The 144,179-nt window shown below is 39.3% G+C and overlaps 1 protein-coding gene and 1 pseudogene across 10 annotated transcripts; one reads left to right on the forward strand and one right to left on the reverse strand.

Moving 5' to 3' along the window:
* Positions 1 to 19,620: 19,620 nt before the first annotated feature.
* Positions 19,621 to 101,799, reverse strand: EMSY (EMSY transcriptional repressor, BRCA2 interacting). 10 transcript variants are annotated; one of them, XM_060176773.1, is made up of 21 exons: positions 101,455 to 101,799; positions 99,641 to 99,749; positions 93,546 to 93,645; positions 91,454 to 91,528; positions 90,109 to 90,150; positions 86,403 to 86,578; positions 84,505 to 84,654; positions 82,098 to 82,357; positions 72,134 to 72,404; positions 67,417 to 67,671; positions 59,470 to 59,619; positions 55,232 to 55,402; positions 43,754 to 43,890; positions 40,900 to 41,073; positions 39,408 to 39,606; positions 35,552 to 35,716; positions 33,563 to 33,718; positions 29,618 to 29,769; positions 26,572 to 27,135; positions 25,144 to 25,644; positions 19,621 to 21,373 (listed from the first exon to the last, which is right to left on the reverse strand). In XM_060176773.1, exons 2-21 carry the CDS (start codon positions 99,708 to 99,710, stop codon positions 21,179 to 21,181), a joined length of 3,963 nt encoding a protein of 1,320 aa, XP_060032756.1. In that variant the 5' UTR covers positions 99,711 to 99,749; positions 101,455 to 101,799; the 3' UTR covers positions 19,621 to 21,178. The 10 variants fall into 10 exon arrangements, with proteins under 10 accessions (XP_060032756.1, XP_007520284.1, XP_060032758.1 ...); XM_007520222.3 differs by having other exon boundaries at positions 84,505 to 84,657; positions 101,455 to 101,798; XM_060176775.1 differs by lacking the exon at positions 90,109 to 90,150.
* Positions 101,800 to 136,328: 34,529 nt separating this feature from the next.
* LOC132534104 (U2 spliceosomal RNA) lies at positions 136,329 to 136,495 on the forward strand (annotated as a pseudogene).
* The last annotated feature ends 7,684 nt before the right edge of the window (positions 136,496 to 144,179 follow it).

Here is a 144,179-nt window from a genome sequence, read left to right on the forward strand (position 1 = left end):
ATGCTCTGCTTCTCTCTGTTAATAAATAAATCTTTAGAGAGAAAGAGAGAGAGAGAGAGAGAGAGAGATGAAGATTGTTTATTAAGAATACAGGAGGGGGGCCAGGTAGTGGCACACCAGGTTAAGCGCATATAGTACGAAGCACAAGGACTCACACAAGGATCCCAGTTCGAGCCCTCAACTCCCGCCTGCAGGGGGCGGGGGTGTCACCTCAAAAGTGGTGAAGCAGGTCTACAGGTGTCTATCTTTTTCTTCCCCTCTTTGTCTTCCTCTCCTCTCCTAAATTCTCTGTCCTATCCAACAACAGCAGCAGCAACAGCAATAGGAAAAAAAAACATTTAAAAAGATGGTCGTCAGAAGCAGTGGATTCTTAGTGCAGGCACTGAGCAATAACCATCAATAACCCAGGAGGCCAAAATACAGGTTTCACTAATGCTGATGATGTAGAAAGCTGAAGGAAATATTGCTCCCACCCTCAAAAAAAAAAAAAAAAAGCTTTACAGAATAATAGATAACTCACAACATTTAAAAATCTTTCAGAGGATAATCATGGATCCCAGAGTTGCCAGGAGACACAGGCACTGGATAGACATAACCACTGGGGAGGAAGAACACTGGCCACCAGACAGCAGCCAAGAAAGCACATGGAAGGAGCTAGTTGTGGTCAAGTGATAGCTGGCACAAAGACTTAAGGACTGTTTTCCAGGAACCTCCACCAGATACTTATGAGAAAGACTGAAGGCAGGCATCAGACAACTGAGAACACAGATGTAGAGGGTTCAGTAACCCCTGGAGGACAGGCATATATGCCAGTGCCCTTTTGTCATAGGGAAGCAAGCCCTTGAGGACTTGGGCAGAAGCAGCACGCCTCCCTGCCCCCAAAGCTAGAGGCAAAGCCTATTGCTGGTGAGACAGGCTAGGACATAGTATCAAGAACACATCCATGCATCTCACACCCACTACAGCCCATGGAGACAGAACATGGAGAAGGAGCTCTTCTGTGGTGTAGGAATTCAGGCATGGCCACAGTCTGACAAGAGATCACTGAGACATCTCCCAGCATCCTAGTTCCTACCCTAAGCATGAGGTGATTCTAGAAGAATCTGAGAATCTGCCATACACTAGTTTAACCACAGTAACAAGAAAACTCTACACCCAACTATCTCCCAATGAAACTGATTTAATTCCATATACTAACAAGACTATAGGGAGACATGCCTACTCCCAGTAGTATAAATAATATTGATCTCATTCTTTCACTGCTCTATGGGCAACATATAATGTTCAATTTAAAATAAAATAAAATAGGGTGCTGGGCAGTAGCACAGCGGGTTAAACACACATGGTGTGAAATGCAAGGACCGGTATAACAATCCTGGTTTGAGCCCCTGGCTCCCCACCTGCAGGGGGGTCGATTCACAAGCAGTGAAGCAGGTCTGCAGGTGTCCATCTTTCTCTCCCCCTCTCTGTCTTCCCCTCCTCTCTCCACTTCTCTATGTCCTATCCAACAACAGCAATGGCAACAATTATAGTAACAAGAAGGGCAACAACAAGGGCAACAAAATGGGAAAAATGGACTCAGTGGATTCATGGTGCAGGTATCAAGCCCCAGCAATAACCCTGTAGGTAAATAAATAAATAAAATAAAAAACATGTCCCAACGTAATAAATAAGTGATCTGTTGTCCAGAGATAAACCAATCAATATAAACCAGACTCAGAGATGACCCACAAAGGGGTCCACCAGCACAAAGACAGAACGAAGAATCAAAATTGTAAGCTAGAAAAGAGGGTAGAGAAAGCCCAGCAGAGGAAAAAAAAAAACAACTAAGACTAAAACATATGAAAGAAATACAGAAGAGATATAGGACAGCATTAAGAGGAATATCTGCATCATAGGTGCGTCAGGAGAAAAGAGAGAATAGGACATAGAATTACTATGCCCCCTCCTTTGACACTGAGACTGTATGCCTATACAGTGATTCAATTTCAGATAGAAAGGGAAGGGAAAGGAAGAGGAAAAGAAAGAGAACACCACCACAACACAGCTCTACCATTCATGAAGCTTCTCTAGGCATTATGTGTGGTGCTCCCATGAGGTGCCAGGAGCTCCAAGTACCCTGTGCCCTGTAAAGTGTGTGCTTTCCTTGCCCCAGGAAGAGGGCTCTTATCTGATGATATATTAGCCAAGAATTCTCTCCAAACTGAAAAAGAAGGCAAGACTCTCTGATCCAGGAAGTTCTAAGGGTTCCAAACAAAATAAATTTAAATCTAAGCTCACCGAGGTGCATGATGATTGAAGTAGCAGAGACCAAAAATAAAGAAATCTTGAATGGCAACAACAAAAAAAAATAGTCACTGAACAAAGGAGTCCCCATAAAACAACGCACTGATTTCTCAACATAAATTCTAAAGGTTAGAAAGCGCTGTCAGACTATTGTCAAAAGTTTTTACCGGGAAAAAATATTCAAAAGAATATTCTACCCATCTAAGTTTATCACTTGGGTGTGAAGGAGTGATGGAGAGCTTTCTAGACTAACAGCAGAGGAATTCAATGCCATGAATCTGATCCTTCAAGAACTACTAAAAAGGGCTTATAAAATGAAAATGTAGACTAATACCACCCATGGAAGGAAAAGAAACAAAGCAAGAAGAATAAATGAAATCAGAATGAGGATAAACCCTTGGACTCAAATTGCAGAACTCAAGTTACTAGAGGGGGTTGGGTAGCAGGGTCCAGTGAAACTTGGCAGAGGGATGCTAGTTCTATGAGAGTTGGTGAGTAGCATATTTGGTGGTATCATATTTTGAAGAGGTGTGAAGTCGTACTACTAAAACCAGGATTACCTCAACAACAAATACATTTTTTTCAAAAAAGGAAAAAAAAAATGTATGACAAAGCATTTCTGCACTTTACTATCTAGAATTAACAGCAGCAGCAATAATGTCCCGTTGCTTCATTTATTCGGACTGTAGTAATCCGGAAAAGTTGTCAGTACAAGATGACTCATTCCCTGAGAGTTCTAAATAAGATCCTAAAATCACTACTCATAGTTTTCCTGAGCTTTGAAGTGACAGGACAAATGACAGCAGGGAGAGATATGGCCCCCTGAGTCCAGAGTAGCAGGTCCATAAATACATTACAGCAATAACATCCTCCCTCAAAATAACCTGTGATAAGGATGTTTTTCTGGAATTTATTCATGCATTTTAGCTAGTAAGCACATGTGCACCTGTGAGCAGAACTTAGATGCTTTGGTGGGGGGGGGGGTAGGAGGACTTATACAATCAAGAAACTTGTTGATACCTTGTATATACCAAGTTGTGGTATGAAGATGAATCCAAATCTCAGTACAAAAATCTCAAAGGTTGTGCTGGTGGGGTGGTTTGGGCGGTGATGCAGCGGGTTAAGTGCACATGGTGCAAAGTGCAAGGACTGGAATAAGGATCCTGGTTCGAGCCCCGGGCTCCTCACCCGTGGGGGGGGGGGGTCACTTCACAGGTGGTGAAGCATGTCTGCAGATGTCTATCTTTCTCTACCCCCTCTGTCGTCCCCTCCTCTCTTGATTTCTGTCTTACCCAACAATAACAACAGTGGCAACAACAACAAGGGTAACAACAAGGGCAACAAAATGGGAAAAAATGGCCTCCAGGAGCAGTGGATTCATAGTGAAGGCACTGAGCCCCAGCAATAACCTTGTAGGCATAAATAAATAAATAAATAAATAAAATAAAAATCTCAAGGGGTCTTTCCAACAAATGCTCCTCTTTACAGTAACTCACCAGTCATCTGCGTTCTCAGTCTCTAGTTCCTTCCTCTAGTTTTTGCCCCCAGTCCCACCAAAGCTCTGAGAATCCTCTACCTCTGTGAGTCCTTACTCACCTTCTCTTCCATCCTCCTGACTACTCTTCTCAGCTTCTGCAGACTCTGCCTCACTTTCTTGGCCTCTGTGTGCTGGCCTGTCCAGGCATCAGTTGTTGTTGTTGTTTCTTTCTTTCTCTCTCTCTTTCTTTCTTTCTTTCTTTCTTTCTCTCTTTCTTTCTCTCTTTCTTTTTCCTACTTATCTAAGTGACTTCCCCACTTAATATCTACAGGACATCTTGAATTTATCATCAGACTTAGACCATGATATTCCCTACCCTAAATTAGATCTTCCATAGTCTTTTCCACTCACTTAAGCCATGCTCCTCTTCCAAGTTGCTCAAGACAAAGTCTTGATACTGACATTGAGATCAGCAAGAGACCCTCTTACACCAGTATTGAAAAATAAGCAGAAACTGCCAGAAACAACTTTCTCAGGACCCTGGAAAACAGAGGTTTACAGCAACAACCAGATGTTGAATCAAGAAAAAGGCAACTTAGAAAATGGTAGATGTGGGGGGGGGGGCAGTGGCACACCCAGTAGAGCACATGCTACAATGCGCTAGGACCTTGGTTTAAGCCCCCAGCCCAAGTGCAGGGGAAGCTTCACAAAGTGAAGTAGTGCCCCAGGTGTCTCTTTCTCTTCCTATCTCCCCCTTCCCACTCAATTTCTGTCTCTATGCAAAATAAATTTAAAAATAGGGGGCCAGGTGATAGCGTAGCAGGTTAAGTGCACATGGTGCGAAGTGCAAGGACCAGCATAACAACCCTGGTTCCTGCCCCAGGCTCCCCACCTGAAGGGAGGTCACTTGACAAGCGGTGAAGCAGGTCTGCAGGTGTCTTTCTTTCCCCCTCTGCCTTCCCCTCCTCTCTCGATTTTTCTCTGTCCTGTCCAACAAAAGCAACAGCAACAATAGCAGTAAGAACAGTAACAACAACAACAAGGGCAACAAAATGGGAAAAAAGGCCTCCAGGAGCAGTGGATTCATAGTGAAGGCACAGTGATAACACACCGTTATCACAGTGATAACCCTGGAGGCAAGTATATATTTTATTAAAAAGGAAAATGTTGGTTAATTGAGGTTGGGGGAGGTGGGACTGGAATTACTGTATAGTGGGTACAGGGCTTGGTTCAGGATGATGAAAATGCTCTGGAAATGCAGTGGGGTGATAGCACACAACAATGCAAGTTGTTACATATATATGTAAATAATGCCTCTGAATAGATCATACTTTAAGGTGATAGATAACTCTTGTTGACTTGATTTTGCCAGTGAAAAATGGAATGGAATAACAGCTGTGAGGGCAGGGGCTCAGGTCATGGCACAGTGGATAAAGTATTAGACTCTCAAGCATAAGATCATAAGCTTAATTTCTGGCATCCTAATGCCAGAGTGATGCTCTGGTTCCCTCATTGATAAATAACTACATTTTTAAAAACAAACAAAAACTGTAGACTAGCTGGGGAGGCTGTTTGTCTGGCAGAGTGCAGAAATTACATACCTGTGGGGGTCAGGCTGTAGCACAGCAGGTTAAGTGCACATAGCACAAAACTCAAGGACTGGCGTAAGGATCCCGGTTCAAGCCCCTGGCTCCCCACCTGCAGGGGGGTCGCTTCACAAGCAGTGAAGCAGGTCTGCAGGTGTCTTTCTCTCCCCCTCTCTGTCTTTCCCTCCTTTCTCCATTTCTCTCTGTCCTATCTGGCAACATCAATAACAACAATAATAATAACCACAACAATGATAAAAATCACAAGGACAACAAAAAAGGAAAATAAATAAATAAATAAAATATTAAAAAGAAAGAAAGAAATTACATACCTGAGACTCCTGGTGCCATTTCAGGCACTGTATTGTAGGCACTAAGCTGGTGCTGTGGTTTCTCTTTCCTTCCATCATAGGACATAAAATAGATGGAAAACAAACATTCTGTAGGAGGTGAAAGACTACCAGATTTCACTGCAATATGGAATATAGGTAACTAAATCAAATAAATTTGTAAAAGCAATAATTAACAAAAAGCTTCTTAAACTCTATGAAACTGTCTTGGTTATCAGAGGGAAGGGGACAATGTAGGAACAGATGGAGGAGCACACAGGAACTTAGGTGGTGGGTACAGAGAGTTGTGCATACAGCTGTATCGATGTGAAACTATACTCCAGAAATCTTGTGATTGTTTGATAGGACACAAAGACATTGAGAGGGGAGGGTGAGGCAGAGAGACATCCACAGCAACCACTTCACCACTCGTGAAGCTTCCCTTTTGCAGGAGGGGCTGGCCCGAGGGCTTCAACCATGGTCCTTGTACATGGTAATATGTGCACCATATTAACCAGGTGTGCTACAAACCGCCCCCCCCCCGAAATCTTGTAAATTTTTTAAACCAATTAAAAAAAAAGTAGTAGGAAAGCACTGTGGCATTTCTGCTAGGCCTCACCAGATCCTCTCTCTAGCTCAGCAATAATCTTGGAGCTGTCAGTGCACATTAGCAGCATTGGGCTCTGATGCCTAGTTCTGGAAGAAACTCAGCTGACCTTTTTGCAAGCTAGTGTGTAAATCTATTCTCACCTGTGTGGGGACTACGTACAGGACTGATGCAGGAAACTCCGTTTCACCTAAATCAGAAGTTCTCCAAGCTGGAAAATGGTAATAGTGCTGGAGAACATGGCTGGGGGGAGTGAGTGTTCTGGGTAGCTGCACTGTGTGCTGTGGAGGGAAAGTCACCAGTTTTCACTGAGGCTGAGGGGAAGTCTGGGTGAGTGCTGAAAAAGAGCTACAACCCTAAGTCCATCTGCAAAGATAAGACAAGGTATGCTTGTTGGGATACTTAGCCCCTGAGACTCAAGGAGATCACTACAAAAGACACCACATACACACAAGCTAAGGAAAAACAACAACATTCCTATGAAAAGGAATGTGAGATTTTAAAAAACAAAAAGATTAGGAAAAATCACTACATAAATGAACCACTCCAACATTCAGCCAAGCAATAAACTAGCAAACCTTGGGGGAAAGAAAAAAATCTGACTTCCAGAATCACATCAAAATACCTAATTGTCCAGTTTTTAACAACAACAAAATCACTATGTAGGCTAAGAATACAGTGCAGTGGTAGAGCATATGATACCGATCAATGAGGCCCTGTATTTAATCTTTGCACACACCCACCCGAGCACCACTCCCACAGAAAGATCACAAATAATAGGAATAAGAAGGGAAATATAACTCATTCAAAGGATCTCCTCTCCTCTCCCAGGTCAACTAGGAATACCAGAGACCACCTGGAACGGCAACAAGGCAGGACTAGAACAACTTCAGGAACCCACCAAACCACCGGTGAGTGTTAACACGTGTGGCTCATGGACAGGGAGGAGTCTAAGGAGGTACTGAGCAGCTGGTAACAGTCTGGCAGTTTACCAGTTGAGATACCAACTCCAGTCTGCTTTACCAACAAAAAGACTGCTGAAGGGAGGAGAGGACTCCCCTAAGACTCACTAAATGCAACTGTGAGTCTGCATTGCTACTGCCCTCACAGGCTGGAGCAGCAGGGGGGAGGCCCTGTGCTGACATCTGGGAACAGAGAACTGACCAAGAAAACTCAGGAGCTACACCCTGGTGGCCCAGCAGTTGAGCTATGTAGTAGGAGCCTTTCCATATTGTTCTTCTGAAGACAACATGGTGAATAACTGCCTCAGAAACTACAGACTATAAATGGGACTTGTTTAGAAACTCACAGGGCCTGGCTTGGCAGAGAAGCTGAATGGAGCCTGGGGCTTTGGATCCTTGGGTGAGAGAGTCTCTTTGCATAACTACTGTATTATCTCTCCTCCACCCTGCTTTATCTCTTGGTCAGGAGTGAGTGAGTAAGCTAAGAAGCCTACTTATAGTTTAAACGTCCTCAGGCTCCCTCATACCCTACAGGGGGAAAAAATAGGCTTTTAACAACCTCTGTGCTCCAACTCAGGGATTGAAATAATATTGAAACAACTATTAATTTTCACAACTGCGAACACTTTAAGTAACTTACTTAGATACAAGTCTAACCAGGCAAGAGTGATCAGTAATTTGAAAAGTATTGAGAGAGGGACCTTATAACATACTATGTAAAATGGTTAAACCAACAAGAAGAAATATCAGAGAAATAAACCAGGACAAGAGTCCAGCTAAAAGCCCCCCAGAGGCTGAACCACAAAATAATGAGATCAACATCCAAACACTAGTTAAGGAAATAGACACAGGAGTGAGTAAAGAGTTTGAAAGAATTGTCATCAGAAATGCAAAAACAACAAATGGGACTCTGGAAGAAAACACTAATTATCTAAGGTTATTAGAGCGCTGAAAGCTGAAATAGATGAGCTAAGAACACAACTAGCTGAACAAGCTAAAATAGTATCAGAACAGGGTAACAAAATAGGTGAACTCCAGAAAACAGTAGAGGGCAGAGAGAATAGAATCAATGAAGCTGAAGATAGAATTAGCAATATTGAGGATGAATTAGAGACAACTAAAAAAGAAGTAAGAGATCTCAAAAAGAGATTAAGAGATACCAAAAATAACAACAGAGACCTATGGGATAACTTCAAAATGAATAATATATGCATTATTGGCTTACCAGAGGAAGAAAGAGAGGGCAGGGAAGAAAGCATTTTTCAGGACATGATAGCTGAGAACTTCTATAGTCTAGACAACATCAAAGACATAAAGGTTCAAAAAGCCCAGAGGGTCCCTAACAGAATTAACCCAGACTAAAAACACCAAGACACATCATATTTAGAATGGAAAGGAATAAAGATTAAGAAAGGATCCTGGGGCCAGGTGGTGGTGCACCTGGTTAAGCACACATATAACAGTGCGTAAGGATCTGGGTTCAAGCCTCTGGTCCCCACTTGCAGGGGGGAAGCTTCATGAATGGTGAGGCAGGGCTGCAGGTGTCTCTCTGTCTCTCTCCCACACTATTTCCCCTTCCCCTCACAATTTCTCTCTGTCTCTATTCAAAATAAATAAATAAAGATTTTAAAAAATTTAAAAAAAAAAAAAAAAGAAAGGATCCTGAAGGCTGCAAGAGAAAAAGAGTCATCTACAGAGGAAGACTCATAAGGTTAGCAACAGACTTCTCCACACAAACACTGCAGGTCAGAAGACAATGACAAGATATCTATCCAGTGCTCAATGAGAAAGGCTTTCAGCCAAGACTACTGTAACCTGCTAGACTGTCATTCAGACTAGATGGAGGCATAAAAACCTTCTCAGACAAGCAACAGTTGAAAGAGTAACTATCACCAAGCCTGCCCTGAAAGAAGTTCTGAAAGGTCTTCTATAAACAGTCAGACCACCATAAAAGATGCCATATAACAGAACACTCTAAAACTCTACAATAATGGCATTAAAATATCTTCAATCTATAATATCAACAAATGTCAATGGCCTGAATTCACCTTTTAAAAGGCACAGAGTAAGAAGATGGATCAGAAAACACAACCCAACAATATGCTGTCTACAGGAATCCCACCTAACTCAACAAGACAAACACAGACTCAAAGTGAAAGGATGGAAAACTATCATACAAGCAATAGCTCACAATAAAGGGCAGAGACAGCTATTCTCATATCTGACATGATAGACTTCAAAATAAATAAAGTTAAAAAAGATAGGGATGGACACTACTTAATGCTCAGAGGATCAGTCAATCAAGAGGACTTAACAATTATTAACATCTATGCATCCAATCAGAAGCCATCTAAATACATCAAACATCTACTGAAAGAGCTACAGCAACATATTAACAGCAACACAGTCATAGTAGGGGACTTCAACACCCCACTCTCTCAACTTGACAGATCATCCAGGCAGAAAATAAATAAAGAAATGAGGAAGCTAAATAAACTAGAACTATTGGACACTTTCAGAGTCATTCACCCCAAGAAACTGGAATACACATTCTACTCAAGTCCACATGGGTCATTCTCAAGGATAGACCATATGTTAGGCCACAAAGACAGCATCAGCAAATTCAAGAGCATTGAAATCTTCTCAGACCACAGTGGAACTAAACTAACACTTAATGATCAACAAAAGATTAGTAATAGTTCCAAAATGTGGAAGCTCAACAGTACACTTCTTAACAACTTCTGGGTCAAAGAGGAAACAAAGGCAGAAATCAAAATGTTTTGAGAGTTCAATGCAAATGAAGACACAAGCTATCAAAATATTTGGGACACAGCTAAGGCAGTCCTAAGAGGGAAGTTCATAGTCATACAAGCACACATTAGGAAACAAGGAAAAGCACAAATAAACAGCCTGATTGCACTCCTTAAAGACCTAGAAGAAAAAGAACAAAGGAACCCTAAAGCAACCAGGCCAGAAATCACTAAAGTTAGGGCAGAAGTCAGTAACACTGAAAATAAGAAAACCATACAAAAGATCAACGAAAGTAAATGTTGGTTCTTCGAAAGAATGAAAAAAAATCGACAAACCTTTAGCCAGACTCACAAAACAAAAAAGGGAGAAGACTCAAATAAATCAGATTGTAAATGAAAGAGGAGATATCACAATAGACACCGCAGAAATTCTAAATATCACGTGAGGCTTCTATGAACAACTAACTATATGCCACCAAGCTAGAGAAATGGACAATTTCCTAGATACCTACGAACTTCCAAAATTAAATAAAGAGGAACTAGATAATATGAACAGGGCCATCACAGCCAACAAAATTGAAACAGTTATCAAAAACCTTCCCAAGAATAAAAGTCCTGGACCAAATAGTTTTACAAATGAATTCTACAAAACCTTCAAGGAAGAGTTAATACCTCTACTTGTAAAAGTCTTCCAAAAGATTGAAGATATCACTTTGATACCAAAAGCAGACAGGGACACAACCAAAAAAGAAAGCTACAGACTAGTATCTCTGATGAACATAGAAGCTAAAATATTGAACAAAATTCTAGCCAACTGGATACAGCAGTATATTAAAAAGACTATTCATCATGACCAAGTGGGGTTTATCACAGAGATGCAAGGTTGGTTTAATATACATAAATCAATCTATGTGATCCACCACATCAACAAAAGCAAGACCAAAAACCACATGGTCATATCAAGAGATGCAGAGAAAGCCTGTGACAAAACACAACATCCCTTCATGATCAAAACGCTACAAAAAAATGGGAACAGATGGAAAATTCCTCAAGATAGTGGAGTCTATATATAGAAAACCTACAGCCAACATCATACTCAATGGTGAAAAACTAGAAACATTTCTCCTCAGATCAGGTACTAGACAGGGCTGCCCACTATCACCATTACTATTCAACACAGTGTTGGAAGTTCTTGCCATAGCAATCAAGTAGAAGCAAGAAATTAAAGGGATACAGATTGGAAGGGAAAAAGTCAAACTCTCCATATTTGCAGATAACTTGATAGTATACATAGAAAATCCTAAAGAATCCAGCAAGAAGCTTTTGGAAATCATCAGGAAATACAGTAAGGTGTCAGGCTACAAAATTAACATTCAAAATTCAGTGGCATTCCTCTATGCAAACACTAAGAAGTTGAAATCCAGAAATCAATTCCTTTTACTATAGCAACAAAAACAATAAAATATCTCGGAATAAGCCTAACCAAAGAAGTGAAAGACTTGTATACTGAAAATTAAAATTATGAGTCACTACTCAAGGAAATTGAAAAAAGACACAAAGAAGTGGAAAGATATTCCATGTTCATGGGTTGGAAGAATTAACATCATCAAAATGAATATACTACCCAGAACCATCAACAAATTTAATGCTATCCCTGTCAATATCCCAACCACATTTTTTTAGGAGAATAGAACAAATGCTACAAATGTTTATCTGGAACCAGAAAAGACCTAGAATTGCCGAAACAATCCTGAGAAGAAAGAACAGAACTGGAGGCATCACACTCCCAGATCTCAAATTGTATTATAGGGCCATTGTCATCAAAACTGCTTGGTACTGGAACATGAATAGACACACTGACCAGTGGAATAGAATTGAGAGCCCAGAAGTAAGCCCCCCTACACCTACGGACATCTGATCTTTGACAAAGGTGCCCAGACTATTAAATGGAGAAAGCAGAGTCTCTTCAACAAATGATATTGGAAAAAATGGGTTGAAACATGCATAAGAATGAAACTGAACCACTAAATTTCACCAAATACAAAAGTAAATTCCAAGTGGATCAAGGACTTGGATGTCAGACCAGAAACTATCAGAAACTTAGAAGAAAATATTGGCAGAACTCTTTTCCGCATAAATTATAAAGACATCTTCAATGAAACGAATCCAATTACAAAGAAGACTAAGGCAAACATAAACCTATGAGACTACATCAAATTAAAAAGCTTCTGCACAACCAAAGAAACCACTAGGGAGTTGGGCAGTAGAGCAGTGGGTTCAGCGCATGTGGTGCAAAGTGCAAGGGCCAGTGTAAAGATCCTGGTTCGATCCCTAGGCTCCCCACCTGCAGGGGGGTCGCTTCACAGGCGGTGAAGCAGGTCTGCAGGTGTCTATCTTTCTCTCCCCCTCTCTGTCTTCCTCTCCTCTCTCCATTTCTCTCTGTCCTATCCAACAATGAGGATATCAATAACAACAACAATAAATACAATAACAATATAAAAGAATAAGGGCAACAAAAGGGAATAAAAAAAAGAAAAGAAAAAGGAAACCACTACGCAAACCAAGAGACCCCTCACAGAATGGGAGAAGATCTTTACATGCCATACATCAGACAAGAGGCTAATAACCAACATATATAAAGAGCTTGCCAAACTTAACAACAAGAAAACAAATAACCCCATCCAAAAAAGGGGAAAGGACATGGACAGAATAGTCACCACAGAAGAGATCCAAAAGGTTGAGAAACACATGAAAAAATGCTCCAAGTCTTGGATTGTCAGAGAAATGCAAATAAAGACAACAATGAGATACCACTTCACTCTTGTAAGAATATCATACATCAGTAGCAGTAGCAAATGCTGGAGAGGTTGTGGGGACAAAGGAACCCTCCTGCACTGGTGGTGGGAATGTCAATTGGTCCAACTCCTGTGGAGAGCAGACTGGAGAACTCTCAGATGGCTTGAAATAGACCTACCCTATGATCCTGCAATTCCTTTCCTTGGGATATATCCTAAGGAACCCAACACACCCATCCAAAAAGGTTTGTGTATACCTATGTTCTTAGCAGCACAATTTGTAATAGCCAAAACCTGGAAGCAATCCAGGTGTCCAACAACAGATGAGTGACTGAGCAAGTTGTTACATATACACAATGCAATCCTTCTCAGCTATTAAAAACAGTGACTTCACTGTTTTCAGCCCATCTTAGATGGAGCTTGAAGAAATCACATTAAGTGAAATAAGTCAGAAACAGAAGGATGAATATGGGATGATTCCACTCTCAGGCAGAAGTTGAAAAACAAAATCAGAAGAGAAAACACAAGTAGAACCTCAACTGGAGTTCGTGTATTGCACCAAAGTAAAAGACTCTGGGGTGCGTGGGGGGGAGAGTATAGGTCCAAAAGGATGACAGAGGACCTACTGGGGGCGGTATTGTTATGTGGAAAACTAAAAAATGTTATACATGTACAAACTGTTGTATTTACTGGCAAACGTAAAACATTAATCCAATAAAGAATTTTTTAAAAAGTAGTCAAAATAACCCATTCAAGTTTATTACACAGACTTAAATATACCTTAAATATGTGCAAAGAGTGAAAGGATAACAAAGAACTAAATGAAATCAGAAAATTGGTGCATGAACAAAATGAGATTATCAAGAAAGAAACAGAAACTCTAGAAAGGAGTCAAACAAATTCTGAAGTTGAAATATACAATTACTGAAAGCAGTAAAGGTTCCTCAAAAAGTTAAAAATAGAACTATCACATGATCTAGGAATCTTTTTTCTGAGTATAAAGGAAATGAAATCAGTATATATATATTAAAAGAGCACTGCTCAGCTCTGGTTTATGATAGTCCTGGGTATTGAGTCTGGGACCTCAGAGCCTCAGGCATGAAAGTCTTTGCATAACCACTATGCTGTTTTTCCAGCCCTGAGATCAGTATTTTGATGAGACTTCTGCTGTCCATGTTCACTATATTATTCACAAAGGACAAGACAAGAAAATAACTCAAGTGTCTATCAGCGGATGAATGAATCAAGAAAACGTCTATCTATGTAACAAGATAGTTTTAGGTTTAAAAAAGAAGCTTATCATTTGCCAAAAACAGGACAAACTTGGTCATTACACTAAGTGAAATAAGCCAGATACAAAAACATAAATAACTCGTAATCTCACATATGTGTGGAATCTAGAAAAGTCAAACCCAGAGAATCAGAGGGCAGAACTGTGGTTGCCAGCAGTGGGGAGAGGTTGGCAAGTGAAAAAAAAAAAAAGTTAACAGAGGTCTAGCAGCTGGGGCCAGTGGTGCTCAACCAAATGGTGGTGCACCTGGTTGAGGACATGTTACAATGCACAAAGTGCAAGGTTCAAGCCCCCAGTCCCCACCTGCAGGTGTCTCTCTCTCCCTCTACCTCCCCCTTCCCTCTCGATTTCTGGCTGTCTCTATGCAACATATAATACAGAGAAAGAGAGAGAGAGAGAAAGATAGAGAGAGAGAGAGAAGTCTAGCAACTAATAAGTGCACACAAAAGATAGTGAAATTGAACAAAGGATAACTGCAAGTATCTTCTCCAAAGAGAAGAAAGAAGAATTTAGAAAAGTGAACAGAGCCTATGTGACCTTTGGATATCAGCAAAAGGTTCAATCTGTGTAGTATAAGAGTCACAGGAGAAGGGTAAGAGACTGGACATAAAGAATAATTGAAGAAATAGTAACTTAAAAACTTCCCAAATTTTATGAAATAAAAAATCACAAGTTCATGAAGTGAACGTCAGACCCAAAAATTCAGAGAATAATGAAAACTAGAGCAGAAATAAATGAAATAGAAACCAAAAAGACTACACACACACACACACACACACACACACACACACACACACACACACACACACACACTCTCTCTCTCTCTCTCAGTGAAACCAAAAGCTGCTTCTTTAAAAGGATATATAAAATAGATAAACCCTTCACTAGACTAAGGGAAAAAAAAAAGTAATCCATGATAAAATAATCTGAAACGAAAGAGGTCATACTGAAACAGTGTCAGAAATGACAATAGAGAAATACAAAGGAACATAGAATATTATGAACTCTAGCGATGCCATCACATTGGGCAACCTAACAGAGATGGACACATTCTTAGAATTAATACATCCACCTAAGACTGAATAAGTAGAACAGCCCAATCACAAGTTCAGTCATCAAAACTCATTCCAATAACTACTACCTAGCTTCACATGGCTCCAGTAATCAATTCAACAAGGCTCCAGTAATCAATTCAACAAGAATTCTTCCCTGTAACTGCTAACTTTATCCCCAATGTCTACACATGTCAAAAACCCAACAACTATTGGTGGAAGGAAGAGAAAGAAAAGTCAAAATGCTGGGGGGGAAAAACTGTGAACTAAATTAAGCAAAAGAGGGAGACTTCTGTATCTTGCTTTCCCCTGGAGGGGAAATGTTTTCTGTGTCTTGACAAGGCCACCTCTGCGGCTGCAAGTCAGCAAGACAATGGCTTTGTTTGCTAAAAGTGCCCTGTGGTGAAGCAAAGTACACAGTAGGAATCCACCCTTTATGTTTAGAAATTGTTACAGGAGCTTACAGGCTGACTGTTGTCTTGCAGCTATAGAACTTTTTTTCTTCTTCTTTTTTTTTTTAGGATAAGAGGTTCTAACAACCTTTGGTCCTTATAGCTTCCCAAGCAGACATCTCTGATTGAAATGACTGAAACTAGTTAGGGATTGCTTTGAAGTTATGAACAATGCTTCTCCTTTACCAATTAACTAAGGGTGCTAGAAACCAATTCTCCATTAGTTAATTGAAACTGTCAGTGATGTCTTTTTGTTGTTGTTAAAATACAATTAGGTATTCTTTCTGTGCAATTACCTATATAAACTGAGGTAAAACAGAAGGATGGGGGGGGGGGGCGGTAGCACAGAGGGTTAAGCACACGTGGCGAAAAGTGCAAGGACCAGCATAAAGATCGCGGCTCCCCACCAGCAGGGGAGCTGCTTCACAGGCGGTGAAGCAGGTGTGCAGGTGTCTTTCTCTCCCTCTGTCTTCCCCTCCTCTCTCCATTTCTCTCTGTCCTATCCAACAACAATGACAACAGTAATAAACTACAACAATAAAAACAAGGGCAACAAAGGGAATAAATATTTTTTAAAAGTTAAAAAAAAAAAACACAGAAGGATGGAACCAGACATACATAGGTTCAATTTGGCTCTCAATAATCAGTAATTTTCTTTCATTAAATTGTTAATTTGCTTCACTGGAGTGATTATTTCATTTGACAGAATCAGTGTTTTTTTCTGGAATTATTATTTTTAAGTGGGAATTTATAGTATAATTCATACCATCATCTGCTGTTTTCTTTTAAGATTTCCTCAAACTCACATGCTTGTCAGAATTCAGTCCCAAGCTTGTTTAGAGAAAAAAAAAGGGGAGGGGGAGGTTCAGTTACACTGTGTTCATACTTCAGCAAGGAAGAGTGAAGAGCAAGCGTCCCCCTAGTACAAATCTGATCCTACAATTTCTCTGCTTTCCCCGCTCCTTTAACACTATCAAGTTATTAAGCCTTAAAAGGCTTGTAAACCTATAAGCAGAGGCAAAAGTTCTGTTTTTTTTTTTTCTTTTCTTTTCTTTCTACTGTCCTTTCTGGGAAAGAACTTGCTCAGATGGTGTTTTTCTTTTTGTTCTACTTCCTCTTATCTGGGATTTGTGAGACATAATTGAACTAAAAAACCAAACCCGAATGAGCACCTCCTGTGTTCAGTGATACAAACATCCCCCTCTATAGAAAGTAGCAGCCTGTAGCTCAGCATGATGTCTATTAAGTTCTTTTTTTAATTTTTTTTTCACCAAGGTTACCCCCCCCCACACACACACACACACACATTCCCCCAGGCTCAGTGCCTGTGCTACTAGTCCATGGCTTCCAGTGGCTTTTTTTTTTTCTTGATAAGATAAAAAGAAACTGAGAGAGAAGACAGCCACAAGGCTTCACTGCTAGTGAAGCTTTCCCGCTGCAGGTGGGAACAAGTGTACTTAACCCACTGCCACTGCCAAACCCCTGATGCCTACTGACACCTAATCTGTAGGTAAATGATTTGCCTATGAAGTCCTCTGTTCTATTTGTAAAATGTAAGTGGCATAAATACTAGACTCAAAAACTAAAGTGTCTAGCTCTGTACCTGACATGCTTATATACACTTTCTTGTAGATTCTTGTGTCAGAAATACTTTCTTGTATTACTTGTATTATTAGGAAGGTGACTTGCTCAAATTTAAATGATCACTACACCAGGCTATGATTTTCTTTGTAGTATATTCCCTATACTAGCATTCTATTGCAAGAATCTCACCAAAAATGTATTTTAAAATGCTTTAAACTATAAAGCTTTATACAGTTTTTTTTTTAAAAAGTGTTAAGCAATCTGTAACACTAGTGAGGAAGTAGCAAAAAAAAAAAATCTAAGATTTTAAGTGTGATAAAATAGATTTTGCCTTACCTCTCTAAGAGTTGTAATATTTCCTGTATTTCAAAAGTTCTCACTTTAAAAAATAAAACAAAATCAATTGATTGATGGGCAAAGGACCTGAATGTTTCTAACAGCCAACAACAATATGCTCATCGTTATCCATCAATGAAATTTAAATCAGAACCACAATGAGGTATCATGGCATACATTAGATAGCTGTAAATAAAAGGACAACAGCAACTGTTGGCCATTGAATTTTCCTCCACTGTTGGTAAGACTATGTTGATGAAGCCACTGTGGAAAAGTCTGGCTGTTTCTTAAACAGAGATGCTATATGACCCAGCAATTCCATTCTTAGCTAGATTCCCAAGAAAACTGAAAACATATGTAAAACCTGTACATAAATATCCATTGCAGCATTATTCATAGTAACCAAAAGTGGAAACAACCCCAAAATTTATCAACTGATAAATAAAATGTGGCATATTCATAACATAGGAGTATTGCTGAGTCTTAAAAAGAATGGGACATTAACATATGAAACAACATAGATGTGCCTTGAAGATTGTATCATAAATATTCATAAATAAAAGAAGTCAGGAAACAGCATATGGGCATGCAAAAGACTTTTATGCCTGAAGCTTTGGGGTCCCAGGTTCAATCCCCAGCACCACCATAAGCCAGAGCTGAGCAGTGTTCTGGTCTATTTTTCTCTCTCTTATCTTTCTCACTAAATATATATATATATATATATATATATATATATATATAAAAGAAAAAAAGTCAATCACCAAACACAACACATTGTATAACTACACTTATATGAAATGTTTAAAAAAAAAAAGTCCTGGTGCAAAACCTAAGGATCCTGGTTCAAGCCCCTGGCTCCCCACCTGCAGGGGAGTTGCTTGACAGGCGGTGAAAAAGGTCTGCAGGTGTCTTTCTCTCCCCCTCTCTGTCTTCCCCTCTTCTCTCCATTTCTCTCTGTCTTATCCAACAACAATAATAACAACAACTACGATAAACAACAAGGGCAACAAAAAGGGAATAAATAAATATTAAAAAAAAAAAGTCCACAGAGAAAGTAGTTTAGTGGTTACCTAGGGCTAGGCTGATCATGGTAGTTTCAGAGGTGATGGTTATGGGCTACAGGGTTTCTTTTAGGGGTTATGCAAATGCTGTGAAATTGGTTGTAGTGCTTGCCTGACTCTGTAAATACACTAAAAACCACTGAACTGTGAACTTTAAATTGATGAGCTGAATTAATGTTTGTTTTGTTCTCTAAGTTTACTATTAATTGCATCTACAAAGCTGTTTGTTCTCAACAGAGTTTACTTTGATAATAATGTTTGACTCTTCCTATCACTAACATTACAGTTACTGGGATGCTAATAATTTTACAGCTATGGTTATTATAATCCCTGAAATGTCTTTTCCTAGGATGACTTAAAGTTACACTTAGTTTGTGGATCTGACACATGAAATACTCAGATCTAATGTCAAGACTTTCACTTAAAGGTGCCTGGTGATTCACAGGAGACATCTCAACCTGCCTCCTAAAGAAGCCAGTGCTATTCTCTTTCCCCATCCCTCATTTCATCATCTCAACAGTAGGAAGCCCTGTTTGCAAACTCTTCAGGGACATTCTATTCAATCACTATGGTTTCCCTGGTACTTGCAATGTTGTCTGGTATACTAGAGATGTTTAACTAGCAGTTATTAAATAAAGGGACTCTTGTTCTACTTAAAGTGAACACATTTAAAAGAAAAAAATTAAGTTTCACTTGATAATTTGTTTATATACTTATTTGAAAAAAATGGAGAAAATGGAAGTTTCATTAGCTATTCCAACTGTAAGAACATATTAAGGCTTAATTCTCAAGGGGACACAGTTATACTATGTTGCCAGAATATGCAGAAGTAAAACACAGGAAGTTTATTCAAGGTTGCTCTTGTTAATCTGATCCATTTATGTTTAAAAGATATTTTACTCTTATAAAAACTTACATTTGTAATAGGGTGATCTTAACAGAGGATTTAACCTGGGAAAGCTAAGAGGTGCACTAACCACCCAAATTGTATGTGAAGTCTTACATGTGTCTTGGCAAGTTTACCTTTTTTGGTTAGAGAGTTCACAGTGTAATCAGACTGTTAAAGAGGTTTATGAACCTGACAGGTTAAAAAAACTAACTAAAAGACAGTCACCAAGTCTCTTTTTATACAATAAAATAGCATCCAACAGCTCCATCTACGGGTCAGTCGTGATCACCTAGAAATAATAACAACTACCAGATATCACAGCATCTTATAAATGCTTGTTTAACTCTTCAGTGTCACTCTGGGGATTTATTAACTATAATATCACAGTTCCCCCCCCCCAGATACAGATGCAAAAATCAGGAGACTGTTGATTAATTCTACTTACAGTACTTCAGCACCAAAAAATTGGGCAGTTATGCTGATAGATGTATGTACAGTTCAACATTTGTCAGTCTTAAAATGCTTATTTATAGTGAAATCTCTATAAAACTGTTAAAAAACATTTCTATTTACATTTTTAAATGAAAAGAATAATTTCCTTTGCCACAACTTGTCAAGACCAACACTTAGCCCTCCCACCCTCTTACCCATCATTCTACTTGTGACAGTGACCACAAGACCAAACATATTGCTTAAACAAACTGTGTCCTAAAAAGGTAGAATGCTTAAAAACATAACACTTAGAACTGTAAATAAACTGTTCATACATTTTGAAAGGGTTAAACAAAAGTATGCAAAAAATGTTTTTTTTTTTTCAGTTTCAGTCCAACATGAATGTGCAATTTCAAGGTTAATATAGCATCATATGAATAGTTTGCTTTCCTGAATATAAGTGAACATTTCCTTTGAGCCAGAAAATGCTTCTTTTCCTCTGCTTTACAATGAAACACTTTCTTGCAAGTTTTCTTAAAAGAGGGAAGGAAAGCAGGAGGTAAGAAGGATAGGGAATCCTCGTTTATAGAAAATTTGTCAGAAGAAATATGGGTCAGCTTTGAAATGTTTACATTTAAATAAATAGAAGGTAAGTATGCCTAGAACACAAAGGAACAATACAATAAATTAGCATACAATTGGTGAGAATGTACAAGCCACCCCAAAGCACTTCCCACTGGTTAGGAATCTGATTTCCACCATCTAACAAGGGTTCTTTAATGCCAGTTTTTTTTTTCCCTAGTTGTTTATAAACTATAAATTGAGCAAATGTAAAATGTTAATGACTTCAATACTTTCAGGGATTTGCAAAAACATACAAGAAGTTAAAAAAAACTGTTCCTGACGCACAGTTTCAAAATACAAACTTTTCACATTCTCCTTTTTTGGTGGTGTTTTGCTTAGTAGAAACCAGCTAAGGAACTTTTGACTGCAAGACAAACTTTTCCATTGGCCATGATCCAACAGAGAAAGAATATCAGGTCTTATGCTACTATAGATGTGCATCTTATATTTTTTCCTTTTTTTTTTAATATATAAAAAAAAGTACATTCCCCTGTGAGTTGCTTTAAAATGCTGCTCCTGCAGCAATTCTTGTTGAAACACTGCTGTTTCAGGGTCCACAGCATAAGCATGGGCAAAGTGCTCTCTTCAGACATCAAAATACATGGGCTTCCCTGGACACTTGGTAACCAAGTAGGTTTTTAAAGTGCACTCTTGTGTCCAAAACACTAGGACCGTTCAGCAGAACTCTGAGAGGGACTGGGCTCAGTTCCATCCTCTGTGCTACTGTCTATGTCCTGCTCCATTGTCGTCTCATCATCATCCAACTGTTGACTAGTGAAGTTGTTTAGCTCAAGGAGCCCACTGGGCTCTACTACCACATTGGAGCTGGAATGACAAGGAATAGCATACTGGGGTATGGCCTGGAAGAGAAGAGAGGAGAGACACTTTACAGTCAGAAAGGCAGCAGAGGAATTTTCCCCAACAACACTCAAGAAGGAAAAAAGGAAATTAACATTTATTGGAAAGCTAGCATATGCCAGGCACTGTGCTAGGTGCTTCCACATAATCCTCTACACCTTTTAACACCATGAGGAAAGCATAATTTCCATTAACAAATGAAGAAATTAAGAAAGTGAGCAACTTAATCAAGGTCACATAGTTGGTCAGGGTTACTGCTAGGATTCCCTAAGTCCTAAACAACTTAAAAGTGATCTTTTCACTCTTTCAACTTTTTGATGGTTCTTCTTGTTATCTATTTTTGGGTTTTGATAGCACCTCTTTTAACATTGGATGAGGTCTGTGCCTAACTCAAGATACAGGCTTTGAAGGACATATCCATTGAATCATTGAACAAATTGAAATGAAAATGTAAGTCAAGTTTCACTCATTCTTACTCGTTATTACTCATTAACTGCAAGATAAACTGTTACTTTGCTGACACCACAATATACTTTAAGGTCTTTAGTAACCCCCTGGTGGCTCAAAAGGGAAGATAATTACTTAGGTCCCACAGTAACAGTCTAGGTTCAATATGAGAGTAGAGATGACTGGTTGTTTTCTAAACAATGAAAATACCAATAGGTGGGCACATATTATAGCCACATATGGTATGTAAGATCCTATCATACTACTGTTTAACTCTACTACTATTTCCCACTCGTTTGCTATAAAATCAAACTCCTTACACCATGGTTCCATCAATGCACCAAATGTGTACTAAAAGGACTTTGAATTATTTTTCCTCTCTTCCTAAATAGACCTTTTTGCATAGCTGGTTCCACTCTATCTTCTACTTCCTAGAGCAAAAGCTTTAAGAAGTTTTATTTCTATGACCATGAAACCAGACTACTGGTTTTGTTCTACCCCTCCACCTCTATTACATCTGGTTATTTTTTTCTTCATTGCATTTACCATCTGTTTGTTTCTCCCCACCTTAGAATGTAAAACACAAACCTTGATAATTTTTTTCACTGTACAAACAAGGGCTGGTATATATTTATTGGGTGCTCAACAAACATTTAGCAGGTGAATAATATATCTTTAATGTTAAAAAAAAGGAACAAAATTCCATATTAACACTTTTACACAAAATTCTATATTAGCACCTTACTTGACCAAAGCAACCTCCTATTGGGGAAAATGAAAATTTAATATTAACACTACAAGATGCTTAAGCATTGATGTTAGGGTTGTAGTTTTTGTCTGTCCACTCCCCACAGAGCTGATCACTGAAAAAATCTTACATGGTATCAGGAGACCTGGTTTTCATTCAACTCTGACTCTAACTTGCTGTGGATCTTTGAGTAAGTCACTTCCCTTCCTTGAATCTTAGAATTTGTATAAAATAATTTAGTTTGAGAGGATATGCTGGAAAAGTTTCTTGTAGTTCTACAAAGTCTGTGAATTCCTTTAACACAGAAAATATATTCATCTTGTTTACCCCTCTACCTTCACCCCTAGCAGAGTGCCTGGAACACAGAAGTTGAACAATACAAGTGAAATGATAAATGAATGAACAAATAAATGCAATGACAATTATCTGACTACAAAGAACAATGTTTTTTGTTCAAAGCATTTATTTTCAGGCATGCTGTATTTTTATAGATCATTTTTCAGGAAATCAAAGTACTTCTGTAGACTTCCTTCATCCTCAAAAGTGTTTTACTGAATCAGTAAGATTGGTACTTGAGGTCAAAGAATAACTAATAGCATCTAAAAATGTTCTAATAATACGTTAATGATGGTTATAGTAGCATGACTATCTGTATTAAAGTACTATTCTACATGAGACACTTGGTCAGCTGTTTTGTATACATTTTCTCATTTACTCTTCAAAGTAACCTTGTGACATGCTTTGGCTTCCATCCACAGCTAATGAAACTGAGGTACAGAGTCGAACTCTGTTGCTCAAGACTACAATTCTAGTAAGAGTACAGGTGCTATTCAAATCCAGCTACATCTGATCAAAACTTGATCCTTAAGCATTATCTCTGACACAACAGCAAGCTAGTGTACAAAACATGCAAGAACCTACTTATTGGATATCATTGTTGATCCATGAAGCAAGTTATATTTCTACCCATATTTATACAATACAGAAAATAATTCCAAGTTAAGCTAAGCAAAATTATTTTGAACTTAGCATTCCAACTTAAACCCCCTAGAAGGCACAGCACATTTTAGTAAAAATAATATTAGTTACCAATTACTTGGCAACCACTAAGGAGCAGGTACTGTGCTAAGTGCTTTATCTCAATTTTATGTAATCCTACATTAATGTAGGTGATTTGTATCTCTGTTTCACTAGAGAAGAAACTAAGGCACAAAGAGGTTAAGTCGCCTTGAGAATGGCAAAGTCAAAAAACCATTCCTTTCTCCCCCTCAGCTGTATCATACCTCTTCAGCAGAAAAACAACAATAACAAAAATGCTTTGTCAACAATTATTTAATTCAATAAGAAATACCTGTTTTTACAGAGACAAATTATTTGAATTAACTCAACAATATTTCTACTTCTCTTTAAGTATTTCCCCCATATTTAAATTATATCTTATTTGGATTAATGTGATCAGTTTGCATTCTCTCTTAGCTTGGTTTCATGGAAAAGGGAAAGCTTACCACCTGAAATTTCAAGTCAGCTAAATCAAACTATGGTAACTAGGTTATTTACATTTAAACAAACTCATACTCTCAGATAGCTAAAATGTAATGCCGTGATACCATCCAAGCTACATATCATTTTAACAAAGAAAAATTAACAATGTCAAGAAACATCCTGAGGGCAGCAGAGATCACTCAACCTGCTACAACACTTAACTTGCATGCCCAAGGTCCCAGAAATCACAGGTTCAATCCCTGGCAATACTTTATGTTAGAGTTGAGCAGTGTTCTGTTCCTCTTGCTGAATCTCATAATAAATAAGTGTTTTTTTAAAAAGAAAAGAAATCCTGACATCCGTTAAGAAAAGGGGGAAACAAAAATCAGTTTCTAAGGGCTAGTCTGAATTCAGTTTTCCTTCAGCCTTGATTTATTATGTGTGATGACAGATGAGTTTTAGAATGGAAGGCATGAGTGACATAGGAAGACCTACTGTCAATGAATAATCCATTATATTCACCAGCCTGTACTTACCAAGGCAGGGCAGTAGCTTTAAGATTTTTCAGTAATAATGTTTGAAATAAAAAGCAAAGCTTTATGGTTAATCCCAGCTTAGAAAATAAGATTATTTAGAAACATTCTCTCACAACATGTTTCACCTGACACTAAGTTTTCATTGCCCTGAAAACTATAAATTTGGATCAAGGTTAAGAAATGTTCTTTTCCAAGGTTCCCTGAAGTGAGGTTGGTATATAAATGTGATCCGATTATATCCCAGGAGTTTTTAAACAAAGACTGGGTGGCCCCAAGTTTGAAACTGGCCAAGTGTGGCTTGTATCTGTAAATCAAGCTGACATATGAACTCAGCACACTTGATTGCCTCTAAAGAGTGGCAATACTCAGTATTCTAAAACTCTTTTCTAGACAATAGACAGGAATTTACACTAAGCTAAATTTGTCAAATGGCATCTTCAGATATCATCTCTACATCTTTCTGCCATGATGGCTGGACTCTTCCTATGACTTGCCAGAACACACCACGCCCACAACCCCCAAGAAGCCCCAAAGTCCTCATGTTCCTTCCAGTTCTTACCTGGATGATAATTTCTGCTGGGCTCTCTTCAGCTTTCTTTTGGCCTACATTCTGAATACGCATGAACTGGCCTGCCGTAGGCACTCCTGGAGCATCGATTTTCCTTGTTGTTAGGGAAGGACCAACAGCAGATGGACTTGAACAGGACTCTCTACACTTTTGTTGCTGGGGTGTGGAATTCGCCATCCCTGCTACCACCACATGAGTGGTGGATAATGATCCTGCTTCACCAGTGAGCATACTAGTGGCAAGAGCCTTCTTTGGGGGGTCCACTACTATGTGCTCTACATTGGTATCAATCTGAGCTTCCATCAAAGACATTTTCAAAATATCTGACACTGCTGTCTTCTCAGAGGCCTGAATGGGAGATATGCTTGTAACTGGTGATGTCAACTTAGGCATAGAACTGCCACCAGTTATCTTTGTAACTGTAGGAGGCTGGCGCCCCTCAAAAGTTATCTTTGTAACAGAGGATCCTTGGGTTATAATTGGCTGCTCCACCTGAAAACAAATTGGGGGTGTGTGTGTTACAGCTACATCTCTTTGAGAAAGCCTATCAAACACCCCAGACAATATGGCAAAAGAAACATTTGTGCCTATACAAGGAAGACAGTTTGAAACTCAGTGTCTTAATAAGAGGGCCAGATGGGAAAGTGTCTGGCTACTTTTTAAAAATCTAAGGAAAGAAGCGGGGCTAAAAGAACCTGTGTTCAACCACAGCAATAAAGAAAAAGTCATAGGACCTTGTTTCCTTTTGGGATTAATATCCCTACACTTTCAACCTGTCTCACATTATTTTATATAATCTTCAACTTTTTTAAATAAAAAGAAGTAGATTTTCTTTAATGTTTTGTTTCAGAGTGCATTTACCAAATATGTCCTATGCATTTCTAATATACACATATATCCAAACCATTATTTTCTTAATATATATTATTTTTCATTTAAAAATCCAGAGACCATCCTTTTGTAGCCTAAAACACAAATCTAGAAGATAAATTTACTTACTTACTAGATGGTGATGATGTCAACTATAAAGGAAGGTATTCAATGAAACTCACTAAAAGACTACAGTTTACTTAGTATTGCTGCCATAGGAGAGCTTATAGGCATGAAAATATTTGTTTTTCCTAAAAGATTAAGAAATAGCTTAGAGATATCACTTCTATGCACTGTTGTTTAATACTGAAATGGTTTCATTAAAACCTGCCTGGAAAAACAAGTTTTGGGGGGTTATTCTTTTTTCCTTCCTAATGCACATATATCTTCCCTCATGCCAACCTTTGATGGGGTAAAGTACAACAGTGTAGGAGGCTTTTGAGTTTCCTCTTGCCAGGAGAAAGCACTGCTAATCACAGTATGGTCATGATGTTCTCATTTTCCGTGAACAGAGAAGTTTAACTTTGCATGCTATCAATATTCCGTTACCTGGCTTGCCGGCTGTTTCTCTGACGAGGCTGGGAGCGGCATTTGGCTCTGGGGGGTTTGGGGTTGCACGTAGATTTTTGGTTGGTTCGGAGCCTGCTGCAGTTTAGGGAGCTGCTGCGTGGTTTTCACTGCAAGCACCTGTACTACAGTTTGCGGGGGCTGTGCCATTAAGGTAGGAAGCTGCCTGTCTTTGGCCACCGTGGGATGCTGTGTGTGCTGTACATCTGTCTTGGGCTGTGCTTGTTCTTGCTGGAGAGGGGTGAGCTTTTGATGTCTGATGGAAAGCTGGGGCATTTGCGGGAGTTTGTGCTGGAGCTGGTCTGCCTGCAGGTGGATGGTCTGCTTCTGTTTAGTCTGGAAGCACTGCAGAGTTTTCACTTGCAGCTGAGTCTGTTCCAGCTGGGGCTGGCTAAGTTTCTGTTGTTTAGCTGACTGTGACTGAGTCAGGGCAGATCGGTAAAACAGACCGGTCTGAGGATCTAAAGTGTCCATCTCTTCAACCTCGCCCTCCTCTGTTCCAAGTTCCTCGCTGTGTTTGGTAAAAGCAGTGTGACTGCTTAATGCCTAAGTAAAAAGGCACAGAATAAGAATGAAATAAGAAAAATACCTATATTGTTAATATATTCCTCAAACTGAAAAAGACTAGGTTATGAGATTCATCCAAAAAATTGCAGAAGAACCTAAAAGTCCAAGAAATCTCAAGGTTTCCAAATAAAAAGGGACTTTAGATTAAGGGGCTTAGAATAATAATTTCAACTTCAACTAAGTACTCTCAAAACCTGACTATATGCTTTCATATAAAAGCTCTAGGGGCAAGCGCTGGGTGGTGGCGCAGCGGGTTAAGCACACATGGCATGAAGTGCAGGGACCAGCCCCTGGCTCCCCACGTGCAGGGATGGGGATGGGGGGGGTCCCTTCACAGGTGGTGAAGCAGGTCTGCAGGTGTCTATCTTTCTCTTCCCCTGTCTTCCCCTCCTCTTTCCATTTCTCTTTGTCCTATCCAACAACAATAATAACAATACTACTAACAACAATAATGATAATAGCAATGATAAACAACAAGGGCAACAAAAGGGGGAAAAATAGCTTCCAGGAGCAGTGGATTCATGGTGCAGGCACTGTGCTCCAGAGGTAACTCTGGAGGCAAAAAAAAAAAAAAAGCTCTGTATCTCCCCCCTTCCCTCTCAATTTCTGGCTGTCTCTATCCAATAAATAAATAAAGATTAAAAAAAATGAGAGAGAGAGAGAGAGACAGGGGTGGGGGGGCAAAGCTCCCCTGCTCAGTAAATAGCTCTCCAGTCTGGTCACTAGAGATGTTAACCCAGCAGAGGAAAGAGGAGTGAGGGCTCCAGAGGAAAGTCATAGTTTAAGGAAGCTGACTTTCACCATGTAATCTTCTAAGCTGTCTAGGAGGTAAGAGCTGCTTTATGAAGGGCATGTCTGTCTCATTCTCCACTGAGGGCCTCTCTCTGCTAGGAGTAGAGATGTGTCATCTGGTTTCACTAAAGTCTGTGCAGACAACTATCTATTCTAGCCCTCTTCATCACCTTTGCTCACATTTCAGGTCCCCCCAGAGACCTGGCTCACAGGAGAGCAGAAGACTTGGGCAGGGCCATGAGCATTCATGCCTGCTGACAGTCAAAGAAATGTTGGGAGGAGGCATCAATCTGATCAGGACCAGCCTGTCTGACCTCTCTAGGTGTCTTGAGAATGGTCAATGTCAGGACCAGTTAGATAGGTCCAGACTGACACTGAGATCTGACATCCAGCAAAAACTCTGATTACCTGGCTTCTCTGTATGACACAAGACCTACTCTAACCAATCCCTGTCACTGACTTATCTAAATTTTAAAACTCTGAGATTCGGGAGTCCAGTGGTAGCACAGCAGGTTAAGCACATGTTGTGCGAAGTCCAAGGACCGGCTTAAGGATCCTGGTTTGAGCCCCCGGCTCCCCACCTGCAGGGGAGTCACTTCACAAGTGGTGAAGCAGGTCTGCAGGTATCTATCTTTCTCTCCCCCTCTCTGTCTTCCCCTCTTCTCTCCATTGCTCTCTGTCCTATCAATAACAACAACAATAATTACAACAACAGTAAAAAAAAAACAAAAAAAAAAAAAAACAAGGGCAACAAAAGGGAAAATAAATATAAAAAAACTCTGAGATTCAACTGAAATTGTCTTCTGTCTCCTAATGACCTTATACATACAGATTTTAATTCAGTGATTTCTTTATAGTGTCTGTCACAGTTTCCTTACAATTGTAGTCAACTGCTACAAGATTAAAGTGACTACTAATGATAAGTCATGCCTGAATCTCATATCAGTGATACCACTTTACTACACATGCAGAATGCTCTGAGTTTAAATCCTTGGTCTACCACCCAGAGTAAGTTACTTAACTTCTGTGAGCATTAAGTTTCCTTATTTGTAAGAACGATCATATACCCACTACTCAGCAGGATCATAGTGAGAATTGAATGAGTTAATATAGTTAAAGCTCAAAGCACAGTATCTGACACAAAATAACTTATATTTTTTCCTTTTCCCTATTACCCGTGGCACCAACTTAATGTTTTATATTAGTTCATCTTCCTTCCTGTTGCGTTTCTCCCTCCTTAGTTATATACAGTAACAGAAGTCAATTATTTATTTATACTTATTTATAATGTTCCCATCAGGATTCATTATTAAAGCAACAAGTCAAACAAAAACTCAACAAATAGCTAAACAAACCAACTTCTACTTCATTAGAAACTTTATCTTGCTGATAAATTCTTCTATAACAAAATGTATAGAAACAGTGACCAGTTCTGAGTCATTAGTCCACTCATATAACCTCAGCCTTTAAGTCCCCAGATACCATTTCTTGACTATTTTCCAGTGTCAAGATTCTAAACTCCTCTCCTCTACCTACTTCTTATGGATGAAAGAACTATCTTCAGTGCAGTGATTTTCCCCACTTATAACAGGAGATCCAACTGCACCAAATACTAGGAAAAGTATAGTTACAGTTTACAGGAGGTAAGACGAGAAAGAAGAAATACAACCTGCTGCATTATGTGGGTGATTGCTCCAGGGGACGATGCTGGGATGGACTTCACCACCACTGAAGTCTGGGTTGCGGTCTGTGACTGGGCCACATGCTGCAGCAAGGTCCGCTGGGGCTGGGAGGGCTGCTGGGGCTGGGAGCGATGGCTGACTGAAAATAGAGGAGGTGATGATACTTCTCTAGAAATCACCACAGCATTTGTAATCAGTAGTCATTTTAAACAATGTCTCTAAGATTGTATGTCAGATAAAAAGTATGTATAAGAGGCAGAAGATCAGAGGCTGCCCATCTGTGTGACTGAAAAAAACCACTATCTTCTCTGAGACTTCTGTGTCCTCATCTGTAAAATGGGAATTATAGGGCTACTGTGAGATTTTTAAAAAAAAGTATATGGAGGCACTGTGAAAACTATTATCACAAAGGAGCAACAAATCCCTTAATGTTACATTTTCTTGTGAATTGTACATTCTCTTTGTTCCCATTATGGTAACATAACAATAATCAATTTCTATACTCAAAACCCAGACTAGTATCTTTAAGGATAGTAAGGCAAGTCCAGAAGACAAATATTACAACCAAATAACTCACCAATTTTCATCAGAAAACAGCTGGGATTTCTAGTACTGAAAGAAACATCACTGAAGGTTGGTGATAGTGCACAGACCGTGGGAGCAGGAGGGACAGGAGAGAAAGACTCAGGAAGAAACACAGCACTACACTGCTGGAGGGTGCCATATTTCAGCTGTTTTAAATCCACGTGGCAGACTAAAAGAGCCAGCTGGGAACCACTCAGTCACTTAGAGGCTCAAGAAATGGAGCTGGGAACTGCTGTCTAGAACTGCAGAAGCCATGTGATGTTCAGTGAAACCTGGGGCATGGGGGTGGGGAGGCATCTGCGGGAACTAGAGAATGGGATATTGTGTTTATTATTATATTTTAATTTTTTACCAGAGCATTGCTCAGCTCTGGCTTATGGTGGTATGGGAGACTGAACCCTGAGACCTTGGAACCTCAGGCATGATAGTCCTTTTGTATAATAACCATTATGCTATCTTTTCCACCTGACACTGTACTTTCGTGACAGCCCTAAGTCAATCAAACTCGGTGTCCCAGCTATCACAGAGACCCTGTGAATGGGATCAGACTGCTCTGAAAGAGAGAAGAGTTATTTAGAGTTCACAGCAGAGTTCCCACTTTAAGAAATCAGTTTGGGAAGAGAAGGAGGTCTGGGATACCCCCCTCCAACCCAACTCCCACCCTACCAGGTCTCTGTTTAAAAGACATCAGGCACCATTATACTTATGAAGTGACCTCTTCAAAACTCCTCCCCTTCCCCAGCAACTCACATAAAAGTAGAATTAGCGCCACCTGCTGACCAATTTTTTAAAAGATGGGTAAACTAGGAAAACCCCAACAATGGGAAATCAAGATGGCCAGGCACTTAATGTAGTTCCAGAGAGAAAGACTTTAGGAATTACATTGTCAGAAAATTTGAAGAAATACAAAGCTCTATCACGTTAATATGGAGAAATGGATTAAGAAAAAAAAAATTACGACTTCAAAGAACCACTGGGAAAGTGGAGAACTTGAAAGCAGAGTTATGAATATGAAGAAGAGTTAGACTGTGGATACTTTGAATGCATTCCAGTCTCAAATAGCAAGCCAAGGAAGTAGACTTCTATACAGAAGAACATCAGAAGTAAAAGGTAAACAGGCCACAGACTTTAACTTCAAAGTAGGTGGAGAAAAAGGGTCTAGGGAAAAAAAAATGTGGCAACTCTTTAATAGATTTCTATTAGAAAAGCACTATAATAGTTTCAGAAGGATGAAGAAAGCAGAAACCACACTCAAAGAATAGCAGAGAAACGTTCTTCAAATATAAGTTTTATGGCTTCATTTAAACACTAAAGAAAACTTATGGCAGGTGTTTTTTACATATTGCTTAATAAGTCATCCCTAGCCCCTAATTATTCAAATTATTATCTGAACTAGTTCGTAACTTGAAGTAAAGGTCCAAAACAGCAAGAAGTATTGCACATGTGGTCTCAATAGAATATAATAAAAAGAAATATTATCTTTGCTACTCCGCCCCTTTTTTTTAATAGAGACAGAAGCAGAAAGGAAGAGACTGAAATAGATTATAGCACTGAAGCTTCCTTCAATGCGGTGGGGGCCAAGCTTGATCCTAAGTTACATACACTGCAGATCAGCAATCTATCCAAGTGAGCCAATTCATATATATATATATATTCCCTTTTGTTGCCCTTATTTTATTTTTGTAGTAGTTGTTGTTGTTGGATAAGACAGAGAGAAATGGAGAAAGGAGGAGAAGACAGAGAAGGGGAGAGAAAGACAGACACCTGCAGACTTGCTTCACCACCGTTTGTGAAGCTACTCCCCTGCAGGTAGGGAGCTCGAACCGGGATCCTTACTCCTGTCCTTGCACTTTGCCCCATCTGCACTTTACTCGCTGCGCTACCACCCGCCCGACTCCCGAGCTTTCTTTCATCTTAATCTTTATTGCTTTTTAAATTTGATTGGACAGAGAGAAACTGAGAGCAGAAGGGGAGATAAAGAGGGAGATAAAAATATCTGCAGCACTGCTTTACCACTCATGAAGCTCCCTCCTGCAGGTGGGAAGCAAAGGATTTAAACCAGGGTCCTTGCACATTGTAACATGTACATTCAACTGGGTGCACCATCACCTGGCCTCCCAAGTGAGAAATTTCTATATATGCCACTAAAAAAGCCCTCATTACTGTTTCACTGTGAGACCACATTTTAAATAATTACATGATTGCTTCCCAACAGAACTCCTAAATATTTGCATGGATTTAAAGTTTTTCATTTTTCTTTAAAAAAAGTTGAATGTTATACCTTATTCTCCTTTGATCCATTCTCTTCACCAAAACCAAAAAAATTCTGATGTGTAAAAATATTTTATTCTGGGAGTTGGGTGGTGGCACACCGGGTTAAGTGCACATAGTATGAAACACAAGGATCCTGGTTTGATTCCCCGGCTCCCCACCTGTAGGGGAGGAGGGGGTCGCTTCACACATAGTGAATCTCTTTCTCTTTCCCTCTATAGTCCCCTCCCCTCTCAGTTCTCTGTCCTATTCAATAAAATGGGAAAAAAAAGACCACCAGGAGCCGTGGATTTGTAGTGTGGCACCGAATCCCAAAAATAACCCTGGAGGTAAAAAAAAAAAAATCATTCCTAGGTGAAAGGTATTTATTTCATCATCTTTCTACAATTGTTGCCCTATATTCACAGATGTTACTTGTAGCCAACTAACAGTTTCATATTACTTGCAAACTTTTCAACACATTGATTTCCCCCCAGCCAAAGTCATTAAAGAGAGAGTAAATTTACAGGATAGGATAGTATGAGTTTGCTCTCAAAATAAACCAAGAAATATTTTTTTTAAAAAATCCTTAAAAAATTATTCCCTGTTGTGACACAGCATGAATTTTGGGACATAATTAGCATATGGCTGGGGCTGATTAACTTAATTAGCATATGGCTGATGGCAGGCACATAAACCAAGTTATTTGACTGTGGAGCGTACTGGAAGTTGGGCTCTCTATTCCTGTGCTCCGCTCTTCCCACTCTCTGCTTTCCTGCAAGCTTGTGGTACCTGCCATGGCCACTCCTCCCAAACACGAAGACATGTAGCCAAGCTAGGTAAACTTAGCTTATAAGACTCTCCTCTATGATCATAGAGTAACCTATGTTATCTCTGACGATAATTGCCTATCTTGCTGTACCTAAATATACCACCCCATACTGCTATACCACCATGTAATAAACCTGATTGCTTTATACCCACATCAAGTAACCACACTTGTGAAGTCTTTATTTTTTTTTTTAATTACAATAATTCCCCCATCCAGAGAAGTAGTTCTCCTACCTAAATAACTACTTTTTGAAGAGGATACTTACCAGTAGTGATGTATTCAGCAACTAGTTCTGACTCTACCACAGCAATTGATGGACTCTCAGGAGAATGTCTCTTTTCCTGGGTCATCTGAATAGGCACTGCCATTTGACTCAAGTCAATAGTAGGTTGTCTTGGCTTAGATTCCATTTTTTCTTTTACTGTATTAAAAAGTCAGGATGAAAATTAGCTTTTATTACAAGCAAGTACCCAAACCAGAGTTGTCTAAGGGAATAAAAAAAGCAGGCTCTGGGTCTCCACAATAGCAGTGACTAAAAAGACAGTGAACTGAAAAGAAAAAAGGATATATATATATATATATATATATATATATATATATATGCCATACTCAGAAACCCAATGCAAAGAATTCTTATGCAATCAGACTAGAATGAGTTCCGATTATCATAAGGCCAAATAGATAGATCTCTTTCCCTCATGCACACTCCCTAAAATCAATGGGTGGATAAGCAGTACAAACAGTATGATTTGATTTAGGGCACATCTACCCTGAGCACTGGTTTAATTTGATATATTAAAAATTCAAGATAAAAAAAATTAGGAAAATCTCCCTAGAAATATTCTAAAATCCTCAATGACTCTTAAAGAGTCTGAACCTCAATGTTCTAATGGAGGTTCACAACCAAATGAGGAGATTTTTATAGCATGAAAGTAAACTATAAAGTAGTAGTATATGAATATTACAACAAACAGTAAATCAGTAATTAAGTCCACTGAATAATCATTCAGATTATTCCCATCATATGGCCCAAGAAGTGACACAAATGGATGAAGCAAGGAGTCTTGAGTTTGATCCCCAGAAATGTACATGACAGAAAGATACTCTGGGTTTTCTCTCTTAGTAATAAATAAGTAAACCAAACAACAGATAAACAACAGATTACTCCTGCTAGGAGTGACAAAAACCAAAATAAAGTCAACCCAAAAAAGGGTAATGAACTATGAATAAAAAAACCTTTGAGTCTTGGTCATTAATCAGCTGGTTGTCCTTGCTGGATCTCAGTTTATTTACCCACAAATTGAAAGAGTCGGATGAAATCACTACTAAAGTCCCTTAAAAAATAACAATTTTTGAACTATTATAGGAGAAGTCATTGTAACTAAAATAGATTTTGCCAAAAGTTTATGGAAAATGGTTTGTAACCAGAAATATTGATCAGATCATGTTAAGTGAGGATATCTTTTCATGGAAGCTCACATAGATAAATTATAAAAATAAATATAATGATAAAATTCAAATAAATTATGTATTAGCAAAGGCTACTAATGGTGTCTCATAATCATCAAACTGCCCCACCACTATCAAGAAGATCCTTTCAGTCAGCCTCTCAGCATTCCAGAATAGAATGGAGAGCAGTATTGCATTCGTAATTGTGCTCAGAAAAACAGACTTACTCCTCCTCGTTGGTGACAAAAGAACATGGACTTGTTCATTTTAAAAGGAGACAGGAGAGAGAACTCTGTCATTTTCCTTTCTTTTCTACTAATTCTAGCCTATCTGTAGTTCACTAGTCCTATGTTCTTTTTTTTTTTTTTTTGCACTTCCCCCCCTCTTGTTGCCCCCCCCCCCCCTTTAAATTGCTGTTGTTGTTATCCATGTTGTCGCTGTTGGGTAGAACAGAGAGAAATGGAGAGAGAAGAGGAAGACATAGAGGGGGGAGAGAAAGACAGACACCTGCAGACCTGCTTCACCGCCTGTGAAGTGACTCCCCTGCAGGTGGGGAGCCAAGGGCTGGAACCAGGATCCTTATTCCGGTCCTTGCGCTTCGCACCACATGCACTTAACCCGCTGCACTACCACCCAACTCCCCCTATGCACATTTTAATGAACTGACAAACAGCAATAAACACAGACAAGCCCAGAGGAAAGAAATGCATTTAATTGGCAACTAGGAAAACACACAGTAGCAGTATTTTAATATAATCTCTCTCTAGAGAAAGCATGCTACATTCAACTGAGCATGTGAACATACCTGTTGTCTGCTGGAGTTCTAATAATGCTTTGATTGTTGAAGTAGCTGATTGTGACTCACTGGATACATCCTGATAAATTATAGTGGGGCTAGTCTCCATTGCAATCTCATGTTCTGACCAGTCCTGACGCCGAGAAGCAATTACATGAACTACAGGCTGAGAATCTGTTTTAAATTAGTTTTAAGAAACAAACAAACAAAAAAAAGAAGTAAAAAAAATAAAAAAGAAAACAACTATAAAGTTTCTCTTAAAAAATATCTTTAAATAAAAACTGCATTTATTGTAAACTTCAAGTTAGAGGGTTTACTATCTTTCACATCTGTAGTCATTCATTCGAGAAACTGGGCACCTACGTGCCAGGGTATATATATAAAGGAATTCACAGTATAACCAGAGGATGCCCAAAAAGCACATAATCACAGTTAGGGAGAAAGACATGTAAAAAGACAAACTGCAATTCAGTGTGATAACTGCTACTACAAGCGAAGTATCAGATATCTGCACTGTGCTACATTACAGTCTACTCTCTATTCTAGTGTTAAAGCCAAAGGTAGACTCGTGTATCTATGGAACAATATTTCCTAACGTTATGATAAAAGACCTATATCACACTTCCACAAAATTGTAAGACTGTTCAACCAAAATAATCTAAAATTTTGCTAATGCTATCATCAATCTAATGCTAAAATCTTCACAATATTCCTTCCAGAACAGAAACTCTAACACCAAAAACCTCACCTACTTTTCAAGACAGTTTTCTTCCATTTCAGCATAATCACAGCAATTAGAAAAAAATTTATATAAACTAAAAACAGATAATCTTGTGACTTCTAATAGTTTTAGTCTGCATCCCTGTATCCACACAGACTAACTCTTTTCTTTGTTCCACATCATAGTCCTCAAGAAAACTGATGATAGCTTTCATGTTCCCCAACTTAATCCAATCTTCAGATCTTCTCCATGAGGTAGCTCTACCAACCATTTCTCATATAAAATACTTTTCAGATGTTTTACGTATCAAAAGCATCTCTTCTGAACTAAATCCAAGGTATTTATATTATTTCAATAATATGCTATTATATGTACCTTCCCTCTGAAGTATTGCTATAAAACCCAGGGCCTCTACAGTATTTAACTGTCTAGTCAGCAACATACAAAATGTCTCACACACACACACAAAAAAAAAGTCCCACAAAAGATTAGTTCCTTAAAATGTTCTGCAAATGAACGATTGCAGGGCCCAAGAAGTTATGATATATTAATAAGCATATGATGGCTCTGAAAAACTCTATAAAAATTATGTTTTGCTTAACTTGAATTTATCCCCACCTTTACCATGACCTAATGAGATCACGAAGCTTCTGGAAAGTTTGTCCTAGTAACCAAATTAAGGTATACTTAAAGCAATGTCTTTATAGTCTGTGTTTTTGTATTTGCCTCATGTTTCTATCTTAAACCATACCCTTGGTTTTATATCCTTATTCTCTTCCATTTTATGTCACATACTCTTGAATTATTCACATAATTCACCTTAAAATCTTTGGAGAATAAACAAAATAAATATTTTATTCCCCACTACAGAATTCAATAAAGCTAGCCTACTGTGGCCCAGGAGGTGGCAGTACATAGACAAGAGTGATGCTCTGGTTTTCTTTCTCTGCTCCCATCTCTCTTGTTAATAAATACAGAAGACCTTAAAAAAAAAAAAAAAAAAAGCTAGCCTACTGCTAGATGAGAAAGAGAAAAGTAGCAGATCCAATTAAGAAGAGAAGCCAGGGCTGTGGAAAGTATATGATTCAATCTTCATAAGTGGCTTATATTAAGTAGGTCACTTTAGGATTAGTGACCTAGCTATCCAACAATATCTAAAAATACATGGTGTTCATATCACATAAAAGGGTCACCAGAGCAGATGACCTCACCTCTACACAGCCCTATGCCACTAAGGAAAGACAGAAACAGGCTTGGGGGGGGGGGGGTATGGATTGACCTGCTAATGCTCATGTCCAGGGAAGAAGCAATTACAGAAGCCAGACCCCTCCTACCTTCTGCACCTCATAAAGAATTTTGGTCCAACAGATCTGGGGGGGAGGGGTTTTGAATTGTTATTTGAAAAACTGAGAAATGTTACATATGTATAAACTACTGTATTTTACTGTTGACTGTAAACCACTGATCCCCCAATAAAGAAGAAAAGAAATAAAAGTCAACTGAAATCTATGACCTTGGGAGAACTACTGCAGTTTCCAATGGAGGGAATGGGGACACAGAACTCTGGTGGTGGGAGAGGTGTGGAATTGTACCCCTGTTGTCTTATAATTTTTAAATCAATATTAAATTACTGATTAAAAAATATAGAGGGGAAAGGGTTACCAGAAAGGTTCAGGAGAAACTCAGAAAGAAGTAACTGGGCAACAACGAGTTTTATAAGGCTAGATTAGCACTATGACACAGTAATAACTGTATGATAATTATAATAATGGTTGCCATTTTGCTGACTATTTATTCAATGAAACTTTTACTGATGCCTTCAAAAGCTAGCTAATCTCTTTTTCATTGGTGGATATTTAAAGATGAAAATGATTCCCTGCCCCTGAGAAGTGAAGAGACTAGAGGAAAAGAAAATAATATAGTACAAAGCAATTTGTAAGCAGAGTACAAAAGGGATGATAAAGTCTGCCAAAATGATCAAATAAAGTGTCACAAAAAGGTAAAAACAAATGGCTCTATTCTAACCTGTGAGAAGACCATTCAGTAATAAGACATAAAGTCTAAAACTGCCCCCACTTGCAGGAGGGAAAAGCTTCATGAGTTGTGAAGCAGTGCTATAGGGTTCTGTCTCCTCCCTGCTGTCTATATGCATGCGCGCACACACACATGCACATGCACACACGTGCACACGCGCACACACACAGGGTCAGGGAGGTGGTTCAGCAATTCACACATGCATAAGGATGTGGGTTCACTACCTGGAGAAGGAAGAAATGAAAAAGGAGAATTAATTCCTGAAGCCAGGTGTTAAGTGCAGTGATAAAATCTTAGGCTCTCTAGCATGAGGCCATGAATTTAACCCCTGGCATCACAAGAGTCAGAGTGATGTTCTGATTCTTTCTCTTCATCAAATAATAAATCTCAGTAAGAGGAAAAAAAGGGAAGAAATTTTAAAAGCATTCTTACTATGAAACTTCTTGATTTGATAATGGTATTTTAGTTATGAAAAGAGTAACAACTGTGCAATATAGACCTATAAATTAAGTATTTAGGGAATAAGGGATGATATCTACAACTTAACCTCAAATAGTTAAGAAACTTGAAAATTTATACATACAGAGATGCACCAGAAGGTACAAGCATAGGCAAAAATACATCACCTAGTACATGAAATGAGTATTAGATTTGTAGATAGTCTCAAAACTTAATAATCGTGAGGTTACTTCAAGAGAGTTCTTCCCAGGGGCTGGGAGATAGGTCACCTGCTAGAGTGCACACTTTATCATATGTGAAATCTCGAGCTCAAGCCCCTGCAATCACAGAAGCACTATACACAGCACCAGGGGAAGCTCCATGAGCAGCACAGCAGCGTTATACTCCCTCTCTCCCTCCCTCCTTCCCTCTTCCTGTCTCTATCTGAATTTTTTTAAAAAGGGGGGAAGTTACATAACAACACAATGGAGTCCAGCAGGAAAGGGGAGGGGAGAGGAGAGACTTCAATTATATTAAGCTTCAATGTAACAAACAGAAGAACTGATCAAAGCATACATTTTTGAAACTCTTAAAGGCAACTACGCAACTTCTACTTCTTCTATGGCACAATGTCATCATTAAGTATATAAATGAGAAGTGAAGTGATATTACCTTGGGAACTTTGGGAGGATTCTGCAGAAGAGGAACTACTATCTGTGTAACTCTGTGGTTCTTCTTTTCCTTCCTGAACAGATGAATTACCAGCCTCTGCTACCCTGGATGCTTGCTGTAAAGTTTCTGTAACCAGCTGCCTTGTTTGCTCACTAACAACTGTTGCTTGAAATGTCACTGGTTTAGGTTTAATAAGAACCTAAGAGAAAAGTAGAAAGAGGTCCCATTTAAATTTTAGAGTACTAATTAAAAAGCTAAAACTCTATGTCACAAATAACTTCCTGACATAGATGATAGCGTTAGGCTTTGGGAAGTCACTTCAGTTGTAGGCATGAAATAAAAATGTTAACTCTGTTGGTGGGAACAGTGCGGAATTATACCACTGTTATCTCATAATTTTATAAATCAGTATTAAATCATATTAAATCACTAATACAATTTTTAAAAATGTTAATGAGACAGTTTTTATTTCTCCAACACATAAGATTCTAAATGTTTTCAGACTCTGCTAAATCACCCTTTCCCAAGAATTTAAGAGGGAAAACATGAATTGTACCAGAACTGAGATGAAGAAACAATTAGGATTGCTACTGTTGAGACTCAGGCAATTTGGATGTTATTTCTAGTCACAAAATTTACTTGTTTATATAGGTAAAAACTACTTGGCTAAGATGTTGAGGAAATCAATTCTAAAGGCAATTACTCATTTGTAGGTAAATGAATACCTTTAACAAAAATGTAAAATAGCATTTCTTAACCAAACCTAATATCGTTTCTTTTGATATATATGTGGGATTGAGAGATAGCAAAATACCTCAGCAGGTACAGCATGTCTTATCATGTGTGAGGGCCCTAGACTTAGTTTCTGGCACTATTGTGGGAGCAACGAAAACACCAAAGGGACCTCCATGAATGGTAAAGTAGTGCTGTGGTGTCACTCCCTTCTCTCTTTAGCTATATATTAAATAGACACCATAGACACAAGTTTCATGCAGTCCATCAGGCCAGCCAGGGTCACCAAGGTGCTGGGCTGGACAGGCTCACAAGAACAGAGCACACAGGTGTTTGTGGAATTCACGGATGGCATAAATCACTCCACTATCTGCAACATGAAGGCCCTGCCAAGGGAGACGGTGTCCTCACCTCACTGCAGTAAGAGCTTGAGGGCCAGAGGCTGTGTTGACCTTGGTGCTAGATCCCAGCTATCTGGTCAACTACTTACTACTCACTGTTAATAAATCACTTATATCATGTTTTAAAAAAAATTGGATCTAGGAGGCAGCTCTGAGGTACTGTGCATGTGGAGACCAAGAAACACAAAGGAAAAAAAAACTAGGTTTGATAACAGATTAATATTTATATGCACTCAGATGTAACTTTTAATATTCTAAATTTTTAAAGTTTTCTGAATTTTCTGATAAAATGTCTAGTTGGGAATTTTAGGAATTTCAAATATTCCCTAGTCAAGGAAAAATCCTACTTCATGGCATACCTGTGTTTTCCCTTGCTGCCCATAAACAATTTTTGTTGGAATGATCTTGGCTGCTGGTTGAACTGTGGACCCTATACCTTTTGGCTGTGTTACAATCATTTTGGTGATGGGTCTTGTAGCAGTGATGATAGCTGGTTTTGCTCCTGTTGGCACAGTCTGAATAGTCTTTTCTCCCTAAATTGAAGTCAGTGAATATATGTAAGATTCATATGCATTTAAAATGATAGAACCTGGATATTTACTGAAAACCCATGAAAAGTTTCTACAAGGATGATGGAAAAAGACTGTAAATTCTGCAATAAGGTCTGCTTCCAGGTGATCAAAAATCCTACATTAATTGAAATGACTTAGACATCATCTGACCAACTTTCTGTCCAAAGGCCTTTCTGATGAATTAAAAAATTACCCAATGTAAGACTAATTAGTATATTATTCAATTCACAGAATGCATATATTACAATTATCAGAAAATTCTAGAACGATGTTGAGTCGTTAGAAAAGTCATGTCATATTTTTCTATGCTTTTCTATGGAAAAATGTGTTGTGACTTTTCCAACCCCATATTTCAAAATGCTAACATTCAAAATGCTATCTCTAAGAGTTGGGATCATAGGTCCTATGTACCCACATTTCTCTTTACTTTCTACTTTCTATGAAACAAGCATTTATGTAATTAAAAAAGTATTGTTTCACCAATAACTAAATGAATATATACAAAGTAAACTCTGCAATGCAAAGCTCTCCAAATATGAAATTCTAAGAATTTATAGCAGGATGTATACATGAAAAAGTTTGGGTGGACTAGGGAAACAGCACAATGGTTATGCAAAATGACTGAACTCCCAGGTTCAATCCCCAGTACCATTGCATACCAGAGCCAATCAGTGCTCTGGTCTCTCTTCTTTCTGTATCCATCTCTCTTTCATTAAAAATAAACATATAAAATAAAATAAACTTAAAATATATATATTTATATATAATCTAATATATATTAGATAATCTCTGGGATTACATAGGAAAATATAAAAGAAAATTCAGTGTTTTCTCATACTGTTTAATTAGTGTGTTACTATTATCACTTTAACCTATTAAGAATATTGCTTATGTCTTTTCAGTATTTTCTGCATTTCTAACTACATTCTTAAACATCACTTTTCTGGTCACTGAGAGTCAGTATTTGAACTAAAAGTAAATTAAAATTCAATTTTATTCCATTGTTGACATTTTAAAAGTTAGAGTCTATAAAATTAAAAAGGAACTAGGCATTTTCACTTTATCAGTTTTTCTTAATTTTAATTATCTCTATCTCAATGTACAGCCTTCTAACCTTTGAAATACAAAGTACTAAGGCAAACAGGCTACTGCTGTAATTATCCCAGGGAAACATGAATCTACCAATCATGTGGCTGCCTAGTTTAACATACACCTTCACAGCAAACATCTTTGAAAAGAGTCACTTGTTAGTGGGCATGCCTATCAAATAGTTTGATAATCTCTGAGTAAGGGACCACTCAAAAATAATCAAAACCAACTACTAAGCTATTGTCTGAAAAATTCTTCCTGTCATGTGAATGTAGGTATTCAGAAGTGTCTAAGAGGTTAGTACAGGTTCACGTTTAGAAAGCAGAGTGGTCTTATGCTCTGATTTAGTTTATTCTCATTTCCTGTGATAAACTGTTGCTATCAAATACACTTAACAGATTCATACATGACTCTTAGATCAGTTTGCCTATAAGACCTAGGGCACAAACCATCACATATTATCTATTAGGTTCTATGAAATTATAAACCAGATCATAAAAGCATCAGAAAATCTGAACTCTAAACCTGGTTTACCTTTTCACTTATTAAGTGAACTCTGACTCATAACAATCTGTAGATTATGATATCAAGCAAGTTTTTGTGAGATTTCAAAGAAGTATAGCATTATATTTTCTAGCTTAGTTGAGACATTACCACAATGACAATTAGAAAAAAAAGTATTACTGACAACTTCCTATATACCATGCACATTCTCAAAACAGCTATCTGTGGGCTGGAAAGATAGCTCAGCAGGTAGGGTGTGCATCTTACCAGGCACTCAATTCAGGTTTGAGCCCCAACACGACATGGTAGTAACACATGGTGCTGTGGTGTGTCTACCTCTCTCTTTGCCTCTCTACCTGAATGAAAAAGTCCGCCTTGGAGAAGCAGCAATCACAAATATGTGAAGTTCAAGCTACAGAGTGGAGAGGAGATGGAGAGAGGTGAGACACAACAGAAGAGCAACCTATCAGTGAGCACTCACTGGTAGCAGTCATCACCTCAACATATAATGAGGAAATTAAGCATTAGGAAAGTTGATAAATTAGGCAAAGTCAAACAACTAGGGTACTTAATATTAAAGCCCAGGTATGTCCAACTCCATTATCTTTTGCCTATCTTTAGAACTATAAATAAATCTGTTATTTGAGTTTTTTTTAACTACTTCAAAACACAAATTAAAGTAACAAATTCTTACCCATTAATTTAGTCCTAATCCCAAATATTTCTCTTTGCCCAGGCTAGGTCAATAGCTATTGATCATAAATAGGAATAAAACTGTCCTCCAACAGAAATTTCCCTGTAGTTAGGCCACTGGACCAAGCTTAGTGTCTAGATCATGGTGACAAGCAACCTGGTTATTAGCAACATACTTTAGAAATTGCTGTGAAAAATGGCATTAGTAGATGGTGTTATTAAGAGTTATTGTATCACAGTAGTGGTAAATTAAGCCATTCTAGTCATTGTAGGGTAAGTCCTTATGTAAATATATATAGCTGGTCTTTAAAATTCTCAGTTGATTGCTAAATCTGCAGTTTAAGCTCTTACTTACTCCAGCATTTAGCAATGTTGTGACAACGTTTTTGCCTGGGAGGCCTTGAATGGTGGTTCCTTTTCCTGTAGTCTTTTGCACAACAATCACATTGGGTTTGGAAGTCATTGGGATTGTAGTGATTTTGGTAGTCGTTCCTTTGAAAAGGGGGAAGAAAAGGAGGCCTGAGTTAAGGACTACTGATGTTTAATTCTGTTTTGCTGTACACAGTTAATACCTCTAGATGACATGTCATGACAAGATAATGAAGATGAAAAGGAAGGCTTAGAATAGTAAGTTCCAATTATCCTAGAATGAAAGAATTTTAAGGATTAATTTTATCATCCCCAGAATCAGAGAACCTACCCATCAAATTCAATTTAAAAAAATCAGTTTCACTAATTCTAAGGGACATATGCATCCCTATGTCCATAGCTGCATTTGTGGAAGCAGCCTAAATGCCCATCAACAGGCGACTGGCTAAACAAGCTATGGGATGTCTATAGCCATAGCACCTTGAACACGCTCAGTCTCAGCTGATGCCAAAAGCTAAGAAGTTATAGGATATATATTCTGTGAAATAAGGGGGCCAGGCAGTAGCGCAGCAAGTTAAGCATATATTCTCTATAACTACAAAAAAAAAAAAAAAAGACAATATTGTATCCTTTGGGACACAGTGGATGGAACTGGAGGTGATTATGCTTAAAGAAATAAGAGATGAAAGACAACTACCAGATGGTATCACTCATCTGTGTAATCTAGAGATTTGATACACATGAACTTAAAAAAAAAAAATAGAAGGAAGCAAATTGTTTCTAAAACTTGTGAGAACTCTAGTGGTTATCTTGGGAGGTAAGAAGGTTGGGATACAGAACTTTGGTGGTGGCGATGGTATGGAACTATACAATGTAATCTTACAATTTTATAAACTACTATTAATCACAAATAAAAAAATTAATTAAAAATCAGTTTCACCATCAATATTCCTCTTCTGACAAATGAAACAAATCAGAATATCTAGTTTATGACAAATATTTTTTCCTCAAGAAAAAAATACATATCAGAATTCAAGTAAGAAAATCTATGAAAAAATATAATACATGTATTTCTGTAATCAACAAAAACAAAATAAAAACTGACAAATTAAGTCACAGAGTAAACATATATGCTCCTGTGATGTACACATGTTACATGATAAGAAGTCTGATATGAAAATATTAAGTTTACAGATAAATACATATTTATATTTTCAACTATTAAGTGCTACTCAGTAAATATATATCTACTGATCCAAACATAATTACCTGTATCCCCACTAAAGAGAAAGTCCCTTGAGCTCTATCTTTTCAGGTTCCTGATTCCTCACTGCTTAACACATACTACATGTCAAGGATTCAGTAACAGTTTTACAACTATGTGAATGAACTCAACTTATCACCAACTTATGTCTTCTTTTAAAATGTTACTGCCAGCTCAAAAGACATGTTCTTATCTCTTCTGGTTTTCCTGTGTTATATCCCTTTTTCAATTTTCTCTGTCATGAAAATAGCTATGATACCATAACAAGCAACCTTAGGGGAAAAAAGCTTATTTCATTATGTCAAGATTGAGAACATATGAAATTGGTCAAAAGTTGACTCAACCACTATTATACTTTGTACCAATTTCCTCTCTTGGGTTTTAACATCTTATATGACCTGGCCCTCAAGCTTCCAGTTTGATCTTAGTTCCCTCTCCACAGAATATCTCATAAACTCTAACAAGTAACTTCTCTGTGGCCTCCTACCACCTACCCACAAAGCCCATACTCCTCTGCCTAGCTTTCCAGATTCTAACAAACTTTAATATTCAGGATTATCCAACGTAAACCACTCTTTCAGTTGTTGGTTTCCACACTGATACTTCAGCATCAGTCCCAATGCTACTGTTGCTCCTACACTTTCCTCAACCTGTTGTAGAGCCAGATGGTGTAGTGCGCGGGCTGCAGAGAAGAGAGAGAGAGGGTCCGGAGCGAAGAGGAAACACAAATCTTTATTCGCGCTGGCATCTCAGAGTTGGGTGTTAGAGAAGCAGGTTGGGCCACGTGGAGGTAGAGAAAATGGCCGCCTCACGTAGTAACCTTTCCTGCGTCTGAACACCAGAGTGGAGCTCCGGCAAGAGAGAGAGGTGCGGAAGAAGAAAGGATTTTATAGGAGTAGCTTTCACGAGAATGGGAGGGGGGAGGAGTAACCACAGCACTCCAGATATCGCGGAGATATAGACAATGTCCTGAGGGCACAACATGGCTGAACAGGCACTCCGAGAATGTCCCAACTCTCGCAGGAACTAGCAGTAGCCTGAGGGGACAACATGGCAGATGTGACTGCATTGGCACAATTTCCCAGCATCTCCCCCTTTCCTTTTATCTAATGCCCAGGGCAACAGTGTGTAAACTCTATGAACTACTCAGGGTGAGTCTATGAAAAACCAGCAACATGAAGGGAAAAAAGCTGCTGTAAAATTGTCTAAAGTGTTCAAAGGGTATACCAGCAAGTCCGATAGAAGTCTCAGTCCAAAGTAGGCAACTAGGGGGAGAAATGGCAGGGGATGAGTTTTAGAGTACCTTTAGTTTAGCTTAGCTCAGCTTAGATTGTGCTGCGTCCTGCATGAATAAAGAGATACTGCCTACAGCTCAACCATGAGTCCCTGGTCATCTGTCTCCCGTCAATGAAGCTCAACCCGACATAAACAACATATGGCACCACAACGTGGGACCAGACCTGCACAACTCCCAGATAAGTGAAGACTTTGCCTACCTATGCACTATGGTCTTCTCTTTTACTTACGAAGAGGTTTGCCAAAGCCTCTACTGTTTCATTATGAGACAGTTTCTCTGTCTCTGGAACATTTTACTCTGGGCCACATTTCGGTTCCCTGACCGGGAACTTTGGTTTCTTATGACCGGGATCATAGAGCTTGAGAGATGCACGGAGATTTCTCCTTGGACTTTCTGGATTCCCTCTCCCATGTTTCCTGAGGAAAAGGACTACATTTTGCTCCGGGCCACAGTTTGGTTCTTTATGACTGTGATCGTAGACCTTGGGATATGCTCGGAGATTTCCACAGGGACTTTCTGGACTTCTTCTCGAATGTTTCCCGTGGAGAAGGACTACTCTAATTTGAAGAACATTCTCGAGTACCCTGGCAGTTCCCAAGTATGGAGACACGTGGTTAGTTCTACTCTCCTGATTGGATTCTTTCTTCAATGGGAAGACACTTTTAAAAATGGGCGCCTGAAGCAATCCAGCAGGAACAGTCAGAAACACCCTAAATGGAATTTCGAGGAGCTTTTTGGACTAGGACGCCCTCCGGGGACTCTTAATCCTACATGGTGAGATCTTGATAATCTAGTTCAAGTTGCGTTTCATAAGAGAATGATTTGAATGACTGAATTTTTGTTTGACATTGACTTAAAAAAAAAATGCTGGACGCAGCCATGATTTCTAGAGACATCCAGAAAAAATCCAAAAAGTTGTTTTTTCCCTCCTTTGATTTCTCTTTTACGTCTTGACATGAATCTGAAACGTTTAATCCTGAAAACTGTATGAGTTATGGGTGGGGCAGATAGTGCAATGATTATGTCAATTATTCTCATGCCTGAGGCTTTTAACCGTGGTTCTTCTGTTTACCTTTCCACATTTTATTGAGTTTAAACTGTTTAAACAACCTTAAAATCATACTAGAAAGGACTTCCAATTTTAATGGAGTTATCAATTATAGTAAACTTCTAATCTGCTACAAGTTTTGTTTGACAAGGAAGTGAATTTCAGCTGTCAAGTCTTCACATGAAAAAACATCTACTCAAATGGAATTCCCAGAAATCCATTTGGACCCCTGTTCTCTGACATCACCCACAAGATGGAATGACTACAACACACCCCCGGAAACCAATGATGAGACCTGGCACGACCTGAAGAAACAGATTCACAGACTCCAAAGATCACTCTCTACAGAAAAGCAGAATTCTGGTGGCCGACATTCCCCATCGAGACAGACATGCAGCGTTTCATCCTATGGCATTTTCTTCTGTGGTCAGCTACTTTGGACTGACACCTCCATCGGACTTACTGGTACACGCTGCTGTGTTTCTCAAAGACTAACTTCAGCCAGTTGCCTTGAGACTTTATAGACCATGTCCCCTCACCTGCAGGCTCTGTCCCAGAGGCAGAAAACTCCCCCTCCTTATTAGATTATGCCCACAGAGGCATGAAGCGCCCCAAGAGGCAAGATATGCCCCCAGAGGCATGAAGCATTCCCAGAGGCAAGAAATGCCCTTTCGCCTGTTAGGCCTTGCCCTTTGAGGCAAGAAAAGCTCCACTTGGCATCACACTGGTTATTGCTGCTCGCCTATTTTATTTTCCATGTCATATGCTAGTTCTTTTGAAAACGCCTGTACGATATACGTTTCTGTTCACCCCGCAATGGCCATTAGTTAAAAAGAAAGGGGGAATTGTTGGTATGCATGAGACCCCTTCTGTTTCATTTGGTTTAAATCCCCCCTGCTTAACACTATTCTATTTACATAACCACTGTTAACAAGTTCCACCCTCCCTCCAGGGCATTTGTGGTTCAGTGATAGGATTCTCGCCTAATCTGCCCCCTCTTTGTCACACTCTGATTTTCACCAGTCACTTTTCTCTCCACCCTCTCTATGTCACATCCTGTTTCCACCTTACTTGGCAAGTATATATAAAGACAGCATTGTGAGTTTTACTGTACTGTACTTTGAGTTTAACTTAGCTCGTCTTAGATTGTGCTGCGTCCTGCATGAATAAAGAGATACTGCCTACAGCTCAACCATGAGTCCCTGGTCGTCTGTTACCCGCACATGAAGCCAGCCCATTGAAAACAACATAACCTGTCAAAAACAACATCAGCCTATGCAAACAGGCAAGTCTTATTTTTCTTTTATAGACTTGCATATCATTTGCCAAGTGATTATGGAAGTACTCCATAAAAACAGTAACTAATATAGTGAAAAATTAAACAGAATTTAATTATTTTATCCTCTAAAATCTTAGCATCCTAACTAGCTACATAAATAAAACTGAAAAACAAGAAAATTCTAATTACATACTAATTTCTGGAACTATTTATTATATCTTTCTAATATACTTGCCATATTAGTATTCCACCAATACAAGGTGACATACTATATTGTCTTATTTTCCTTATTTGTAATTTGAAGAGCTCTTTGGAGTCACAAAAACTAAGCTTAAAGGGAGAGTTGGGCGGTAGCGCAGCGGGTTAAGCACATGTGGTGCGAAGCAACGACCAGCATAAGGAGTCTGTATTGAGCCCCTGGCTCTCCACCTGCAGGGGAGTCGCTTCACAGGCGGTGAAGCAGGTCTGCAGGTGTCTATCTTTCTCTCCCCTCTCTGTCTTCCCCTCCTCCATTTCTCTCTGTCCTATCCAGCAACAATAACTACAACAATAAAAAACAAGGGTGACAAAAAGGAATAAATAAAAAAAAACTAAGCTTAAAAAAAAACTAAGAAAAAGAAAAAAACTAAGCTTTATCAATTATGTAAACTAATTTTTAACTCTAACTCCTCATATGTGATTATGCATATGACCTTTCGCACTGCAGTCTGACCAAATATTTTGTCAAATAAAAGTATTCTTAAGAAAATAAACTTTACACTCAGACTCATGGAACAGACTAGAGTCCAGGAATAAACACACATATATGTAGACATGACAATGGAGCTAAATACATTCAATGAGGAAAAGTGGTAGGAAAACTGGATAGCCGTATGTAGACACTAGACCATCTCCTAACACCAGACGCCAAAGTTTACTCAAAATGGATTGAAGACTTGTCAGATGTCAGACCTCAAACCACAAATAGATTAAAAAAAATTATAAATAAAATACTTTAGGATCTTAATATCAGAGGCATACTACTTGGAAATTCAACTCTATTAGCAAGTAAAAAAAAAGAGTGAAAAATAGAACTTTCATATGTTGAATATAGATACTTAAAGCAAATAAACTTTCAAAAAAAGTGACGAAAGTATCTCTGAAACACTTCAAGAACTATGATGACTATCAGAGGGGAGGGAGACACAGGAACTCTAATGGTGGGTGCAGTGAATTGCGCGTGTGCACGTGCATGTGTTTACAAAACTATATTCCTAAAGCTTTGTAACTCTGTAAGTCAATATTAATTTAATTCATTAATAATAAAAAAGTCTCAAAATATAACTGTGTGGAATTGTGTCCCTGTTATCTTACAATCTTGTTAATCATTATTAAATCATTAATAAAAAATAAGTAATATCTAAATATAAATAGAAAACAAATCCTAAAAAACTATCTTAAGAAAATAAAATATGGGGGTCAGGCAGAAGCGCAGAGGGTTAAGCATGTAAGGATCCTGGTTCGAGCCCCCAGCTCCCCACCTGCAGAGGAGTCGCTTCACAGGCAGTGAAGCAGGTCTGCAGGTGTCAATCTTTCTTTCCCCCTCTCTGTCTTCCCCTCCTCTCTCCATTTCTCTGTCCTATCCAAAAGCAACAATAATAATAGCCACAACAAGGCTACAGCAAGGGCAACAAATGGAAAAAAAAAAAAAAAAAATGGCCTCCAGGAGCAGTGGATTCATGGTGTAAGCACCAAGCCCCAGCAATAACCCTGAAGGCAAAAGAAAGGAAAGAAAATGTAAGGCATACTTTAAGTCTACAGCAAAGTACAAAGACAACTTTTTTGACAAAGCTTATTTAACAAGTGAATTATACCTATGTGTATAAAAATGCTTAGCCTTTTCATTATAGGTGTGTCAGTTTATAAGATAATTACAAAGTCTGTCAGCTTAACAAAATGGTGTATACAAGTATGTTACAAAACAAAAGAAAGTAGTCTGGGAGGTGGTGCAGTGGACAAAGCATTGGATTCTCAACCATTAGGTCCCGAGTTCGATCCCCGGTAGCACATGTACAAGAGTGATGTCTGGTTCTTTCTCTCCTATCTTTCTCATGAATAAGTAAATAAATTCTTTAAAAAAAGAAAAGAAAAGAAAAAGACACAGCTATATAAACTTAGCATTATATTAAATTAGAATACAGTAGAAAACTAGAATTATGGAATTATCCAAGTTTAAAGTTCCAGCGAGCTATTTCTCTATATCAGATGATTTTCGTATTATATTGAAAAAAAGCACAACTCACTTCTTAAAGATCTTCTTTATGCTTTATAGTACTCGGTCTACACTTCTCATGTTTAAGCACTTTTCATGGAGACAGGCAAGCAAGATGGCTCACCTGAATAGTGTGCCTGCTTTGCATGCCTGCAACAATTTTGACCCTGGCATTTACCACTACAGAGGAAGTTTCAGTGCTACAGTACTTCCCTTCACCCTCTCTGTCTGTCTTTTTATCTGAAGGGCGCGCACACACACACACACACACACACACACACGCACGCACGCACGCACGCGCGCACGCACGCGCGCACGCGCGCCATCCAAATTCACTTAAAGGCATTGTTTGGGGCAGAGAATGCACTTCATATACATGTTTATGCATCATTAACACCTAGTCCATAACACCTAGCTGGCAAACGCTAGAAGAAGAAGAAGACCTAGCTCACAGCATATCAGAGAGTCTATCTCTACATAGTCTTATAAAGATCCAGACACTAGACACAACTATGAATCACATCTGAATCATGAGTTGTTACACTGATGCATTACAATCGTTCTTTTAAAAGATGTCTTTAAGGGGACAGGTAGTATAGTATACATACTACCATGTGCAATGATCCGGGTTCGAGTCCCTAGTCCCCATCTACATGGGAAACATTTCACAAACAGTTAAACAGTACTGCAATTAAACAGTACTGAAAATCAGTCTCTCTCTCTCTCTCTCTCTCTCTCTCCCCATCCCCACTTTCAATTTCTCTCTGTCTAGAAAGGGAGGCAGGAGGGAAGAACAACTGAGTGTTCTGACTGAGTGAACAACTGAGTGTCACCATGAGTGATAGATTTGTTGTGTAGGCACCGATCTCCAACAATAACTCTGGTGGCAATGAAAAAAATTAAAAATATGGGGCCAGGAGGTAGCGCACCTGTTAAGCACACATGGTGGGAACTGGTGTAAGGATCCTGGTTCAAGCCCCCACCCCCACCCTACCCCTAGCTCCCTACCTGCAGAGGGGTTGCTTCACAAGTGGTGAAGCAGGTCTGCAGGTGTCTATCTTTCTCTCCCTCCTCTCTGTCTTCCGTCCTCTCTTGATTTCTCTCTGTCTTAGCCAACAACAATGACAGCAACAACAATGAACAACAAGGGCAACAAAAGGAAAAAAATAGCCTCCAGGAGCAGTGGATTCATAGTGCAGACACTGAGCCCCAGCAATAACCCTGGAGGCAAAAAAGGTATATAGTATTTTTTCTTTGTACCTTTATATTTTCCAAATTTCCCACAATGAAGGGGAATCTTTTTTAAAAAAAAGGAAGAAGGAGGAGGAGGAGGAGGAGGAGGAGGAGAAGAAGAAGAAGAAGAACCTTTCTAATCTTAATCTAAGCTTCACATTGGAGCCTTTTTTTTTTCCTGGCAGGGTTTCACTAGGGTTTTATGCCTATACAGTTCCACCACCCCTTATTCTTATTTTCTAGGTGATAGTGGGCGAAAGAAAGAAAGAAAGAAAGAAAGAGAGAGAGAGAGAGAGAGAGAAAGAAAGGGAAAAGAAGGGAAGGAGAGAAGGAGGGAGGGAGAGAAGGAGGGAGAGAGGGAAGGAGGGAGGGAGGGAAGGAGGAGGGAAAGAAGGAAGGAGGGAGGGAGGGAAAAAGGATGGAAGGAAGGAAGGAAGGAAAGAAAAAGGATGGATGGAAGGAAGGATAGAAGGATAGAAGGAAGGAAGGGAGGGAGGGAGGGAGGGAGGAACTCTTCCTTTTGCGTTCTTCCATGTGGTAGCTGGAGGTTTGAACCTTTGTTTTCACACATGATAAAATGTGCATTCTAACAGAAGAGGTATCGCCTGGCCCTCATTAGAGTCTATTTTAAGAAAAGCATGGTTTAGGGGGAGGTGGAGGTTTACAGGAGTTGGGGTAGAGGATTCTATAATCCAGCATCTGTTCATGGAGAAAGACAAAATAGTTTAAACTCATCTTACCAGGCTTGCCAGTCAATTGTGAAAAATCAATGAAGGTTTAAAAATGACTAGTAATCCTAGTATCATGGAACAAAAATAAAGCAAGAGAACTATATTTATAAAGAACGTTGAATGTGTAACATTCATTTAAATGAAAGTTCTTTAAAATAAATCTACCAGATAAACACAAAATGAACTCCTTGTAATGAAAAAAAAAAATTTCAACTTCATACCAGTTTATTCTACAGTGCTAAAAAAGTTGAAGAACCTTTCTCATGTATGCCCATACACTAGAAACAGCAACTAACCACCAGCTCTTCTGCGTTCAAATACAAAGGCAGTTAAGATACATATATATATATATATATATATGTATATATATATATATATATATATATATATATGATTATAAATTTCACCACTACCTCTTTGCTTTAGGAAAATGTGTTTGCTGTTAGAAATGGACCTACCCTATGATCTGGCATTTCTTCTTCTGGGGATTTAGCCAAACACAACAAAAACACCTACATCAAGATATTTATGTATCCCTGTGGTCACAGCAGCCCTAGGTGTTAACACCTTAAACTAAGAAATAACCCAAATGCCCAACAGATATGTGGCTAAGAAAGTTGCGACATATGAAATATTACTATGAAATATAACTATGAAATATTACTCAGCTATAAGAAGTGACCCTTTGCCACAAGCTTGGATGGAACTTGAAGGAACTATGTTAAATGAAGTAAGTCAGAAGGACAAATATCAAATGATCCCACTTACAGGCAGAACATAAGAAACAAGAAAGAAAGGGAAAACACAGGACTTCATATGGTCTGTTGTAACAAAGTCAAGGACTGTAGTGGGAGTTGTATGAAGGGGGTTGAGAGAGCACTGGGATGCAGTGAACAGTGGTGAAGGAGGACTTAAGCTGGTTAGAGGAGTAATGTAAAGACACATCAGAGGGAGATAAAAAACTACTCATGCAACAACTGCTTTATAAATTATTATTTCCCTACTAAAACAATTTAAAAAAAACAAAAGAAAGAAAACGTTCTTGCTTATATTGCTCTAACCTGGTACAAAGCAGCTAAATGGTGAATATGATCTGAAAATGAGGTCCTCATAGCATACAGGCCTTACTTTATACTATTTGGTACTGTGAATTAATATGTAAGTAAATAAAAATGCTTTTAGTCATAAAATATTACATATCTATAAAATCATGATCACTTTAAAAAACGTTTAAGTGCTCTACACTATTTATAGACATTGTCAAGTAATAAGTTATAATGTGAGTTTTAACTGTTATTTGAAAAAAAAAAAACCTCTGAAACAGTTAGTATAATGATTCTTTCCTAATGGTTTCACCTTCAGTTTGGCAAATGTCGAATTTTCTCACTTACATTTAAAAGTAGAGCCAAAATTAACAGCTTTAAATAAAGAGTTCTATGCCAACACCATGCCCTGCTTTGCTTTTTTTTTTTTTTTTCCCATGCGAACTTATCAGCAATCTCACATTACTGGCAGGAATTTTAGTCCCTTGACTTTAAAATATTAGAACTCACCTTGGACAAAGAAAATATGACTAGTCTACAAAAATGGTAGCTAGCTAAAGTCCACAGGACTCCTTTCCCTCTCAATTTCTGGCTGTCTGTATCCAATAAATGAATGAAGGTAATAAAATAAATAAATAAATAAAGTGACATTAGTAACTGAAACTATGAGGCGTCAACATAATTAGGTGAACAAACAATACTTTTTAAAAATCTATCTATCTTGTGTTTTATACAGGACAATTCCATCTCTCTAACTTCAAATCTATCTGAAACTATAAATTGAGAATGAAACTATAGCAGAATTATAAAGCCTGAAAGGACTGACAAAGGAAGAACTACTTTGAAATTGAAAAAATGTGTGCTAATGTAAATCATAATCTTTCAAAGTTGATTTAAAACAGCTGAAAGTAATTTCTACTTTAGAACTACCAAAAATATCACACTAGCAATGAAAACTACACTTCGTCATCGAACATTCAGTCTAAAAGCGAAGCTCTAGATTGTTTATTGCGGTGCTAGAGTAACACATAGGCTATTTCACTCCTCTAATTTTTTTTCATCCTTTTTATTTTAGATGGAGAAAGAGACACCACAGCATCAGAGCTGCCCCTGGTGACATGGCACTAGCATGTTGTGCCAGTGCTAAAACCTAGTCCACATTTGAGAAGTCATGCACCCTACCAGATGAACTATCCCTCCACCTCTGAATGCTCTTGATTTCAAAGCAGAAAACAGGCCACAGAACCATTCAACAGTAACATGTTTTTTCTCTTGTTGTGAGTCGCATATACCTGTAACATATTTCAGATATACCTACCAGAAACTATATTACTGCTAATTATCTTGCCCCCCAAGGTAGCTAATGACTTGGGTACCACTGTAATGATGCTGCCACTGGTAGTTTTCACATAGGTTGCAGCTCCAGGGGTTGCAGCCATCCGACCGATTGATGGACTTACTGTTGGCCGAGTATAGGTTGCCTGTGTGCCTATAAAAACGGAAAGCCAAGAGAAAACGTGTCATTACTTATAGAAAGTTGATAGCTAATACAGTTCAACTGTAACTCAAAGTAATAAACATAGCCGTAACATGAAAATGGAATTTCAAGGTGTCAAGATATTAAGTAACAATTTATAGCCAATTTTCGATGCACAGAGGAAGAACTATTTGAATTTATTTTACATGTAAAATGCTGTAATGTGTTGCATCAAATACTACACTTCTACTAGTTTTCTGCCAAAAAAAACTTAATCATCTTTTCTGCCACAGTGTTTTAGATATTTCTGTTACAGATGTGAAGGTCTCTGTATTTTTATACTATATCAGAGCCAAATCCAATGTCAGTACTCAGCAAATGAGGCAGTATTAAACAACATTTTATATTTTTATAAATTTTTACTGTTTTGTATGCTGCTACCTGTTATATATGTCTATATTTTAAATAACTGTTCTTCATTACTAGAGATGAAAGCTGAAACTAGTAAGATTTTCCAGGAATATTTTTTTATATTTATTTATTCCCTTTTGTTGCCTTGTTGTTTTATTGTTGTAGTTATTATTGTTGTCATTGTTGTTGGATAGGACAGAGAGAAATGGAGAGAGGAGGGGAAGACAGAGAAGGGGAGAGAAAGATAGACACCTGCAGACCTGCTTCACCGCCTGTGAAGCGACTCCCCTGCAGGTGGGGAGCCGGGGATCCTTAGCCGGTCCTTGGGCTTTGCGCCACGTGCACTTAACCCGCTGCGCTACCGCCCGACTCCCCTCCAGGAATATTTCTTTTACTTTAAAATATTCTGTAACTTTAACTGACCTGTCAGAGTATATATCTTTACATCTCACAAAGAAGTATTTACAGTCTTCTTCATATTTTTATGACTTTTTCTTTTCTCAAGCAGAGTTAAAGGTTTTACTATATGAGCTTGTAGCAGTTTCTTATAAATTTGGATAACTCACAAATACTATGCCAAAGAATTATTTGTCTTAAGGAAAATGAAGAAGATAACTTCTGATGAAAAAGAATTTCTTTTATTTTAGTCATCACTAGGTCTTCACCATTACAAGTCAATTTTTTCAGAGAGACAGAAAGAGAAATAGAGATAGACAGAGAAAAAGACACCACAGCACCAAGGCCTCCCTCAGTGAGGTGGGGGCGGGCCAGGCTTGAACCTGGATCATGCCCATGACAATGCGAATGTACTATCCAAGTAAGCTACCTCTCCAGCCCCCCCCAAAAAATGGTTTTCATAGTTAGAATATCACTGTTATAACCACTTTCAAAAAACCCCTCCTCCCAATGCTGTTAGCAAGTTATACCTTTTTAGAATATAATCACTACAGAAACAGTGGAAGGAAGAACATAGAATTAGTATAAACTGCTCACATATATTTGATCAGAAAGAAAAAAAAACTAATACCAAGTATTGGGTTATCAGAAAAGTTATTACACATTTTTGTGTAGAAAAATATGAAGGAGGGGCCAGGCTGTGGCTCACCCAACTAAGCTCACATATTGCCAAGTTCAAAGACAAGAATCGGTCCCCCAACTCCCCACCTGCAGGAGGTCTGCTTCACAAGCAGAGAAACAGGTCTACAGGTGTCTTTCCCTCTCTCTATCTGCCTATCTTCTCTCAATTTCTCTGTTTTACCTAATAAAGAAATTAAAAAAAAAAAAAGGAAATAATGGCTGCTGGGTGTGGTGGGTTCATAGTGCCAGCACCGAGTTCCAGCAATAGCCCTGATGAGAAAAATAAAAACAAGAACAAAGAAAAAAATATCAAGTACTGGGAGATGGTGCACCTAGTAGAGTGTACATGTGACAGTATACAACAACCTGGGTTCAAGCCCCCAGCCCCACCGGCAGGGGGAAAGCTTCACAAACAGTGAAGCAGTATTGTAGGTATCTCTTTCCCTCCTCTCTACCTCCCCCTTAATTTCTGTCTCTATCTAAAGTAAATAAATAAAAACTTAAAAAAAAAAAAACATAGAAAAGGGAGTCCAGTGGTAGTGCAGTGGGTTAAGCACACATGGCGCAAAGCTCAAGGACCGACCTAAGGATCCCGGTTCAAGGCCCTGGCTCCCCACCTGCAGGGGAGTTGCTTCACAAGCGGTGAAACAGGTCTGCAGGTGTCTATCTTTCTCTCCCCCTCTCTGTATTCCCCTCTTCTCTCCATTTCTCTCTGCCCTATCCAACAATGATGATGACAACAGCAATAACTACAACAATAATAAAAAAATAAAACAAAGGCAACAAAAAGGGAAAATAAATAAATATAAAAATAAATAAATAAATAAACATAGAAAAGTATGTCATGACTTTTCCAACAACCTAAAAGATATGCTAGAAAGGTATATAATTTGAATCTACTGATTACCAAGGCTTTTTCAATTTAAGCTATTGTTAAAGAAAAAAAGAGGAAACTCATACTAGTAAACAAGTGCTTAAGTATTAATTCATCAATAATGATTTATTTTCCACAGCTTTCCCTAATAGTGAGGAATCATACACACACACAAGTACATGTATGTATATGTATACACAAACACACTAACTTTGTACCAAAGGGGAAAAGCTTGTGGGGAAGGTTATAGTAGACTTAATAACAAATTATTTTAAAGAAAAGGTTTAGCACAGAGACTGAAAGTAAAATAGTGGTAATCAGAGACTGAAGGATAAGAACTCAATTACTGTTTAATAAAATGTCTCAGTTTGGCATTTTGTCCTGCTTCCCAGTGTACGGCCTTTCAGCCACCAAGTTGTAGATGCTGCCATGATTCCATCCTGACTACCCTGAACAGATGACCTCAACCTAGAACCTCACCTCTCCAGAGCCCTACCTCACTACAGAAAGAAACAGGCTGGAGGTTTGGATTAACCTGCCAACGTCCATGTCCAGCAAAGAAGCAATTATAGAAATCAGAACTCTTGAGTGAAGTGCAAGAACTGGCGTAAGGATCCCGGTTTGAGCCCCCGCCTCCCCACCTGCAGGGGAGTCGCTTCACAGGAGATGAAGCAGGTCTGCAGGCGTCTATCTTTCTCTCCCCCTCCTCTCTCCATTTCTCTCTGTCCTATCTAACAACAACATCAATAACAACAATAACTACAACAACAGTAAAAAACAAGGGCAACAAAAGGGAAAGTAAATGAAAAGAGAAAAGAAATCAGAACTTCCACCTTCTACATCCCAAAAAGAATTTTGGTCCATACTCCCAATAGAATAAAAAATAGGGAAGTTTCCAATGGAGGAGATGAGACACAGAACTCTGGTTCAATAGTATCAATTCCTTGGGCACTGGCTGTCTGCTCTACTATCTGGGGAAAATGCATACTGAACTTCTCTCAATCTGTGTTAAAGCTTACAATGCTGTAATGTAGTCTGGTAAAACTCTGAGAGCTCAGTGACAGAATCCATGGTTTGCACACCTGGTTGAGCACAAATGTTACGATGTGCAAGGACCCCAGTTCAAGTCCCTGGTTCCCCACCTGCAGGTATGTCTCTCCTTCCCTCTCTATCTCTCGCTTTGCTCTCAATTGGTTTGTATACAAAAGAAATAAATAAAATCAAAAAGAAAGAGAGAAAGGAAGAAGCAGAAAGATAAAGAAAGAAGGATGAGAACAATAAAAAAAAAAAACCTAATTTCCATTGTGAGGAGTGAGTCAAGAAAGATGAAAGAATTATCTTTGGGGCCAGATAATTGGGGCCACCCAACAGAGCACATGTTACCCCGTACAAGGAGCCAGGTTTGAGGCTCTGATTCCCACCTGCAGGGAAGAAACAATGAAGTAGTGCTGCAGTGTCTCTATTTTCCTCTCGATACCCCACCTCAATTTCTCTGTCTCTATTAAAAAAAAAAAAAAAAAAAGACCACTAGAGGAGTAGATTCATCTTATAGGCACCAAGTCCCAGTGATAACCCTGGCAACAATCAAAAAAAAAAAAAATCTTTAGACAGAATTATCAAATTCTACAGCCCTAGTGTCAAGCACATTCCTGGTTCAAATAAATTATTGATGATGTATGCATATGAAGAATGAATGGACTGACACTCAAGAACTTACCAGTAGGAGTGGTTACCAGTTTCGTTGTCATAATTGTGCCATTACTGCTAACCACCATAATAGGGGAATTACTACTTGTGGGAAGAGTTGCTGTCACTGGTTTGGGTAAGATTTTACTTGGTTGAACTTGCTGTGTGATGATTTTAACACCTTTAAAAAAAAAAAAAAGAAAAAATGTCAAAATAACTTATTTAAAATATGTCCCTTCCCCAAATGAAGAAAAAAAACAAAAACAATAAACTGTGTGCTGTACCAACCCAAGAGGTCAGTAGTTACACACATTTATTCAGTTTTACCTACAGAAGCTTTTCTCCAAAATGATGAAATCCATTACATTTTCACTACTAAAATTGCTAGCTTTCCTAATTTTTCTCATTTGGAATACAATTAAAATAATATAGAAGCTATTAACAAGTTCTTAAAAATGTTGGGTTTTATTTTACTATGATCATCTTACATATGAGCATTCAAATAAAATCAGTTAAATAAATGGCAAACGCTAGAAGAAGAAGTTAAATAAATACTTTGGATGGAAGAAGTAGGATGAGAAGTAAAAACTAATGTCACTTTTCTGTATTACCAACTACACCAAAGATTTTTCTAAAAACTATAAAGAGCGGGAGTCAGGCTGCAGTGCAGGTGGCACAAAGCGTAAGGATCCAGGTTCGAGCCCCCGGCTCACCACCTGTAGAAGAGTTGCTTCACAAGCAGTGAAGCAGGTCTGCAGGTGTCTTTCTCTCCCCCTCTGTGTCTTAGCCTCCTCTCTCCATTTCTCTCTGTCATATCCAACAATAATGACATCAATAACAACAACAATAAAACAACAAGGGCAACAAAAGGGAATAAATAATAACTATAAAGAGCAAGAACATTCTCTTTTTTACTTTTATTCTTAAACTCTTTAAAAAATGTTTTACGGAGTCAGGCTGTAGTGCAGTGTGTTAAGCGCACATGGCGCAAAGCGCAAGGACCTGCGTCAAGATCCTGGTTCAAGCCCCCTGGCTCCCTACCTGCAGGGGAGGTGCTTCATAGACGGGGAAGCAAGTCTGCAGGTGTCTATCTTTTTCTCCCCCTCTGTCTTCCGCTCCTCTCTCCATTTCTCTCTGTCCTATCCAACAATGATGACATCAACAACAACAATAACTACAATAACAATAAAAAACAAGAAAAACAAAAGGGAAAATAAATAAATAAAATATATATTTTAAAAAGTGTTTTAATACAAAAACACAAGTAGACCATGAAATGGAATTGGCATATCGCACCAAAGTAAAAGACTCTGGGGTGGGTGGGTGGGGAGAATACAGGTCCATGAAGGATGATAGATGACATAGTGGGGGTTGTATTATTAAATGGGAAACTGGGGAATGTTATGCATGTACAAACTACTGTATTTACTGTTGAATGTAAAACATTAATTGCCCAATAAAGAAATAAAAAAGTGTTTTAATAGCTCACTTTATCAAATACAGAATATAAAATAAAAGATACATGTGTATTTGCACCCAATTAAATATGCAAGTCAACAAAGATTTGAAGGCAGTATATAAATTTGAAATGTTAGGATAGTGGTAAAATGATTTTTTTTTTATGTTTTTTAGTTTGTTTTTGTTCCTTGTTTCCCATTGCTTTTATCTCTCTCTCTCTCTTTTAATCTTTTTACTTGAGGGGAGGAAGGGCCTTACAGTACAGCTGTTGGACATGGGTACAATTTCTCATCTTCCTGGGACAGGTGTCTACAAAACCTCTCTTCTCCAACTTAGCTCCTATTCTATCATCATACACCAAGACTCTAACGCCCTTTCTACCCCTCCCTTCCCGACTTCGTCCAGAATCCTTCGCTTTGGTGGAATACACCACACTCAGCCCAAGCTTCACTTTGTGTTTTCCCCTTCTATCCTTAATTTAAGATCGACCTATATATGTGAACATACAGTATTTGTCCTCTTTTTGATTTATCTCACGTAGAATGACTCCTTCAGGAGGAAACCATGTTTTGCAAGCCTAGAGCAAAGATTCAATTCCAACAGTTATACTGTTATCCCTCATAAAATAATTAAATCTGAATTTAAAAAGAATAAAATTCAACTTAAATCTAATAGCTATTACACTGAATCTCCAAATTTAAAAAATCCAATATAAAAGAATTTTTTCTTGTACTAGCTATAAATTCCAGCACAAATGATTGCAGAGTAAAGAAAATTTTGGTGATATATTCTGCATATTTACTTCACTGAAATGCTTCATGGGATAGACTACATTGTCATATATAACCTAAATGTATTATTTTTAGATGATTGAAATTAAGGCACTAGGAAGCAAAAAAATACATTCAATAGTCTTAAATGACTTTAAACCAGAGCCAGGTGGTGGTGTACCCGGTTGAGCACATATATATAGATTTTTTTTTAATTTTTTGATTGGGGAATTAATATTTTACATTCAACAGTAAATACAATAGTCTATACATGCATAACATTTCCCAGTTTTCCATATAACAATACAACCCCCATCAGGTTCTCTGTCATCCTTCTTGGATCTGTATTCTCCCTACCCACCCAGCCCAGAGTCATTTACTTTGGTGCAATACACCAATTCCAGATCAGGTTCTACTTGTGTTTTCTTTTCTGATCTTATTTTTCAACTTCGGCCTGAGAGTGAGATCATCCCATATTCATCCTTCTCTTTCTGACTTATTTCACTTAACATGAATTTTCCAGGGTCCATCCAAGATCAGCTGAAAACGGTAAAATCACAATTTTTTATAGCTGAGGAGTATTCCATTGCATATATATATCACAACTTGCTCAGCCACTCATCGGTTGTTGGACACCTGGGTTGCTTCCAGGTTTTGGCTATTACAAATTGTGCTGCTAAGAACATATATGTACACAGATCTTTTTGGATAGGTGTGTTGGGTTCCTTAGGATATAATCCCAAGGAGAGGAATTGCAGGATCATAGGGTAGGTCCATTTCTGGCCTCCTGAGAGTTCTCCAGACTGTTGTCCACAAAGGTTGGACCAATTTACATTCCCATCAGAAGTGCAGGAGGGTTCCTTTGACCCCCCACCCTCTCCAGCATTTGCTGCTGTTACCTTTTCTGATGTATGACATTCTCACAGGAGTGAAGTGGTATCTCATGTTGTCTTTATTTGCATTTCTCTGACAATCCAAGACTTGGAGCATTTTTTCATGTGTTTCTCAGCCTTTTGGATCTCTTCTGCAGTGATTATTCTGTCCATGTCCTCTCCCCATTTTTGGATGGGGTTATTTGTTTTCTTATTGTTGAGTTTGGCAAGTTATTTATTTTGGTTATTTGCCTCCTGTCTTATGTATGGCATGTGAAGATCTCCCATTCTGTGAGGGGTCTCTTGGTTTGGGTAGTGGTTTCTTTTGCTGTGAAGAAGCTTTTTAATTGATGTAGTCCCATAGGTTTATGTTTGCCTTAGTCTTCTTTGTAAGTGGATTCATTTCACTGAAGATGTCTTTAAAATTTATGCGGAAAAGAGTTCTGCCAATATTTTCCTCTAAGTATCTGATAGTTTCTGGTCTAACATCCAAGTCCTTGATCCACTTGGAATTTACTTTTGCATTTGGTGAAATTTAGTGGTTCAGTTTCATTCTTCTGCATGTTTCAACCCATTTTTTCCAACACCATTTGTTGAAGAGGCTCTGCTTTCTCCATTTAATAGTCTGGGTACCTTTGTCAAAGATTAAATGTCCATAGGTGTGGGGGCTTACTTCTGGGCTCTCAATTCTATTCCACTGGTCAGTGTGTCTATTCATCTTCCAGTACCAAGCAGTTTTGATGACAATGACCCCATAATACAATTTAAGATCTGGGAGTGTGATGCCTCTGGTTCTGTTCTTTTTTCTCAAGATTGTTTTGGCAATTCTGGGTCTTTTCTGGTTCCAGATAAACATTTGTAGCATTAATTCTATTCTCCTAAAAAATGTGCTTGGGATCTTGATGGGGATAGCATTAAATTTGTAGATGGCTCTCAGTAGTATATTCATTTTGATGATGTTAATTCTACCAACCCATGAACATGGAATATCTTTCCACTTCTTTGTGTCTTTTTCAATTTCCTTGAGTAGTGACTCATTAATTTTCAGTATACAAGCCTTTCACTTCTTTGGTTAGGTTTACTCCTAGATATTTTATTGTTTTAGTTGCTATAGTAAAAGGAATTGATTTCTGGATTTCAATTCCTCCTAGCTTAGTGTTTGCATAGAGGAATGCCACTGACTTTTGAATGTTAATTTTGTAGCCTGACACCTTACTGTATTTCCTGATGATTTCCAAAAGCTTCTTGCTGGATTCCTTAGTTTTTTATGTATATTATCATGTCACCTGAAAATAGGGAGAGTTTGACCTCTTTTCTTCCAATCGGTATCCCTTTAATTCCTTGCTCCTGCCTGATTGCTATGGCAAGAACTTCCAACACTATGTTGAATAGTAACAGTGATAGTGGGCCGCCCTGTCTAGTACCTGATCTGAGGAGAAATGTTTCCAGTTTTTCACCATTGAGTATGATGTTGACTGTAGGGATGCTATTTATAGACTCCACTATCTTGAGGAATTTATCATCTGTTCCCATTCTTTGTAACGTTTTGACCATGAAGGGATGTTGTGGTTTGTCAAAGGATTTCTCTGCGTCTATTGATATGACCATGTGGTTTTTGGTTTTGCTTTTGTTGATGTGGTGGATCAGGTTGATTGATTTACATATATTAAACCAAACTTGCATCCCTGGGATAAACTCCACTTGGTCATAATCAACAAACTTTTTAATATATTGCTGTATCCAGCTGACTATAATTTTGTTCAATATTTTAGCATCTATGTTCAACAGAGATATTGGTCTGTAGTTTCCTTTTTTGGTTGAGTCCCTGTCTGCTTTTGGAATCAAAGTGATGTTGGCTTCATAGAAGCTAGAAGGGAGTATTCCAGTGTCTTCAATCTTCTGGAAGACTTTTAAAAGTAGAGGTATTAGTTCTTCTTTGAAGGTTTTGTAGAATTCATTTGTAAAACCATATGGTCCAGAACTTTTATTTTTTGGAAGATTTTTGATAACTGTTCAATTTCATTATCTGTGATGGGTCTGTTTCTGTTATCTACTTCCTCTTTACTTAGTTTTGGAACTTGGTAGGTATCTAGGAAATCGTCCATTTCTTCCAGGTTCTCTAGCTTGGTGGCATATAGTTGTTCGTAGAAGCCTCGTATGATATGTTGAATTTCTGCGGTGTCTGTTGTGATATCTCCTCTTTCATTTATGATCCGATTTATTTGAGTCTTCTCCCTTTTTTGTTTTGTGAGTCTGGCTAAAGTTTTGTCGATTTTGTTCACATTTTCGAAAAACCAACATTTACTTTCGTTGATCTTTTGTATGGTTGTCTTATTTTCAATGTTATTGATTTCTGCCCTAACTTTAGTGATTTCTGTCCTCCTGGTTGCTTTAGGGTTCCTTTGTTCTTCTTCTAGGTCTTTAAGATGTGCAATCAGGCTGTTTATTTGTGCTTTTTCTTGTTTCCTAATGTGTGCTTGTATGGCTATGAACTTCCCTCTCAGTACTGCCTTAGTTGTGTCCCAAATATTTTGATAGCTTGTGTCTTCATTTGCATTGAACTCTCAAAACATTCTGATTTCAGCCTTTATTTCCTGTTTGACCCAGTAGTTGTTATGTGGTGTACTGTTGAGCTTCCACATTTTGGGACTATTACTAATCTTTTGTTGATTGTTAAGTGTTAGTTTAGTTCCACTGTGGTCTGAGAAGATACTTGGGATGATTTCAATGCTCTTGAATTTGCTGATGCTGTCTTTGTGGCCTAACATATGGTCTATCCTTGAAAATGACCCATGTGGACTTGAGTAGAATGTGTATTCCAGTTTCTTGGGGTGAATGACTCTGAAAATGTCCAATAGTTCTAGTTTATCTATCTTCTAATTTAGCATCCTCATTTCTTTATTTATTTTCTGCCTGGTGATCTGTCAAGTTGAGAGAGTGGGGTGTTGAAGTCCCCTACTATGACTGTGTTGCTGTTAATATATTGCTGTAGATCTTTCAGTAGATGTTTGATGTATTTAGATGGCTTCTCATTGGGTACACAGATGTTAATAATTATTAAGTCCTCTTGATTGATCATCTGAGCATTAAGAAATGACCATTCATATCTATTTTAATTTTATCTATTTTAAAGTCTATCGTGTCAGATATGAGAATAGCTGTTCCTGCCCTTTTTTTGTGGGCCAATGGCCTGTATGATAGTTTTTCAACCTTTTACTTTGAGTCTGTGTTTGTCTTGTTGAGTTAGGTGGGATTCCTGTAGACAGCATATTGTTGGGTTGTGTTTTCTGATCCATCTTCCTACTCTGTGTCTTTTAATAGGTGAATTCAGGCCTATGACATTTATTGATACTGTAGACTGAAGATATTTTAAAGCCATTCTTGTAGATTTTTAGAGTGTTCTGATATATGGCATATTTATGGTGGTCTGACTATTTATAGGAGACCTTTCAGAACTTCTTTCAGAGCAGGCTTGGTGATAGTTGATTCCTTTAACTGTTGCTTGTCTGAGAAGGTTTTTATGCCTCTATCTAGTCATTATGACAGTCTAGCAGGATACAGTATTCTTGGTTGAAAGCCTTTCTCACTAAGTACTCTATAGATATCTTGCCATTCTCTTCTGGCCTGTAGTGTTTGTGTGGAGAAGTCTGCTGCTAATCTTATGAGTTTTCCTCTATAGGTGACTATTTGTTTTTTTCTTGCAGCCTTCAGGATCCTTTCTTTATCCTTATTCCTTTCCATTCTAAATATGATGTGTCTTGGTGTCTTTAAGTCTGGGTTTATTCAGTTTGGGACCCTCTGGGCTTCTTGAACCTTTATGTCTTTGATATTGTCTAGACTAGAGAAGTTCTCAGCTATTATGGTCTGAAGAATACTTTCTTCCTCTGGCAATCCAATAATGTGTATATTGTTTCTTTTGAAATCATCCCATAGGTCTCTGTTGTTGTTTTCAGTATCTCTTAATCTCTTTTTGCAGTCTCTTACTTCTTTTTTAGTTGTCTCTAATTCGTCCTCAATTTTGCTAATTCTGTCTTCAGCCTCACTGATTCTATTCTCTCTGCCCTCTACTGTTTTCTGGAGTTCACCTATTTTGTTACCCTGTTCTGATACTGATTAGTATTGTTTAGCTAGTTGTGTTCTTAGCTCAGCTATTTCAGCTTTTAGCTCTCTAATAACCTTAGATAATTAGTGTTTTCCTCCAGAGTCTCATTTGTTGTTTCTACATTTCTGATGACAATTCTTTCAAACTCTTTACTCACTCCTGTGTCTATTTCCTTAACTATATATATATATATACACACACACACACACACACACATACACAAATATTAAAAGAGAATAGAATAAAATCAGTTTACTGAAAACTTTAATCCCGGAGCCTGTGGTAGAGGTGCACCCAGTTAGGCCCACACATTACCATAACAGGACCCAGTTCAAGCACCACTACCACCCCCACCACCTGCAGAGAGACAGCTGAAAAATTAGTAAAGTAGTGCTATAGGTTATCTCTCTTTCTCTATCTCTCCTTTCCCCTCTCAATTTTTCCTTGTCCTATCAAGTAAGGGACAGAGGGAGTAACCTCCAGAAAAGGTGATTCATCATGTAGGTATCAAGCCCCAGAGATTACAGTGGTGGCAATATAAAAAGAAAAGAAGATTTATTCCAACTGTACAAACAGTTTATTCTCTTCCTTTATTATTCCCAGGCTATAGCAGGTCTATGTATCTATATCTAATAGGAGGGTCTTAAAATATATTTTGTAATTAAAACTTCAGTGCTCAAGAAAAATGTACATAAACTTAATTCATATATGTATTAACAACAGCCTTCATAGAACTTGAGGGAAATTACCATATATTGCAAAACATTTCCAGTTACCTGATTCCTGTTTGATTTGAATGGTAGGCTTAATACCAGGTGGCAAAGGAGACTGCTGAGGTTGTTGCTGATGAGACACTGGAGAAGGCTGGGCTACCTGCTGCTGTGTCTGCTGCTGTATTTGATGTAACTGCTGCTTAGGAGACTGTTGATGCTGTTTAGGAAACTGTGCAATAATTTGAGTTGGGGCACCCACTAAGCTTTTAGGTGAAGGAAGTCTGGTTGATGCCATCTTGATTGCTGATGTAGATACACCTATAGAAGAGTTAAGGGGAAAGATAACTTAATAACAAGGCATAATTAAGGCTACTTCTAACTTATGTAATAGCTAATAGCTTAAAGACTGGGTAAAACAAGAGAAACAATGATTTATTAAGCACCGAGTAAATGTCAAGTATGTTGTTATCTACTTCAAGTTCTCAAGCTCTGTAAGGATGACATTATTTCTCTCAGATTTAAAACAAAACCAAAAACCCTGGTTTTCCTTGGTGAAGTTAGCGCAAGAGAAAGTATGAGCAGGATACACACAGAGATCTCTCTCAACAGAGGTTTGGAAGAAAATATAGGCTGTTGATGTAACTAGTGTTAGAACAAAACAAAATAAATTCTGTTGGAATTATTTTGGAGCACTGCTCATTTCTGGCATGTGTTATTGCTGGCGAATGAAACTTAAACTATGGCATCTCAGGTATGAGGATCTTTTGCAGAATCATTAAGCTATCTTCCCAGATCACAAAGTTTTAAATCTTTGCAAACACTACATTTTAGACTGTAGTGAGCCAGCTTAAATATAACGTTAGAAAACAACTCACAGAGAACTATTCATTTTAACAATTATATTGACGGGAGTCAGGTGGTAGCACAGCGGGTTAAGTGCACGTGGCTCAAAGCTCAAGGACCGGCATAAGGATCCCGGTTTGAGCCCCCAGCTCCCCACCTGCAGGAGCGTTGCTTCACAGGCAGTGAAGCACGTCTGCAGGTGTCTTTCTCTCCCCCTCTGTCTTCCCCTCCTCTCTCTATTTCTCACTGTCCTATCCAACAACGACGACATCAGTAACAACAACAAAATTACAACAATAAAACAAGGGCAGCAAAAGGGAAAGTAAATAAACATGAAAAAAATATATTTAAAAAAACTATATTGACTTTTTTTTTTTACAATTTAATTTTTTAATCGAACTAACTTTGGTATATGTTTCAGAACTGCTTTTTCACAGCTCTTCAAAAGTAAGTACTCCCCTGGGGGCCGGGCGGTGGTGCACCTGGTTGAGTACACATGCTACAAAAGTAAGTACTCCTAAGTACAGTAGCCAAGGCATGGAACTTAATGTCTATCTATGGATGACTGTATAAAGAAATTATAGGATATATATTCAATAGAATAGTACTTTGTAATTTTAAAAGATGATACTGTGTTCTTTGGAACAAAATGAATGGAACTGGAGGTGACTGTGCTTACTGAGTTAAGGACACACAAAAAAAACAATTAAATAAATGATAGCTACCAAGTAATTTTGTTCATATTTGGAAAACAGAGAATTGAAACACAAGAACTTGTAAAACCTTAATAATAAATAAAATAAACAGTATAACTGCAAACTGTCTCTAAGACTTTTTAAAATAATTTTTTAATATTTATTTATTCCCTTTTGTTGCCCTTGTTGTTTTATTGTTATAATTATCATTGTTGTTGTTGATGTCATTGTTGTTGGGTAGGACAGAGAGAAATGGAGAGAGGAGGGGAAGACAGAGAGGAGGAGAGAGAGATAAGACACCCGCAGACCTGCTTCACTGCTTGTGAAGCGACTTCCCTTGCAGGTGGGTAGGCGGGGGCTCCAACCGGGATCCATACGCCAGTCCTTGTGCTTTGCACCATCTGTACTTATCCTGCTGCACTACACCTGACTCCCTTCTCTAACTATGGTAATTATGGTGGTGGGTGAGAAGAGAGAGCGAGACAACTCAATGAAAGATACCAAACTTTGGTAGTGTGTATGATATGGAACTATACCCTTGTAATCTTATAAATCACTATTATATCACTAATAAAAAAGAATTTTTTATGAATAAATGTTTAAGTGCCTCACTACACCCACTGCCAAAGTAGCAATGATGGAAATATGTAGTGGGAGATGTAAGATAATCTGTGTACCTGATAATCAGACTACTAATTTATCAGTTTCTTCTCATTATTTCAACAGTGCTCAAAACATTGACATGGTGAGTGAAATCCTAATTCTCTCTGCTAGAAATATGAATTCATTTAAGATAACAGCCCTGAGGACCTAGTGGGGGTTGTACTGTTATGTGGAAATGTTATATATGTACATACTATTATATATTTTTTAAAGTTTTTATATTTATTTTCCCTTTTGTTGCCCTTGGTTTTTGTTGTTGTGGTTATTGTTTTTGTTACTGATGTCATTGTTGTTGGATAGGACAGAGAGAAATGGAGAGAGGAGGGAAGATAGAGAGGGGGAGAGAAAGACAGACACCTGCAGACCTGCTTCACTGTCTGTGAAGTGACTCCCCTGCAGGTGGAGAGCCGGGGGCTCGAACCTGGATCCTTAAACCGGTCCGTGTGCTTATCCCTCTGCACTACCGTGTGACTCCCCATATTATTATATTGTGCTGTCGACTGTAAACCATCAGCCCCTCAATAAAGAAATAAAGTTAAAAAAAAAAAAAGATAATAGCCCTGCAGGGGAGATAGCATAATGGTTATGCAAAGAAACTCTCCTGCCTGAGGCTCCAGGTTCAATCCCCCCATACCACCATAAACCAGAGCCTAGAAGTACTCTGGTAATAAACAAACAAACAAACAAACAAATAAATAACAGCCCTATTGGGTTGTTGATTATACGATTACAGGTGAAAAAAACCTAAGAATTTCTCTCAAGGTCATATATCAAGTCAATGGTATTTCTTTTCCTATGCATGCATGCTTTCTAGTATGAATGGAAATTCTAAACTTCTGAAAAGAAATACCTTAAAGCTTTATATCAGAATAGTTTTGCTACAAATATTGAGTATGACCACTTGTAACTTTTCTCATGATTATTTAGTGACCCAGTTAGAATTCTCAAGATATGACTTTAGTTTATAGATTATTGAAAAATGAGATGCAGAATTTTTTTGCCATTCAAAAACTAATCTTTCCATGTGAATCATTTTTAATGGCATGTTTAAACTAACTCATTACAATCTGAAAAGTAGTATTTGGGGGGAAAAGTTACAAATAAGGTTTAATACTTGCATAGAATTCAGTCAGGTGAAGAGGGAGGTGGTAACCTTTCCTGTTCTAAGCCTTGAAGTTACTGATAAATTTGGATCATATTTACAACCAGTATTTTTAAACAGACTTTCTCTATAAAAAGGATTTATTTTTGATAACACTATATTATTTTACTGTTACACAAATGGTTTATTCATTTTAATTATCTTTACTTATTTACTGGATAGACAGTGAGAAATCCAGAGAGAAGGGGGTGATAGAAAGGGAGAGACAGACACCTTCATCACTGCTTCACCACTTGCAAAGCTTTCTCCTGCAGGTGGGGACCAGTGGTTTGAACTTGGGTCTGTGTGTACTGTAACATGTGCACTCAACCAGGTGAGCCATTGCCTGGCCCCCACAAATAATTTTTTAAAAATACCAAAGGTACAAATAAAGTTTCAGGTCTGTTGTTGACGAAAACTGTTAAATGGGTATTACAGCCAGAAAACAGCAGGTACTCTCACAGCCTACCACCACAACTAGAGTCAAGGAATATAGAGCACAGACTCATCTGTATAATGTCTTCTTTACTAATGAAGTTATACAGAATACATTAAACATTACTAAAGCAATTATAAAAAATATTGTTTTTCATAATTCAAGTACTTGCACTCACTACTAGTTCATAAACCAAGATATTTCCAAGTCCTGCTCTATCTAAGATATGTATTGTTCAAGTAAAATTTAATGAAAAAAACAACACAAAGCACTGTTCTATGCTTCAGTGTTCCCCATGACACACCATAAATAGTATGAGTCTTGTATAATGAATGCATCCCCCTGATCACAGTCTTAAGGCTTATCCAAACTGTAAAAAATTAAATTAAATAAATAAATTTCTAACTGTGCTATTTGTTGCTCTCATAGAAAGAAGATAAAGATAAGGAAGAGTGCTAAACTGATCTAAGCTTGGAAGGGAGGTCTCCACATTTCCTTTTCTTTGCTATTAAGCAGCAAGTTAGACTCCATTCCTCTCACACTGTCTCCCCACTGTACACCCAACAGAAAAGTTTGAGGCTGAAAAGACAGACACACGATATGCTTTTTAAATAATCTTCTTTCACTACCTTCTACCATTAGGTGACTTATTTTGAAGAGGTTGTGCACTCAGTGTTTGTTCTGGAGAATTTATAGTAGCTTTAAGTTCCTTATTAATCAATGTCAATACAAAGATATTTGCATCCCCTTTCAAATGTAACAAAATTTAACCTACATGCTGTGAATGTCAAATGACTAGGTAAGTAGACACTATACATCTGAAAAGACAAAGTAAGCATATTAACATAGGAAAGCAAAGTAACTCACTACCTGAATCCATATAAAGTGGAAGGGGGTGAGTAGTGATTTCTGATAGAACTGAGCAGCAGAAAAAACACTCTCAAGAGTTTTCTTCAGAATTCCTATGCAGCACAGGGGCAGAATTAAATGGCAACTACTTACCTTGTGCTACTGTTGACATGACTACAGATGGTGTGGAAGATACCACAGCTGTTACTGCAACTGTACTGGGAATAGGCGAAGGTGTAGAGCTGCTGCTGCTGCTACTACTAACCAGAGAGGACTGTGAAGCAGTGATAACTACTGGTGGCTTCTGGGTTGTAGAAGCAATAACTGAGGTTGGTACAAGCTTAGTGACTGCTGCATAGTTATGGGATTTGGAGAGAATATTGGGCACGAACGTTGAACTTGGTGATGTGGTCACTATAATAACCTAAGGAAGGAAAAATACGTTATTTTCAGGTACCTATTATACTATTAAGAAATCTAGACAGTTATTATTTTTTTGCAATTCAAAAAAAGCTTATGAAACATGAAGAAACCATTTAACAAAAAGGAATGTACAAGTAAAAATATATGAAAACCTTCCCTTCACTAGCAGCCACCAAAACTGTATATACAAGAAACAATTTTTACCAATCAAATATTTTAAAAGACAATATGCAATGTTGTGCAAGGTTAGAGTGAAGTAAGCATTTCATTATACTGCTCAGAGGGTATAAATTGGCACAATCTTTCTTGAAAGTAATTTAGATAGTTGTTCATTTACAAATATTTGTTGAGCATCTACTATGTGCCGGCATGATTCTAGATGCTGAAGATAATGGAATGAACTAAACAAAGTACATACTTTCCTGGAAGTCCATTCTAGTATGGGGAGAGAAACAATAAAAAAAAAAAAAAAGTTAAAAAGTAAATATAAATCATATAGAGATAAATGGGAGAGACAATAAAAGGGGTAAGAAATAACAGTTAATGGGAGTGCTTTATGGAATTTTTTGGAAAATATTTTTTTAAAAAAATCTGACAAGATAACATTTGAGTAGAAATAAAGAAATAAATGGGGTTATGAATCATGGTAGAAAAGCATTCAGTGACACAAGGAGCAGCACCTGTAAAGGCTCTGAGGCAGGAAAAAAGCTTGATATATTCAAGAAACTTCAAGGCCATAATAAACAGAACTAGAATTTACAAGAGAAATAGAAGATAGGTCGAGAGAAGAATTGGGGGGCGGGTGGTGCGCTCCTGGTTGAGCACACATGTTACAATGCACAAGGACCCTGGTTCAAGCCCCCAGTCACTAGCTGCAAAGGGAAAGCTTTGAGAGGGTGAAGCAGGGCTGCAGGTGTCTAGCTCTCTCCCTTCTCTGTCACCCCCTTCCCTCTTGATTTCTGGCTGTCTCTGTCCAATAAATAAATAAAGATAATTTTTAAAATTAAAAAACAAATAAATTAAAAGAGAGAGAAAGAGAGAGAAGCAATGGAAGAATAGAAGATCATGCTGTCTGACAGTAAACAGAAAATAGTACGTTTATCTCTGTGGCCTTCCTTCCAAAATTCTTTAGCACAAGTCTAAACATGAGATAGACATCAGACAAATTCCAACAGTGGGGCACCCTCAGAATTGTCACAGTCATTAAGTACAAGAAAAGTCTTAAGAAATTTTCACAGTCAACAATGTCTAAGGACACATGACAAGTAAATATGAAGTGGTATCCTGAAACAGAGAAAAGCAGCAGGTAAAAGATAAAGAAATTTGAATAAACTGGGCTTGTGTTAGTAGTAATGCTTTGATGTCGGTCCACCAATACATTTATCATTTTATAATTTATAATTTAAAATGTTAACAGGGGAAACAGTGTATTTAAGAACTCTCGACTACCTTCTCAATCTTTCTGTAAATTTAAAGCTATTCTAAAACAGTCTTCTAAAAGTTCTTATCTGTTATGTGGAAAGCACAATAAAAGAAAGGCAGAAACAGAGACAAAGTGGGTAGATCTCATAATAAACCAAGCAGAGATGATGCTGACCAAAGACTTTGTTTGAGAAGTGGTGAAAAGAATAACAATAAGTGATGAACAGATTACACACGTAAAGGTCAAACCATCAGGATCTGTTCACAGGTTGGCAACGAACGGAGAGGGAAGGAACAAACAGGGGAAAGACGTTAAGGTCAGCCAGTATAATTACAATATTGTAGGTGGCTTAAGAAAAAGCACTTCAAACAGAGAGGACAAGATGGAGCAACAGACCTCAGGTGGGAATTAGTTTGGTGATTTTAAAAATGAAAATCACCCCATTGAAAGCATACAATGCAAGGAGGGGTTGGAAAAGTAAGCAAAGCCAAATCAACTCTGTAAGTTAGTGTAAAGGATTTAGATTTCATATTAAGTATAATAGAAAGCCAGAGGAGGGTTCTATGTTAAGGAAACAACAAAATTTGATTATTTATTTTAAAAGGTTATTTCTAGCTCTATGTGAAAACTGCCAACAATAGAAACAGTGAGATTCATATAGAAAACACTGCAATAGACTAGGAAGAAATGATAGAGGCTGCCTACACCAGGGTGTTGGTGGTACAAATAAAAAGAAATTATGAGATTCAAATTGCTTTCAGAGGTAGAGTCAAAAGGACTCACTGATGTATGGAAATATCAAACTTAAGGAAAAGAACAGATTCAAGATTTGCTTCTAGAACCAACATGCACTGACTTATTTATAGTATCTCGGAACAACCCTGTAACAAATACTATTATTATCCCCATTTTATAACTGAAAATATAAATAGTATCAGAGTTTTAATTGCACTGAGAACAATGGCAGTATAGTGATACCCAAAACAGAGCAGTATCTTTTTTATATTTCACCAATATTACTTATACCTATCTCAAACAGAAGATTTTTCTTAAAAAAATTTTTTTCAAAAAATATAAGGGAGAAATTCTTTTCTATTTTTGTATCAGTCCTAAAGAAGGCTTGAAGATAAAACTGTTAAAATGTAATAAATACGTCCATACTCAGTAACTCTATCTCAAAGAAGCTTTGCTGATATCATTCTTAATATATATAGTCAGTGTTACAGAAAAATATAAGCTATAAGTTCATGTCCATGACTTTCAGGAGTTTGTTATAAAAGAGTCAAGTGTGAAGAACAAATCTTGACCAGCAAATAGCTATTTAGCTCGACAGCAAACTTCTATTTAGACTTGATCAGCAAACACCTATACAGCATTATTACAAAAAGCAGCCACCCATATAAAGAGACATACTAGACCTATCCGAACAAAGAGACTAGATGTGACTCAGATGTCTGAGTCACATGAAGCTGAGTTCACATCCTATCTCTGTCATGGACTAGTGGCAGATTCCTGGAAAAATTAAAAAATCTCTGTGCTCTGTTATCTATAAAATGGGGATAATACCTGCCTTTTAAAATCATTACAAGAATTAAATGAGCTAACAGTGTGAAGCATCTAACATAGTGCTAGGCACATAGCAGGTGGTCAATAGTTGGTAGTCAACAAATGGTACTAGTAAGCAATTTGTTATTACTACTTAAAGAATGTTTAAGGGTATCAGTAACAGGTCAAGTCAATCTTGAAATACATTTTAATGTACTCTTTTTATGTTTTTAAATTATATATTTTTCATCAATTTCTGATACCCCTGAGAGTCCAAAGAACTCACAGCTACTATCACATCCAACTAAATAAAAGGAGAATGGCATTAGATATCTTATTTGCCAATTATAAGCTAGTAATAGTAGCAGCTTTCCTGGAACACAGTGTATGTTAGTAAAGATTCTGAGACACAGTTGAGGATTCAATGAAGGCCTCAACAAAGACAGGAAAGCATGCCAGTCAACTAGCAGTGTTTGTCATGGGCAAAAGAAAGGGAAGTATTTACACTCATGTCAAATACTTGCAATTTCAGAACTAGAAATAAGCATCTAGGCTTCTAACATTAAGAAAGCAAAATAAATCTAAAGTTTTTAAAAGTATATTCTAGGCTAAAGGTACAAATGATAAAACATTTGGAGATTTCAGTCTACAACTTGACTTCTGATCTGAAAAGGGGCTATCCAAAATTAGATGTCCACTTTGAAGAAAATCTACTTGTATTTGTAAGTTACTTACTACAACAGGAAAATTAAAGGGATTCTGAAACCAAGTGAAACAAGCATTGTTTATTCAGGCCATAATTCAAATTACTGACCTTCTAGCATTCACAAAAACTCCTTAAGAGTGCTGGGACTTGCACCCTAAGGATAAAATGAAAAATATCAATCAAGCACAAGAAAGCATAAAGCTATATTTTGTTGCTTTGTTTATAAGTGCTGAACCAATGTTATACTTAAAATGAAGGCACCACAATAACACAGGTGGAAGTTTTGTCTACCTTGAAAATATACAATGTATTTGAATTTTAATCAAGTCCACGAATTCAAAAATAACTTTAATTAATGTAAAAATCATTTTCTCTAAAATAATTCCTCAATTGACTTACATAGGATTTGGAGAAATTCAAGGTGAATGCAATACTGGTAACAATCTTACAATGATTTCTTGAAATCCAATTACCCACCAGAAGGAAAACAAAAATCACATAGAAGCTCCAAAGATTATCTAGCAGTCCAACCCATACACAATGTGTTCAAGAAACAATAAATCTAATGGCACTGAGTACACACTAAGTAAGAAAAACTTTTGCATCTAGAATACAATTCTCAAATATTTGTGGAATGAGTGAGTCCTGGTTTTGTTTTAAATAGTTATTGTTTAAAACACAGTATAAGAAACAGAAAAGTTCTGAGCCTCAAATGTCATGTTATGAGTCTTTATGACTTTGGAGATAAATAGGCTTCTTATAATGAGCATTAAAATCTGACAATCTCAACTACTCCCAATTAATGAGGAAAAAAAAAACATATATATATATATATATATATATATATATATATATATATATATATATATATATATATATGAAAACTGGTGAACCAAAAGAAAAGGTTTAGGTCTACCAACTTCCTATTAGATGAGTTCCCATCTAGTCAAGTATTATGATTTAAGCCTCCCAAGGAAGACTGGAGAGCTGATCAAGTCAGACGACATTTCCTAAGTATTCACCATATATACATTAAGCATTTTCCATGAATCGTCTCATTAAATTAGTCTGATAACTCTGGACTGCATGTACTATTATAATCTGTTTTATAAAGATATTCATAGTCCAAAAAATAATAATGGTAAAAAAGCAATTTTATTCATTTATCAATTAATGTATTTAACAAAATTACTTAGCAACTACTAACATGCCAGGCACTGTACTAAACACTACATAATGCAGTAATGAATATGACAAAGTCTCTACTCATGGCAAATTTTAGTCTACAGGAAAAATGGAGGGAAAAGCATTCAGTATAATGTCACCTAGTTATACACACAGTAAATAAAAAAGAGAGTTGAAGGCAATAGAAGGGCATGGATGGGAGATACTTGCTCTTTTAGCTATATAACTTTGCTACATTACTTCTCAAATACCAATTAGAAGAGTATATAAGCAGATAAATTCACTTATCTGGAAAAATTCATTCTCAACAGTATAAACAAACACTTCTATTGATAAAATACCTGCTAAGGAGGGGAGCTAACTTAAAAAAAATTTTTTTTATCTTTACTTATTTATTGGATAGAGACAGCCAGAAATTGAGAGGGAAGGGTGTGACAGAGAGGGAGAGAGACAGAGAGACACCTACAACACTGCTTCACCAGTTGCAAAGCTTTCCCCTTGTAGGTGGGGACCAGGAACTCAAACCTGGGTCCTTACACCTTGTAACATGTGTGTCCAACCAGATATGCCACCACCCGGCCCCCCTTTTAAATTTTTTTATTGTATTTATTTATTTACTGGATAGACAGCCAGAAATTGAGATGGAAAGGGAGACAGTGGGAGATAACCAGAGAGACACCTGCAGTCCTGCTTTACCACCTGCAAAGCTTTCCCCCTGCAGGTGGAGACCCAGGGCTCACATCTGGGTCTTTGCACATGGTAACGTGCGTTCAACAAGGTGTGCCACCACTCAGCCCCGAGCTAACTTTTTTTAAAAAATATTTATTTATTTATTTACTTATGAGAAAGATAGGAGGAGAGAGAGAAAGAACCAGATATCACTGCCAGGGATTGAACTCGAGACCTCATGCTTGAGAATCCAGTGCCTTATCCATTGCGCCACCTGCCGGATCATAACATTTGTTTATACATGCTGTAAGCTTCGCTTATGCTTCACACCTATCTCATTTAATCTTGAGAATACTTTGCAAGATTAGCATTGTCATTTCACAGATGGGTAAACAGATATAGAAAGGTTGGTCAATTTACCTCAGTTCACACTAGAAGAATCGGGGGTTTAACTCAAGCATCCTTGACCATAAAAATTACTGCTTAATTTTAATATTACATCCTAAGACTGAAAATAGAGCTATAGTCCATAAATCAGTTCATTATTACTCTTGGCTTATTAAGAAAATAGCATAATAAAAAAAAAAGAAGAAGAAGAAGAAAGAAAAAGAAGAAAATAACGTATTAATGATACATAATCACTTTCCCAGGAAATTCAAGGAGTTTTTGTTTTGTTGTCATGTGGCTTTTTTGGTTTTTTTTTTTTTTTTTTTTTTTTACCAGAGCACTGCTCAGCTCTGGCGTATGGTGGTGCAGGGGACTGAACCTGGGACTTTAGAGCCCAGGCATGAGTCTCTTCGTAAAATCGTTATGCTATCTCCCCTTTCTCCGAGGAGTTGCTTTTTTTTTAATAAAACCAACCATGGGATTGAAGTTGAATGTGTAAATAAAAAACGAATATATCACCATTACCTTCCCCTTAGCTCTTTTAATCAAGATGAAGGGAATTAAAAATGAATGGCGGGAGGTAAGGCCCATACGTTCAAAAGGAAGACACAGCTATAAAGTATTGGAAACTGGAAAACAAGAGACTAGTATTTACTGATCAAGCATACCCAAGAATGCAGAAACCTACAATGTCACATAGAATAAACACCAGTCGGTATGAATGAAAGAACCTCAGAAAGACTGCTCTCAAACTGAAAACAACAATTATTTCTGAAGAGAGGGTATAAGTAGGTCTAGAAAGAGAAAAACTATTTAAAAACCTGTTTAATAAACATTTTTTAATTATATTTATTTATTGGATAGAGACAGTCAGAAATCAAGATACAGGGGGGGATAGAGAGGCACAGAGACAGAGAGAGACCTGCAGCACTGCTTCACCACTTGTGAAGCTTTTCCCCTGCAGGTGGGGACTGGGGGCTCAAACCTGGGTCCTTGCACATTGTAACAGGTACGTTCAACCAGGTGCGCCACCACCCGGCCCGTAATAAACATTCTGCTAGCTAGCTATCCTGTCCCATGAAAGAAAACTAGGAAATATCTCTGAAGGAGAGACTGACTCTAAGGGAAGCCGATGACATCACACTGAAGGGTCAGGTACTATGCTGAAAACAAAGAGGTTAAGTACATACAAATGATAAGACCACCCAGCTCTCTATCTTATTCATTCCCTAAATATTGGCAAATTGACTTACTACTCTAGGCAATGGGAAGATTCTTTGCTAAGGAATCTGACCAGTTCATAAAAAAAAAAAAAAAAAAAAAAGTCCTAATGAGAACAACAACTGTTGATGGTAAAAAGGGAATGAGTGCTTCTCAACAAAATAGCCTAGCCAGGTCACCCTACAATGCACCAAACACAGTTGTCTGTCAGCTGTTTAGTGTTTACTTTAATACATAAGTGAACAGCCAGCATTTAAGGAAAATCTAAAATAAAAGATCTAAACAAATAAAAATTAAATAAGAAATATGTTTTCTTTCTCACTCTGTACACGTAAGAGAGAAAATATGCAAGAAGAAACCATCCAAAAAAAAAAAATTGTGATGGACATCATGAGGATACTACAGCCTGAAAAAACAAACTCTCACCCCTCACCCCACACCCCCGAGCTAGGGTCTCAAGAACATATGATTTTACTGCTCCCAGGATAATTTTTTCATTCAGACAAAGAAAAAGAGAGACTGACCACAACACTGGGAATTTATTCCTGGTGCTATGCTGCTCCCAATATGGTGCTAGGCTAGAATCTAACTGGGCTGCATGTGCCTTACCCTGTGAGCTATTATCTCTGACCCCTAAAACTATTTTTTGAGAAAAAGAATTTTCAGAGACAAGAAAGTTACCAGAAATTAAAAGTATAATAACACAAATGAAAGTAATCCATAGAAGTACTGGAGGATGTGAACATACACACATGCGCACAATGCTTTCAGAGCATTTATGGTACATAAGTTCTAGAACAGTCTTACATTTGTTGTCCCATTTATGTAAACACCCAAACTCTACAAACATAGATAAATTTGTTCTGGCTACTTACTTTTTTTTTTTTATTAGTTCTGTTTGGTAGGAAAGAAAGAAATTGAGAGGAGAAAGGGAGGCTGAGAGGGAGAAAGGGAGAGACACCTGCAGCACTGTTTTGCCACTCATGAAGCTTCCCCCTTGCAGTGGTGATAAGGGGTTGAACCTGGGTCCTTGCACATGGTAATGTTTGTGCTCAACCAGGTATCCCATCACCTAGCAACTGGCCTACTTTACAATAAGAAAACTCAGGTCTAGAAATACATTTTTGCAAAGTCACATAGTAAAAACTATTGAATAGCACTGGAATTCAAAAAGTCTATTTCCAAAATCAGGATGTTAATCACTATAGAATAGAAAGAAAAAAAAAAATGGAAAACGGAAATGAGAAAAAGTATAAAAAGTAAAGGATCAACCCACATGATTCAACACCCTAAGTAGTAAGTGATCCAAAAAGAGAAACAGACAAAAAAATCAAATAAATAATTCAGTACATCTCCCTGAACTGAAGGACTTAAGTGTCTAGAATAAAAGGGCACTGAGTATGGAATCCTATGGATAAAATGAAGCCTGACATCATAGAAAATATCAGAACCCTGAAAGTGACTATAAGTCTTTAAAAAGAAAAATAGTGTCTGAAATTAAACAGGCAGTGGGCTTCTGAAAAACAATAACAGAAACCAAAAGCTTCTACAAAATCTTACTCAAACCATCAAGAAAATAGGTGAACAGAATAAAGAAAACTTTAGTTCATTGGTAGCCTCAAAAATATAATTTCTCTCTGCCCCTTCACCAAGAAGCTGCCAGATGACGTCCTCTAGCAAATGAATAAGCAAACCAAGAAACAGGAAGCTCTGAAAGATGACGATAGGAGATCCCAGAAATATAGGTGTGCAACACATCTAGAGTCATCAGCATCCAGATAAGCATGAGAACTTTTTTTTTTTTTGTAATAACACAAAATAGATGATTTGAACATGCTGAGATTCGAACAACCTAAACTAAGTTTAGGAATGAATTGATGAGTACATGCAAAAAAAAAAAAAAGACAAGAGTCGGGCGGTAGCGCAGCGGGTTAAGTGCAGGTGGCGCAAAGCACAAGGACCAGCGTAAGGATCCCAGTTCGAGCCCCCAGCTCCCCACGTGCAGGGGGTTTGCTTCACAAGTGGTGAAGCAGGTCTGCAGGTGTCTATCTTCCTCTCCTCTCTCCATTTCTCTCTGTCCTATCCAACAACGACGACATGAACAACAATAACAACAGTAATAAAACAAGAAGGGCAACAAAAGGAAATAAGTGTTTTTTTAAAAATTGAAGAAGAAAAAAAAGACAACTATTCCCATAATCATTACCCTTACACTTCCTCCTATGAAATACCTAACACTGAAAACTCTGCCACTCCAGACAAACGAAAACTGAGTCATTTTTTTCCTAAGTGGCATCATAATTATAAAATAGGAGAAAAGACTTGAAGATAGTTCTAGTTGTGTCCTTTAAGGCCAAGTCATCTGACACCCCTGCATCTCATCTTCAATAAGTGAACTATTAACACCTATCACAAGTTTTATGTGCAGAATTAAAAGAAATGAGAACATCACCAGTATAACGTCTCGCATGTAGCAGATATTCAATGTGTCTGTGGTAAGTCTGAATCACTGAGATGAAGACAGTCATTGTCAAGAAGGGATTCCCTCTACCACATACCTTCTGGGTTGTTGTGTTTGTTGTTTGTGTTGATGGTTTGGTGAAGGTTATTTTCACAGGAGACATGTGAGGTGGTAAGGAGTTGGCAATGCTCTGCATGATGTTGCTCATCTTGGGACTGCCACTCACAGGCACAGTGATTGTCTTTGAGACCGGAACAACTGCCTTTGGAACTTCCTTTAAAACAACAGGCGAGGAGCTTGAAGAATTTGTCCGCCTTCGTTTTCTGGGTTTTTCATCTTCGTCTGAGCAGCTAACACCTGAAAAGCAAGGACATTACTATGTTTATACCAATCTAAAATCTTTGCATCATCAATCATTCTTGACCTCTCCCTTTGTATCATGCCCACCAGACAGTAAATTTCATCTTTCTCTCCTCAGATGATTTGTTTCTATTCCTTTCTTTAGCCCGGACAGTTAAATCAGGTCTTATCACTTCCAATGTGATTTCAGTAACAACTTTTAAAAACATGCTTCCAATCTCACTGTTTCTATTCTCCCCTCTAGTCTACTGCCAGTTACAAATTTTCACATCAAATCATGCCAATGACTTTTCTCAAATTCGTTGGTAGTTTTTTTGTTGTTGTTCTTTTTTTTCCCCTCATTTTTTATTTGTGATGAATAGTGGGATACAAGATGTGAAATTACAGTGCCTTTGAATTTTTAATTTTCTTACAAGATGAAACACAAAATCATTCCTAAATCACACAACATCCTGTACCCTGTTTTACCCTTGCCAGTGCACCTTGGCATACTGACTGTTAACCATTCCCCCAAGTTACATTACCACATCTGAGCTAGGCATCTAAATGGACTCTAGCTACTATTCTTTGGGGAATACCACATCGCCCAGCAATGACCTCTTCTTCATTCTGCAGTCAGCTTGTACATCATTTCCTCAAGCCTCTGAGCAAAGTTAACCTACATCTTCTCTAAGCTTATAATCATTTTGTGCCTTCTCTCCTGTATCACTTACCCTGTGACAACGTGGTTTGTTGGTCTGTACTACTCCTATTATAATGGGGTTCCCAAAGGACAATGATTAAATTTGATAGGTCTGTTTTCCTGGTAGAGTACTGTACACACATGAAATAATGTAAATACATGATTCTACCTCAAACCAATATTGCCAGTGTGACTTGAGAATGAAGCAATATACTCTCTGCTGTTTTAAACTACATATTATACAAGCCCATTTCCCCATATTTGGGGCTCATTTTCAATGCTTTTGAAAAGTTATTTGAAAACAGGTCTCTACAGTTACTTTAAAAGATCTTCTTGCAGGTCTGTGAAATAGCTCCCTTGGATAGTGTGCGGCTTTGTTTGCCATGTGTGGACCCAGGTTCAAGCCTTGCCCCTACCACATTAAAGGAAGCATCAGTGCTGTGGCCTCTTTCACTTTGTCTCTATCTGACAATAAATAAATAACCAATCATCTTGCCAAATCCACAGAAATCAAGTTTTATAAATACACTTTTACTTTTGCTTATTTATTTGATAAGGCAAAGAGAACGTGAGAGAGCAGGGGAGATAAGAGAGGAAGAGAGACTTCTGCAGCACCGCTTTATCTTTTGTGAAGCTCCAAGACATTTCTTTTCAGAAGGGCCCTTGCACATGATTCCAAGTACACTAAACCAAGTGCACCACCACCCAACCCCTGAAAGCAAACTTTACTAACAGTCCTAGATTCTTGGGGTTTTTTCTTCCTTATGCCCCAAAGTCTCAAGTGTCTTTGTAGACTTTTAGTCAAAAACAGCAAATTCCACTGTTAAGGTTGAAAAGAAATTAAGTTGAGAAAAATGAAAATCATGTAAGCTTCAGCTGACAATAATAAATTTTAAAAAAACCAAAAACACTAGCATAACAGATACTTTAAAAAATGAACCGAAGATGAATTTGCTTCTTTCCAGGGTAGAATCAAGGAGTTTAAAACTGCAAGTAAACTTCAAAAGATTACTATTAACCAGAAAGAAAAAAGGATGGATTCGACCGAATGCTTTACTGAATCTAATAGTTGGATGTTATGTTATATACAATAACTTAAGGAATACTTCAAGGCTTCTAATCATCACAGTGAACACTAAATAAAGCAACAGTAAGTACAACTCCTTTCACTTCAGTCACATTTCTATTCCATGACAATCAAAAAGAAGTGAATATTTGAAGGGCAGCTCTGTACATGACAGACTCCTAACAGAACAAAAATGAATTAATTCCTCATCCCCCAGAATTAATTACAAGGCAATATATAGCTAGTCAAGTGTAAAGGAAAGAATTCTTTACTCTTCAAAAACTACTACTAATAACCAGCAGACCAATGAATTAATCTAGGAAGACAGACCTAATCATAGCCTATGCTGCATCATTTAGCCAAGATAGCCCTAATAACACCGAGAATATCACTTACTTTTGACATAAACAGTACTTCCACTTGGCAAGACAACTACATTGGAGGCAGGGCTGGCAGGTCTTGGAGACTTAACCGTTGCTATGCTGCCACTTGGAACAGGGGTAGAGGTTGGGGTTGACGTGGTACTTGTGTAGGAATAGCAAACCACTACTGAAGGAACGATAAAAAAGTTTGCTGTTAACTTTCACCAAAACTCTCCACACTTACCGAATAATTATTCCTTTTTATTGCAGGCCATTTTTTTAACATTTTTATGTGATCAAAAGTTAAAGGCCAGTATTAGATAGTACAAAGGTTAAAATGTATTGATAATCTTTTCCGAAACCACCACATAAGTAAGTTTCCCTAAGTATTTAACAGCTGTCTACAAATGGTATTGCCAATGGAGAAGAGCACAATTACAAAGAAGTCAAGTTTAAAACTACACTGAGGAAAATGAAAGCCATTTCTCATTCATAGCAGGAGTCGGACAATAAATAAACTTATATTTCCACTTAATATGAGTAGCAGCACAAGTGATGAAGTGATATTTTTTCTAAGCAACAGCAATTTCCAACCTGGCTATTGGGGGAAGCAAGACAAGGTTCCTTTAATATAAACCAACTCACTAGTCACTTGCTATCCGAGCAGTGCAGTAATAACTCAGCTAATATAATGACAGCATCATATTTCAATTTCTTGAATAGAATAAGAATAACTCAAAGATACCATTTGTTGAGTACTATGAACAGTGCTAAATTCTCTCCAGACGTCACTGATTCTCACAACAACACACCCTCATTTTAGAGATGAAGAACTAAAGGCTCGCAGAAGCTGAAAGAGTTGCTGGAGTTCACATAGCTAGGAACTGACAAATTAAGATTCAAACACAGACTGGACTACTAGAAACCCCATATTCTTTCCATTCAACCAGAGAGTTGATGAACAACAAAGGTAAAAGTGAAAGAGGAGAAAAAGATACCTCTCCAACAGCAAGCAAAAACTCAAAGGAGGCCAAGTTTGCACACCGGTAACTATCTCTCTCTAGATGAAACTTCCTTCAGCTTAAAACAGAGTCTGGCATGCTTTATAACAAGAACATCTCATTCTACTCCACAGGTCACTGCCAGGAAGAAAAGACAATTCCACAAAATGATCTGCCAACTGCATTGTCATCACTCATGCAACATCAAATGAAGCTTGAAATATGCACTATTGAATTTAAAATGACTCTTGGTAATTACAGAAGAATTTATAACACTTGCCCATTATTACACTAAATGGTAACCACAAGGCCTCTCCACCTACCAAGTACTCCCTAGTAGACTCAACACACTGACTAGAACATAGAGAGGTCCTAGCATATACCACTGATTCCTGAAGACAAAAACAGTTTTTATTTTCTCAAGTATCATTTCAACATTTTTCTCCAATAGGTAAACGATTTGTTGCCTTATTTATTTTCCTAGTCACTCATTAAGACATTGTATCCACTTCTAACACGATATGCTTACATTAAAAAATTAATTCCAAGAGGTGGCACAGTGGCTGGAGCCTTGGACTTACAAACTTAAGGTCCTGAGTTCAGTCCCTAGCATCGCCTCTGCCAGAGTAATGCCCCGGCTCTTTCTCTTCCCTCCTTCTCATGTAAATAAGTACATCTCTTTTAAAAATAATCCTTTTTTCATTTTTGTGATTATTATCAATATAGTTCACACTTTGAAAGAACAGGAGAGTCAACTTTGGCTGACTCTGAAAATATGATAGTGTCTAGTTTCAGAGTAAGAGCTGCCACTATGTTTTTCAACCTTTAAACACATGAATAAAAACAGATAAAAAAAATAATAAAACAACTTTTTTTGAAAAATCTAAGAAAAGTCATCCCTACAGATAGAAATTACTTTTTTTTAACTCACCTTCCTTGCTTCCTGTTTCTGCAGGCACTGGAAGAGATGCATTGTGCTGGATAGCTGCATTGGCAACAGCATTGGCTGTAACAGTGAAGGCAGTCTGGGGAACCAGTCGGGGCATCAGTGGCACCAATCGGCGACCTTCAATGGACCATTCTGAAGAGCTATTAGGTCCAGACATACTAAATGAAAAAGAAAACGATGCTACAAGGGTTCTTGATCACTAAAAATAAATCAAATATATTTTTTCAAACAAATATAGCCTTTTCAATCATAAAAAAACACCCCGGCTGAATAAGAGACTTTATTTTAAGCAAGCAAGATCAAAATTATGAATAATCAGAATTCAAAGAATTTCACACTTAGGTTCTCATAATCTGAATAGTCTAATGAACATAATAATTGAGACTCTGAAAAAAAACTTCTACACCATCCAAATGAAAAACAGTATTAGTTTCATTAGATTAGATCCAGGTTTACTGCTAATAAAAACTAGTATTTCTAATTTTTAGAAAGTAAAAATAAGTGATAATTTAAAAAAATCAGATTTTCTTTAATAATTAATGATGAAATTCACTGAACCTACATTAAATTAGATAATTGCCTGCATGGCCAGAGGTTCTAAGGCTTTCAAACAAGGGAAACTGAGGCAGTAAACGAGGGAAACCAGGTACTAAGGATAGGAAATAAATATTTATATCACTTCATGTGTCACTGACAATGTGTTAGAGTATCGTCCTGTTAGAGTATATGTAAAGGCACTGGGAGAAAACTGTCTAAATTGTACTTACTTATAAGTATTGGCTATTAAAATCTTCTCCTAAGTAGACACTATTTCCAGTTTCAAAACCAAAGACTTGACAACCTGACTTGGCATTTAAGACAGATTTTCCAGACTTAGAATTGATAAAAGCCTCACTAGTACCTACTGGGAAAATGATAATGATGATGATGATAGGGATGATAACAATTAACATCTAGCACCTTCTATATTCCAGGAATTGTGCTAAACATTTTACATGTATTAACTCTAATACTGTCTCAGCAACCCTATGAAATTGGTGATATTATTACTTTAATTTTATATATAAGGAAGCTGTGTCATTAAGAAGGTGAATAATATGCAGTTATTAAATGCCTCCTTCAACAAGCATACCTCATGCTACTGAAATTATCTGCCGCATCACAAGTGAAAATATTTAAGACCAGGAAGGTGGCTCAGTGGTAGAATACAGGGTTTGCATCTGTGTGTCTCAAGTTCAGGACTAATACTTGGATTCTCTCCCTCTTTCAAAAAAAAAAAAAAAACCTTTTAGAAGCCCAAGAGGAGCAGTGAATAAAGCACTGGACTCTCAAGCATGAGGTCCAGAGTTCAATCCCCAGGATTACCTGTGCCAGAGTGATGCTCTTTCTCTTTCTCTGTTTCTTTTTCTCTGCCTCTCCCCCCTCCATAAATACTTTTATAAAAATAAAGAGAAAGTATAAAATGTTCTTAATGTGTTTTATATCTAACTGATGTCTATTGATTTATAGTAATTGGGCACTGCTCTTTAATTACCAACTGTCACTAAATGGAATTAAAAAATTACAACTTGAGAAAGATTCACATTCAACTTAGAAAGGGATTTTTAGGTGTTGATATTGCATTAGAAATCCTATTGGATTACATATGTATAATATTAACACCACTACTACTGGAATCTGTAAGTTTCCTTTCAACTTATGAAAATCCTACTAAAGCAAGGGAAAGAAGAGTTCCTCAGATCCCACTGTTTTATTACATAATCTTCACATTGATATTACTTCTGAAAAAGATAATGATAAAAAAAAAAAGACTAGAAAATGCTATAGCTATTTGCCAAAGGAAAAAATTCTAATAGCTATTCAGCATTACCTTGACTTATTCCTATTTAACTACCATTTTATTAGAGTATCACTAATTTTCACTTGCATGCCGCATTATTTAAATGGCAGCAGAAATTATGTAACATTAACTATCTGAAAGAATATATGCTATAGAAAAAGACTTTGCAGTGTAAATGATATAGCCGCAACTTTTTTTTTTTTTTTTTTTTTTTTTTTTACCAGAGCACTGATCAGCTCTGGTTTACGGTGGCGCAGGGGATTGAACCTGGGACTTCGAAGCCTCAGGCATGACAGTCTGTTTGCATAATCATTATGCTATCTACCCCTGCCCAGCCGCAACTTTTAGAAAGAAATCTATAAATCTTCCAAATTTCTGATCATGGAAACAGGAACTTTTTGGAGCTAGAAATTAAATATTATACTACAATTTTGATCAAAACTCCCCCTTTGCCTAATAAAGATGATACAGATGTGCATTAGCTGTACAACTTTAAAATGTTACAGGATTTTCTAAATATCTTGCTCCAGGGCTTTCATAGGATGGCTAAGTTTCAAACTAAGACTATCTGTTTATACTGAGTATGGTAAAAGAAGGTAGAAATCTTGCTTTAGCCCCTTTTCAGAGAAATCTAACATGAAATTAATGAAACTACCTTAGCTCTTATAGGATCCTTGCAGAGCACCAGCAAGAATCCTCAAACAGAAATGAATGTTTAGCTAATGAGGAAGGGATTTTCAAGAACAGTAATTCCAAATAACTACTTTCTTTGAACTCTAGTATGCTAAAGTGGCCCAGTTAAAAAGGGAAACTCCTTGACATTCCAGGCTTTAACACTTAATAATATTCTGACATGTTTCAAAACTTGAATTAGAGTATGAAGCTTAATAGGAAAAAAAAAAAATCTGGTGCCAAATAATATATGCTATGCTTCAAGTCACATGCAGGGCTTTTCTTATATCCCAAGCACTCCACTCCTTTTGTGTCCACCTCCTTTGTGCGCAACCTAGGCTTTCTCTTCAATTTTCAACCACATTCCTTCTGGTCTAAGCTGCAAGTTTTGAGTGGGGGAGGGAAGGGAGAGAATGCAGTCAGTTTATATGCATTCCTCCTTGGCTGGGGGTTACTTTTCATTTTCACACACTCAAGAGTATGAAGCCTTCCTATAGAAAATCTTTGGAACTAAGTTCTATTCGCACTTGGGGGGGGGGGGAGCAGAAGAGATGGATACAATGAGGGAACTAAGCTGAACTCACTATTCCCCACTCACTGTCCTTTAGGCTCAACAAGTAAACACAACATCTGGCCAAACTAAAACCACAGTATAAAATATTGAGATAGGAGTATGGAAAGATCTAAGAAGCTTAAAATTATACACTGAAGTAAATTCTTTTCAAAAAATCAGATTCATGTACTAAAGAAATGAAGAAATGAGAGAAAAACAAAGAGAAAACACAGGCAGATAAAAGCCAACTCTCAATTATCCATGCTAATGGAGAGGAGGGAAAGGGAGAGGTCAAATTAAAGAAATCCTCTTTTTATCCAAAAATACTTTGTCAAATTCTTATAAATTCTTCCACCAAACCTTTTTCAAGACAACTGTTAAATAATAAAATGACTACAATTTTCACCTCCTCTCCCTTCCCACCCTCTAACTAGAGGTACTCCCAAGCAGCAAAATGGCTAAAGGGCGGGCAGTATTAGGAGAAGATGGAGGGAAAGAGAAAGAAAAGCAAGGGGCATGGTTAATTGATAAATGAAACATGTGCCCCTGAATAATTGAGAGCTTAAATTTTGAAATAAATACAAAAAAAAAAAGCCTGAAATAATAATAACCTATTTGCATACCTGTAACTTGGTCTTTCACCCAAATATAAGGATAAATTCATTCTTTAAAGGGGAAAAAAGGAAAAGGAAACTAAATAAATGTTATCCTTTAAGTATGAAACCGAAGCATCAACGTACAACTAATTGCCCCACCACATTGTTCCAGTGCTTTCTTTAAGTGCTGATTTTGTTTCTAAGTGACTCTGAATGCAAGCTACTATTCACTATTGAACATGTACATTTCCTATTACCAGTTCTCAAATAAGAATTTGTCTCACTTATTATTTTTAGAGCACCCCAATTCAAAAGTCAAATTAAAGAACACAATATTTGAATTTTTAAATGACGTTGACCTGACAATTAAATACTTAGTCTCGAATCAAAAAATATATCAAACTTTCACAGTGCATAGATACCTACCATTGAAGAATCTCAAAATTCAAATAGCTAAGCTTTCAAACTATCCAGTTAAAAAGGTAGCACCTCATTTTATAAGTTAAGAAAAATGAGGTATAGTGAAGCAAAGCTGAAGTTAGTGAATCTTAAGAGTTAATTCAAATACTGCTACATGGTTTAAATAACATTGCTTAATGGAAATTCACTAAATTTTGCCTTTAGCTTTATTTCACATTAAAACAGAAATTAAAAAAGGATTATCATATACCATCTTTTTTTAATGTTCCTATCATCTTGCATTAAAATGTTTAAAGGATAATCTCAATTCCTTTCTTCTCGATAGGAGGCACTGTCTCCATACACAGTCTATTAATATTTGATCCCTGCTCTGAGTCTTCCACCACCCACACACAACCCACTACCCTCCACTCCAGCCATCAAATATTTATAGTGATCTAAAAAGAACTTTATAAGAATCCCTTATAGCCTTATTTTTCTGGTCTTTTCAAAATATTTCCTTAAGGTTGAACATATATTTTTTCTGAATCTAGAAACATGAAATATGAGTCAGTTATGCAACAATTAGATGCCTATTTATAAGGCAACATATATACATATAAAATATAATTACAATGAACCTCTAAGATATTTTCAAATTTTAGGAGCACACTGCTTTGTAACTAAACCTTGCTCTAAGTGAGTCTAAGTGCTTAACTGAGTGTCCCTGTAGGTATAAAGATTACTTTGTATAAGGATTTGGCCTGAGTACTTAAAAGTTTACCTCACCAAATGCAAAAACATAACCAACTGAATAAGCAGTTAATATCTCTATAGTCAATACTCCTGAGTATAGAGATATTTACTCTTTAGATAAAAAGAATCTGGGAATCTGCTACACAATAGGAAGACTGTTTCAAAATTATGTAATACTATGTCATAAAAAATCAGGGGTGTATGACTAATGGCTTACTTATGTGCAATTGTTGTTAACCGTTCATCGTTTACTGCTCTCCGAACTTCAGCACGGTGGCGCTCTGTTGAGATGCTATGAAAAAAAATAGCCATTATAGAACTCTGCCAAGCAGGCAGTTCTTTCTATACTTCATTAATGTTTACGTCAACATTTTGCTTGGGGGTAGGTGACAAAATTGATTTGTAAAAAGAGACAGACAGGATGCTAGTATATATCGTCAAGTGCTTTCATTAAGGTTATAAAAAAGGATTCACATTGCCTGTGTAACTGCAGGGAAAGTTGCAAATTAAAAATCACAGGAAGACAAATGCATCTTGATATCAAGTCATTACTTCCAAAACTCAGAAATGTCAGGCCCCTCAGGTCAAAATTTGTTGAGGTTTCTGTTTATTTAAATATACAGACACTGAATGACCCCTAGCCATGGTTACCAAGAAAAGAATTCTGGCACTCAGGAGGAAGTCCTTTCTAAAGGTTGGAAAATTATAATTTTATGTTCAGTACATATAATAAAGAAAATAAAGTAGCAATAAATATCATCCACTTCCTGTGGCTCTGCTGTGAGACTTAATGGCAGAGCATTATTCCTTTATTACTCAACATGTCAGTTGTGTGTTGTCTACAATATATCCTGTTAGTACTATGGCAAAATATGCTTATACTGATCCTAATTAAAAACATGTAGCCCTAAAACAAATAAATGTATGTGATCCTATTCTGAACAAATTAAAGAAAAAAATTCCATTTATAAAGACAGTTCTTTCAATGGTAATCTCTAATGTTTATTATATACACACACATACCATGGACTAGAATGTTGAAGAGGCTGGAAAGCAGAATTTACAAGAAAATATAAACAGAAAAAAAAAAAAACATTAATAGTTAAATATAGAAAGGCAAGATGAATGAAGAGTTGGCAGTCAAAGACTTGCATGCCTGAAGCTTTTGCTCGAAACTTTCTTTCTCTTATAAATAAAACTTTAAAAAAGGAGGGGTTATCAAAAGAAAAGTCAGCCCTAGTAACAACAACAACAACAAATCTTTAAAAACAAAGAAAGAAACCTGAGGAGCCAGAGAGCTAGTTCAGTGGGTTAGGCACCTGCCTTGCCATGCATATAGTCCAGGTTCAAGTCCCAACACCACATGAGAGAGGCCACTGGCACCAGAAGGTCTAGTGCTGTGGTGTGTCTCTCCTTCTCTGTCTCTCTATCTGAATGGGGGGTGGGGGAGAGCAGTAAGAGTTTGCATATGCAAGGCCCCACAAAAAAATAGAAAAGAAAAGACAATTGAGCTTCTTAATAATATTACTAATTGTGGTCCGGGAGGTGGCACAGTGATAAGACTTTGGACTCTCAAGCATGAGGTCCTGAGTTCGATCCCCGGCAGTACATGTGCCAGAGTGATGTCTGGTTCTTTCTCTCTCCTCCTATCTTTCTCACAAATAAATAAAATCTTTAAAAATAATAATATTACTAATCACAAATCAATATTACCATTACTGTAAGAAAAGCCTCTTCCCTGTTTTCACATAATAAAAAGAATATGAGGCAATGGTTTTCAATGTGAAAAGAAAACCAGTTAAAACAGAGGGTTTTTTTCCTTGAGAAAGGCTGACAGTATTAGAACAAATCAAGGCAAAATACCACTAGAAATTTTAAACTAATTCAAATGCCACTCTACTGAGAAACTAAAGGGGTGAACTATGAGTAAGATCACCACTATATAACCAGCATCTGTATCTATTAAGACAATTTCCTAGTGTTTCCTTTCTCATCCTCTACCAAATACCACTCTCTAAATTCATATCCAGTTGCTGTGACTCTTCTTTCCTTAAGTCATGTTAAAAAAAAAAAAAGCCTTTCCTTTTCCAGATAGCCCACAACTAAAATAACCTGCCTTAAACCCTTTCTGATTAGATGACAGAAATGATAAACTAGATACTTTTCTATAACAAATACACAACTAGAATGGGATAGCCAAGCACTAACAACTTGAACACTTCTGTTCTTCAACTTGAAAGTGAAAAGTACCAAAACCTCTTAAAATGAAATTTTTACAGTTACATCTCAAAACTTTTATGATAATTTACCTAAGAACTTTTGAGAGTTCTCCAAGAAGATCTTTCTTTTCCTTGGTGAGATCTCCCTGTGCCCGAAGTGCACTAATAACTCCAGCATATGCCTCCAATTCTAGAAAAAGAAAAGTTAGTTTATCAAGATAAGCCTTTAATATCTTATTACTAAAGCTACTGCACATACAGTGAAACTTAAGAATAAGAAACCTGGAGATCACTAAAAATCAATAAGCAAATGTTTTAAATTCCTCTCAAAATACTTTAATCTAGCAAATTAAATTATACAGTGTTTACAAATTTTCTTTCATTTTTCTTTGTCTTATAGAAGTCAGGTAGCTACATAGAAAAACCTAACAGTCATTATTTTATCTCATATAATTACTGAAGACCATTTAACTCAATTGCTACCAACCAGTTGGAACAGGTTCCAAATAATAGAAGAAGGCTAGTAAGGAACTATCTTAGCACTGTTGAAAGGTACCAATCTGGTGGTCCGGTGGGTGGTGTAGTGGATAAAGCACTGGATTCTCAACCATGAGATCCTGGAGTTCAGTCCCAGGCAGCACATGTACCAGAGAGATGTCCAGTTCTTTCTCTCTCTCCTCCTATCTTTCTCATGAATAAGCAAGTTCTTTTTAAAAATAAAGAGAGAAAGGAAGGAAGAAAGGTACCAATCTGATATATTTCCTTAGGTCTATATAATTCAAACTATATTCCATATCTCTCCCGAACAACTAAAAGTTCAAAGAATGCCATGTAACTAGGCTAAGGAAATAACATAATGGTTATGTAAAAGATGTATGAGGCTCTGGAGTCCTGGAGTCCTAGGTTCAATCCCTAGCCCATCATAAGCCAGAACTGAGCAGTGTTCTAATAAAAATAAAAAAAATTTTAAAAAGTGTAACCAAAACAGCACTAAAACGAGGTAAAATTTCAACACTGCCACTTTCTAGTTGTATGAACTTAGCCATGTCCTTTCTCATCTCTGAGATGTCCTTTCTCATCTTTATCCAGAAAAGTATCTGATTGTACCTTTTCATATCTATGATTCTCTACGTCTATAAAAACCACCATCAAAATAACTAAAATTGGCTAGGAAATATGGAATATGCTTAAAGTAAAGAGGACAGGGGCCGGGCAGTACTATAGCAGATTAAGCACATATGACGTGAAGCACAAGGACCGGTATAAGGATCCCGATTCAAGCCCCTGGCTCCCCACTTGCATGGCGTTGCTTCACAAGCAATGAAGCAGGTCTACAGGTATCTATCTTTCTCTCCCTTCTCTCTCGATTTCTCTCTGTCCTATTCAACAACAATAACAACAAAATGGAAAAAATGGCCACCAGAAGCAAGGGATCTGTAGTGCAGACACAGAGCCCCAGTGATAACCCTGGTGGCCTAAATAAATAAACAGGACAGAATATACTGAATCCTAATAACAGACAGCTTTATTTCATTGTCTTGCCAATATAGAAACTATTATGAAATGGAAACATTAGACCTTAGTACTAGTTAAAATATAAAACCAAAAAGTTCTCAATGCTTCCCAATGAACCATGCCTGCCTACCAGTATACCACCTACCAATCTGCACTCCTTTCTACTTCCCTTGAATAGTCCCTTCCATACTAACTTTGAGACTTTGCCTGTGACCAGGTTAGGCCAGTGGAACATCAGCCCATATGAAGCACTTTTTGAGTACAGGGCCTTAAACAGGATCTTGGAACCCTAAGAAAGATCACCAAGCTGTGAAGAAGTCAGGGCTAAAAGGTCACATGGAGAGAGACTACAAGTCACCTTATCTGAGCTCAGTCAACCAGCTAAGCTACCAGCTTAAGACACCACATGATGTGAGCTTAGGCAAGACCAGAAAAAAAAGAATCAAGGAAAACAATAAAACAACTGTATTAAAACATTAACATGATGAGACAATTATATCTGAGCAAAGCAAAATGATGGGAAATAATTAGGAAAACTTACTGTCTTACTGTGTTCAAGCTGCTACTGGTATTTGTAATTTGCTATAAAGTGACACATAACAGACACTCAGTGCTGCTAGCCAAATAATGGCTTTTTTTGCACACTAGGTAATACACCAAAAATAAACTTCATTCAGCTCGTATTCATTATTCACAGTTTTGTCAATAAAAAGTTTTATGTAGAAGAGTAAATTGATAAAAATGTGTCTGAATTGTGTGTGTAAACATCCTGCATGTGCTGTATTCTATGCAAAATTTCATGGGGTATTTCTAGAAGGACAAAGTCCTGCTGCTCTAGAGTTCCAGGAAGCATTTGCTTCAGCTTTTATCAAGAATCAAAGAAGGTCTCAGCTCTCCAGCTACCTTTACAATTGGAGACTACCATTTTGAAATTTCCTTTATATACAGAAAGGACTGACTATAAACAACTAAGTCACTAAATTCTAAATGTTCGTGCCCCATTTACAGAAAAAAGCCATATTGAGGCCTTCTACATATACCAGCTAAACCTAGAAATTCATTCTAGAACTATAGTGAAAGGAATCATGAGGCACTTATGATACAGTTTACAATACACTGGGAAAGACACAGAGGAGAAACACATCATCTAATATGGATTTATAAACTTAAATCAAAAAGAGAATCAAACTCTAGGCAGGCAAGGGGAAAAACTGTAAATATACAGAGTGTAAAAGAGCAGGCAGTGCTTCATACAAATTTCCAGCAGTAATCAGTGACTATTGTGAGTTTTCCACTAGGGTAAGTGAAAAAATGTCTGTAATTGGATAGCCACAAATCAAAACAGCTATTTGAATATTACCACTACAAGGTACTGTGAAGAATATTTATACAAAAAAATTAAAAGGTCCCTATCTCCAACATGATTAAAGTCTAATCAAGAGACAGGTAAGGGGGGAAAAAAAGAGAAGAATAAAAATGGAAAAGTATAAAGAACTAATAAAAACAATGAAAAATTAAAAAAAAAAAAAGAAAATTAAAAAAATAGTTGGGAGCCAGGCTAAGAAAAGCCTCTAATTTCATTACTAGATCCTGCTCCCTCCCCCCATGAAGCACTTACCATTTCTATTTTATGTAAATTGTATGTTCAGTACATCATAAGAAAATTTTCAAACCCTCTTCAAATTTAAGTTTAGCATTGTAGATTAAAGTGATTTGTAACTTTAAAAGAAAACAACTTTAATCCTTAAAACATTTTAAATTCATTCTTTAATATTATAGTTCCTTTAAACTTTGAACCAAGAACTAGTATTGAAGACAACTCAATGGTTTTATTGTCATAATAATGAGCAGAGAGGTAGGGAGGAAGTCTTTCTCCAAATCACTATTAAGGCTTACCTCCCAAAGTGAAGGGTCACATAGGATGACCTTACCCCAAAGGAAGACTGTTCTCTTGTGTGAAAAAGCAGCTCTCCACACAGGTGACTAAATTTAGAGATCAATCTGAATTTAAAGGTTACTATTTTATATTGAACCCAATACCCCAAAGCACAAAACTCAATCCAATCTACTACAGTTGTGACACTTCCTCTGCAATTATTTCACTTATGAAATAAATAAGAATTCAACTTATACCTGGCAGTTAGCAAGTTATAGTAATTACCAGGTAGTGTGTAGAAAAATCATCCTCAATACAAAAAGTTTGGACAGTGGTCTGGGAGGTGGCGCAGTGATAAAGCTTTGGACTCTCAAGCATGAGGTCTGAGTTCGATCCCCGGCAACACATGTGCCAGAGTGATGTCTGGTTCTTTCTCTCTCCTCCTATCTTCCTCATAAATAAATAAAATCTTTAAAAAAAAAAAAAAAAAAGTTTGGACAAAGGTTAAAGGAAAATTAGCAAATGGAATAACTGGCTTAAAAAACACTTGTAGGCATATTATTGATGAAATACAATAGCTAGTAAATTAAAATAGAGATACTCATTGTGACCTGAGGGGAAGTGTAAAGGGTAGATTATTTCCACAGAATTAAAAAAAGAAAGAGAGAAAGATTTCCTTTGAAGAAAAGATGCTGTCTAAAAGCAATTGTTTTAAAGCACTATACTCAGATATCAGACACTACAATAGCTCTTTTTTATATATAGTTAATTCACACAGCGAACTTATGAGGCAGGTAATTCTCCTTGAGAGCTTGTTTGGAGGTTCTAACAGGGGAATGCAGCTACCTCCACCAAAGACAGGTCTGTCTCTATTCAGGGAAAGTTGTCCTCTTCCACAGAACACATGGTGTGGTGAGAGAGGAAGGGAACACACACACACACACCCCAGCCAGCCAATTCAGTAGAATCAACCCTGGTAATCAATGGGATGTCAGATGGCACGGCCAGATCACCCTCACATTCTTATCCTTCTTTTATAAATGTGTGAACCAATATAGTAAGATAGAAAAAATACGTCCTTCATCAGGTGAGTCATTAATAATAGGACCAAGACTCGAGATCTGTCTTTTTTTCAACACTTTCTCCTGAATTATTTGTATCATTTTATTTCATTGTTTACCCAGCACTACACAGCTTTGGTTCACAGTGGTGCAGGAGACTGACACTGGAAGCAGTGTCTCAGGCATAAAAGCTTTCTGCATAACCTCAGCTCCAGTTCTGTCTGAATTCGAGGTCCATACCTTCCCCTTTCAAATCAGATTATCTGTAGCTGAGGTGGCACAGTGGCGGAGCACAGGACTTGCATGTGTGAGGTGACTTCCATGCGGCCCCTGGAATGATGCTGATTCATTCTCTCATAAATAAATATATCTGAAAAACTAAAAATAGAACCCTAAATACCTTAGCAATTTGTATCCACTGTCAAAATAATGTTCTCTCAAAACTACTGTTTCATTTCCTAAGCACCTATTATGTGTTAGTTAGCCTGTGATGGCAGTTGTAATAAGACAAGATCCTTCTTAAGACCACAAACTAGCTGGGTAGACAGCATAATGGTTATGCAAAAGACCCTTGGGCCTGAGGGTCTGAGACCCCAGGTTCAATCCCCAGCACCACCATAAGCCAGAGCTGAAAAGTGCTCTGGTTTCTGTGTCTTTCACTCTGTGTATCTCTCATTAAAATAATAAAACATTCTTTAAAAAAAAAAGATTACAAACTAAGGCAGTCTTTCTCAGCCAAAGATCCTCATTAGGACCACAGAACACATAAGAAACTCTTTTTTAGATTTTTTTTTTCTATGATCTTGATTTATTTATTGGATACAGATAGCCAGAAATCAAGAGGGAAAGGGGTGACAGAGAGGGAAAGAGACAGAGACACCTGCAACATTGCTTTATCACTCACAGAATTTCCCCTTGCAGATGGGAGCTGGGGGCTCAAACCCAGGTCCTTGAGCATCGTAAGATGGGAGCACAACCAGGTGTGCCTCAGCCCCCAAATTCCTTTTTTAACTTTACCAAGGATAATACATAACCAGTACCAGTGCAGGTACACAAGAAGTTTGTTCATTACATACAATGTATGCTTTAGCATTTGGGATGAATTCTCTTTCTAAATGCCAGATAAGAAAGGTTGCTCTAAAAGAAACGAAGCACTGAATAATTCATACAAGCTTAAAGAATGATTTCTTACTGAGAGTAAAATGTGATCTGGGGAAGATAGCACAGCTATCATCAGCTCAGAATCCAGAAGCAGTAAGCAATGAATACATACATTAATGCAGGTTCAAGTGAGATGGGAATCATATTCCCTGGGTTGATATTCTGACCCCATGACTTACTGTTGGTATCACCTTGGGGGGGTGGGCTAAGCTTTTAATTCTGTCATCCATAAAATGGAGACCAAAGGGGAAACCATACCTACCTTTTCAGTTTAAGTGAAGATTAAGCCAGCTGCTGAATGTAAAAAATTCAGTCCAGCACCTCTCAAAAACTTCTAGCTGCTATTATTATGATGATGATTCATGCATCTGCTATGTGCAAAGCACTGCGCTAAACACGGGAGGGGAGAAGGAGGCAATAAGGCAGGGACTATATCCCTAAAGCATTTCTACTTTAGCCTGGTAAATGAGATCCATGCCGACAGCCATGGCAACAATACAAAGGGGAAATTATCACAGAGAAAAAGAAGGAAATAACACAAAGAAGCCTAAGACATCAAATGTAAATCATACCCAATTTTCGAAGAATCCTTTTGCACTCATCCCTGCTGAGATCCAAAAGGGTTGGCCACACAACAGGCATTGCTGCTTCTTTTTGGTAGCCCCAAAGAGCTTGTCTTCCCTATCAACACAAAAACCGAAAACTCAAATTACCAAATATTTAAAGGGTCACTCACCTGGAGTTTTCTATAATAACAAGAAAAGGCCAATAAAAGTATCTCCAATCTTATTTCACCACCACACTTGCCAACCTCTGACCAAAAGAAGAATTAAACAAGCACTAAAGAGCTCACTACCACAGTTTATGGCACTGGGAAAAAGCTTTCAAATCAAATACCCTATGTTCCAGTTCCAACTTTCCATTTACTAGCTGTGTAGTTCTGGGTAAACTGACCCAAGTTTAAGGTATACACATCTGTTAAAATGGAAGTCATATAGCCCAGTTTGTTGTGATTAACGGTTATGGTATGTGATGTTCTCATCATAATGGCTGGCAGGCAATTTAGTAAGTAGGTGCTACCTACCTGTGTAACTGGGCAAGCTACTTTTCTTGGCTTTCTCACTTAAAAGCTACATGGAGATAAAAATGTGCAAAGCTTCTAGCGTGGCATGTGAATGAACAAAACACAATAAGGAGCTTTCTCCTCAACTCTTAACCGTGAAAGATGAGTTCACATGCTGTAATCTTTATACACAATCAGTCATCAAAAGTCTAAATGTCAGGAACTCACTTCGTCCTAGGAATGAATTCTCTGGTGTCGTGGTCAAAAAGGCGACAGCACTGCGCTTGCACAATACCTGCTTAACGCACAGCAAATCTGCGGTGCTTGTTAAATGGACAAGTGAATAATAAAGGCAAAATGAATGAGTGAGTGGGGGGGGCGTCAATGAATGAGGTGCAGTGCAGGAGTCAAGCTCCGAACCATCATAGCTGCTGGATCCCGCTGCAGGCGCTGGGGCTAAACTCCAACTCAACACCCAGAGTTGAGTCCCCCTCCCCCCTCCTTCCCAGCGTCCCCGCAGCCGAGAAGCAACCCGGAGCCAGGAGAACCGGACTGCGCGCCCTGGCCCTCAGGATGACATAAAGAAAAGGGGTGGGGAGGAGGAAGAAGGGGCAGAGCCGAAGGAATCCGCTCCCTACACCAGCGAGTCCCCGCCTCCCGAGCAGCTCCCGAAGGCGGCCGGCGACCGCCCCAATCAGGCACCACGTCACTGCATCCCGGCGCGTCCCCGCCGGCGGACCCCACCGAGGGGCTGCACCGGGCGGCAGTGGCCGGGACCCCCAGCCACCGGCCCGGCCCGGCCCGGCCCGGCCCGGCTCGGCTCGGCTCGGCGGGGAAGCCTTCTCCCCAACTCAGTGTCAGGGGGGTGAGCCCGCCCCGCCCCCGCCTCCAACACGCACTCTCTCGCAGCACCACAACAAGAGCATCCCGCCACCCGGCTCCCCCGGGCCGCCGCGCCCAGCCCAATGTCAAGCCCGCGACCCCAGCCCGTGGGGACGAGCAACCTGTGTGTCAGGGCATCATGCCGGCATCAGCGCCTCGCCCGCTCTCAGCCCAGAGGACACTGGAGAGGAGGAGGCGCAAAGACAGCCGGGCAGACGACCCAGACGCGGTGGGAGGTTCCTGGAACGGGAAGCCCGGGATCCCAGCACTAGGTCTGCCGGAGCCCCCTTCGCCCAGTTCAGGGAGCCCCACGATCCCGTTAGGAGACAACGGAGGATGGGGCTGGGCGCCCCGGGCCGGGCTCCGGACACTTGGTCCGGCGCTCCTCCAGCCTGGTTAACCTGCCAGCTCTCCCCAGGACCCTGTCAGAGAGTCACCCACCTGCCCGGCCTTTCGGGGCTCATCTAAAAGGCTCCTCCGCCAAGACTAGGGGACACCAGGAATTGGGTTTGTTTGCTGTGCCTCAGAACGGGCAAGATGGCGACAGGTATCAGAGCGCAGGCGCAAACGCGCGCTGGCCGTCGGGAAGTGTAGTTCGCCTTTCCCGCCTTTCTGAGAACGGACACCAGGAGGCTTCCATTCTCCCGGTCCCTCTTTTCCTCCGCGTTTTGAAAGGAAAGGCGAGGTGTCGCGGGGTGTGCTGGGAGGTGTAGTCTGAACCTACACTCCCTCCTCTTTCGCTTTTGGTGGGCAGTCGCACGCGCGAGGAAGGCTGGGGCTGTAGTTTCCGTGGGTTCTGCACACCCTCCTCGCTGCTTTTGCGCGCCTCTCCTCCGGCGCCGGCTCCCAGCCAATCACTACGCTCTCTGCTACGTGTGGCGTCACGCCCAGCGACCAAAATGGCGGCGTCCCGGAGCTGAGATTTTTGTCACGACCTTTATTCTGTGTGAGATTAGGGACTGCAGGAAAGCGGCTTCGTCTCTGAAGCGCAGTAGGGGATTAGGATCTGATTCCTCAGAGATGCGACTGCTTATCGGCAGCCTCCAGCACCCCAGACGCATCAGAAAGAATCCACGTTGTAAGAACCGACTGAGTAGATTCCGCAGCTGATGGTGCCCATTCTGGGCCGGGGTGGGGGTGGGGGTGGGGGGCGCTGCGGACTCGCGAGTAAAGAAGGAGGGGCCCTAGTATTCTCGACTTGGGGTTTCTGCGCATGTACTTGGGAATGAATGCTGTCTCGTGTTGGGTCTGTCAAAGACAAGAAGTGCTTTGAGGCCTTACGACGTGGTAGGTTCATCATTCAGCCTTTGATCGTTTTGGGAAGAAGGTATAATTGACCCTAGTTAACAAATGGAAAAAAGGACCCAGTATACTGATACTCGTGGCCAGTTACTGAATTCGCTTATTGTTAAGGCCTGGTTGAAGAATCGGTCAAATTTTGATTGTCCGCCCTCTAAGTTTTCTACTTTTGGAATCAGCAGAGCAGAGCTGGTTTTAAATGAATACTCAAGTCAAAAGAGGTTTTAAACATACTAGCTAATGTGAAAGTTTTCTAGTAAAGTGGCGTTAGCGCTGCGAATACTGTGATAATGCACCATAGGGAAAAAAAAAAAAGGTTATTTCTAAGTTATGAACCACTAGACTCTTCATATTCTAGAGTGGAGCTGTAATAACGCCATTAAAGTTCCCAACTGTTTACCCTCTAGTTTCCAGGAAAATGTATTGTTGAAATCCAAGCCTACCCCTTTGAAAAGTTGAGAAATACAAAAAATAAATCTACAGGACTTCCCTCAATGATCTCCTTCTGCACTTTTTCCCCATATTTTTCACACTGAGTTGAGGGTTACCTATTTTCAGATAAGTTATTTTTAAATTCCTGGGGAAAAAATGATAAATGAAGATATTTAGCTTATTATAAATTTTCTGACCCGAGCTTCACAGCATGTCAGTGAGGCAAGAATAATAAAGATTTCCCACAAACAGTAAATGAGAAGAAAAACAAAAGCTATTCAAAAATTCATCCAGTTTCACAAAGGTTGGAATGGAAGGAGACTGGGATGGTAACCACAAATCTTTTGATTTCTGAATGTCTTTTCTTCTACAGCAGATGTCAAAATGAGTCGAAACTGCTTATAAGACAACCCTGACCATAATAAATGTAATGAGTCAAGAATTAAAGTATCCTTGTGCTTAATTGGTGCCAAGTACTGTTCTAAACTATTTACCTTTTTTTTTTTTTCTTTTCCCTTTTTGTCAAAGAGAGGAGGAGAGGAGAGAGCCAGAGAAGCACTCTGGCCGCAAATGAGTTACCAGGCATCAAACTCAGGACCTTATGCTGGGGAGTCCAACAATGTATCTATTCACTGTGCTACCTCTTGAGCTGCACATTCCACAGTTTTTATGCTTCCTAAAAAGATATGTTTCATGTATAAAATATTTACTAATAAATGAGAAAGAAGTAGTATTACTCTGTCTCATATGTGATACCAACCACTAGGGGTCAAACTCAGGACCTCAAGCCTGCCAGCCTAGTGTTTTAACCATTGCATCACCTCCTGGGCTGCAATATTTCACATTTTAGTTCATAACAACTTTATGAAGTAAAATATATTATCTCTAACTAGAAATGAGGAAATTGGGACATAGGAAGGAAGTTAAATAACCCATGCAGTCACAAATTACTATAACTACATGGTAAGGTCAAGATTTAAACCTAAACTGCCTGTGTCTTCTCTAACAGGGGTTCTCAAGCATTAGTGTTCAATAGGAGCCATCTGAGAATCTTGTTAAAATGCAAAAATAGTAAGGATAAGGTTTATTTCATTTATTACACATAAGAGTTTCACATGACACAGGGAGAGAGAGAAAAGCCAGAGCACTCTGGCACAGTAGCACTAGGGATCCTTACCAGGAGCCTCAAGGTTATAGACTCTTAAGTTTTGATTCATTAGATCTAGGCAGGACTCGAGGCCCTACATTTCTAAGAAACAAAGAAATTTGATGCTCTGTCATCAGGTGATTATACTCACTACACACCCTCTCTTTCCTATGTATATTTGTCTTTTGCAGCCAGAGCTTGCCTTATCCATGCTGCTCCGACTCATATTTCCAAATAGTCCCAACATTAAATTTTCTTCCATAAGAAAAAGACAAATTTATTTATAAGAAGCTTGCCAGGCTAGGGAGATAGTATAGTAGTTCTGCAAAAGACTAATGCCTGAGGCTCTGAGGTCCTAGGTTTAGTAAAGGAAATCTATCCCACCCTCCCATCTTTCATTCTAGTACAACACAGGCATTCCCACTTCTATTTCTACATCACTACTTTCTACCTTCCTATAGAGCTCAGGACATTACATTGTGGTCATTTATTTGGAAAAATGTTCCTGATTAGAAATCAGCTTACTGGAGCACATAGTAAGAATACTAAGCTAATATTTATCCAGAGCTTCCTGGTTTTTAGATGCTTGTACATAGATGAACCTGTTTAATCTTCACAATGACCTTATAAGTCATACCATTAACCCCATTTTTGGGGAAAAAGTCTAAGGCACAGTGAGGCTAATATAGTTTGCCCAAAGTAACATGCGAGTTAAGTGGCAGAGTAGTGGCTTCAAATAGAGGAATTCTGTTCCTAGAAAATGTGTGGTAAATAAAATGAAAACCACCGTCCACAAAAGAAAAAGCTAAGACAATATTTCTTGCTAGGCATGAAAATAACTTCCTCTAGTCTGGGAAAACATATCTGAGTGGAATACCTAGCTCAGATTTTATCCCTCTGTTGTTTCTTGAAATAAGCTTTGAGATGCCTGCCATTCGCCATTCTGATTCTGCAGGGTTATATTGGAAAAGGTCAATTTTAAGGACCTGTAAGATAGCTCACCAAGATGGTGTGCCTGCTTTGTCATATACATGACCCAGGTTGTTAACATTGCCCCCAGAGTAGTGTAGAAAGCCTCAGTGCTGTGGTGTCTTTCCCTCTCATCCTCAATCTCTGTCTCTATCTGAAAAAGTCAACCTAGAGCAGTGAAATAAAGGAGATTTTATCACTATCATAAAAAATAATTGTTAGGCCTCTGTGTTGTTGGCCAAGTAGGCAAATTGAAATGGATCTTAGAGGTTTATTTTCTAAAGGGAAAAAAAGAAAATTAAGGTCCAAAGAGGTCAAATAACCATGGCCATACAGGAATTTCATGGTAGTACTGCAATTGGAATCCAGCCCTTTTGCCTAAAAGATTGCTGCTTTTTTTTTTTTTTTCCTCCTCCAGAGTTATTGCTGGGCTCGGTGCCTGCACCATGAATCCACCGCTCCTGGAGGCCATTTTCCCCCCCTTTTGTTGCCCTTGTTGTAGCTTCGTTGTGGTTATTATTATTGCCCTTGTTGACGCAATTCGTTGTTGGATAGGACAGAGAGAAATGGAGAGAGGAGGGGAAGACAGAGAAGGGGAGAGAAAGACAGACACCTGCAGACCTGCTTCACCGCCTGTGAAGCGACTCCCCTGCAGGTGGGGAGCCGGGGGCTCGAACTGGGATCCTTACGTCGGTCCCTGCGCTTTGCGCCACATGCGCTTAACCCACTGCGCCACCGCCCGACCCCCAAGATTGCTGCTTTTTCTACTTTACTACGCAGCCCTTAGCTTTGTACCTTCAGAATGTTTTAATACAATGGTATACCCAAAGTGTGTACTAAGATGGGAGAAGCAGAATTAAACAAACAAGAAAAGAGCAAGTAGAATATTAAATAGTAGTTCAACACAATGGGTTTGGGAAAAAAAGAAAAACGAACTGGGTGTCATTGGCAATCCATATCCAGACTCAAAAGAGAATCAGAATGTTTGTGCACCACTTCAGAAGCAAGGTGAAAGATCTGTCCCCTGCCTTGCCAATTACTTCCACTCCTCTCCCTTAACTGTCCACCAAGTTCCTAAATAGCTGATCCTTTTTTTACATGGGCTAATGATGAACCCTCTGACCCGCACAGAATTTTTATCCGCTCTTCCTCTAAAGCAAGCTCCTTGCACAACTTGCCCAGAATAACAGCCATCTTGCCACTGCTGTCAGGGTGAACTTTTCAAAACCCAAATCTCATCATGTCAGTGTCCTGCATAAAACATTTCCAGTGACAGCCAAGAGCCAGCAAGATAGTTCACTTGGGAGGGTAAGAGCTTGGTGGTGTACTCTACAGAGTTTCAAAGCTCAGCCCCCACTGCACTGGGTGAAGTTGTCTTTGTCTTAGAAAAAAAAAAAAAAAGTGAAGCTCTGGCAGTGATGACCAAAGGAAAAGAAAAAAAAAAAAAAAAAGCCTGCTGCTTTGCCAATTACCCACAGTTTAAAGTTCCAGCTGTTTTTTCGTTTTCTTTTTTCTCCAACATCGATATCACCTTACTAAGGAAGTGTGGATTTACAGAATTGTCACAGAAGTACACTTCCATATTTCTCCAGGATAAGTGTCAGTGCACTCCACCCTCCAAATATTCCATCTATTTTTTTTTTTACAAGCAAACCCAGACTAATTCAAAGAAATCCTTACTTTTCTGACATTTTTCTAAAGCACTGCTGTCAATCTCTTTTATCTCCTCTAAAAATCTGATGCTTTTCTTCAAGCTCTTTCAAATGGAAAGTGTCTCCACAAGGAATCTGCTATCATCATCAGCTTTGGTGTGCTCTGAACTTGTACTCACCAGAAAAGACTCAAAATCTTTTCCTGTCACTGTCATTCAGCCACCCACTTCTGTGACTATATCCTGCACTTCGTTCTCTGGCACAGTTCCACCTCTGAAATCGGTAACCAAGATAATTGTACATTCTAAACAAAACTTTCCTTCATTCCCGATTGCTGACTCCTTCACCCTCACCAAACCTGTTCTTCCACTTCAGTGAACTGTACAGCTTGCAGTTTTCCAATTCCCCAGAGTCTATTACTCACTCTGGCTTTACTTTCTTCTTTTCCTACCCTGTACCCCATAATCTTTTCTTCTGAACTCAGTCCTATCAGTAATTCCAAGTTAGGTAGCAGTTCCTAGTAAATTATAACAAATGTAGTGGCTTAGAGCAACATATTTTTAAATTTCACACATTGGGAGTCAAGAGTGACAAGTGTTACAATGAACAAGGACCTGGTTTCAAGCTCCTGGTCCCCACCTGCAGGGGGAAAGTTTTGTGAGTGGTGAAACAAATCTGTGGGTGTCTGTCTGTCTCCCTCTCTAACTTCCTCTTCCCTCTCAATTTCTGGTTGTCTCTATCCAATAAATAAATATAATAAAAAAGTTAAATACAATTACTAAGGAGTTTTGGTTGTCTGTGGCTATATAACAAACTATTGCTGTGATTTAAGCAATATACTTAACTCTTTTTTTTTTTTTTCGGGGAGGGGAAGCCCAGCTCGGAGATGGACGGGTCGGGTCCAGCGTCCCTGATGCTTTGTCTCCGGGGGATTTCATTTCATTTCTTTCATTATTTCATTTCATTTCTTTCATTATTTCATTTCATCATTTCATTTCATTATTTCATTTCATTTCTTTCATTATTTCATCATTTCATTTCATTATTTCAGTTCATTTCATTATTTCATCATTTCATTTCATTTATTTCATTTCATTATTTCATTTCATCTCATTATTTCATTTCATTTAAATTTCATTATTTCATTTTCATTTCATTATTTCATTTCATTATTTCATCATTTCATTTCATTTATTTCATTTCATTTCATTATTTCATCTCATCTCATCTCATTATTTCATTTCATTTATTTCATTTAAATTTCATTATTTCATTTCATCATTTCATTTAAATTTCATTATTTCATTTCATCATTTCATTTCATTATTTCATTTCATCATTTCATTTCATTATTTCATTTCATCATTTCATTTCATTTCATTATTTCATTTCATCATTTCATTTCATTATTTCATTTCATCATTTCATTTCATTATTTCATTTCATCATTTCATTTCATTATTTCATTTCATCATTTCATTTCATTTCATTATTTCATTTCATCATTTCATTATTTCATTTCATCATTTCATTTCATTATTTCAGTTCATTTCATTATTTCATCTCATCATCTCATCTCATCTCATCTCATCTCATTCATTCATTCTTTCTTTTGCCTCCAGGGTTCCTGCTGGGCTCGGTGTCTGCACCACGAGTCCGCCGCTCCTGGAGGCCATCTTTTCCGCCTTTTGTTGCCCTTGCTATAGCCTTGCTGCGGTTATTATTATTGTTATCGACGTCGTCGTTGTTGGGTAGGACAGAGAGACATGGAGAGAGGAGGGGAAGACCGAGAGGGGGAGAGACAGACAGACACCTGCAGACCTGCTTCACCGCCTGGGAAGCGACGCCCCTGCAGGTGGGGAGCCGGGGCTCGAACCCGGTCCTTGCCCGGGCGACTCCGTCAGGAGCGCGGCGGCGCGGCCCCCCCCTGTGGCAGCTGAGGCGCCGCTTCCTCCTCCCGCGGTCGCTGCGCTCAGCTCCGGGGGAAGCGGGTCTCGGGGCGTCTAGAAGGGCGGTGGGGCCGGGCGCTCAGTGGTCAGCGCGGCGGCCCATTTGCTCCGAGCAGGCGCCCCCGCGGCCCGGCTTCACTGCTCGCAGAGCTTCGCCCCTGCAGGCGGGGCCGGGGGCTCGAACCCGCATCCTCACGCTCAGCGGGCGCGCCGCCGCGGCCCTTCCTCCTTCGGTCTCCCGGGTCCTCCGGGCGGAGCCCCCCGCAATATACTTAACTCTTAATTCTCTGGTTTATGTAGAATTTAGTGGGGACATGGGTTAGAAGAATTAACATCATCAAAATGAATATACTACCCAGAGCCATATACAAATTTAATGCTATCTCCATCAAGATACCAACCACATTCTTTAGGAGAATAGAACAAATGCTACATATGTTTATCTGCAACCAGAAAAAGTCTAGAATTGCCAAAACAATCTTGAGAAGAAAGAACAGAACTGGAGGCATCACACTCCCAGATCTCAAATTGTACTATAGGGCCATTGTCATCAAAACTGCTTGGTACTGGAACATGAATAGACACACTGACCAGTGGAATAGAATTGAGAGCCTAGAAGTAAGCTCCCACACCTATAGACATCCAATCTTTGACAAAGGTGCCCAGACTATTACATGGGAAAAGCAGAGTCTCTTCAGCAAATGGTGCTGGAAAAAAATGGGTTGAAACATGCAGAAGAATTAAACTGAACCACTATTTTTCACCAAATACAAAAATAAATTCCAAGTGGATCAAGGACTTGGATGTTAGACCAGAAACTATCAGATACTTAGAGCTCTTTTCCGCATACATTTTAAAGACATCTTCAATGAAACGAATCCACTTACAAAGAAGACTAAGGCAAGCATAAACCTATGGGACTACATCAAATTAAAAAGCTTCTGCACAGCAAAAGAAACTATTATCCAAACAAAGAGACCCCTCACAGAATGGGAGAAGATCTTTACATGCCATACATCAGACAAGAGGCTAATAACCAGAATATATAAAGAGCTTGCCAAATTCAACAACAAGAAAACAAATAACCCCATCCAAAAATGGGGAGAGGACATGGACAGAATATTCACCACAGAAGAGATCCAAAAGGCCCAGAAACACATGAAAGAAAATATGCTCCAAGTCTTGGATTGTCAGAGAAATGCAAATAAAGGCAATAATGAGATACCACTTCACTCCTGTGAGAATATCATACATCAGAAATGGTAATAGCAGCAAATGCTGGAGAGGTTGTGGGGTTAAAGCAACCCTCCTGCACTTCTGGTGGCAATGTCAATTGGTCCAACCTCTGTGGAGAACAGTCTGCAGAACTCTCAGAAGGCTAGAAATGGACCTACCCTATGATCCTGCATTTCCCCTCCTGGGGATATATCCTAAGGAACTCAACACACCTATCCAAAAAGATCTGTGTACACATATGTTCTTAGCAGCACAATTTGTAATAGTCAAAACCTGGAAGCAACCCAGGTGTCCAACAACAGATGAATGGCTGAGCAAGTTGTGGTCTATATACACAATGGAATACTACTCAGCTATAAAAAATGGTGACTTCACCTTTTTCAGCCGATCTTGGATGGAGCCTGAAAAATTCATGTTAAATGAAATAAGTCAGAAACAGAAGGATGAATATGGGATGATTCCACTCTCAGGCAGAAATTGAAAAACAAGATCAGAAGAGAAAACACAAGTAGAACCTGAACTGGAATCGGCATATTGCACCAAAGTAAAAGACTCTGGGGTAGGTGGGTGGGGGAGAATACTCGTCCAAGAAGGATGACAAAGAACCTAGTGGGGGTTGTACTGTTATATGGAAAACTAAGAAATGTTATGCATGTACAAACTATTGTATTTACTGTTGAATGTAAAATATTAATTCCCCAATAAAGAAATTTAAAAAAAAAAGAATTTAGTGGGGACAGCTCATCAATACTCTGGGCACCAGCTACAGCATCTTGATGGCTAAGACCTGGATTCATTCATTCATTCATTCATTCATTTCAATAGAAGTTGATGTTGACTGTTACCTAGAGTTTTTGCTGGGGTTTTCAGCTGGAATGTCTATAAAGGCATCTCCATATGTCTTGGGCTTCCTTATAACACATGGGCAGATTGTGTAGAGCAAGGGAAGAGAGACAAAGAAGTAAGGAAACTAACTTTTTGTTTTGTTTGTTTCTGTTTTTCAACTCTGGCTTATGGTGGTGCAAGGAATTGAACCTGGATCTTCAGAACCTCAGGCATGAAAGTTATTTGTATATACTGTCTTCTCTGCCTGAAACTAACATCTTTATGATCGAGCTGTGTAAGTCACAGAAGTATTTGTGGCATCGTCTTAAACAGTCAAGCCCATCTAAGGTCAAGAAGAGGAGAAATACAGTACATTTTTGACAGAAGAGTAGCACAGTTCTGAAAGTGGTAGGACCAGAAATAATGCTGTGGCAGTTTCTGGAAAACATAATCTGCTACTGTCTGCTTGAAATAAAAATAAATAGTTTTTTTAAAGCATATAACCTTTAAGATTCAATTTAATACAAATTTGTCAAGTTCCACTTTCCAAATGTAATATTAACGTATTTATTCCTTGCAAAGCATTGCTTAGCTCAGGCTTAAGGTGGTGTTGAGGATTAAACCTGAGTCTCAGGCATGAGAGTGTTTTGCATAACCACTTTGCTAGCATCCAGGTACTTCAGATACTGAAATGCTAAAGAAAGATAGGGTATAGTTCCTATCAGTGGGCTCATTGCATAACATAGGTAATAGCCATGTCAACAAATAATTATAATCTACACTGTTATGAAAATAATAAATTATACTTATAATGGAAAAGTAAAGACATAGATTTACATTCATTTGTTAAAATGCACACTAATATTCTCTTTTTAACTGTCTGGATGCTAGACACAGAAAATATAGTCACTTGGCCTCTGCTGTCAAGAAACTCACTATCTCCTAGTAGGAAAGATTGTCTCAGTACAGTCTGATAACTATCTAACGTGGCAGGAAACAGATACCTTGAGAATCTATGGGAGGAAGACTCACTCATGGTGGGGCTGGGTGGTGACACACCTGCTCGAGAGTACATGCTACAAATGTACAAAGATCTAGGTTCAAGCCCCTGTCCCTACATACAGGAGGGAAGCTTCTCAAGTAGGGAAGCAGTGCTGCAGGTATCTCTCTTCCTCTCTACCTCCCCCTTCTCAATCTCTCTGTCTCTATCCAATAAACAAACAAATAAATAAATATATAAATAAGATTAATTGATTTTTCTTTCTCATACACATATGAGAAATATATATATATATATTTTTAAATCATGACTGATGCGTTAAAGGAGGAAAAACTGACCAGTCTGAAGAACAGAGTGCTCCAGAGGGTTCTCCGGCTGCTGGTGGAGCTTCATGAGCAGTGGAGTAGTGCTACAAGTGTTTCTTATTCTCTGTCTCTCCCTATATCTGTCTCAGGAGAGAAGGGCAGGGGAAATAGCATAACTGTTATGCAAAAGGATTTCATGCTTGAGGCTGCTAGGTCCCAAGTTCAGTCCCACGCACCACCATAAACCATAACTGATTAGTGCTGTGTTAAAAAGGAGGGGTGTAGGGGCAGGGTGGTGGAGCACCTGGTCGAGTGCACATGTTACAATGCCCAAGGACCCTGGTTCAAGCCCCTGGTCCCCACCTGCAGGGGTAAAGCTTCACAAGTAATGAAGCAGTGTTGCAAATGTCCCTCTGTCCCTCTCCTTCTCTATCACCTTCTTCTCTCTCAATTTCTGGCTGTCTCTATCCAATAAGTAAATAAAGATTTTTAAAATGTTTTAAAAGGGGTGGGGGAGAGAGAAAAATATATATTTGGCTGTGTCGGGAAGTGATAACCCTGGTGGCAAAAATAAATAAATAAATAAATAAATAAAAAAAAATAATAGGTAAATTTAGAAAAGAAAATGAAAATTATAGATGACTCACTTGAGTATGCTTATAAAAGAATTAAGTGTTCAAATGTTTTTAAATGGAAAAAATATTTTAAAAGATATTAAATTTGAGTGCTATAACTATGACTGAGTCTTTTCTACCTTACTGATTTTCATTTTATTAATTAATTTTTTTATTGCCACCAAGGTTATTGATGGGCCTCAGTACCAGCACTATGAATCCAACACTCATCTCAGCCATGTCTTCCTTTCTTCTTTTCTTTCTAAAAAAATTTTTTTAAGATAGGACAGAGAGAAATTGAGAGAGGACAGGAAAATAGAGGGAGAGAAATGCACCTGCAGACCTGCTTCTCCACTTGGGAAGCTGACTCCCTGCAGGTGGGGAGCAAGGGCTCAAACCTGGGTCCTTGTGCTTGGTAACATGTGCACTTAACTGCCCCCTTTTTTACTTTGTAATCCAAGTTTCCTTTTCATTATTGTTATGATTTAATAATATGTTTTGTAAAACTCCCAGTATGTTACTAGGAATAGTTCATTTTCACAACAATGGAGTAAAGCCAAAATAAACTATTATCAGTTCTCTAATGATTCTGGTTACAGTCCTGAAACTTCAGAGTTAGTAAAGAGAATCTCAAAGATATTTAGTTCAGTCCTACATTGTATTTATTTTTTATTTTAACAACAGACTAGAGCACTGGTGCTGGGGATTGAACATGGGGTCTCTGATCATCAGAAAAAAAAAGGGGGGAGACCCAGAGAGGTGAAATAACTTGTACAAAGTCACATGAAAGGGGCCAGGCGGTAGGTAGCGCAGTGGGTTAAGCGCACATGGTGCAAAGTGCACAGACCAGCATAAAGATCTCCGTTCGAGCCCCCGGCTCCCCACCTGCAGGGGGTCGCTTCACAGACGGTGAAGCAGGTCTGCAGGTGTCTGTCTTTCTCTCCGCCTGTCTGTCTTCCCCTCCTCTCTCCATTTCTTTCTGTCCTATGCAACAACAACAACAGCAATGACAACAACAATAATAACAACAAAGGACAACAAAAAGGAAAGAATAGCTTCCAGGAGCAGTGGATTTGTTGTGCAGGCACCGAGTCCCAGAGATAACCCTGGAGACAAAAAAAAAAAAAAAAAGGGAGTCGGGGTAGCGCAGCAGGTTAAGCGCATGTGGCTCAAAGCGCAAGGACCAGCATAAGGATTCTGGTTCGAGCTCCAGGCTCCCCACCTTCAGGGGTGTCACTTCACAGGCAGTGAAGCAAGTCTGTAGGTGTCTTTCTTTCTCTCCCCCTCTCTGTCTTCCCCTCCTCTCTCCATTTCTCTCTGTCCTATCCAACAACGACGACGGCATCAATAACAATAATAATAACTACAATTTTAAAAAGTTACATGAAACTAGAGAAGGTAAGCATCCTTGTTTTATTTTTGTTTGTTTGTTTTTACCAGACCACTACTCAGCTCTGGTTTATTTATTTTTTTATTTTATTAGTGATTTAATGTTGCTTTATAAAATTATAAGATAACAGCAGTATAATTCCACACCTTTCCCACCACCAGAGTTCTGTATCCCATTCCCTTCATTGGAGCTGTATTAGTTCTCTGAGTCTGTAACTACCATATTATTTCTATAACTGTCCATCTCTCTATATATATTTGCCCATTTTTCCTATAGGCCTAACTTCCTAAGTCATACCTACTACTTCTGCGTGTCCTCCTCAACCTTTTTTTTTTCAACTGATTTATAGTTGGGGGGGGTTTAAACCTGGGACTCTGGAGCCTCAGGCATGAGAGCTCTTTTGCATAACCATTATGCTATTTACCTTCTGCCTAACATACCTAGCAGTGATTGAACCAATCAATCAAGATTTGGATTGTACAAATAGCTGTTCTCAGGCAGTCGGCGGTAGCGCAGCGGGTCAGGCACACGTGGAGCAAAGCGCAAGGACCAGAGTAACGATCCCTGTTTGAGCCCCCGGCTCCCCACCTGTAGGGAAGTCGCTTCACAGGTGATGAAGCAGGTCTACAGGTGTCTATCTTTCTTTCCCACTCTCTGTCTTCCCTTCCTCTCTCCATTTCTCTCTGTCCTATCTAACAACGACACAGCAACAACAACAATAACTACAACAATGAAAAACAAGGGCAACAAAAGGGAAAATAAATTATATATATCTCTGCTCTCCTAAAATATACCTTCAAGATCAAGTTGATATTCAAACCTCCAATACTAATACAGATTTAAGCAGTTATTATCATTATCTTGGAGAAAGGTGATAGTTTTAAAGGAATATGAAGGAAGGGAATCGGGCGGTAGCGCAGTGGGTAAAGTGCACGTGGAGCAAAGTGCAAGGATCCCTGTTAGAGCCCCCAGCTCCCTACCTGTGGGGAGAGCTGTAGGTGTCTTTCTCTCCCTCTTCTGTCTTCCCTTTGTCTCTCCATTTCTCTCTGTCCTTTCTTACACATCTTTTTTTTTTTTTTTGTAAGCAACCTAGTGAATAAGTGAAGAGGAAGCCCAGACCTGGATAAACTAAAAGGGCCAATGTAAAGTTTCTTTACTTGCTTGGGCATTGATGTACTCATTCAGTGAATGAATATCAGGACCCACGCCAGGCCATGATAAGATGATGAATAAGGTACAGTTCTTATCCTGGAGCTCACTGTTGAGTGGAGACGTTATACAGCTGCAGTTAGTTTACATACCATAGGGCACAAAGGTTAGCACAGCATGTTCATAACGGTGTTTAAGACATGCCATAGCATCTAGGAGAAGAGGAGTATTCCTGCTAGAACACTTCATAAAACAAGAGGGTTTTACCAAGCAGAGAAATGAGAGGAAGATATCAAGGGCATCATGGTTTAGGAAACTGGAGAAACAAAAGCTTAGAAGCTTAGAAGCATAAAAGGATACAAGAATAGTAAAATAAGGGGTGTTAGAATCTTAGTAGTCTTCAGCTGGGAGTACTTGTCTGAATAACTTGGGGAATGCTATCAAATTTCAAGAGATGGTGATGTATATCCTTGGCTAAAATCCTTAGATGACTGCTGAGATTTTGTCTAGTCCCTAAAAGTCTCTCAGTCTGTAACTACCGTGATACCTCATAAGGGAATATCAGACCTCATAACACAAGTTACTGCTATTTAATCCACATTGGAACTCACGTGGCAAAAATATTGTTTGTGCTCTGGATGGTGACTTGACACTGATTAATGACTTGATCATTAGAATGCCAAAAGGAGTTGCAAATGAAAATAGAAATAAAGGCATAACCTCACACATTAAGTTTTCCCTAGTTAAGTCTTAAAAAAAAATTTTTTTTTCTAGGTTCATCCAAGTGGTAAAATGCCTCAGGTGAGGAGCTGATGATAATCTGTAATTATCCAAGGTGAGATCCAAGCTGTTTCATAAAGATGGAAGTAATAACCCTGTCAGAAATGGAAATTAGCTATCATGGGGGAGGCGGCTATACATCCAAATAAAATATCCACCTTGTCTTCACCTCAGAGAGCTTCCAGCTGTTATGACATCTTGCCATGATTTGCCAGAGATAAGATGTATTTTTAAAAACTGCTCTAGTGAGATGAATGAAAAGCTTGGAGCCATATTCTCTCTCCAGAAGCGACGAGCACTTGTGAAGTCTGCAGAGAAGTGGCAGAAGATGGCCGCTTTCTTGTCAGTTCCAATGAAGGTCCTTTTCTCGCAACCCCTAGGTTGCCATCATTATTTTCTAAGCGAGCTAATAGAATGACACGGCAGGGCTCTCTTGGGATGAAAGGCCTTTGTTAAGATTCTGTAGGCTTCAAACTTATCACATCAAGGCTAGCAGTTCACATCCAAGCCTTGCTGAAGGCAGCGATAATAAAGAAACACACACTTATGCTCTTTTGGTGAGCCCAGGGAATATATATATATACATGCCCAGAAATGACTGTGGGAAGGAAATGATCCAAAGAATGCTTGTGTCAGTATGCATGCACACGCACACACATCCGCACATCCTGAGCTGAAGTGCACAGGGCAATCAGTGATGAAAGCAGTTATCTCACCAAACTAATTAGACTGGAGACTCCTGGAGAGCAAGATATGAAGCATTTTTAACAGACATGCAGCATTTGAGAAGACAGTGGTAGGGGCATATGGTCTTCCCAGTCACCCAGGACACTAAAGTCTCCTGTGTAACTTCATACCCTGCCCTGGACCACTCTCTCATTCCTCCACTGCTGGGAATGCTTTCACTTATCCCTTGTCCTACTCTCTTGCCTTTCAAAGATAGTCAAAATTTTTATTCTTCTTCTCATTTTTCAGTTTATTTTATTTTATTTTATTTTTTATATTAACATTATTCCCACCACCAAAGGTCTGTGTCCCCATCCCCACCCCCTATAGTCAAGCTGAGAATCTACCCTCTCCTCCCACTCAGCGTTTTTTTACTTTGGTGAAATACTCCAAACTCAGTCAAATTCTACTTTGGTTTATTTTTTATTTATTTATTTTTTCCTCCAGGGTTATTGCTGGGGTTCGGCCATTCTCCCCCTTTTTTGGTTGCCCTTGTTTTTGTTATTATTGTTATTGTTGTCGTTGCTGTTGTTGTTGGGTAGGGCAGAGAGAAATCAAGAGGAAGGGAAGGCAGAGAAGGAAAGAGAAAGATAGACACCTGCAGACCTGCTTCACCATCTGTGAAGCGACTCCCCTGCAGGTGGAAGCCAGGGGCTAGAACTGGGATCCTTATGCTGGTTTGTGCACTTCAAGCCATGTGTACTTAACCCACTACATGACCACCCGGCTCCCTCAAATTCTACTTTGTTTTTCCCTGTCTGTTCTTTCTCAATTTCTGTTTCTCAATTTCTGGATCATCCCATACTCGTCTTTCTCTTTCTGACTTACCTCACTGAAGATTATTTTATTTTATTTTTATATTTGATAGGACAGAGATAAATTGAGAGGGGAGAATTATATACAGAAGGAGAGAAACACACACACACACACACACACACACACACACACACACACACTTGCAGCATTACTTCAATACTTGTGGTATTGTTCCCTGCAGGTAAGGGACTGGGGGCTCAAACCCAGCTCCTTGTGCACAGTAATATGTGCACTCAACCAAGTGTGCCAATGCCTGGCTCCCTTTAAAAATCTTTATTCTTTATTATAGTTCAGCTCACATGTCTTTTGAAGACAAATTTCCAATGCAGATGGGAGGCAGGACTTGTACTTTAAAGTCAGAAAGACTGGGATCTGAACCACAATTCCACCACTTTCAAGATCTCTTTTTAAAGATGTATTAGTGAAAGACATTCAGAGCACCACTCTGGCAGATGTGCAGGGCATTCAACTTAGGAACTCAGGCACTAAAGTCCTACATTCTCCTATAGAGCCACCTCCCAGATCACTACCACTTTCAAGTTATTGAACAAGTGGCCTCATCTCTTTGTGCCTCAGTTTCCTCCACATGAGTTTTTGGGGAGACTTAGTGTGATGATGTATTATGTCACCTAGCTCAGTGACCAACTGCCCAGTATAGATGATCAATAAGTAGCTATTAGCTCTCTCCACTGGTTCTCCTTCCTCTGAAACCTGCTTCAGTCCTCCCTTTGCCTATACGTTCTTATTTTCTCCTTTATCATCACTAAGACTTTACTACTATGGGCTGGCTTTTTCACACAGGAAAAGATAGAGAGAGGAGAAGAGATGCCACAGCACTGAAGCCTCCTTCGGAGTCATAATGCTTCCACATGTTATACTGAGATTGAAACCTAGGTCACACTCCCAGCACACCAGGCATACTCCCAGGTGAGCTGTCCCCCATCCCTGTCTACACCTTCTTCCACAGTTCCCTCAGATGGCCCTGGCACCACCACCATTCCCATAGCCTTGCCCCTGCTTCCTTCCCCAGTGCTGCTCATGCCTCTTCTCTAGCACTTAGTGCAAACTGACTTGCGCTTTAACTCATTTTGAGTCCCTCCTCCTTTGGCTGAAAACACCTCTAGGTTAGTAGCTCAGTCAAACAGCATAGAGACTGTTGGAGGACAGACAGACATTCCGTAACCGGTTGTCTAATTGAAACAACATTTAATCCCACTTTCAGGAAGCAAAATGAGCATGTAACTTGTCTTCTCCCAACAAGTGCTGAATGTTCTAAGTAGCAAGGAAAAAATTCCCCTGCAATTAAGCAGTTCAGAGTTGATTGCTGTCCCTCCAGCACAAATAAGCAGAGTTTCCACTTCCAGATGTCTTTGTTTCTCCTTCTCCCCATCCAGACTGGCTAAAAGAGAATTCCCATAAGGGTAACACAATGTATCATTTTTTTTTTCCTGATCTGATTAGAATGTAAAATACTTTCTTTGGAGGAAATGCACCAGTGAGATTTTTTTTCCTTCAGTTTTTTTAAGGCACAGAAAGTGAAGGGAGGAAAATTGAAGCCAGAGGAAAGTTATATCCCAGGAGATGAACACAATTATCCATACAACAGCTCTCTTCTTTCGCCAGAACGTCATAGCCTAAGCCTTAAAGACTCCATAGCCTTGCACTGATCCTAGGAAACGACAGAGAAACAAAAGCAAAGGACAAAACCTTCTCCAGTATGTATTCTTTGTAGTGTTATTTGTATCAACAAAGAACTACAATGAAACTAACAAATGCAACCCAATTTAAGGTTTACTGAACTGCTAAATGCGGGGTGCTGAAATGATAAAGCCATCGGTAAATATCTTTAGACTTTGTCACCTTAAGCCTGTTCTCCTGGTCTGACCATTCAGTTCTTTTCATCCTCGTTAAGAGCACAGTATTGCAGTCAGTGTTCAGCTAAGAAAGCAGAACTACTACGGGTTATGGGGTGACCGATTTAGTATAGAAATGAGGCCTTTTGTGGTCCGAGAGGTGGCGCAGTGATAAGTCTCTGGACTGTCAAGCATGAGGTCCTGAGTTCGATCCCCGGCAGCACATATGCCAGAGTAATGTCTGGTTCTTTCTCTCTCCTCCTATCTTTCTCATTAATAAATAAATAAAATCTTTTAAAAAAAAAGAAAGAAAGAAATGAGGCCTTTTTCAGCTACTGTCAAAGGAGCAAGGGAAATGCAGTTCTCAAAGTGCAGAGGGATAGCCATCAGTAGACACTGATCCATTAATCACAAGAGAGCTAAGTGCTAAGTACACCAAACTGTAGTCCAGGGCTTTGAGGAGAGAACTGATGGGGTCCACATCTAATGTCTGGAGATGGGCTTGGAGCTCCTTGGAGCATGATCCTCAGTAGAAGAGAGCTGAAAGGACTGGAGAGTGAAGCAAGTCAGCACCTGGGGGCACCGCGGTGGGCGCTGTAGAACTAACCAGCCTCCACAGTCTCCAGAGAGCAATACCTCCTGAGCTCCTAATTACCTTCCGTTTCCCAAAACCACAAAATAATTATCATTTCTAGCTGTCCTGAACACAGAATCATGCCATTGCAGTTTAGCCAAGCTGACACAGATTTCCTCCAACATCATTTGTTCCTACCTATCTTCTCCCCATTTTCTACAGTGGGAAAAAAGAGGACTTCGGAATCTATGTGTCTGGGTTCTGATTGTGGTTGTGCCCCTTCCCAGATGTATTCCCTCTTTAATTACCACTGCTGTGCCCCTGTAGGCCAGGAGGCCTTTCTCTATCCTTTCTCTGTGCTTATAGTCGTTATCCATTTTTGTGGCTGTTCCTTCCACCAGACCACAGGCTTGTCAAACACAGTGATCACATAGTGACAAATAGTGCCTGGCAGAGAAGAGATGCCTAATAGATGTCACTGAGAGAAGGAACCCTGGAAATGGAGAACAGAAACTTATCAGACCATCAAGCTGACAACAGAGCCCAGCACTAAAACATTAAGATAGTGAGATCCATCTCTGTCCCAGTCACACTCAGCACCTTATGAAAATAGGCTCAAGACACTCTTATCTCATACATAGCTCTATTTTAAACTGTTCTGTTTCCCAAGCTTTTTGGACAAACTGATTCCTGACTCCTGCCTGAGTGTCTGTCACCTCTTGAACCTATTATTTGAAAATTTCAGAAATCTGGCTCTCTCACTCATTAGAGTTTTTTTTTCCCCATTTCTCATTAAACTATTTTTTTACTTGCTTGGCATATTTATTTTCATTTTCTTCCTTCCTTCTTTCCTTCCTTCCTTTTTTTTTTTTTTTACCCTGGGGTCTTGGGTTGGAAATGACGAAAGCCCCTAACCTCAGGGACTGTTCAGATAGTTAAACAAGCAAACCCAAATCACCAAGTCCAGGGTATCATGATGAGAAACAGAAAGAAAGAACAACTGATCTGGCAGAGAGAAGAGTAGCTGTCACAAGGAAATACTGTTTACTCTGAGGCTTGAGGAATTGCTCAAGAGGTTCCTAGGTAAAGAAAGGGAAGATGTACCTTACAGGCAAATGCCAGTTAGGCAAGGGTGTGAGGGCAGGGAGAGCAGAGACGGGGAGTAAGGGTGGGAGGAGGTTACAGGTGGGTGAGAGATCAAAAGCTGGGGGCTACAAGATGGGTTGGTGAGGAGAACTGGAAAATAGAGTTGGGAGATGGAAGGAAATGAATGAATCAACTTTTTTTTATTTAATTGGCAGACTTTGTATATATTTTTTGAATCTCTGGAATCCATTGAAAAACCACATCTCTCTAAGGGCTGGGCATTGTTGCATCTGGTTAAGTGTATGTGTTACCATGTGCAAAGATGGGGACTTGAGCCTGTAGTAGGGAAGCTTTACAAGCAGTGGTACAGTGCTGCACATGTCTCTCTCTCTCTCTCTCTCTCTCTTTTTCTCTCTCCCTATCTTTGCTCTCAATTTCTCTCTGTCTCTAGACAAAATAAATAAAACATTTTTAAAGGTCAAATTATATTTGAGAATAAGAAGCTCTGTCCATACCAGGCTCTTGTTCCTACGTGAACTGAGTGCTGTTTGCTCTTAGAAGCCAGGCATGTAAGCTTGGGAAATAGCCTGTTAGAGAGTCAGATTTGAGTGCCTGAGGTTCCCAGTTCAATCATCAGTGCTGTATCTACCAGAGTGATGCTCTGTCTCCATTCTCTCTCTGCCTCTTTCTCTATTTTTTATTATTAATTTATTTATAAAATTAAAAAATATTGACAAGACCATAGGATGAGAGGGGTATAATTCCACACAACTTCCACTACCAGACTTCTGTATCCCATTCCATCCATCCCATGATAGCTTTCGTGTTCTTTATCTCTCTGGGAGCATGGACACAGGGTCATTATGGGGTGCAGAAGGTGGAAGGCCTGGCTTCTGTAATAGCTTCTCTGCTGAACTCTCTCCTTTCTTGTTTCATGTCAAGCTCTCACATACATAATAAATGAAATTAATACAGTTTTTAAATTTTTTATCTTTATTTATTTGATAGAGACAGCCATAAATCGAGAGGGAAGGGAGTGATAGAGAGGGAGAGAGACACCTGCAGCACTGCTTTACCACTTGTGAAGCTTTCCCCCTGCAGGTGGGGATCAGGGGCTCGAACCTGGATCCTTGAGCACTGTAACATGTGCGCTTAACCAGGTGTGCCACCACCTGGCCCTGAAATTAATACATTTTTAAAAGAATCTAGACATGTTATATAACTCACCAGTCTCGATTACACCCTTCCATCACCTACCTCTTCCCCTTTTATTTTCTTTTCTTGTCACAAGGGTTATTGCTGGGGCATAGTGTCTACATGATGAATTTACCACTCCAAGCAGTCATTCTTCCTCTTTTTTCCCCTTTCTTTTTTAAAAATATTTTTTAATATTTATTTATTTCCTTTTGTTGCCCTTGTTTTATTGTTGTAGTTATTATTGTTGTTTTTGAATAGGACAGAAAGAAATGGAGAGAGGAGAAGACAGAGAGGGGGAAAGAAAGATAGATACCTTCAGACCTGCTTCACCACTTGTGAAGCGACTCCTTTGCAGGTGGGGAGCCAGGGGCTCAAATCGGGATCCTTACTCCAGTCCTTGCACTTTGTGTCACCTGCACTTAACCCACTGCCTGACTCCCTCCCCCCTTTTTATCATATAAGATAAAGAGAAATTGAGTGGGGAGGAAAAGATAGAGACACCTACAGCCCTGCTTCATTGTTTGTGAAGCTTCCCTCTTGCAAGTGTGGAGTGGGGACTCATACCCAGGTTCTTGAGCCTGCTAATGTGTGCATCACCACCCACCTCCTTCTCTTTCTATAAGAGAAGAAGCATTCTTTAGGACCTGTGTCTGTAAACAGAGGGAAATGGGAAGGTAGATTACAAGAGACAAGCCCTAAAATAAACAAACAAAAAAAAAAAGGTGGTGGTGGTGGTGGGGGCAACCTAAGATATCTCCCAGCCTGGTGAAGAAATGGGTGTATCTGTAGGCAGATGAAGCTTTCTGAAGAACCTATTCCTGACCACTTGCTTCTCCTATTGCAGGGCTTGCTGTGCAAAAAAGGCTGACTTCATGGGACTGCCCTGCTCTCATAAAACCCAGCTTTGTTCCCAGGCCATAATGATGGGGAGTAGGGTGGACCAGGTAGTGGTGGACCAGGAGGTGAGGACCCTGAATAAGTGCATGTGTTACCATACACAGGGTCCAGGTTCGAGCCTCCTACTCCTTACCTACAGCGGGGTCGCTTCACAAATGGTGAGGCAGGTCTGCAGATGTCTATCTTTCTCTCTCCATTTCTATCTTCCTTTCCCCCTCTCAATTTCTCTCTGTCCTATCCAAAAAATCTTAAAAAAAAAAAAATTAAAAAAGGCCACAGGAGCAGTGGATTTGTAGTGCAGGCACCTAGCCCCAGAAATAACCCTGGAGGCAAATAAATAATCAAAAAATAAAATAAAATAAAGTGGAAGAGACGTGCTCATGGCTGGCCACAACTTGTAGAAGAGAAGCCAACATTGACTCTCAGAGCTTCTAGTGGGGGATGAATCCAGGAGAAAGAAACTGAGAAGATTCAGAAAAAGGTCTGCCCGGTTCAAAGACAGACAATAGTGGGAGTTCTCTGCAGCTAGTGACTGTGTGAGAGAGCATAGCACAACTTCCAGTGAGACCCAACACCAAAAGTCAAGTTGCTCCCAGCGACTATAGAGAATTAGCTCAGCTCTTTAGTAAGAAGGCTATTGGGTCCTTCAGAAGCACTACTCCCACCCCCAGTCCTTACATCCTGGGAGGGCTCTGCAGTTGTAAAAATCTAAGACCATCAACTCCTCCCAGAGCCTACAGCTCCTGCTCTGAGTTGCTCACAGCTAGGGAAGAGGCTGCTGTGGGATCCTTGGAGGTCTCCGGTCTTCACTGATTGATTGCTGCTCAGCTCTGGAAGCCTTCCCTCCCCTCCCTATGTCCCAGTCCTCTGGCTCTGCCAGCACCTTGGCAGTGTGTGCACCTTGAGCTGGATGAGAACCCTCAGTGTGACAGAAGAGTTTCCTCCCAGGCCACTGAAGCTGCCTTCTTGCAGGATGTCAGACTCTTGGGCTCTGCTAGTGGGAAAGAAGTACTTCTGCTAGGTGATCAGAATATGTGAAACCCTCCTTCCCAGGACTTGACATCAGTTGCCCAGGTCCCCAATAATTCTGCTTGTACCTGTTGAATTAATATACATCCAAACATACAGCTACATATATTGTTTCTGATTAAAAAAATGCACTGCTCCTTGTTTGTTGTATATTTACTTATTCACTTCTTGGATAGGGACAGAAAGAAATCAGGAAGGAAGGGGGATAAAATGAGGGAAAGAAAAAGAGAGAAGGGAGTTGGGCAGTAGCACAGCGGGTTAAGCCCACTTAGCGCGAAGCACAACGACCGACCGACCGCCACAAGGACCCCTGTTTGAGCCCCTAGCTCCCCACCTGCAGGGGAGTCACTTCACAAGCAGTGAAGTAGGTCTTCAGGTGTCTATCTTTCTCTCCCCTTCTCTGTCTTCCCCTCCTATCTCCATTTCTCTCTGTCTTATCCAGCAACAACAATAGCAACAATAATAACTACAACAATAAAACAACAGGGGCAACAAAAGGGAATAAATACATATAAAAAAAAAACCTTTAAAAGAGAGAGAGAGAGAAAGAGAGATACCCAAAGCACTGCTATACCACTCTTGAAGCTTTCCCCCTGCAGGTAGAGACTGGGGGCTTGAACCCAGCTCCTTGTATACTATAACATGTGCACTCTAAGAATTGTGCCACCACCAGGTTCCATGGCCCCTCATTTCTTACCCAGTTCTGATTACTTTGGATGAACTGCCATTCCTGAACAGACCTCACTCTCTCCCCCTCCAAGCTCTTACGTGTCTATTTCTGCTGCTAGAATCAGTGCCAACCTCACTCCTGTTCTTGTCTAGAAAACTCCTCCTCATTTTTTAAGGTGAGAGTCAGGACTTCATCTCCTCTTTCTCCACCAGTTACCTACAGCTCAGGTGGTCCTAAAGTACCTTCCACTTATTTCTATCATTGCACTGAGCTCCTTCGATTGTCAACTGCTGTTTACTTCTCTGTCTTTACCACTGGGTCCTAAAGCCACACTTTGAGGGCAGAGCCCCCCAGTTTATTTATTGTTACCTCCTCAGATGAGCAATACCAAAGTATTTTATCATCCATTTTAGACTTGTATCCCCCCCCAACCATCCCAGAGTCTTTTACTTTGGTGCAATATCCCAAGTCCAGTTCAGGTTCTACTTGTGTTTTCTCTTCTGATCTTATTTTTCAACTTCTGCCTGAGAGTGAGACCATCCCATATTCATCCTTCTGTTTCTGCCTTATTTCACTTAACATGAATTTTTCAAGCTCCATCCAAGATCAGCTGAAAATGGTGAAGTCACCATTTTTAATAGCTGAGTAGTATTCCGTTGTGTATATAGACCACAACTTGCTCAGCCACTCATCTGTTGTTGGACATCTGGCTATTACAAATTGTGCTACTAAGAACATTTTGTGTGTGTGTGGTTTTGTTTTGTTTTTCTCACCAGAACACTGCCAGCTCTGGCTTGTGGTAGTGTAGGGGATTGAACCTGGGACTTTGGACTCTGGCATGAGAGTATCTTTGTATAATCACTATGTTATCTGCCCTGCTCAGCTATCTAATTTAGTTAGAACCAGCCAACCCAAACCCTTGTAGTCACAACTCCTACCAGAACAGTCTTTCCAGAAGTGATTTGGTCTCCCAAAGACTTGCTTTCTTGTTGATTATGTCAAACTCTGAGGCATTTCTGTAACTTGCCACAAAGGCAATTAAGTAGGTCAAGTGGCTACTGTGTGATTACTGCATAGCTGTTCACTCTGTAGGATAAAAAAAAAAAAAGACAGAATTATTGGCTACCTCCTCTAAAAAGGCTCTGAGCCTTTGGCTCTGGTTTCCTCAAAATGGTGCCAAGTCACTGCACTTGCAGCTGACATCTGGGCCATTGCATTTCCTCAAAGGGCTTTAAGACAGAGAAATCAGCTCTGTTGGGGTATTGCTCCTGCTGTTTGCAGTGCTGTGGAAAAAAATTTCTTCCTTTGATCCCCTGAGCCTCCTATTCTAGAGCTTATGAAGTATGTTAAGCTAACTTGGAGTCCTGTTACTCCCTGCATCTTCAATGACACAGTATCCCACTTTCCACCAGCAACGAGGCCAGCGCTGAATTCAAGCCCAGTCAGGTCATATGACAATTCCTACCTTTCAGGGTAAGTTTCTCACAGTCACTTTCCAGTTCAACTATTGTATCAGCTAGTGACCTATTAGAAAAAGTAGATCCTTCTAGATCTGTTCTGGCCAGCACAGTGGCCACTAAACATGTGATTATTCATGGTTAAATTACTAAAAATTAACTGAAATTTGAAGCTCAGGAAGTGGTTCAGTGACTGGAGTTTTAGACTTAAAAGCATGGGGGCTGGGAGTTGGCCGGAAGCACAGCGGGTTAAGTGTAGGTGGCGCTTAAGTACAAAGACAGGAGTAAGGATCCTGGTTCGAGCCCCCGGCTCCCCACCTGCAGGGAAGTTGCTTCACAAGCGATGAAGCAGGTCTGCAGGTGTTTATCTTTCTCTCCCCCTCTGTGTCTTCCCCTCCTCTCTCTGTTTCTCTCTGTCCTATCCAACAACAATGACATCAATAACTACAACAATAAACAAGGGCAACAAAAGGGCATAAATAAATAATATTAAAAATACATATTTTTAAAAAGCATGGGGCCTAAGTCCAAAATTTAGCATTGCATATACCAGCATAATGTTCTTGTTCTTTATAGCTCTAATGTTAAAAAATATTTTTATTTTTTTATAATCTTTATTTATTTATTTATTTCCCTATTTTTAAATTTATTTATGATTACTGCAACTAGTTGATAGGGAAAGGGGGCTTTGAGCAGCTGGACCTTGAAGAAAGTGTAGAACTTTCCAAAACTGTGAGTTCTGGGAGTCGGGCTGTAGCGAAGCGGGTTAAGCGCAGGTGGCGCAAAGCACAAGGACCGGCATAAGGATCCCGGTTCGAACCCTGGCTCCCCACCTGCAGGGGAGTCGCTTCACAGGCGGTGAAGCAGGTCTGCAGGTGTCTATCTTTCTCTCCTCCTCTCTGTCTTCCCCTCCTCTCTCCATTTCTCTCAGTCCTATCCAACAACGACAACAACAATAATAACTACAACAATAAAACAACAAGGACAACAAAAGGGAATAAATAAATAAAATAAATATTTAAAAAAAAACCTGTGAGTTCTATTTTTTTTTTTTTTTGCCTCCAGGATTATTGCTGGGGCTCGGTGCCTGCACTATGAATCCATTGCTCCTGGAGGCCATTTTTTTTTCTTTTGTTGTTTATTGTTGTTGTTGTTAAATTTTCTGTGATTGTTGTTGGATGGGACAGAAATAAATTGAGAGAGGAGGGGAAGATGGGGAGAGACAGACACCTGCAGACTTTACCCTGCATGTGGGGATCCAGGGGGTTCGAACCGGGATCCTTGCACCAGTCCTTGTGCTTTACGCCATGTGTGCTTAACCCACTGAGCTACCGCCTGGCCCCCAAAACTATGAGTTCTAAGGTTAGAAGATATGTTAAGGGAAATTTATTCTCCAGCAAGGGTGATGGAGAATAAAAGGATATACAGAGGCACACAAGCAAGGTAGTCTCCTTTTTTGGGAGGGTGAAGGGGGAGAATAGTAGTTGTCTCATGTGACTGCAGTGTGAGAGGAATGTTGGGAGAAGAAAATGAAGGGAAGGTGGTCCCGGAGGTGGTGCACTGGCTAAGGCACTAGACTCTCAAGCATGAGATCCTGAGTTCAACCCCCGGCAGCACATGTACCAGAGTGATGTGTGGTTCTTTCTCTCTCTCCTCCTATCTTTCTCATAAATAAATAAATAAAATCTTTAAAAAGAGAGAGAGAGAGAGAGAGAAGAAAACAAAGAAAAGTAAAACAAGAAGGGGAAGTTTGTGTCCCGATCCCAAGAGCTTATAATATAGTCCAAGTCATCTTCTCTCTCAAATCAGTGGCAGGAAAGCAGGGACAAACCATCTGAAACACTATTTGTAAATATACATAAGAAGTCATTTAGATTTTTCTAACCTTTTTCCTGAGGTTTGTTCCTAAGGAAAAAAAATAATAATGGAGTGAGCGATATACATTATGGTATATATTCCATCAATACTGGCAATAGTGAACAATTAAAACCCAACATTCCCATCAAAGGAAGATATTCAAGAAAAAGACAGCTCATTCAGCCAATGAATATGCAGATTGGTGGGATCTTTGAATCCAGGTGGGCTGGCTCAGGAGGCCTGTGAGGAGTGTGTATGTGTGTGTGGGGGGGTGTCCAGTAGACTAGCGAGGATGAGTGCGGGCAGAATGGACAGGGCACAGGAAGGAAAGCTAACTAATATTTACTAAGTACTTCCATTTTGATGTCTACTAACCTGCAAGGTAACCCCTGAGGGTGGCACTAACACCATCCCCATTTTACAGACTTAAAGAGATAAAGTGCTATGTCCAAGCCAGCCAGCTTCAGAACAGAGAAGCAGAGATTCTGGGCCATGTCTGTGATGGTAGAGCAGGCAGCACCTATCCTCTACACCATGATGCCAGTGACCACCATGCTGTCAGTAGGGTACCTCTTCTACCATGCCCTGGAGTCTTTCTTCAGTCTTGAGGAAACAGGGTCAAGCCAGTATAGACATCTGGGATTGTCAGGAAATAGAAAAATGGGAAAAGTTGTGTGTGAGAATGCTGAGTAATAAAAACAGAATGTGTAACTGTATCAGTGAGAAAAGCAGCACAAAGAACTTATTTATTTATTTATTTATTTATTTATTTATTACTTATTATTGTCATTATTGCCTCCAGGGTTATCGCTGGGGTTCGGTGCCTGCACTATGAATCCACTGCTCCTGGAGGCTATTTTTTTTTCCTTTTGTTGCCAGTGTTGTTTACCATTGTTGTTGTTATTATTGTTGTTATTGCTGTTATTGTTGGCTAGGATAGAGAGAAATGGAGAGAGGGGAGGAAGACAGAGAGGGGAAGAGAATGAATCACTTGCAGACCTGCTTTACTGCCTGTGAAGCCACCCCCCTGCAGGTGGGGAGCCAGGAGCTAGAGCCGGGATCCTTGTGCCAGTCCTTGTGCTTCACGCTATGTGCACTTAACCTACGGTGCTACTGCCTGGCCCCTATTCATTATTTTTTACCAGAGCACTGCTCAGCTCTGGCTTATAGTGGTGCAGGAGATTGAACCTGGGACTTTGGAGCCTCAGGCATGACAATCTCTTTGCATAACCATTATGATATCTACCCCACCCCCAAAGAAATCGTTTATGGACAATAGCAGGAAGGGGAAGAAGATGTAGAAACAGATAATCTGTTAGTGGGTTCTCTCTCTCTCTCTCTCTCTCTCTCTCTCTCTCTCTCTCTCGTACTTTTAGGATTTCTCATCACTCTATTATTTATTCAATAAAAAAAAAAAATTGCAGGGGCCCAGGTGGTAGCGCAGCAGGTTAAGCACACATGGCATGAAGCATACGCACCAGCATAAGGATCTTGGTTCAAGCCCCTGGCTCCCCACCTGCACGGGGGTCACTTCACAAGCAGTGAAATAGGTGTGCAGGTGTCTATCTTTCTCTCTCTCCTCTCTGTCTTCCTGTCCTCTCTCAATTTCTCTCTGTTCTAACCAACAACAATGATAATAATAACAGCAATAATGATAAACAACAAGGGGAAATAAGAAAATAAGAAAAAAAAGAAAGAAATAAAGTTTACAATGGTAAATGGAAATATAAGAATGTAGGAGTCCCTGGGGTGAACTAGGGTCATAACTGATGTCCAGCTGCAAGTCAGGGCCTTCCAAAGTCATCACAACAGCAGCACTTGGAAAGAAGAAGCTGGTTTCTTTTGAACAAGATGAAAGAAGAGAAACACAATATGTGGCCCACACCAAGAAGCAAAGAAGCATTGGTTCTTTGCCATCATGATCCAGATGTTGGTGTTATGAGATGACATCATGAGATGTCCCACATCTGTGGGGAAGGACCACATGAGTTGGGGAAGTGCAACTATGGCCAGAACATCCCAGTCTAGGCTACTTTGTACCTACTTACTGTTGCACTTTTCTATTCATCCACCATTTGCTCTCCCATTGGGGGCTTGGGCTTCACTTCCCTGGAGGAAGAGTCAAAATGAGATTGAGGGCCAGAGGGCATGGTGACCTCACAGCCAGTAGAGAGAAAAGTTCAAATGTCTGAGTCTCCAGATTTGATCCTGGCACTGCACACACCAGAGAAGAGTGATAGTCTGGTCACTCTCTCCTAAAAACAAATAAATAAATAAAATTGTATTAGTGATTTAATAATGTTTAATAAGATTGTAAAATAACAGGGGTATACTTCCATATAGTTTCCAACATCAGAGTTCCGTGTCCCATCCCATTCACTGGAAGCTTCCCAATTTTTGTAGACATATTTATTTATTTATTTTTAAAATGTAAATATTTACAAGACCAGAGGATAAGAGGGGTACATTTCCACATAGTTCCCATCACCAGAACTCGGTATCCTATCCCCTCCCCTGATAGCTTCCCTGTTCTTTATCTCTCTGGGAGTATGGATCCAGGGTCTTTATGGGGTGCAGAAGGTGGAAGGTCTGGCTTCTGTAATTGCTTCCCCGCTGAACATGGGCTTTGACAGTTTGATCTATACTTCCAGCCTGTCTCTTTCCCTAGTGGGGTGGGGTTCTGAGGAGTGGAATCTTCCCTATTGTTCATCTTTCTGGGAGTATGGACCAAAATTTTTTATGGGGTGATAAATATTTTTTTAAGAAAAAGAACTATGAAACTAGAGTTTATTTTTTAAAATATGCACCTAGGGAGCTATCTCAGTGGTTGAGTGCAGAATTTGAAGCATACCATCCTGAGTTCTATTCCCAGCTACACATGTGTTAGAGTGATGTTTTGGTATTTCATCCTCTCCTTCTCCCTCTCGCTCTCCCTCTCTCTCTCTCTAACAAATTTTTAAATTTTTTATTTACTTCTGAGAAAGATAGGAGGAGTGAGAAGGAACCAGACATCACTCTGGCATATGTGCTGCCGGGGATCAAACTCAGGACCTCATGCTTGAGAGTCCAAAGCTTTATCACTGCGCCACCTCCCGGACAACACAAATTTTTAAAAATTTAAATGGAGACAAGAGTGAAGCACTAATATTCATGTCTGGGTTTTAGAAAGTTGACCCAGACCTAGTTATTTTTCTTTTCCTTTTTTTTTTTTAACAAAATACTTAGTCAAATATTTTCTTTTTTATATTTATTTATTCCCTTTTGTTGCCTTTGTTGTTTGTTGTTGTTGTTATTGTTGTCAGATAGGACAGAGAGATATGGAGAGAGTACGAGAAGACAGAGAGGGGGAGAGAAAGATAGACACCTGCAGACCTGCTTCACCACTTGTGAAGCGACTCCCCTGCAGATGGGGAGCCAGAGCCTCAAACCGGGGTCCTTAAGCCTGTCCTTGCGCTTTGCACCACATGCGCTTAACCCAATGCATTATGGCCTGAATCCCGTGATTTTTTTTTTGTTTATGCTTGCATCTCATACCTCACTTAATTTCTTTCTTTTTTAAAATTATAATTTTATTTATTACATGAGAGAGAGAGTTTAACACGAGACAAAGATAAATAGAAAAAGACAAACTAGAGCACCAGTTTAGTACATGCGGCAACAGAAATTAAACCTGGAACCGCACACATGCACATCTGATGCCCACCAGCTGAGCTAGTTCCCTGGCTACACTTGGTTTTCTCCAGTCTTCTAGATCACCTTTCATGTCAGGATAGCATCTCCATTTATCCTGATGTTCCCTAGGTCTGGAGTGCCCTTTCTCATGCTTCCTGACAGCTAAACCCTGCCAAGTACTTTCACAGCACTTTCTTGATGAAACTTTCCCAATTTCCTTTTAGAAGAATGATTCATTCCCTCCTCTGACTTCCACAGTGCTTGTTTGTGTCTTTCTTATGGAAAAAGTATATTCTCCAGTTTGGTAGAGTGATTTAGGTCCATGTCTCCCTCCTTAAGTGATGAGCTTCTCAAGAGGGCCAAGGAACATGACATACCTAACTTTGATTCCTCACTCAGCATCTGACATATGGCAGGTACTCAGTCAATGTGTAGAATGGCAGTAAATTATGATGGTTGTATTCTTCCTCTTTCTAGGCCATAGGATTACCCGGGGAAAGCATTGAGATTATAGACAGATGATCATTTATATCAACAGCCATACCCCCTTGAACATGCCTGATCTTGTCTGATCATTTATATCTGTTTCTTCCCTGTGCATTTTGAAAGGGGTAGGTGAGGAAGAGGGTCAAAGTCATCTATGGATTCAGATATTTCAGTCAATTCCCCTTAGAGAGAATAATAATATACATTAACAGCCATCCATGAACTCTACCGTGGTTCACAAGAACACTGGGAAGGAGGCCAGGTAGGCATCATTTGGCTTGTCCCAATGTCCCAGCTAAGGAAATCAAGACACAGGGAGAAAATGAACTTTTGACCAAGATCAAATCAACTCAGAGCAGGGCTGGTATTCAAATCCGGATGTGTGAGCTCCAAACCCCACACTGTGGAGACTGATGAAGAGATGAAGGGATATGTCCTCCTTGGTAAACTCAGAGTGAGAAAGAAGGAACCCCTTGTTTTAGCCCTTGATCAAGCCCTAGGTCCAACTATCTGTCCTTCCAATACTCATGTCTTTGGAAAGCCCCATACTTCTACTGGGGCTTGGTTTCCATTACCTGGAAGGTGAAAAAAACTGAACTAACCATTGAAGGTAGGTCACATTCCCACCAGCAACATGCTGGCAACATGCACAGAGCCTGGCCTCTCAAGCTCCTAGTGGCTGACACCCAGCTCTAGCATTGGAGGCCTCCATTACTCCAGCTGACATGATGGAGCGATGGCCCTGCACGTTGCAGCCTCTTCCTGGCAGGCTGTGGAAGCCTGGCCTCCTCCAGACATCAGGGCTGCTCTGCTAGTGCTCACAGGGATGGAGCTGAGAGCCTCATTAGTCATTTCATATGACATAGGTAACACTTGGGACCAGCCCCACCAGCTCATCAAAAGCTCCTATGTGCCCGGCTCCATAGCCCACAGCTGAGGAACTACTGTATGTGAAGCCGGCAGCACATCAGAGGAGCAGCTCCAGAGCGCTTCCAAATTGGTTTTGATTAATTGCACAGACATGTCTTTAATTGGTGCCAGGGTAGCAGCCAGAGAACTTATGGGAAAGCAGGATATTATGCTTTCATTCCCTAAAGTCTCCTAAAGCTATGAAAGATGAGGAACAGAATCACTGCTCGTTGAGAATTTATTGACTGTGCAGACCCAGAAAACACAAATAACCATCTGAATAGCAACCTGCCCTCATTTTCTCAGCCCAGTGGAAGTCAAGCATGTTCCCCTCTGTACCCGTGCCACCTGCTGAGACGTACAACCCAGCAAAAGGTGTGATTTCTAAGAAATGGGGGTTTAGCACCAAGAGGGCACACTCCTCAGATGGGAGGGAGGTATCTGGGAAATCCCTCCCCTCAGAAACATCACACCCCTAGCCCATCCCCATCTGGTAAAGTGACAGGAGGCTGAATCATTTGGATGAAGACTCATTCCCACATTTTATTCTTTCTTTTTCTCCCCTTGGAGATTTAAGACACGTGCACTCGTTGGCTGCATACTAAACACAAAGTCCTCTTGTGGTGTGATGGAGACACCCAATGGAAGCACGTACTACCCCACCACCACCTAATGGCTCTAGAAGGGGAACTAGAGGACAGGTTCTTGGAATTAACACATGGCAGGGGTATCACATGGCAGTCCTGAAGCTTTCATGTGCTAGTGTAAGTAGAAGTACCCAGAGCTGGGCCTGGAACTAATTAATTAATGGCTAACAAGCACTGAAAGGGCTGGCAAAATAGCTCACTGGGATAGTGTGCAGCTTTGCCACGTGTGCAGCCAAGGTTGAGCCCTGGCCCCATAGCCTTTCTGACTCTTTGTCTCTCTCACAAAGAAAGAAGAAGAAGAAGAAGAAGAAGAAGAAGAAGAAGAAGAAGAAGAAGAAGAAGAAGAAGGGAAGAAAAGAAAGAAAGAGTAAAAATAGAAAGAAAGAAAGAAAAAAGAATGAAAAAGAGAAGGAAGGAATGAAGGAAGGAAGAAGGAAAAAAGAATAGAAGGGAAGGGGAAAGAAGGGAAGGGAGGGGAAGGGGGGAAGGAAGGAAGGAAGGAAGGAAGGAAGGAAAGGGGGGGGAGAAATTGGCAGGTGTCACCAGGAAAATTGTGATGGAGTGAGGAAGCAGTGTTTACCCATCACAGACTACTGAGCTTTGTGCTAGGCATTAGTCATTTAAACAGGAAATTTTGACCTGTATTAGATTGAGGACCCTTAGCAAGTGGCTTGCTATAGTCAGGTAATAGTGGCAAACTAGTGGTCTGGGAGGTGGCTCAGTGGATAAAGTGTTGGACTTTCAAACCTGAGGTCCCAGGTTCAATCCCTGGTATCACATGTGCCAGAGTGATGCTCTGGTTCTACCTTCCTCAAATCAATATTAAAGAAAAAATGGCAAACTGACTCAGTTGTGCTGACAGACTCAGTGGGGAAGAATGGAGACAGTCCTTCTGCCTGTGTAATTTATAAAAGATGTACAAGGAGAGGTAATGCTTCTGTTGAGTCCCAGGAGATAACAAAATTTCCATTTGCAGGGCCAACAAATAGCTCACTTGGGTAGTGCACTGCTTTACCATGTGTGCAACCCAGGTTCAAGCCTGGACCCACCATGATGAAAAAAGCTTTGGTATTGCAGTTTACTTCAAGTAAGAAAGGCTATTCCATGCATAATGTGGAGATTTCCTTCTCTCTTTTTAAAAAAAATTTATTCCCTTTTGTTGCCCTTGTAGTTTTATTGTTGTAGTTATTATTATTGTTATCATTGTTGGATAGGACAGAGAAAAATGGAGAGAGGAGGGGAACACAGAAGGGGAGGGAGAAAGACAGACACCTGCAGACCTGCTTCACCACCTGTGAAGCGACTCCCCTGCAGGTGGGGAGCTGGGGGCTCAAACAGGATCCTTACACTGGTGCGTGCGCTTCATGCCATGTGCCCTTAATCCTCTGTGCTTCTCCCCAACTCCCGATTTTCTTTTTTTTATTTCTCGAACAAGAGAAGGTTGTCTCATAGGGCCTTAGCATCAGTTGCCTTCTTTGTATGGAAAGTTCTCACCCTACGTTTTCCCTGGAACCAACTCATTGATATGTGGAGCCTGATTTTTCTTTGTTTGTTCTTTTGTTTATTGTGAGTCTCTCCCATTAAAATGGCAGCTCCCCCGAGAACCTGAACTCTTGGTTGTCTTTTTCTCCAGTCTATTACATCAGCTAGAACACTGTAGGTGTTGGGGTTCAATACATGCTCATAGCATGAATAAATAAACAGAAGCATGAGAAGGAACACTGCAGTCAAGGAACTACAGGCACACTGCCTGGCACACAGAGGGCATTGAGACTTCCTTCTCAGCAAATTGAACAATGAAGAATGGCTGAAACACAGGTCAGAGGAATGGAGGTGGGAGGTGATGGATAGTAGTTAGATAAACATGTAAATAAAAAGGCAGATAAGGCAGAGGAGAATGATAAGGTGATTTGGATGGTAAAGGAGACATCAGGAGGATTCATTCAGCCTAAGAACTCAGTCACTCTAAGAACTTCTCAGTCACTCCCAACGTGGAGCTTCTATGGGTTTCTCCCAAATAAACCAACTCCTGCCACCACTCCTGGTCCCCTCATTCACACCCCTGCTTTCTACTCCACCCTGTCTGGAGACTGCAGGGACATCTCATACACCTTGTCCTTCCAATGTAAATCTGGGGCCAGTGTGTGATGTTCATTTCTGGGCTTTTTACCGTCCCCCAGGTGGAGACAGCCTCAGCACACAGGGTGGAGGCACCAAGCAGAGCCAGCTTTTCCACTGGGTGGCAAATAAAGGAGAACTGTTTACCCACCAGCACCTTCCTGGCCCTGATCCCAGATTCATTTTATGTCCTTGGGTCCTGGATCTGCTTCCTAGTTGGATGCACCTCACTTCACTTGCTGGAGCACTGATGTGTGACTGTTTAACTGCTGCTGCTTCCTGTCCCAGGGACCCTGGGCTTTGGGGAGCATGGGAAAGAGACAAGAAAGAGAGCTTTATATGAAGTGAGCTTTGACAGTAATAATAAAGACCCCCCAAGCTAATGTAACACTTACATTGTGCTTCACCATTTACAAAACCCTAGAGAACTCCTGTTCATTCTTCAAAACCTTATAGAAATGTTACCTCTGTTCGCAAAACTTCAGTCTGCCCAGGCGGGAATAATCCTTCCCTCCATACTTTTTTCAAAAGCTTCACCAAACACCTTGTACCTTATAATAAATTTAATTTATACATCGCTTCTTGGCCTTTTGGCTGAGATCAAGTGTAGTGCCTGTTCTTATCAGTTTAACGAATTTATTTATATAGGTGCCTCAGTTCCTTCGTTAAAATACCAGCTGTTTAGGAGTAGACGGCTTCTTTTGCAGCAAAATTGTTTCTCTTTCTCAAAAAGTAACTTTTGTTTATAAGTTTATCCAGTTATTCAAGAAATGCTCATTGCTACAAAGACCAAAAATTATAGGTATAAAAGTACAAAGAAAAAATTAAAAATAAACCATTTCATCACCCAGATAAAACCACTGGCCACAAATCATGAGACATTTTAAATATGTAAGAGATTGTTAATCAAGAGGACTTAACAATTATTAACATCTACGCACCCAATGAGAAGCCACCTAAATACATCAAAAGCCTACTGAAAGAGCTACAGCAATATATTAACAGCAACACAGTCATAGTAGGGGACTTCAACACCCCACTCTCTCAACTTGACAGATCACCAGGCAGAAAATAAATAAAGAAATGAGGATGCTAAATGAGAAGATAGATAAACTAGAACTATTGGACATTTTCAGAGTCATTCATCCCAAGAAACTTGAATACACATTCTACTCAAGTCCACATGGGTCATTCTCAAGGATAGACCATATGTTAGGCCACAAAGACAGCATCAGCAAATTCAAGAGCATTGAAATCATCCCAAGCATCTTCTCAGACCACAGTGGAATGAAACTAACAATCAACAAAAGATTAGTAATAGTCCCAAAATGTGGAAGCTCAACAGTATACTTCTTAACAACCTCTGGATCAAAGAGGAAATCAAGGAAGAAATCAAAATGTTTTGAGACTTCAATGAAAATGAAGACACAAGCTATCAAAATGTTTGGGACACAGCTAAGGCAGTACTGAGAGGGAAGTTCATAGCTATACAAGCACACATTAGGAAACAAGAAAAAGCACAAATAAACAGCCTGATTGCACATCTTAAAGACCTAGAAGGAGAAGAAGAAGAACAAAGGAACCCTAAAGCAACCAGAAGGACAGAAATCACTAAAGTCAGGGCAGAAATAAATAACACTGAGAATAAGAAAACCATACAAAAGATCAACGAAAGTAAATGTTGGTTCTTAGAAAGAGTGAACAAAATTGACAAACCTTTAGCCAGAATCACAAATATGTAAGAGATAAAAATATTATATAATGCATGTAATTTCACATTCTTGTTTTACTATCTCTTCTACTGTGAGGATGTAGTTCAATTACAGTTCTTCAGAAACATTTGAAATGGCTCCAGGACTTTATTTAGTGAAATACAATTTATGTGGGATACTCAGCCATGTGTGTACCACAATTTACCTAACCATCTCCCCAATGTGTAACATCTGTGTAATTCACTTTTTTCTACCATTATTTTACAAGTAAAGTAAATAGAAATATTCACGTATCTTTGTAACTTAGACTATTTCCCAAAGAAAGAGGCCTAGAAACGGAGTCTCTAGGTCAATTGGTTTATCCTTTTTTGCTTTCTAAAAATTATCCTTACTCATTTTATGAGTGAGATGTCAGAGTCTCAGGCATGCAAACCCTATACTCTGTCTACGGAGCTATTCTCCTGGCTGGTTTAAGTTATTTTAAGATTCTTGGTGTTCACGAGAAAATTTCTCTGAGAAGGTGAGGCTGATCTACAGTTGTGCTCAGCTCACAGTGTCCTGACCAACATTTAACAGTGTCTTATTGGAACTTCACCAGCTCTGGCAGCTCCCCTCAAGTGGAGTGATTTTTTAATTTCTTTCTTTTTTAAAAAAAATTATCTATTTATTTCCCTTTTTGTTGACTTTTTTATTGTTGTTGTAGTTATCATTATTCTTGTTACTGATGTTGTCACTGTTGGATAGGACAGGGAGAAATGGAGAGAGGAGGGGAAGACAGAGAGGGGGAAAGAAAGATAGACACCTGCAGACCTGCTTCACCGCTTCTGAAGCAACTCCCCTGCAGGTGGGGAGCCAGGGGCTTGAACCAGGATCCTTACACCCGTCCTTGCGCCTGGCGCCACATGCACTTAACCCACAGTGCTATTGCCCTACTCCCTCTTTTTCTTTTCCCTCTCTCTCTCTCTCTCTCTCTCTCTCTCTGTCTCTCTCTCTCTGTCTCTCTCTGTCTCTGTCTCTCTCTACCAGAGCACTGCTCAGCTCTGGCTTATGGTGGTGGTGCAGGGGACTGAACCTGGCACTTCAGACCCTCAGGCATGACCATATGCTATAACCATTATGCTATCTACCCCTGTCCCTTAACTTCTTTTTTTAAAAGATGTTTTATTCATTCATTAATTTATTGGATAGACAGAAATTGAGAGGCAAGGGAGGTAGAGAGAGAGAAATAGAAATACCTACAACACTGCTTCACCACTCATGAAGTTCCCCCATGCAGGTGGGGACCAAGGGCTTGAACCTGGGTCCTTCCTTGTATATGGTAATGTGTGTGCTCAACTAAGTACTCATAACCCAGTCCCTGATGAGTAATTTTTTTTAAGCACAGTAGAAATTACACAACCAAAAAATAAATAAATAAATAAATAAATAAAAAAGAAATTACACAGCCAAACTTAGGCTTGTCTTCTTCCACAGTGCAACCTGGGAGGGTCTCATTTCATAAAAGGTGTTTCTGCATTTCTCATTTTAACTTGAAAGTGGTCTGCAGAACAGACAACCCATTCCTTTGCTTCTAAACTGTACTAAAAATTTGTCTTTGAGGAATGATTTTTTTTTATTTATGCCAAGATTAAAAGCAATAAGGAGGGGAGTTGGGCGGTAGCGCAGTGGGTTAAGACAAGTGGCACAAAGTGCAAGGACCAGCATAAGGATCCCTATTCGAGCCCCTGGCCTCCCTAAGTAGTGAAGCAGATCTGTAGGTGTCTATCTTTCTCTCCCCCTCTCTGTCTTCCCCTTCTCACTCCATTTCTCTCTATCCTATCCTACAACAATAAAAAACAACAAGGAAAAAAAGGGAATAAATAAATAAATATTAAAAGAAAAAGTAATAAGGAGCTCCTACTGGTTTTAAGGTTAAAAGTAAGGTGTAATTTTACAGTAATGGGATTGAACTTTTGTGCTGTTGTCACTGGGGCTTCACTGTTCCATATCAATTTTTTCAGAGAGAGAGAGAGAGACAAAGTAGGGGCCAGGCAGTTCTACACCTGGTTGAGTGTACACATTACCATGCCCAAGAATATGAGTTCAAACCCCCAGTCCCCACCTGCATGCTTCATGAGCAGTGAAGCAGTGCTGAAGATGTCTCCCCCTTTTGTTTCCCTCCAGGGTTATCACTGGGGCTTGGCACTGTCACTGAGTCTACCACTCCTGGAAGTCATCCCCTCCCCTTTTTCAGCTTTATTCAGTAGGATAGGGAAAAACTGAGAATGGAGGAGGAGATAGAGATAGAGATAGATAGAGATGGAGGAGATAGAGCTATCCTGCTGCAGATGGATAACGGGGGCTTGAACCCAGGTCCCTGCACACAGTACTAGGTATGCTTAACCGGATGCACCACCACCTCATCCTCTTTTTCTCCCTCTCTATCTCCTCTCTCCTCTCAACTCTCCTCTGCCTTTATCCAATAAAATAAAATAAAAATCAACCAGGGAAGTAGTGCAGTGGCTAGAGCATGAGGTCCTGAGTTGGATTCCTGACATTGCATGTGTCAGAGTAATGTTCTGGTTCCTCCTTCTCTCCTTCTTCCTCTGTCTCTTTCTCCCTCTCTCTCTCTCTCTCGTTAATAAATAAGTAAATAAATCTTTTAATTTAATTTAATTTATTTAATTTTATTTATTTATCTTCCTTTTTGTTGCCCTTGTTGTCTTTTTTATTGTTGTTATAGTTATTATTGTCATCGTTATTGTTGGATAGGACAGAGAGAAATCAAGAGAGATGGGGAAGACAGAGAGGGGGAGAGAAATATAGACACCTGCAGATCTGCTTCACTACCTATGAAGCGACTCCCCTGCAGGTGGGGAACCGGGGGCTCGAACCGGGATCCTTACTCCAGTCCTTGCGTTTCATGCCACATGCGCTTAACCCGCTGCACTACCGCTGAACTCCCCCCCCCCCAAATCTTTTTAAGGAGAGAGAGGGAGAGGAGCTGGGTGGGGGCACTCCTGGTTGAGCACACATGTTACAATGCTCAAGAACTCAGGTTCAAGTCAACAGTCTGACCCCACCTGCAGGGGTAAAGCTTCGTGAGTGGTAAAGCAGTGCTACAGGTGTCTCTCTATTTCTCTCTCTACCTCCCCTTTCCTCTTGATTGCTGTCTGTCTCTATTCAGTAAGTCAATAAAAATAAAAATAACAAAGAGAGAGAAAGAGGGAGGGAGAGACACCAGAGCACCAAAGTTCTCCCTTCCCCAGTGTAGTGGAGATTGGGCTCAAACCTGGACTGTACATATGGTAAAGCAGGCGCCCTCCCAGGTGAGATATCTTGATGTTCTTTTCATGACTTGGAAAAGGGAGTCTCACGGAAGTCCTGAGCAGTAATGGCATCACAAGAACAAGTGCCAGTTTTCCAGCATGCCTGTTCCTGGTGGCTGTGCTCTGTGGAGGAGTGTAACTGGGGGCCTCTCACCATGACTTCACCCCTACAGGCGCTCATTGATTTCAGAGGTGATGCTTTCCTGTTTCCTCTTTTCACCAGGTTCATGGGGGCCTGATGTGATTTCCAGGTCAGGGTGTTAGAGGGCCAGTTGTGGGGACTGGGGATTGGGGTTGGGAGTTGAGCAGGGAGAGAGGCATGTCCTTTTTAAAGGAAAAGCCTGTGGACTACCTTCAGAAAGAACTGAGGCTGAGGCCTAACTGTGCCTTTGACCAGCTGTGTGTTAAGGCTCAGTGTAGAAATATCTTACTCGGGAGTCGGGCTGTAGCGCAGCGGGTTAAGCGCACGTGGCGCCAAGCGCAAGGACCGGCATAAAGATCCCGGTTCGAGCCCCGGCTCCCCACCTGCAGGGGAGTCACTTCACAGGTGGTGAAGCAGGTCTGCAGGTGTCTGTCTTTCTCTCCCCCTCTGTCTTCCCCTCCTCTCTCCATTTCTCTCTGTCCTATCCAACAATGACGACAACAATAATACAACAACAATAAAAAAAAAACAAAAACAAGGGCAACAAATGGGAAAATAAAGAAAATAAAAAAAAAAATCTTACTCACAGGATTGTTTAGAGAAATGGAGAACATGGGGCTGGCAGGATAGTTTGCCTGGAAAGTGCATCTGCTTTGCCAGGTTTGAGCCTGTCCCCTCCTGCACTAGGGGAAGCTTTAGTTCTGTGATCTCTCTCTCTCTCTCTCTCTCTCTGTCTTTTTTATTTTATAAACTTTATTTTTTAATTAATTCTTTATTCACTGCACCACCTCCTAGATCACCCAGAATTATTTTTTAAAATATTTACTTGTTGGATAGTATGCCAGCTCCCCCTGGCTTCTGCTTAACCATATGCCTATATAGGGATAGATTTAATCCCATTCAAAGCTTTGGTCTATTTACATAAATCACTTTTACATTTACATAAAGCACTCCAGGGCATTGGTGGTTCAGTGATAGGATTCTCGCCTGCTCTGCCCCCTCCTTGTCACACTCTGATTTTCACCAGTCACTTTTCTCTCCACCCTCTCTATGTCACATCCTGTTTCCACCCTACTTGACAAGTATATATAAAGACAGCATTGTGAGTTTTACTTTACCTTGAGTTTAGCTTAGCTTGGCTTAAATTGTGCTGCGTCCTGCATGAATAAAGAGATACTGCCTACAGCTCAACCATGAGTCCCTGGCCGTCTGTTACCCGCCCGTGAAGCCAGCCCGGCGAAAACAACATAACCCGTCGAAAACAACATTTACTCATTTGTAAGTTTATATAACTCTGTTTCTAGTAATGACTGTGCTTGACAACTGGCCTTCAAAATCCTTTAGGTTCTACCACTTGTCTTTCTAGGTTAATGCACACTGGTTCTAGGATCTCACTTGTACCTCCCTCCTCCCACCTCATTTCTTTCTGAATCTGATTTTCTTCTTACTAAAAATATTCCCTTTAGTATGCTTTCAGCAACATTCGTGGAAAGCAAACTTATTGTCTTTTCTTGTCTAGAAATGTCAACAAATTGGTCCTCATTTACAAATTGACCTGGGTATAGAATTCTGGCTAGAGATATATTTTGTTTCCAGATTTTAAAGAACATCTGGACCAGATGGTTTTACAAATGAATTCTACAAAACCTTCAAAGAAGAACTAATACCTCTACTTTTAAAAGTCTTCTAGAAGATTGAAGACACTGGAATACTCCCTTCCAGCTAGAAATAATCTTCTTAGCTTTTGGCTTCCACTGTTACTGATGAGAAGATTGTTGTCTTTATAGGTGTAAGCCCTGTGGGAATCTGTCTCTTGTCACTGAGGACTTTTAATTTTTCTCTTTGTTTTGTGGATTTGCAGTTTCACTGGGGCACGACTAGTTTTGTGTTTTGTTTTTTTTTAACTTAAAAAAATTCATTTGGTGCTAAGCAATGGCACACCTGGTTAAGGACACACATTACAGTGCTCAAGGACCCAGGTTCAAGCCCCTGGCCCCTACCTGCAGGGAGAAATCTTCATGAGTAGTGAAGCAGGTCTGTATGTGTCTGTGTCTCTCACCTTCTCTATCTCCCTCCCTCAGTTTCTTTCTGTCTCTGTCCAATAATAAACTAAAATATTTTTTAAAAATCATTTATTAGGGGCCAGGTGGTGGTATATCTGGTTAAGCACACACATTACAGTGCACAAGGACCTGGGTTCAAGCCCCTTGACCCCACCTACAGGGGAAAGCTTCACAAGTGGTGAAGCAGGGCTGTAGGTGTCTCTGTTTCTTTTCTTCTCTGTCTCCCCTGCCCCTCTTAATTTCTCTTTGACTCTATCCAATAATAAATAAAATAAAATAAAAATATTTTTCAATTTTCATTTATTTAGTAATGAGAAAGGTGGAGAGAAAGATTCAGAAACCACTCTGGTATATGTACTGCTGGGGATTGAACTCAGACCTCATGCTCAAGAGTGATAAAGCTTGAGCTCTATCCACTGCACCACCTCCCAAAACTCCCTTGACTCTTTTGGTAAATTTTTTCAGTTACAGAAAATAGGAAGAATAGGAAGAATAGGAAAGCTATCAGGGGAGGGGATAGGATACGGAGTTCTGGTGGTAGGAATTGTACCCCTTATCCTATGGTCTTGTCAGTGTTTCCATTTTATATAAAAAAATAAAGAAAGAAAAGAAAATTATCAACTTTTGTCATGGTTGATTTTATGTGTTAACTTGACTGGGTCATGGGGTGCCCAGATACTCGGTCATAGTCACATTTTCCTGCATGTGTCTGGAAGGTGTTTTGGGATGAGGTTAACATTTCAATAGAACAGTTTTCCTCCCCTGTTGTGTGTGGCACTCATCCAATCAGGATGAAAAAAATGCACTTTCTCCAGAGTAAGAAGGCAGTTGTCCTTCCTGACAGTTTGACTGGGATATTCTTCTTTTCCTGCCTTCACGCTCAGACTGAAACATCAGCTCCTCTTGGGACTGGAACTTACACCATCAGTTCTCCTGATTCTCAGGCCTTCAGACTTGCCCTGGAACTATACCACTGGGTCTCGTGGCCTTCTAGCTCTCCAACTGCAAATCATGGGACTTGTCAGGTAGCCCTTAATAAATCTTCTTATATATAAATGTATATCAAGAGAAAAATAGAAAAAAAAACATAAATCTCTTAATATAATGAAATTATATATGTGTATATACATGTGTATTATATTTAACAACCAGATTTTATTTGGTGGGAAGCTTACCTCCAGAGTTAACCCTCAGGCCCTA

Source organism: Erinaceus europaeus, chromosome 17 (genome assembly GCF_950295315.1).
Source record: "Erinaceus europaeus chromosome 17, mEriEur2.1, whole genome shotgun sequence".
Taxonomy (NCBI): Eukaryota; Metazoa; Chordata; class Mammalia; order Eulipotyphla; family Erinaceidae; genus Erinaceus; species Erinaceus europaeus.

Bases quoted from the DNA above. Each gene is read 5' to 3' on its own strand.
- EMSY (XM_007520222.3), bottom strand. From the start codon at position 99,710: ATGCCTGTTGTGTGGCCAACCCTTTTGGATCTCAGCAGGGATGAGTGC. The intron at 90,151-91,453 runs GTAAGCCATTAG...TCCCCTTTAAAG, and splicing joins TTAACAACAATTGCACATAA to AATGAATTTATCCTTATATT. The intron at 82,358-84,504 runs GTAAGTGATATT...CTTGCTTTTCAG, and splicing joins AAGTACTGTTTATGTCAAAA to GTGTTAGCTGCTCAGACGAA.